At 49.9% G+C, this 113943-nt stretch overlaps 2 protein-coding genes and 2 long non-coding RNA genes across 8 annotated transcripts; 3 read left to right on the top strand and 1 right to left on the bottom strand.

Annotated features, from left to right (window-relative positions):
* Positions 1-13415: 13415 nt before the first annotated feature.
* Gabrd (gamma-aminobutyric acid type A receptor subunit delta) lies at positions 13416-25761 on the bottom strand. 2 transcript variants are annotated; one of them, XM_060378916.1, is made up of 9 exons: positions 25565-25761; positions 17482-17594; positions 17166-17233; positions 16857-17077; positions 16197-16279; positions 15484-15621; positions 14759-14914; positions 14279-14490; positions 13416-13950 (listed from the first exon to the last, which is right to left on the bottom strand). In XM_060378916.1, the coding sequence occupies exons 1-9, from the start codon at positions 25630-25632 to the stop codon at positions 13660-13662; spliced, it is 1350 nt and encodes a 449-aa protein (XP_060234899.1). In that variant the 5' UTR covers positions 25633-25761; the 3' UTR covers positions 13416-13659. The 2 variants fall into 2 exon arrangements, with proteins under 2 accessions (XP_060234899.1, XP_060234900.1); XM_060378917.1 differs by lacking the exon at positions 17482-17594 and having other exon boundaries at positions 25565-25706.
* Positions 25762-25784: 23 nt separating this feature from the next.
* Positions 25785-29139, top strand: LOC132652925 (uncharacterized). Its single transcript, XR_009590403.1, has 2 exons — positions 25785-27039; positions 28221-29139. It is a non-coding gene; the product is annotated as an uncharacterized LOC132652925 (long non-coding RNA).
* A 6036-nt stretch (positions 29140-35175) lies between these two features.
* Cfap74 (cilia and flagella associated protein 74) lies at positions 35176-92085 on the top strand. 4 transcript variants are annotated; one of them, XM_060378914.1, is made up of 42 exons: positions 35176-35465; positions 38015-38100; positions 40363-40447; positions 40584-40727; positions 41726-41824; positions 43207-43311; positions 46755-46928; positions 47360-47470; positions 48017-48119; positions 48743-48900; positions 50037-50238; positions 51608-51763; positions 53628-53801; positions 54381-54499; positions 57238-57304; positions 57828-57917; positions 60069-60233; positions 61086-61218; positions 63111-63187; positions 63921-64043; positions 70500-70621; positions 73395-73523; positions 75925-76012; positions 76659-76832; positions 77308-77441; positions 80702-80978; positions 82128-82226; positions 83076-83215; positions 83822-83956; positions 84097-84206; positions 84371-84426; positions 84513-84632; positions 84882-85037; positions 85866-85995; positions 86177-86331; positions 86531-86663; positions 86907-87037; positions 87246-87380; positions 90590-90633; positions 90750-90791; positions 91236-91414; positions 91505-92085. In XM_060378914.1, the coding sequence occupies exons 1-42, from the start codon at positions 35389-35391 to the stop codon at positions 91762-91764; spliced, it is 5397 nt and encodes a 1798-aa protein (XP_060234897.1). In that variant the 5' UTR covers positions 35176-35388; the 3' UTR covers positions 91765-92085. The 4 variants fall into 4 exon arrangements, with proteins under 4 accessions (XP_060234897.1, XP_021511226.1, XP_060234898.1 ...); XM_021655551.2 differs by lacking the exons at positions 35176-35465; positions 38015-38100; positions 40363-40447; ... (33 more) ...; positions 86907-87037; positions 87246-87380 and adding an exon at positions 88166-90497 and having other exon boundaries at positions 90732-90791; XM_021655558.2 differs by lacking the exons at positions 35176-35465; positions 38015-38100; positions 40363-40447; ... (33 more) ...; positions 86907-87037; positions 87246-87380 and adding an exon at positions 88169-90497.
* A 13547-nt stretch (positions 92086-105632) lies between these two features.
* LOC132652924 (uncharacterized) lies at positions 105633-110789 on the top strand. The gene is made up of 2 exons (XR_009590402.1): positions 105633-105805; positions 110442-110789. It is a non-coding gene; the product is annotated as an uncharacterized LOC132652924 (long non-coding RNA).
* The last annotated feature ends 3154 nt before the right edge of the window (positions 110790-113943 follow it).

Here is a 113943-nt window from a genome sequence, read left to right as displayed (position 1 = left end):
TGTCAGTGGTTTCACACACACCCATGGGATGACAGTTCTGTGGGGCTGGAGATGTGGCTCAGAGGTTAAGGTCACTTGCCACACGACAACACCCACATAAGAAGCTGGCCGTCCAGCACATGCCCGGAAGCCCAGCTCTCAGTGAAAGATAGAGGCAGGAGGGTCACCAAGGCGTGCTGGCTGCCAGCCAGGCAAACTCAGTGGGTTCACGGAGAAGCCCTGCATCAGTCAAGCACACAGGCCTTGGTTCCCTTTCTCCTGTGAGAAACACCACGACCAACAGCAACTTGGGGAGGAAAGGGCTTATTTGGCTTAGGTACCATCCAAAGTCACAGTCCATCAAGGGAAGCCACGACAGGCACCTAGAGAGTGTCATCTGCCCCAGGAATGGCACCTCCCGCGGTGGCCTGGGCCCTTTCACACCAACCGTTAAATAGATGACAGCTCTGTTGGGTATGGAAGGCCAGGCCCTGGAAGAGGCTGGTATGGGAACCTAACAACATATTACAGGGGAAGGGAGTGATAGACACGCAAAGAGCTATGACCCTGGGAAGCAGGGAATTCTGGGAAAGTGAAAGCTATGGGAGCAGTGGCAAGGAGCCCGATAGGGAGTGGGTGAAACGGTCCTGTGTGTCCACGGCCAGTTTTGCCTTGACTTTGCATTCTGCCTACACCGCTGGTAATTAGAGATGAAAGTCCAGTGTACCAGGGCCTCCCTGTCCACCACGGGCAAGCGCAGTACCAAGCATTCCCAGGAGGGGGCACAGGAGGGACGCATCTGAGGAAGAGCCTGGCTCTGTGTTCCCTGCCCCATCCTGGTGCTGGGCCTACTCTCTCAGTGGTCACAGTTCTGGCTGGCCTCTCAGCACTGTTGGGCGTGCTTGGCTCTCCATCTCCACACAGTCCTACTTCTTCACGCGCCAGGCCCACAGGACGCTTCCTGTGTCTTCAGTTGTGTCTCTCCAGCCATCTGTTCTTCAGCTGGAGTCCCTCCCTCCATCACGGTTCCTTGTGCTAATCATCCCTGGTTTTTGTTTTGTTTTTTTTTTTTTTTAATTTATGAATTGCTAAAACAGGCCTGTTGGTACAAACCTGTAGTTCCCACCTGTTCAGGAGAATTGAGACAGGAATATTGAATGTTCAAGGCAGCCTGGGCTGCAGAGTGGGCAATGTAGTAAGACCCCAACTCAGAATAAAAACTAAAAATGTTGGACTGGAAATGTCAGAGTGCTTGGCTCTCATGATGAGGTCCAAAGTTCAACTTTCAATACCACAAAACAAAGTGATTTTTGTTCTTTTGATTTAAATAGTATTTTGGCTTTTATTTACTGTGTCATCTGGAAGTTCGTTCTATTGAAATCCTCCCAGAAGCTGGGTACAGTGGTGGTGCACGCCTGTAATCCCAGCACTCTGGGAGGCAAAAGCAGGTGGATCCTTGAGTTTTAGCCAGTCTGGTCTACAACGTGAGTCCAGGACAGCCAGGGCTACATAGAGAAACCCTGTCTCATAAAAAAAAATTAAAAAAAAAGAAAAGAAAAAATATGCAAAGAATTATCCTATAGCCTTATACTTAATATCAAAACTAAAAATAAATACTGTTCTCCTGTGGATTTAGCTGTCAGTAGAGTGCCTGGAGTGTAGAAAGCCAGGCTCCAATCCCAGCACTGCAGGAACCAGGCATGGCTGTGCTCACCTGTGAGCCCAGGCATGACACTCCTCATGCCTGGTGTCAAGTGCTGCATGTATCTCACTTTGAAAAGGACTAGCTGTACCTCAGGCCAGGGGTTGGAGAGATGGCTCACCAGTAAAGGGCACTGACTGCTTTTCCAGAGAGAGGACCAGGGTTCAAATCTCAGCATGAACATAGCAGCTCACAACTGTCTGTAACCTAGAAAAGAACTAGCAATACATTTGTTGGAAAAAAAAATGGGCCAGCGTCAGCTGGTGTGTGCTATAATGGCACACACCTTCAATGCTAGCACTTAGGAGGCAGAGGTAGGTACGTCTCTATGTTCCAGGCCAGCCTGGTCTACAGAGTGAGTTTTAGGACAGCCAAGGCTGTTACACAGGCTGTTGAAACCCTGCCAAAAAAAGAAAAAAAAAAAAAAAAAGAAAGCCAATGCAATATGGAATCTAAAACAGGAAAACACTGTTCTGAAATTGAGAAACCCAGATAAAGTATATCCTTAATAGTACAGAAATGTTAGGTGTTTTGTACTGATAAATATGCCATGGCTCTGTGAGGTATTAACTCAGAGTTTCACTCAAAGGGTGAGCAGGAACCCTGTCAAGCTTGCAACTCTCGAAATTAAATTATGTGGTCCTTTAACGTTATCTATCTATCTTCTATATATCTATTAACTTTCTATTCACCTACCTGTCTATCTGCTTGTCTATCTATTGTGTGTGTAGAGTCGGTGTGTGCAAACCTGTAACGGTGCACATGTGGAGGTCAGAGAACAACTTGTGGAGATCCATTCTCCCTACCGTGTGGGACCTGAGAACGGAGATCAGGCTGGTGGCTAGTGACTCTATTTTCTGAGCCATCACACCAACTCTATTTTTATGTAATTATTCAAATAAAACATTTTTCAGAAAGTAAAAACCTGTGGCCACAAGACCTTATGATACCAAGTGTGCATGTATTCCTGTGTGGTGTGTGTGTGTGTGTGGGAGTGGGTGTGTGTGTGTCTGTCTGTCTGTGTGTGTGTATGTGTGTCTGTGTGTGTATTTGTGTCTATATGTGTCTGTGTGTGTGTTTGTGTCTTTGTGTGTGTGTGTGTGTTTGTATCTGTATGTGTGTATATGTGTTTGTGTCTGTGTGTGTGTGTCTGTGTATGTCTGTGTGTCTAAGTGTATGTGTATCTGTGTTGTATCTGGATATTTTGAGTGTGGGCGATGCTAGGTCAGCAGAGGCAGAGGAGCTGAGGAAAGCTGTGGGTTGCTGGGTCAAGAGGCTAGAGAGAAGGGAAGCTGGATAAAGGGACAGAGAAGCTGTGAAATAACAGCCACCCAGGGCAGGACGTTAGCAGCCACCTGGAAAGAGAGGCCCAGGCCATGTTCTAGTGCTATATCCTGCACAGGGCACAGCTGTGACTCCCTTTGCACCAGGTATCACTAGCCCCAGCCTCTCCCAAGGATGTGGCATCATGGCTTTATTCTGTAGGCCTGGGGGCACGGGGTCTGTTCCAGGATCACGTGGCTGCAGAAGGCAGGGCTGAGGCTCAAGGTCCCTGCAGGTATTCTAGGTACATATAATACACATGTGCTCACAGGACCCAGGCCTGAGTTAGAGGTTAAGCGCGTTGTCAGAGCACATGGACAGACACAAAGGCAACTGGCCTACTGTGCTGCAGCAGTCTAGAGGCCTCTGACTGCTGGGCCCCACCGCACCTTCCTGAGGACTGGGGTTACTTAAGACCCAGTGGAGGATGAGGAGGCTTTGCCAGAACCGTGTCGCCATGGCAATGACGGCACCAGCTCCAGGACTGCAAGCACTATTTTAGCCCCATGAAAATAGAGTCACACGAACCCAGACAATCACAAGAGATGCTAAATGGTTCCCAGCCCCTCCCCAACCCCAGCTGGCCTTATGCAATCTGAGCTCTGTGGGCTTGGGTGCCCAGCGGCATGAAGGTCTCAACAAGCTGTGCTCAGGCCCAGAGTGTGTATGACTGGTTCCTGGTCAGGCTGGCAGGCTCTAGATGCACAGATAGCTAAAACATCATCCAGCGGGTCCTCTGGCCTGGCAAAGCCCCACTCCCCAGGCTGCCTACCAGGGACTGGTCCCTATAAAGCAAGCTGACAGAGGCAGCAGAGCCTAAGCAGCGTCTGTGTCATCTTTTTTGATCGCTCCACCTCATCCAGACCCAAGGAAAGACGTGCAAGTACAGACACTCTTGTACCTCGTATTATCTGACAGCTGCTGCGATGGCCAGGTGGTTGTGACCAGCAATGAAGGGTAGCCCATGGGCTTCACTTGAGCCGCCCGTGGCCTTTGAGATGGCAGGTTGCACACTTGGACGCATAAACCCGCCACCACACATGACTCTGGCACTCACATGGGCCATGCAGGAGCTGCCCAGTCAGGTCATAGGAGGCGTGCCCCTGCTGGGTGGCACTGGCTCCAGCAAGCCAGCAGATGGAGGAGGAGCTGCCTCCCTGTGGGAGGCTCCAGCCTCCGGCTTTGCAGCTTGCCTGTGTCCAGGCGTCTTTCTCTTTGGAAGCACCTGAGCTTTCTTGCAGGGAGCAGCTCAGGGTAGCACGTCACCAGAGGGCAGGAGCCTCCCAAGGGCAGGGCCCCGCTGGCCCCCTTGGCTATTCCCCTGACAGGGGTGGTTTGGGGCCCCTCCCAGGAATGTAGACTCCTTTGTACCCTAGGACATGATAGCTGTGAGCCCCGCACATCCCACCCCGCAGCCAAGCTGGCTGCACAGAACTTGTGTCTTTGGGCTTCTCGGGGTAAGGCTACTGAGGAAGTCCCCGAACAAGGGGTTAATACACCTCTTAGAAATGACACAGACAGAGGGGGCAGGGGTGAGGAGCCAGCAGGCCAGGAGTTACCCCAGCCTTTCCAGGCCTCGCTTCCTCACTTGTGGTATGGGACCATCCCACCCCATCCGCAGTAGGCCAGGCTGCCAGGTGCAGGGCCCTGCCAGCTCTGTGCCAGAAGCCCGTCTTTCCACATGTCTTCACAGAGGCTGTTGGCTCTTAATGAGGATACTTGAGCCAACTAATAAAAATAAATGGTATCCACTGAGTGGCAGCAAAAGATGGACCATGTTCTGGACGCTCCGCAGAAGAAGCCTGGTTGTATGGAAAATGCTGGCTTCCTGCTGCTGTATCAGCTTGTTTGTTTCTCACACAGGATCCAGGGTAGCTGGAAGCTCAGTGAGGGGCTGTTCTGAGTACACTGTGTTAGAAACATAGATGGGCAGATACACTGGTACCATTCCGCAGTGTCTGAGCCTACAGCATAGTTAATCAATTCACAGGTTATGGTGATTTTGTTGGCTGTAACAAGTAGTCCTGATTTCCCTTGACAGCTGGCTCTTAGCAAACAAATTCTTTATCAAACTTAATTATCAATATTAACGTGTGGATAGAAAATACTATCATTAATGTGTAAATCTTTACACACACACACACAAGCTACAAGAGGATTAAAGGAGCTCTGACAGAGCTTGAGTTCTGAAAGGCCTTACCGGTGGTGAAAGCATATGTCTCAGAGGCATGCAGAGTCTCTGAGAAGTAAATAATGAACCTTGTGAGAGAGTTGCTGGAAGGCCTGCCACAGAGAAACTGCAGGGTCACAGGTTTGATTCCAGCCTCATGGTTGAGTAGTGCTCCAAAAGTAAGAGACAGGACAATGGAAGACATAGAAGTTAGGAGAGACGGTTAGATTCAGACAGATGGACAGATGGCAATTGAGAAGGTGGTATAAACAGCAAGAGCAAGGCAAGCTCTTGAAGCATACACTAGATGACTAGGTGACAGGTGCGGAGCAGTATGAGATGCTCTTCACAGTGCCCTTGGGAGGGTGCCGCGCCCTCCCAGTGTGGTATCTTTGATGATGTCTGGGGCTTGGCTTTCCAGATGCAACTTTAACGTGCCGCTGTGCCCATGTGGTCTGTTTACTTGGTGAGAGGGTTTAGGGTGGCGCCATGTTTTTATTTGGGAATAAATTGCTTTTCAGTTTTTGCCTCATAGGTGATGATAGACAGGTGGTGTTTGCATGCCTAACAAACACAGAGTCCTCCTGCCTCAGAAGCTGCACCCAAACTGAAATCAAATGCTACTTATAAAACAAGTCTCTCAAGAGAAGGCACAATCTGAAAAACCAAACCAGTGTTTTATATAATACGGGATAATAGCCCAATCTCAACTGAAACACAGGCTGGCCTCCAACTCTTAGCATTTCTCCTGCTCCTGCCTCCTGAGTGCTGGGATTACAAATCATGCCTGGAAGGCAGAGAGAAGCAAAAGAGCTTTATCTTGGCCCAGACTGTCAGAGGCCTCAATTCAGGGCTGCTTGATTCTATTGCTTTGGGTTTACAGCAAGGCAGAACCTTCCAGCCCAGAGCCCAGTGTAGCAATGCTCTTCCTTCACAGCCGAGAGAGGCAGGATGGAGCACACCTCCAGTCACCTCTTCATCCCACTACTCTCCCTCCTGAAAAGTTTACCGTTCCCCAATGGTGTCACATGCCAAGCCTTCAACACCGGTCTTAGGAGGATTAAAATTCAAACCATTAGCTGGGCAGTGGTGCACGCCTTTAATCCCAGTGTTCAGGAGGCAGAGACAGGAGGACCTCTGTGAGTTCGAGGCCAGCCTGGTCTACAGAGTGAGTTCCAGGACAGTCAAAGCTACACAGAGAGACCCTCAATCAATCAATCAATCCATCAATCAAACCATTAAATAGATGAAGATGTGGGGGTCCTGGGAGACTTGTTCAATGTTGTAGAGATAGTGGATGGTAGAGTAAGACACCAAGCCTTCCGCAGAGAAAACTCCAGGCCGCTAGGCATTAGAACTTCTCAAGACATTTATCCAGCAAGAGAAGGCGGCTCATTTCCCCCTCGATGTGCTGCCATCATACTAAGAATGCTGACTCCTTAGCTATAGGTGTTTCGCTGCCCTTCCTTGTCCTCACAGTTAAGAGCAGCTGGGGACAGTCCTTCAGCAATGTGTGGGCCTATCCAGAAGTTCCACTTCTGCCCTATGAGTTTTTCTGCCCCAGAACAAGGGAGTTGATACCTCAGGGGCAGACTTCCACAGATAAGAATGGCATTTAGCTAGCATACTCGTGGCACCCACTTGCCCTTTAACCCCTATGTCTCACCCCACTCCTTCACTTATACTCCTAAGGGATTTTCTGGGGTTCTTGAGCTAAGGTGGTTGGTCCTTGAAGTGGCCCGAGCCAGTGGGAGCTGGTTTGCTCATTAGTGCAAGGACAACAAAGATCCCTATTAGTGGAGGCCAGACAGTCCTTAGAGCCTTCCCTAAGACTGATGCTTTAGCCAACTGTGGCCCCAGGGATGCATAAAGGCCAGAAAGTTCTCTAGAATATATTTAAAGAGGCTCTTGTCCCTGTCATCCATAGAGCAGACAGTGCTGAAAATCAGGCCCAAAAGCTAATCATAAGGGCTGTTGACCCCAAGGAGTCTTTTGAGTTTGATTGCTGGGTCTCCAGATGGAATGATTCCCAAAGACTCCACCTCAGGGATGAGAAGAGGAGCTTCCTCTGCCTGAAGTCCCCACAAATGCCCTGCATGTGGCCTCAGTTTTCTGCAGCTGCTTACCAAGAAGCCACAGACTGGTTGGTTTAAAGCAACACAGATTTGCTGTCTCAGTTCTAGAGGACAGATGCCTGGATCTCTTCTCCCTGCATCCACAGCCAGTAGGTGGCACCTGTCCTCAGCACGGCCTGAATACAGATGTGCAGCGCTTCCTGCGGGGCCACAGCTGCTGCTGTGCCCCTGGGCCATCTGATCCAGCAGAGGCCAGGGCTCAGCAGTGCAAATGGCCCAGGGGATGAGTGGTGGGGAGGCTCATCCTTGTGTGACTCAGGATTAACCCTCCCAGAGAGGTGGGACAGTCCAAACACACGCTAGTGGGCCTTTGAAGCTAGGGTGTGATGGCCACCATCACACCCTCACTGGAACACCTGGGAAAGTGCAGGGACTGGGTTTAGATAAACAGAATGTCTGTGTGGCCCCCAAAGGCATAGGTTGAAATCTCGTGCCTTGTGTGATGGAGTTTGCAAGGGGTATTAATTGGGAAGGTGAGCCCTCCCTTTCTTTCCTGTTCATTTCTTCTTTGTAATACTTGAGACCGAATCTTAGGGTTTCACTGGTACTTAACATGTGCTCTGTTGCTGAGGTATATTTCTAGATGGAGCCTCACTAAATTGTTCACTGGTATTGAACTTATTCTGTAGCCAAAATGGGCCTTGAACTTTTTGTTTTGTTTTGTGTTTCCAGACAGGATTTCTCTGTGTAGCCCTTAGCTGCCCTGGAAGTCGCCATGTGGAGCAGTCTAGAACTCAGACTCTCAGATCTGCCTGCCACTGCCTCCCGAGTGCTGGGACCAAAGTGTGTACCACTACCGGTCCGGATAATTCTTAATCCCCCTGCCCAGCCACCTGGATAGCTGCAATCATCAGGCCGTGCAACCAGACCCAGAGGCCAGAGAGCCTATTCCTCCTGCTGCCACACGGCAGAGCTGCGTCAGCTTTCTAGGATGAGGTGGGTGCAGTGATGGTGCTGACAGGAAGAGCTGGGGGCCACTCACAGTCCATGGCTCATGGTGTTCCAGAGTCGGGTGGATGAATGGCCAACAGTGAGTGCCTTATGTGACCAGAGCTGAGGAAAGACTCATGACCAGCAACACAGTGAAGACCAGTTACTTCTCTGCCTCTATCTCTGAGCCAGTTCTCACTGCAGAGTCTGTGATGGTTAGTTCTGTCGACTTGACAAGACCTAAAGTCATCTGGAGATGCACCTCTAGAAAGCTGTGCCTGTGGGGGTTGATGATACTAACTGGTGTCGGAAGATCCATCTTAATTGTGGATAGGGCTGTTCCTGGGGCTTGTGGTCCTGCTCCTGAACTGAATAAAACTTGAAGGTAACCTGAGCACATGAATTACTTGCTCCCTGGGTCTTGAGTGTGAACGTAGTATGACAAGTCAGTTTCCCCTCATGATACTGTGCCTTTCTTCCCTGTTGCTGTCTTTCCTGCCATGACCATGGGCTGTGTCCTGCTGGAACCATGAGCCAAAGTATTCCCTCCCCTCTGCTTAAGGTGGTTTTTTGCCAGAATCTTTTATCTTTTAAGACCCCGAAGTACCTCACCTACATGTATGAGGACTCCCCCAAAGCCTTTCTCTGTTGCTGTTTATCAGACTATGCCTTGTGGAGAGGTCACCTGAAATCTAATGGGTTTTCAGATACACGCTCTGAGGTGACTCAGAATACTTTGTTGCCCTGACAGTGGCTGACAAATGCCAAGTGACAGATGGGGTCCTAGCCCATGTCTGCCTCGTTGTCAAACCAAGAGGTTGTGGGCTCCCTGCAGGGTCGCATCCTGGTTCCCAGCACACGCTGAGCAGCAAAGCTCTGTTTGTAAGCTCTGGCACCCAAGTGGCCAGGCTCTCTCCCCCGAGGACCTGCAACTCCAGGTTCCACCCACAGAACACTCTAACTTCCCTGAGGAGTAAAAAGCTCAAGCTCTGGGCTTGAAATCCCACCAGTTCCCACCCTGGACAGCTCCACTCTGGAAAGCTGCATCCCCAAGAAACACCACAAAAACCCTGTGTGGGTGTCGCAGTCCTGAAGGGAAAGGCTTCCCTACAAATAGCTCCACTCTGTGAGGAGCAGAGGAACACTGAAAAGACACACCACACAACAAACCACACAAGCGATTTATTGGGAGGAGAAAACCCAGCAGGGTGGTCACCTCTGCTCTGATGAGAAACAGCAGGGAACTGAGCTAACATGAGAAACTCACAGAGGCTGAAGAGAGAAGATCTAGAGGTCAGAGCCTTCCTGAGGCAGTGACTGCCGCCTGGTCAAGGTTGTGCTTCTCCTACCGCCAGGGGGCTGCCTCTCAGGAGCCTCTCAGGAGGGGCAGAGATGAGAAGCCTGGAAAGGCCGGTGAACCCTACAGGGATCACAGACCCCAGGAACAGCTGATGGCTAGTCCAACCTTAATTCTAGAGAACAAAGGCTGTATGTCCCTTGGGGAGTGGGCGGAGGTGTGGCTCCAAGGGTAGGTGTACATAATTGGTTGGAACTAGGCACTTCAAGGACGCCTGATTTGCATTATACAGTACACTGCAATCATAAGAGTAGAATGCCAGTGCTTAATTAGCATATGAGCGAAGGGAGGGGAAAGTTAACAGGGAGCTGTGTCAGAGGCCATATATCAAGCATGGCTAGGGGAGTCTGTACAGACACCCTCCAGAAGAAGTCAGGCAGAGAGCAGGGGACCCCGCTGAGGGGAGGGAGTTCTGCCGAACTCTTAAAGGCTATCCAGTCCAGGCAAGAACTGCAACCTCAACCAGCAGGGCACCTCCAACACAAGGTGACCACAGCTAGCCCCTGGAAGGGTGCGTGTCACTGCATCAGAGGCGACCGAAGCCTTGAGAAGAGCTCCCCAGGAGTGGGTGGGGAGGGAACGAGCTCATCCAGGCATGGCCTCAGCACATGGGGCCTGCTGCAGCTCAGCTCACCAACGTCCCGTTGTCCTTTCTGTTTTGGTTTTGGTTTTGGAGACTGTTGCTACAATGGTAGCTACCACCTTGCAGCCAGTCACAAATGGACTTAATGTCAAACCTAAGTGTGTGCAAGCAGTACTAGGGGGTGAGCTGCCGGTGACCCTGGTTGGCCCTGGTTTAAGCAGCAGCCAAAGGGGACAGACCTTACTTCTGGTAGTACTACGGCACTGGGAATGTTCACACCTGGGGCAGCCATTCACTCGTGGTGGTTAGAGAAGACAGGTGCCCTGTGGGGTGCCTGATCGCTGGGTCATAAGGCACATCCCAGCTTTTCCTCTTCCCTTCCTCTCCCTGCTTCATGCTCTGTGTCTCCTGCTTCTGGGGTTGCCATCTGTCCTGAGCTGAACAGCTCCCCCTAGGATGCTTCACACAAAAAAACTCAGAATGTAGCTTATTTGGAAATAGGGGTTTTGTAAATATAAGATGCAGGAATGTGTGTAAGAAGAGAAGGGACAGAAACAAACCTGTGATGATGGTTGCAGAGGTCAGAGTGATAAATTTTAAAGCCAAGGAGTGCAGGCAACGTGGGCAGCAGAGGGAGATGAGGGTAAATTCTTCCTTGGGGCCAGCCTTACCTCCTCCTCAAGCTAGGACCGCTGGCCTCCATAGCTCTGACAGAACAGATTTGCAGCCCTAGAAAACAGACAGCCCAACCCCAGACTTGCCTTAGCTCTGCCTGGGTGCACCTTGCCGGGAGTCAGCCCTGCCCCTGTGGGCTCCTTTTGTTGCCCTGCATGTCTGCCCTGGAGCTTGTCTCGTCCTTGCTGTCAGAGAAAGACAGGGCAGACCCCAGACATCCAGACGCCTTTACCCCATCGGCTCCCCAGCTGTGGAGCAGTCCACACTGAAAGCATGCACTCCGGCCCAGGACAGAGGAAGGAGCTCCCACTCCCCAGAGCCGGCCCTGCTAGGATGGAAAGCCTCCTGCCTGTCACCCTCTGTCCCTGTTGCCATTGCAGCCAGGAGGTCCTCACACCTTCTTCCCAAGCTGGCTCCTCTCAGCTGCAGCCCTCGATCCAGCCCTAGCCTCCAGTCAGCTCCTGTCCTCACCCCCGGAACAGAAGCTGGTGTTTGAAAAGCATCCTTCCTCCTGCCCTGTAAACATGTGGGCAGAAATAGAAGCCTGCAGGCTGGAGGGCGTGATTGCTGGTTGCAGAATCAGGCGAAGGCTGCTGCCCGGGTGGGCCTGACTGCGTGGGAGCCCAAGGCAATCGCAAAGGCCGCTTTAAATAGCTCCCCGTGGGTACATGCAGCAGAAAGAGGGCAGACTGCAGGCGGCGAGAGGCAGGGCAGGGGTGGGTGCCGGAGCTGCCGGGTTGTGTAGTTGCTGAGGAGTTCTGCTGCTGGCCTCCGGGTCCAGGTGAACCCAGCAGCCCCTCCCCAGAGCCCAGAGAACTGCCGCTGACCCTGCCTGCCCTCCTGGGAGAGGACCTAGACTGCATAAGGGAGAGGAACGGCAGCAGGAGGTCTTGGACGAACCACAGTGTGAACCGTCTAGCACTTGGGTCCCCAACCCCGGCAACTCCCGAGAACGGGTGGAGGTGAAAACAGTCACCACGTAGGAAGCCTATAGAACAGAGGTGTGGAGGTGAAGAAAGGTCCCTGCCCCTGGGCCCAAGCAGGGACCTTCCTATTCTGTGGCTGTCCTGAGGTGCTTGGGTTTGTTCTGCCTTTCCTGCTGACAGGAGCTGGAGGCCCAAGTGACCCAGATCTAGCTTTGCCCCACCCCCACTCCATGCTCTCTGCTGGCTCCTGGGCCCATCCTATTGTTGTAGCTCCTGCTCACACTAGGAGCTACCACCCTCCCAGGGCCTGGAAAGCCACAACCTCATCTTTTAGCACAAAGCAGCCAAGGTGGTGGTGGTGGGGTCTTTAGGTCATGGATCTTTGAGATGAGACAGAGAATGAGCACGGGTCTGTGGTCTAAGCGGAGGGACCAGTGCCTTCCTCTGCACTTGGAGAACACTGACCCTGTGTGCCTCACGAACCCTCCAGTGACTGTAGGGTAGTGCCCCTACAGCAGTTTGGGGCTGTGGAGGGCCACTGGCCAGGGCCGACTGTGGACACTCTTAAACTCACACAGTCACTTGCCGTGCTTCTTGGCCAAAGTGGGGGACCACCAGGAGGACACCACAGGACTGATGGAGCATATGGCACCACCCTGGTTAAGCAGGGTGGTGGGTCTGGCTGGCTGTCACCTCTTGAGCTGCTGACTACAGCCCCGGGTGAAAAGCTGTTCTGCTAATTGTACCCTTTGTCTCTTCTACGTTAAAGACTAAGTGAGTGGAAAGCTGGGCTTTTTTAGGAGCTGCCTGCCACAGTCACATGCTCCAGTAGCTGCAGGGTCCTCAGGCTGCTGTGGGAGTAGCTAAGGGTGTGTGTAGGGCCTGAGAGGGTCTCGAGTTCCCATTGCCTCATCCAAGAAGGCACCAGAGTGGCACTTTGGGCCCCGGTCTCCACCAGGTGATCAAGGGAGTAAAGATTTCCTCAGCCAGGTTTCTGCATCTCTGCCTTTCCCGATGCTGCAGACACAGCCAATAGGCCCTCTTCTGGGAGGCAGCCCCCGAACTTCCCTGGCTGTAGGTGTGTTTCCAGTTCTGAGATTTTTAGGAAGGCATTCAAAAGCATGTGGCTTTGGAATCTGGGGTTCTCAGATCATACTCCCAGATCTGCTTCTGCCTTCATGGCAACGGCTCCACATAGCCCAGTGACGGGAGGGGCAGATGCCAGTGCATCGTGCTGGCATCATCAAACTGATTATTCTTATCTGCAACCCCCTTACCTGGAGTCATTCCCCGATAGTCAGCTTCCTTTCAGGGACCCTAACCCCATAGCTTTCCCTGCACATAGTACATGCTTACCCTAGACTTTGTGGGTTTTCCCAGGCTGCCCCTGCCCACACCCTTCCCATGTAGTCTGTGGCAGAGAAGCAGAGGCCAAAAAGACCACAGTGCAACTGCCACGTGCAACAAAGACATGACCAGCTGCCAGGCCGAGGCTTTATTTCATGCTGGGACCAAAGAGGCCTCATAATGCCCCACTCCCCAGTTCACCAGAGAATGGCCATCCACCCACGCGCGTGTTCCTTCTCATCCTGATCCCACAGAGCGAAGGCCTAGAAATCAGGGTCATCCTGAGTCTAAAAATTCACAGCTCCCAAGGGCCCAGCAGTGCTGGGCTCAGCTTCAGGGTCAGGCTGTGTACGGCCCTCTAGGCAAAGCCCACCCTGCTCCATCTCCAGGAAGAGCAGGCTGGTCTTTAGGGCAAAGCTGAGGTAAAGATCAGCAAGCAGAAGCTTCCTCTCTGTCACACGTAGAGACCCAGAGAGAGGGCTGTTTGTCCGGGAGTCTCTGGCAGCCACTGAGTGTGGCACAGGTACTGCTGTCACATGGTGTATGCTGCCCAGTAGATGACGTTGACGGCTGCAAACGCGGCGGGGAACACAGCCCGGGCATAGATGTCAATGGTGTCTGCGTCGATGGGTCTGAGTCTGGACCGGATGCCTCCTGGGCCCCCTGGGCGGGACCCTCCCTCTCCCTTTGCCTCCACTTCCACAGACCTATAGGAACCCATGAGGTTCCCAGGGACACGGCCCTGCCGGCGAGAGATGGCCAACTCCTGGCTGACTCCAGCAGCAGAGAGGGAGAAGAGGACAATGGCGTTCCTCACGTCCATCTGCAGGAGGCGGGGGTGGGGTGGGGTGGCGTGGGGTGGGGTGGGGGAAAGGTCAGTGCTGAGGAGCCCTGCCAGGGCTCCTGTGCAGTCCCCTGGTCAGGCCAATGGAAGCATTCTTTCTGTTCTCACAAGCAGCACTGCAGCCCTGCCGTGGACTGTGCTGAGGAGCTGGCTCCTGGGGGAGGGACTCAGGGTCAACAGTGACCTCAGAGCCAGCCAGCAGAAGAATAATATTCTTTCTGTCCTTGTGCCAGGTGGGAGTCCATCCTTGCTCCCCACCCCCCATTCTTGGCTCTGAACCCTCAGGCAAGCCTGCCCTCTGTCTCACCTCTGCCCTTGGCTTTGCGACCTTGACCTTGGCCTTCCGTTTCTTCCTGTAGTCAGCATTGAAGTGGGCAAATGCGTACTCCACCAGGGCAGCGAACACAAAAACGTAGCAGATCCAGAAATACACATCCAGAGCCTTGATAGCCGAAGCCCGTGGCAGGGAGGAGCGGGCACTAACCATGAGTGTGGTCATTGTCAGCACAGTGGTGATGCCTGGTTGGAACGGGTGACCGTTGCTGGAGCCCTGGCATCTCCTCCCCACCCTAGCCAGCACAGCCTGGGCCCCAGGAAGAGGAGACTTTTCCAGCCCTCTGCTGCTCCCACCCTGGGCTCCTGAGACCAACCCCATTCTGGCCAGCCACCATGCAAGGCAGACAGAATGAGGTCTAAAGTCCAAGGGACTGGTTCATAGCTAGCAGGGTGGTCCAGCCCTTGGACAGTCCTTCTACCTGCCCATGGGATGGAGAGACAAGCTTCATACCTAGAGATACTCTGGCAGGCACGGCTGCCTGGCTAATCCAGAAGGAGACCCAGGACATGGCAACCAGGAGCACAGAGGGCATGTAAGACTGGATGATGTACACACCCCGATTCCTCCGGAGCTGAAAGTGCAAGCTGAGCCGTGGGAACTGGCCCGCTGTGGGGACCACACACTGTCAGGCCAGCTTTTCCCAACCACCCCATCTGCCCCCCATGCCTCAGGAAGGGACGTGGCTGGCTGCTGGGCCTACTAGGAGGCTCAGCTGGAAGACCCTAAAATACCCTCTTTCCACACCTTGCCCTAGGTCTGGTCACAAGGATGTTGGGTCACCCAGATGAAGAAGAGAAGGCTTAAGTTTGCTGAATCAGTTCTGAGCAATCTGTCCAGCTAACGTCAGGTAGCTGCCCCCACCTCCATCTCTGTGCCACACTGAAGGAATGACCAGGGGAGGGGCGTGGTCCTGGGGCTCAGGGCCGGAAATACCCACCTTCATGTTCTCTCTAAGCCTAGAGTACTGGGAAGAAATGAACCAGGGACAGGAAGGTGGGAATCTGGTTCTACGGCATTGCAGCTTGTTCCCATTCCGTGTGAGCACAGCCAGCAACACCCAGCTAAAGCCTAACTCAGCGGTTTTCCAGCTGCACCCTCAGGCCTCAGAACTGGCTGGCAGCTCCCTTACAAAGCACAAGAGACCTGCAGGCAGCTCACGGGAATGTCCACGTTACCCGATTTGAAGTTCATCAGCTCGGTGGTGAATTGGTAACTGGTGATGGTGAACTGGGCCAGCTGCAGCCTGTCCAGCCCGTGGATCTGCTCCTGGTTTTCTGACCAGTAATAGACAATGTCTTCAGAAGAGTAGCCATCTGGAAGAGAGCCTGTGGGTGGGCAACAGCCCCCCCCCCCCCCCCCCCCCCCCCCCCCCCCCGCTCTTGCCTGCCCTTGGCAGCCTCAGAGGAAATGCCACCTCTGTGTGGAGAGCCCTGGGGGGTGGAGTTGACCAGGTAACAGCAACAAAGACTCATCAGGTGTATTTACTCAGGGGTGGGATGGTGGAGGGGCGTGTCCTCGGCACAACAATCTACATCTCTGACAAGGCTGACAGGGTCAGAGGTGCTGCCAAAATTGAAGCTATCATTGATGGGGGATGCCAAGAGAGCCAGGTTCTCTGTGTTGGGATCCTGGTGACCATGGCCATGCCTTCCAGGCTCTTCTCCACTTGAGCTGGCTAAAGCCCTTCAGGCCTTCCAGCTCATTTTTCTCCTACATAGGCTACTGGCCCTTAGGAAAGCCCTGTCCTGTATGCTTCCCTGTCCTCTGAGCCAGAACACCCTGGCCCTAAGCTTCCCAGCCTTGCCACCCTGAGTGCCCTGCTCCAAGGGAGGACACAGTGCAACCCCAAATGGAAAGGAGCCTCCCCCTCCTTGGGGAGGGCACTCACAGCTTTCCAGGTCCAACATGCATTCCTGTTCATCCATGGGATACTTGGCGAGGTCCATGTCACAGGCCACCGTGGAGGTGATGCTGTGTAGGCAAAGTGGGATAGTGAGGTCACGGTGCCCTTTGGAAGCCAGCGGATCCCCTGCCCCTAGATAGCAGAGATTCTCCCTGCACAGAGAAGCCACCTGAGGGGCTGGAGAGATGGCTCAGCGGTTAAGAGCACTGGCTGCTCTTCTAGAGGACCCAAGTTCAATTCCCAGAACCATGTGCTCACAACTGTCTGCAACTCCAGTTCCAGGGAGGCAGACACCCTCACACAGGCATACATGCAGGCCAATGAACATAAAATAAAAAATAGATTTGTGGGGCACAGTGTCAAATGCCTATAATCAGCACTCGGGGTGGCAGAGGCAAGCAGATGGCTGTTGAGTTCGAGGCCAGCCTGGTCTACAAAGCCAGTCCAGGACAGCCAAGTCTACACAGAGAGACCCTGTCTCAAAAACCAAATAACACCAACAAAAGACAGACCACCTGCAGCTCCAGCTGCCTCCTGTAACATCTGAAGATAAAGTCAACTAAGCGGCCTCTGAAAGTCAGAGGGTACGATGGGCATCCCTTTTCTCCGTGTCCGGGAGAACAGCAGATGGCAGGCCCCGCTCACCGAATGCTGTACAAAATCACCCCGTCCGGCTGCAGGCGGATCAGCTTGTTCTCCACAGTCACGTCGTGGAACCAGGCCGACTTGGCATTCACGATGAAGGTGTCCGGGAGCCACAGCTTGTCCACAAAGCGGCTGTCCAGGCCCAGGGTCTCGTTGGTGTGGTTGTAGGAGAGCCTGCTGTCCCGCCAGCTCTGGTGCAGGAACACCGTCATGGTGTACTCCTGCGGAGAAGGAGGGCAGCTTTGGCACCGCTGGCTTCCGTCCTCCTGGGGGCACACAACCCAGGGTGCTGTGCTGAGTGGCACCTACCATGTTTGCCTCCGAGATGTGGTCAATGCTGGCCACCTCCAGGGCAAGCGCCACATTCACGGGGGGGCCTGTAGGAATGAAGAGCTGCTCAAGCCGCTGTAGTAGGAATCCCCACTCGGGGCGGATGGGACAGAGGAAGAATCTGTCCCACATTTGCCAGGGAGATTCCTCTTCCCTCTGGGATGCCTGGGGCTTGAAATCCAACGAACCCCTGGAGTTGCCAAAGCAGAGCCCAGCATAACCCATATCCACGGCAAACCCAGGGTTGGAGCTGTTTCTGCCTTCCCACGCTCCAGCCCACATCAGCTGCCTGTACCTCCAATGCCTGGCCGGAAATTTCGGGCATAGCCCTCCATCAGGCCATCCAGGTTGGGGAGCCAGGATATCTCCAGGTTGGAGCCCACGTAGTCCCCAATGTCATTCATGGCTCTGGGAACACAGGACCAACTGGTCACAGCAGGCAGAGCACCTGAGCAGGCAGGGCACCTGAGCAGGCAGGGCACCTCAGCAGGCAGAGCACCTCAGCCAAAGAGGAGCAGGTGTCAGCCCCTCTGGGCCCTTCAGAAAACAGTCCTCCATGCCTCTGCTGCCATCCCGCCCAGTGGTACACTTTCCTGTGTAACCTTGAGGGATGGTGCCTGTGCCCACTTCAGGATGTTGGCCCTGCTCCAGGCTTTCTTGGGGTCTCCCTAGCCCACTTCTTCCACATGTCTATGGAGGAAAGTCAAAGACTTGGCAAAAACAGCCCCAACCCCCAGGGCTCTTCTCTAAAGCAGAGACCCTAACAAGAACACATAGCTTTCCTGTCAGCAAAGATTCCCTGGATATGGCTGAAGAGAAAGAGGATTGAGAAATGCCCAGAAACTTCAGCACTTTCTTCTCAGGAAGACCCACCTGCCTCCCCTAACCCTACCAAGCAACCATAGGAATCTGGGGACAGGTGAATACCACAAAAGCCTGTGCTGGCCTTCCTGTTCTCAGCAAGGTTGCCAGGTAGGACAGAAAAACAAGGAAAATCTTGGGGATAAGAAGGGAGAGGAGCTCACTTGGGAATCCGGTTGAAGCTTCTCACCAGCCCAGAATCAACAGCTTGCTTAAGCCCTTTAGTTCTACTCAGCTGTAAGTCTGCAGCTTTTTAGAACAGGTCCTAAGCCCCTCAGAGCATTGAGGCTCTCCCATGAGAAGTCTGCGTGTTTTACTTTCCCTGCTTGCTTTTGGGAAGCATGCACACACTAGTTATGTCCTTCTTTCTGACTGATTTGTCTTCTTTAATCCTCATGCTTAAACCTATTTTAAAATATCATTAATAAAGTCTGGCCCTGTAATCCAACACCTGGGAGACAGGCAGGCAGAGGCCTATGAGTTCAGTTTATAGTGTGAGTTACAAGCCAGCCAAAGCTATATAACGAGATGCTATCTATAAATAACAAACAAATAAAAAAACATAAATATCTCCATCTCTACTTAATATACTGGGAAGTCCTAAAATTTTTTCTGTACTGAAGCCACAAAACCCAGTTTGACCTGAGTTGAGAGTTTGGGGGAAATCCCAGGCTGCTGAGGGTAGCAGTAAAGACATCCCTTCCAAATGGATCAAAAACTACACATGAGGCGGGAGCACCCCAGACCTGCTCTCGGCAGGAGCCCTCCACAGCCCCTCCATACTTCCCTCTGCTTGCTGAGATGGAGTCCCACATCCTTCCTCACCCTCCCAGCCTTCATTTCCACTGGAACCTCAGTGCGGGACCTTATCTGAGAATAGGTCTCTGTGCGTGCCATGCGGGAAAGGCCAGAAGGGCAACAGATGGCAGAGATTGGGAGGCAGATGATGTCAGGAGGGCTGGGCAGCGCCTCTGCAAGATGAAGGTGCTGAGTACTGCCGGCACCACTAGAAGCAGGGGTGAAAGCCCAGACAACTGTCCCCCACAGATGGTCCAGAGGCCCGGGGTTTCGCCTTCAGAAGCACAAAAGGTCTCTGTTGTTTGAAGCCACCCAGTTTGTGTAATGTGTTGTGGCAGCCTAATACGCTAATGCATGCTGCGCCCCTGCCCACGGCGTGATGATCCTAAAACAGAGTGGGAATGACATGGGCAGGCAAGGAGCTAGACGTGATGGACCTGAGGAAAATGCAGCTGCCTCATGGCAACTGTGTCTGCTATTGGACAGAATGTCCCTTTGTGGTCCAACATCCTTGAGGCTTCAATGAGGTTGTTCCTTCTACATCGGAAACAAGAACACAGGGCATTCTCCCACACTAACATGCACTAACAAAGGGTCTGCAGCCTTGAGAGACTTCATGTTATTACAACATCTCGTGTTACGATGTTGACCCATAGCTTTTTGTGCAAGTCATGAGGAGAAACGTCCCAAAGAAAGGTCCTATCTGTCATAACTTGGGAGGGAAAAGTGCTATTTTACCCCATAAATAAACCACCCACTTTATAAATATTCATTAAAATGTCTTTAAAATCCACAATCCAGAACCACTGAGCTGCCTTGGTACAGCCCACTCCAATCTCTTTTAGAGTACTTGCTTTGCTAAATAAACTTCTACTTAAATTGTCTAAGTCTCTTGACAATTCCTTTCTTCAAGAAGACAAGAACCAACGGACCTCATCAGGAATAGAGGCCAGTGACTCGGTGACCCTCTTGATAATCTCACCATCACTGTACCTGTCTCACCAGGGACAGAAGAGTCTCTTTGGATGTGGGACTACCAAGAATGAGGGTCTTGCTGGGTCATCTTGTCAGGCCTCTGCAATGCGCCTCAGCCTGGCTTGCTTCTGTGCATTGCCTATTTCTCTATATGTTTTTGTTTTTATTTATTTTTTTTCTTTTTTGAGACTGGATCTCAACAAACAAACAAACTCTGTAAATCAGGCTGGTCTTCAACCATGGAGCTCCATCTGCTTCTGCCTCCTGAGTGCTGGGATTAAAGGTGTGTGCCACAAAGCCTGGCTGCCTGCTTCACCCTGAGTGCAGGGTCACTCAGTTAGGCTCATCTTCAGTCTCCTGCTTCCTCAGAGGAGGCACCACCCTCACCCCACCCCACCCTGTATGAGGACCACCACCATGCCCTGCTATGCCACGATGGCCAATGGCAGACTAGCTTTTCTCTTCATCTCACACCCCTGTGTCCCACCGCTTTACTGAAGACAATGTTCTTCTGCTCTGTCCATCCTTATTTCTTCCCTGCCCCTTCTCTGGACTCTTCGGCTCTCCCTGGGCCTGCTGCGCTTGGTCCCCATTCTCTCTATCTCCAGCTTCTCCTGCCTAGTTCAACCCTTCTAGGCCATTTAGCCCCTCTCTCCTCTCCCAAATGCCAACACCTTATTCGCTATCCCTCCGCAGGAATTATTCCTAACTCTCCTTCCCTCCACTCCAAATATCATTGAGTGTCTCCTTGGATAGGTGTGGGTATGTGTGCATGAATGTTCATGCATGTGTGTGTGCATATGTGTTTAAATGTGTGTGGAAGCCTTGGGTATCACTTCTCAGGTGCTGTCCACCTTGTTCTTTGAGACAGGATCTCTCAGTAGTTTGGTACACTGGTGTGGGGGTTTAAATAGGAATGGTCTCCATAGACTCATGTGTTTGAATTCTTGGCCATAGGGAGTGGCACTAGTAGGCGCAGCCTTGTTGAATGAAGGAAGGGTGTCACTATGGGGGTGGGCTTTGAGGTTTCCTATGTTCAAGCTAGGTCTAGTGTGGCACACAGTCTCCTTCTGTTGTCTGTGGATCAAGATGTGGAACCTCAGCCTCTTCTCTAGAACCATGTCTGCCTGCACGCTGCCGTGTTTCCTGCTGTGGCAATGATGGACTAAACCTCTTATAAAGGAAAACATTTAATTGGAGCTGGCTTTCAGTTTCAAAGAGTTGTGGTCATGGTGTCACTTCACAGCAATAAAACCCTAACTAAAACAACTGGCAACCTAGGGTCTGGCTGCCCCAGAGCTCCTGCTTGGACCTTCATGTTGCTGGCATAAACTATCATCCCCCAGCATTTTTACCTGTTAGGGCTCAGACTCGTGACCTATGCTCATGTGGCAAGCACTTGACCAGCTGAGCCATCTCTCCAGACCATCAAGCAACTCCTCTGTAAGGCTAGGAAGTAGACAAATAGTCACAGCCCAGGTTAGTACTATGACAAAAGTCAATACAAGTGGTATTAAGAGCAATGCACTCAGGCTGGAGAGATGGCTCAGCTGTCAAGAGTACTGACTGCTCTTTCAGAGGTCCTGAGTTAACTCCCAGCACCCACATGGTGGCTCACAACCATCTGTACTGGGATCTGATGCCCTCTTCTGGTGTGCAGGTGTACATGCAGATAGAGCACTCATATACATAAAATAAACAAACAAATCTTTAAAAATTATTTCTAAAAAAGAGCAATGCATCCCAGAAGTGGGGTTTCAGGATCTCTTCTGCCTAGGCTGGAGGCTATACAGAGGGACAGAGAGAGTTCTGTGATGTGCACAAATCATGGTCAGTGGCCATGGCAAACAGGAGGTAGACATGAAGGGCTCTAAAGATAGGAAAAACCTCAGTCTGGAGTCAGGACAGGAATTCTGAACAGCAGGTCTCATAGTTACAGTCACATTTTAAAAAAAGATTTATTTATTATTTATTCAGGGTTCTACCTGCATGTGTGCCTGCAGCAAGAAGAGGGCACCAGATCTCACCATAGATGGTTGTGAGCCAAGGACTTTTGGAAGAACAGCCAGTGCTCTGAACTCTGAGCATCTCTCCAGTCCTAGTTAAGTTCACATTTTAAACACACAGGTGTGGTAGCACATGGCGGTAATCTCAGAAGTAGGGTCAGGAGGATCCTGACCCCAGATGTACAGTGAGTTCAAGGCTAGACTGGGCTACGTGAGATTTTGTTTCAAAGAACCAAAATGGGGGTGGGAACAAACAAAACTAAAGTGTCCTGGGGATCCAGACACAGCCCTGCCTTTCTCTGCACTTGGCATAGGCGTGATCCTATGACTTTATTTACTATTAGGTGTACCTTAGGGGCATAACTCTTTCATCCGATTCATGCACTGAACCTTGAAGAGCCAGCTTTCTATCAAGATTTCCTTAGCTAACAAAATTGTCCAGACCTCTGGCCTACCAAGTACTGCTGCTTTAGCCCACCACAACGGGCAAGACAAGGTGTTTGGGTCTATTGTCTATTCCAATCAGAGAGCTATTGCTCCTCAGAACTCCCCTAGAGCAAGAGACAGAGCAGGGCAGGAGACAGTGTGGTCACAAGGTATGAAAGAGTTAAATCAAGTCCTGGTCTCTCACAAAGTGCAAACAAGAATGCAAATGAAAGTCATCCTGAAGGCCAGATGTGAAGGGACTTGAAATGGGCTTTATTTTTGGACTACCCAGCTGTCATCAAGCCAGCTCAAAATGAGGCCATGAGGAGACACTGTCCTTCCTGGCCCTGTCTCAGGCAATGGCACATGTGTGCACACTTCTCTGTCCTCATACTCTGTCTGCTTAGCACATGGAAGTAAGTCTTCAGGAAGATCACCTTGAATCAGCAAAGCCAAAGCACTTGCTATGTTCTAGGAGAAAGGAGACTGTCCTCGCTTCTGTCTCTCCTCTGCTGGAAGAGTGACTGCCATTTTTTCAGCTGTGAATGCGTACAGAGGACTGGAGTGTGAGAAAGACTCAGCTACATGCTGGAGTCTAGGATCTGAAGCCCACAGTTTCTCATCTTCCCGGTGAGACCACCTTATTCACTCTGCCCTTAGTCACAGGCTCACAGCAGGTTTTGCAGAATGGCTGTGCTAACGGGTTCACAAGCTCTGCACTCAGGAAACACAGCATAGGGTGGACAGGTCTCCAACTTCATGAGTAATGAACAGTGATCTTGGCAGAGGCCTGCTGCTTCTCTAGCTCCCTTGGAGACTACTGATAGCCTGAGGTTGGGACATTTTTTGGATAGATGGATGGAGAGCCTCAACCATGTCAGGCTTTGGTTTAGGGATTCAAAGTCCTGGAGCAGAGCAAATGCAGAGAAAACACATTAGCTAAGCCTCCTGAACTACTTAGAGTGTGTTATGGGAGCGTCTTCCTTCCTCTCCCACTGAGAAATGAACCCTCCTGTACACCTCTGGAGACAGAAAGGGGGGTGCACTGAGCCAGGCAGCGGCCGCTCCTCACTGCAGCCCCCACCGTGCACACGCAAGCCCACGTTCCCACAGCTCTGCTTTTAGAGCAGCTCCCTCCTAGCATCCCAGTTACCAAGGCAAAGAGGAGCACTGCGGCCATCACACCGACTGTGAGTGCCAGGGAGCTGGAGATGCCAGCAGCCTGGGAGGGACACCCACATGGGCATGCAGTTGACAAGCCCGGTGCCTGCTCTGTATGCAGGCCTTCCTACTCCGTGCCCAGCCCACAGTGTGACATATACACTTGTTTTCTACCACACGGTCTTTCCTACAAGGGACCACCGAGGTCAAGACTGAGGAGGATCTGGAGACTAAGAGAAGAGGGGTGCTGTCTAAAGTAGAGGGGCCAGCAAAGGTAAGTGGGAGAGCCTGCATGGACAGCACCAGGACAAATCTGAAGGTCAGCACAAGGGCTGAGCTGGAGGCTGTCTTCAGCTCCGTCCTTCTCTGGAGAGACCCTTTAGCCCTGCCACCCTGCTCCATACTGTGTCATTTTCAGGCCAGGCCAAGAGAAGGAGGTCTGGACAGAGCCATCTAAGGGAGACTTTTAAGAAATGACAAGACAGTAACTGTTCTCACTTAGAGGATGAGACGGAAGCTCAGCAGAGCAGTGGCACCCTCCACTTTGTGTGTGTGCTGTTCCACATAACGTTAGGATAATGACAAGTCTTGGGTCCCTCAGCTCTTCCGCCCAAGAAAACAGATCCACAGTCCCTTCCCCAATGCCTCAGAAGCGCCACACAAGCCAGGATTTAGAATTTCTCTTTTTACTTGGGGAAGGGGATAGGCCACATGTGCAGATTTGAGGGAGGGGTCTGGAGAATTTCCCAGCCAGCAACCTATAAATAGCCACGTAAATAGAATAAACAGACAGAAAATGAGCTTCGTGTCAGCACGGGACAGGATTTGCCACCAACTGAGTTTTGGTGTCATGCTCAGACTAAAATGTTGGGGTGTCAGGGCCTCTCAAGTTTCAAATTCTTGGCTATGTGGCCATGGACAAGGCCAAGATCTGACCTCAGAGCATCAAACGTGACAGCTGCAGCTGTGTTACTAGGCTTCACACTTCTGGAAGAAAGAAAAAAGGAAGCAAAGTCCACAGGGACTAAAGAAGGAACAAAGCCTTTCCTGGGCATTGGCTGATCAGAGGCTCACGGTCAGTGCCCATTACTCTGGTCTCCAGCCTCGCTGTAACATTTGTAGCCAGACCCAGGCCTTCTGGACTTGTCGCCCACCTACCAGTAACTCAGACACCTGCATGACCTGCTTCCTGGGTCTCTACAGCCAAAATCCAGCTGGCAGGCAGCCATGTCTGTCGCCTAACCCTCTCCTGTGCCCGTGTCAGCTGGCCCTCAAATCCAGAGAGCCATTTGGACTGCTTGACTGCTGCCTCTTCATCCAAATGATTTTCAGAAAGGCCCTTCCGTTGCCTGTCATGACTCTCACGACAGGTGGCTCGGCCCCAGGTGACCAAGGTGACCCAGGTTGGATTTTAGGTCCCAGCGAGCAGAGAAAGAAGTTAGGGACTGTGGTGTTGGGGGCTACTGAGAGGAAGCTCCTAACGCCTCTCTTCTTAGACCCTCCAGCTCAGGACTGTTTAGTCCTCCTTCTCCCAAAGAATAGAGCCCCTTCCGTGGTGGGTATGTGACAGGACTACATGGCTGCCATTCGCCTGCAATTAGGATTCAGTCCATAAACTCTGAAGCAACTCCTGAGAGAAGGCCCACGGTCGCCTTCCCTTCCTGAAAGGGTTGGGACAAACCTTCCCGAGCATCCATCCCGGCCAGAAGCAATGGATGGCCATTCTTCCGGACTCTCTCAAGGACAGACCCTCTCCCCACCGCCCCAGTTCTCAAGGCTTTCCTTCTCCCTGCCCTCAGCTCATCCTACCGAGTTTCTGGAAGGGCACCAACGGGGCAGGAACCAGCTCAGTGAAAGGCGGCCAGGGACTAGGGTGAAGAGAGCTGCCCACAGGAACCTGGCCTGGCGGCTCCAATCCCACCCCTCGGCTCAGCGTTCAGCACCGAGGACGACGGACAGCACCCGGGCAGCGGGTGGAAAGAGGTCGGTGGGGTCCTCTGAACTGGAAGAGCAGCACGCGCAAAGCAGACCCGGCTGGACCTGGGGCGAAGACTCGGTATCCTGACAACTCGGAACTCTGCCCCACCGAGGGCGCCCGCCAGAGGACGAGTCCCTCCCGCCCGTGTCGTCCCCGGCCCGGGAGCTGCTCACCTGGCGCCATGGTGCGGCTGCGCGCACAGCAGCAGGAGCGGAGGCAGCAGCCAGCCCAGAACGTCCATGGCCTTGAGGGCTCTGCGCGGGACGGGTCCGGCTAGCCTCGGCGCCCGCAAAGTTGCTTCGCCTGCGGCCGCGCGGCGGCACCAGAAGGGCGGGAGCGCGAAGGAGAGCGCGCGGGCACGAGGGGAGGACGGAGCGCCGAGCCCGCCCCGCCCCGCCCCACGTTCCAGTCCCACCCCCGCTCGCCAGCGCGCCCCGCTGCACCGGGAGGTTCCAGCGCGCCCCACAGCTCCCGGGCGTCTCCACTGCGCTCCCCGAGCCCGGCACATCGCGCCCTCTCCGCGGCCCGCCAGGAGTCGGGTGCCCCAGACCCTCCAACTGTTGCCCTTGCTCTCTGGAAACAGGTTCCTCCACGTGCCTGCTCGGAGCGCAGCGACCAGGGCGCAAGACCTGTGCGGACTTTTGTTGGACCTATCCCTGAAGCGATGCTTTTTTGCGCGGCTTGTGAGGGGTCTCACTCAGGCCTGGGTTGCCTAGGCAGGGGCCGTCCGTCCCTGAAGCCATTATCCTCTCTGTCAGGGAAAAGACAACTCTAACCCCCACCCCTGTTCCCTGGATACTCTCCACTTGGACCTCCACCATGGCAGAGAAAAGTGGTAGGTACCACCGGCCGCCTCTCCAGCCGGCGCTGAAGAGCCTACTGGACAAGAGAGGGTGCGGGCAGCTGAGTCTGGGATGGTCAGGCATCATCTCAGCAGGATCTCAGCAGTGCGGTCCGCACCAATAGAGCAGCGCCACGGACAATGCCGACATAGACCCTGCCTAGGCAAGCAGAAGGCTCACACATCTTTTAGCTTCTTAAAACTGTCTTTAATATTTAAAATTACAGTATAATTCTATCATTTCTCCCTTTCCTTTCCTCCCTCCAACCTCTCCCGAATACTACTCTCTTTTCTCTTTCAAATTCATGGTCTTTCTCTCTCTCTTTTTAATTGTTGTTACCTGCACGTGTGTATATACACATACATCCCTAACCATTACCCGCTCAGCTGTATAATTTGTATTTTTTTCCTCAGAGCTGACCATTTGGTACTGGAGAGCCAATTGGCGTGCTCTTCCCTGGACTCGTCTATTATTTTATTTTTTCGACTACGAAGTTATGGAGGACTCCCTTTACAATCTAATCACAAGCTTTAGCCACTGTTGAGCCTCCTTCACTGACCTTCCTGGATGCCTGGGGTCTCAGAAAACACTTTGAAATAGGCAGATTCCACCAAAGAGTGCTGCACACCTGGATCTCCAGCTACTTGGGAGTCCCAAGCAGAAGACCAGGAGTCTAGACCCTGATCAACCGAGCAAGAACATCTTACACTCAGGTCACCCATCCCCTGACGATGGCCAGAGCTGTCCAGACAAGGGTGTATAGAAAGAGAGGAATTATAGAGCTTCTAGCACAAGGGGCTCCTTAGGTATTTTCTATTGTTCTGTTTTCACCTTTGAGACAGGGTCTGACGTGGTCCAGGTTGGCTTTGAACTTGCTATATAGCCGAAGACGACTCTAAACTCCTGACCATCCTTAGGTCCTGGGATTACAAGCTTTCAAACTTTTGCTCCTAGCAAGATTTCTGAGAAGTAGTTCCTGAGCCTTGGTTCCTCCCTTCCCATATTTGTGACTAGGTATCATTCTGTCTTCATCTCTCATCTGGACTCTACTCAGGGAATCAGGAACAGACTCACCCCAGGCCAGGAAACAGCCTTGGTCCCACATGGCTGTTAGAGTCTCAGGCTGGTTCTAACATGTGTGGCCTGCTTCTTCCTCTGCAGGCACTACAGGCTGGTTTGCTTTCTCCACCCACTCCCATTATTACTCTGAGAGAGCCGCACTCACTGTCTGCCACACAAAGCCTCTGTCACAGCAAGGCTGTCCACTGTATAGGTGTGTGCCTCCAGAATGCCCTTTTCTAGCTTTGGTGCACTTCGAGTATAGATTAGGCGACCTGCTCCCCTGACAGAACAGCAGTGAGGTGGGGCTGGAGGCACGGCGCAGTGGTTAAGAGCAGTTGCTGCTCTTGAGAGGACCTGGACTGTATTCCCAACACCTATAGAACACCTCACAAACTAGCTCCAGGGGATGGACATCCTTCTGGTCTCCTCATGCACCAGGCAAACGTGCATGTGAACATTCATGCACACAAAATAAGCAAATCTTTAAAAAATAGCGACAGTGAAAGGAAAGTGGGACTTCAAGCATACTTATAGATCCAAATAGGAATTCATTCCTGCCTCAGTGGCCTGCCTCAGTGGTCTGTTTTCACTGTCCAGGTGACTAGATTAGGAGATGCCCCATTGGAGGGGTCCATGCAGGTATTTCCCCAGCAGTTTAACTGAGAATGGAAGCTTCCCCCTGACGTCAGTGGCTCCATGCTGGAGGCGTCTCTTGGCTTCGTGGCCAGCTGTCTCCCTTCTGGCCCGCCTGCCGCTCTCTCGGCCATGCTGCCTCCACCACAATGGGCTGCACCTTTAAACCGCAGGCAAAACCAAACTTTTCCTTCCTTAAATTGCCCTTGTCAGGTGTTTTGTCAGAGAACTAAGACCACTAATACTCATCCATCACTACTTATCTGACCTGGAATCTCTGGTTTTCCCTCAGGGAGAATCTGTTGTTGCATGGTCAAGGCAATGGCTGCTGGCTCTTCATCCAGGGCAGGAAGGCATGTTGCTCTCCCCATGCAGTGCTGAGCAGGACAGTTGGAAGGTTGGAAATTCTGCCTCCCCAGGCAGCCTCAGAAGTCACCAACTCAGTTTATGCATGGATAGCAAGGCCCTATGTGGCACAGAAAAATCACAGAGAGCATGGTGTTCTGGACAGCTCACTAGTCACATGATTATCATTGTCAAAGACCTGCAGTCTTCTTGGCCTTAGACTTGGATGTCACTTTATCCATGCAGCTCATGGGAAGGGACGGCACAAATGTGAGGCGTGAACAGGGAGCTGGCCTCAGCCCATCACTGCAGTGTCACAGCAGACTGGCCCCAGGAGGTGAGGTGAGTCACCCAGCCTGCAAGAGGACCATACGGTGGCTAGCTGAATTTCAAATCCTTGCCTGATGCGTTTGTGAAGATGCTTTGCTGTTTTCCTGGGGAAATGCACTAAATAGAGAAAATGATAAAATATAAACAGGGTTTAATTGAGCCTTGACTGTAATTATTAATCTTGTGATTTTCAGATAGAGTTGTTCATGTGAAGAAGCAGAAGGAACATGGCAGAAAGGATCAAGTGCAAAATGCTTGGTGTAGACTAAAACTACAAAATCTGCTCAAAGAAAGCATTCAGTCTGCTCAGAAAAGGACTCACTTGTCATTTCATTAGCAATCTCAATCCCAAACACCACTAAAGAGCTACCTGGGACACTTAGGACATTTGTTTCTGCCCGGAGCGAGACAGGCTTCAAAGTACCATTACTTGAATTTAATATAAAGAAGTCCAAATTCTATTCTCAAATTTTATTTTGAAAGTGACATTTTGAAGTCTTTCACATGATAGACACAAATTAACATTTCTAACAAAAGAGCTGTCAATCAAGTGAGCAAAACTCTACACTAGATCTGAGCATGACTGAGAGTGGCCACAAGAATTCCTAAAATGGCTGCTGGGAGATCTTACTGGGCTAGATATACAAGGGTCGGGCTGGGGCTTCTGGCACACCTTCTGAGGGGTTCCCATGGCCCTGTCTCCTGGACCTGGATTCTTTGATTATGTGTGGTGATGTTCAAGAAATCAAAGAAGGTTTGTTGCTAGGCATGGCCATATTCCTAGCATGCAGTAGGCCGAGGCAGGCGGAGTTCAAGACCATACTGGACTTCATTAGCATGTTCCAGGCCATCTAGTCTATACAGCAGCACCCGCTTAAAAAAAAAATCACACACACGAAGTAGGAGTTCTGACAATTTTCATACTTTGCAAATGAAGTCACATAGTGTGAACCCAATGATCCCGCCTCTGGGTCTTAGAACCTGCTTCCCTTCATGTGATCTGGACCCAATGAGTTGTCATGATATTCCTGGGGTGATAAGGAATCACCTGGTCATGAAAGCCATTGCTAAGGTTTTGCAGGCACGGCTGGTGTTTCCGTTCTCTGAAGGAACCCTGTGCTCACTGTGAGCTGACAGACGGCAGAGCGGGAATGAGGACAGCTTTGACATATTCACAGTCAAGAGGAACAGAGGCCCAGGCCCCAGACAAGGGGCCTTCAGTTAGCTTGGATGTGGTAAGGCCTGAATCACCTTGAGCCCTCTGAATTCTCGGGTGATGTAGGACTGCAGAGCTGGGAGCAAGCACACCTCTTGCTGCTGTGTGCACCTGCGTTTTAGGGGGTGGGGGGGAACAACAGAGTGTTACCATGTAGCCCTGGAGGGCCTGGGACTGTGTGGGCCAGACTGGAATTGAACCCACAGAAAGCTGCCTGCCTTTGCCTCCTGAGTGCTGGGATTTAAGGTGTCCACCACCATGCCTAGCCATTGGCATTATTTTTACTGCTGTGCTAAATTGCTGAATATACTACGATTTGTTTAATTTCCCACCTGTTGATGGTCATTTGGGTACCCAGTTTAGGCTATTATGAGTGAAAATGCTTTGAACATTCAAGTACAAATCTTGAAGTGGACACATATGTTTTCATTTCTTTTGAATAAATATGTAGGTGCAGGACTGTTGGATTTCAGGGAACAAATGCTTAATTCATAAGAGACTCCCAATCTGCTCTTCAAAGTGGCTGCACCATTTAGTGCTCTCACCAGAGGTTTGTGAGATTTCACGCTGACCCTCCACACTTAACATTGCAAATCTCTAGTTTGGACCAATCTGAAACCACCAAATGCATCTCATTGCAGATATAATGTGAACTTTTACAGCGACTGAGGTGATGAATGCCTTTTTAGTGTTTTCTTTTAATTTCTTAGTAGTTAAAATAATGAGGTTATTTGCCTTCTATCTATTGAACTGAGTAGTTCTGCTTGTTTTAGATAGATGTTTTCCAAATATTTTCACCCAGTCTGGGGTTTCTCTGTTTTTCTTTTCAGTGAAACTTTTGAAGGCCCAGAGTTTGTTTTTTGTTTTTTCCTTTTGGTTTGTTTTGGTTTTGGTTTTGGTTTGTTTTTGCTTTTTAGAAACAGGGTTTCTCTGTGTAGCCCTGGCTGTCCTGAAACTCACTCTGTAGACCAGGCTGGCCTTGAACTCAGACACCCACCTGTCTCTGCCTCCTAAGCGCTGAGATCAAAGGTGTGCGTCACTTGCCACTTTTTAATCGTTATTAAATGATCCATATTATCCATTTTCTTCCATTGCTGCTCTCCTGCCTTGAGCCCGGCCTGAAAACTTTCCTCAGCAGACCTTGCTCTGTGGTGGTTTGAACGCGAATTGCTTCCATGGGCTCATATATTTGAATGTGTGGTCCCCATCTGGTGGAATTGTTTGGAAGGACTAGGAGGTGTGGCCTTTTTAGAGCAGCGTCACTGGGGGTGGGTTTTGGGGTTTTGAGAGACTCTGTTATTCCCAGTGCTCTTTTTCTCTGCCTCATGGCTGCGGATCAGGTATAAGCTCTGAGCTTTCTGCAGGCCCAGCCTGCCTGCTGCCTCGCTCCCAGCATTTTGGTCATGGACTCTGGTCCTCTGGAACTGTGAGCCACAAATTAAAAGCTTTCTTTTATAGGTTGCTTTCATCATGGTGTTTTGTCATAGTGACATGAAAATTAAAAAAGGATCCTCCATCTGCTTCCTATCTCCAGGGTCATTATTATGGTTCTCTGATGCCCAGTGGCTTGAGAACTGTTAGTGTCTTGTATATCTTGTATAGTTTTTTAAAAGTTGTTCTAGATAGGATGAAAGAAGCAAAAATTTCCCTTTGTTTTTCATGTATTGATTCTGTGTTCTTCAGCACGAGGGGTTGAACCTAGGCCCTGCACATGCTATACGTGATTGCTGTACCACTGAATTACAGTGCCAGCCCATCTTCTTTTTTAAAATTTATTTTAGGGTCTAGAGAGATGTTTAGCACTTTAGAGCATTTCGTACATAACTCCAGGTTAAGGGGATCTGACACCATCTTCTGACCTTTGAAGGTACCAGGAATGTAGTACATGCAGACTCACACACAAAATAAAATTAATAAATTTAAAATAAGATTAATTTTTTTCCTTAAATTTGTTTTATAAAGTGTGTGTGTGTGTGTGTGTGTGTGTGTGTGCAAGTACAGGTGCCACTGGCATCAGACCTCCTGCAGCTGGAATTAGAGGTTTTGAGCTACGGACCTGGGTGTTGGGAACCTAATTGTGGTTGTCTGGTAGAGCAGCAGGTGCTCTTAACCTCTGAGCATCTATCTTGCATGCACTCACACACCCACATGCGTGCACAGAGACATGTGTACATGCACCCCTTTTCAACTTTTTGAGACACAGTCTCATGTAGCCCAGGCTGTCCTTAAACTCACTGTGTAACTAAGGATAATGCAGAACTTCTGAGCCTCCTTTCCATCTCCCAAGTTCTGGGTTTAGAGGTGTGTGCCACCATGCCTGCTTTATGCATTGCTGAAGATCAACACAGGGTCTTGTGCCAGCCGGGCAAGCATTCTGTCCTGAGCTACAGCCTCTGCTCCACCATTATTTTTCAAACAAAAACAACTTTATTGCCAGGAGTGTGCAGACCATCACATTGTCTTCCTTTGTGACAGCTTCCTTAGCCATGGTAGTTAGGTTATTGGTGCTCTTTCCATCTGTCTTTTCCCTTTTTTTCTGGTGTTTTCAGGCTGACTCTCCCTTGATTTGTGGCTAGGTTTCTCTTAGGTGCACTGTATAAAATTGGATCTTTCCTCTGGGTGTTTTAGGAGTTTTTATTTATGTCTTATCTCTGTCTGTTTGGTTATTATATGTCCTGGTGTGACATTTCCTGATTTGTTTGCCTTAATGCTTGTGAAACTTTTTGGCTATCACATTTCTCTCCCAGTTTCTCAGGTAAATAAATACCTGCATTTGTGCTGATGTGAAACTTTACTGTAAGTGACTTTGGTTTGCTTTGGTCTGTCAGTCCATGACAGTTCACTCTCCCGTAGATTTATTAGTTGGCTAGAGAGTATCTTGCCCCTTGTTGCCATCATGGCAACCAGGAGGGAGGATAAAATAAGACAAAGAGAACCTTGTTGCCCCTCGTTTACCTCTGGGGTGCTGTCTCTTCCTCGTCAGGCAGGAGTGTCGGTGGAATGCCCTGAAGTCATTCCAGAGGAGTCTGGAAAGTGAAGTACTCAAGGATGTCTATCAGTGCCCACCCCACAGGCCCAGGCACTGATAGACATGTGAGGTCCACAAGTGAGGGCCATGGCCTAGTTTTGGTAAGCCTGTTCACCAGAGACTCAGTCATTCCTGGAGCTCAGTGACTCCAAGTACTCAGTCCTTGCTCTGCGGCTGCCTTTCTTCTCCTCTTACTGTGAGAGAGCAGGAGCCTGCCGACCACCAGAGTGACACCAGATTTCACAACAGAATTAGCATTTTATTGGTGGCCTTCAACTTTTCAAGATCCCTCTGTAGGGTGAAAATGCAGTATAATACCAGGAGGAGCATTCTCCTGTATCCCACAAACTCACACTCCCCTAAGCCCACATCACTGCACCAGCCACCACTCCACCAAGGTGTTGTTGGTAAAAGTCTCACCGATGAGCTGCCTCCTTACACAAGCAAGTCACACACTAACTAACATGGCTCTGCGTTGCCAGTGAGCGGGACAGTGGGTACTCTATTTCCAAATTTCCTACAGTCAGCTTGCTCAGACATTTCTGGCACCAATTGTGTCAACCTGTGTTAGACCTGGTTTCAAAGCTTTCGACCATAGGGCCTGTTTACAGTCTTGATGATAAGTGTTTTAAGTTCTGGGTTATGCTTCTGCCCCATGGCTTTCCCCTGAGCCTCCTTAGGATATCATCTGATCACAAGTTATCATGGGATAGCATGAGGAATACAAGAAATTTAGTAGGTGGGCACATCTTGGGGACCATTAAGGGAGTAAAAAGAATTGGGCTGGCAAAACCTTCAGTCCTTGATTCCCATCTGACAAATTTAAATAGAAGGGGAGGAAGCCAAACCTAATCTATACCCGACAGGTTCAGCCAGAGCACAGGGAGCACGAGGGCGTCCTAGGCATGCCCAATCGGCGTTTCATCCCGGCATCAAATACTTGAGGCAATGTAAAAGAGAAGACCTACTGATTTTTACTGCAGTGGGACTGAGTGTATGACCTGTGTGTGGAAGGCAAGCTTCTCTGACCGGATCGTGCCGAGCTGCTAAGACCATCCCTGAACTTTCCGTAGCCTCGCCCTTGAACCTGACTCCAGCTTCAGCTTTGGCTCTACATTGCAAGTGTTTCAGGGCACGGTCAGCTGGGTCCATTGCTTCTTGGCTATGATGAGACTGAATATCATGACGAGGGCGTGACAGAGCAAAGTTTCTCACCTCATGGTTGTCAGAAAGCAGACCGATGACGGGAAGGGGCTGGGGACATCTGTATCTTTCCAGGGACTGACTTTCTTCAGCTAACCTAGGTTCACGCCCCAGCAACACCACACGCACGCGCACACCCCTACCCACCCTTCGGGGGCTGATCCAGGGCAGTGGTGCCCCTCAAGCTTCCAGCCTGGAGAGGAACCACCTGGCTGCACTGAAGGGCGCACAGAGATGCCCCACCAATCTCCTCGGAGGTTTCCACAGCCTCTGTATTTCTTGAAGGCTTCTTGACGCTGAAGGTTCTCCATCTCTGCTGAAACTAAGCCATCCCTGCTACGGCGAGGAAAGGAGACATGCCTGTCCGATGCTGGGCCCACCTCGTGCCCGGGCTAGTGACAATGCCAACCTCAGTGAGCAAGCACAAGCCCAAAGGGCCCCGTGGGCCACCCAGAGCAGTCAGATATCACCACCCAGAGCCCGAAAAGATTCCAGCTCTCATGTAAACGGTCCTTTATTTTTAAGTTAGCCGTCGACCCAAGTTTCAACGGGCTTTAGCCAAGCCAACCAGCAAACCTCCGGCGGGGGCTCGGGCCCGCCCCCGCTGCACTGCGCCTGCGCACAGCCTCCCCCGGAGCAGCCGCTGCGTCGTTGCCATGGAGCTGCGGGCCCAAACTACGCAGCCTCAGACCCGCGGCGGCTGAGGGCCAGTCGGGCCGTTGAGAGGCCGTCGTCAGGGGCGACTTCTGAGGGGCCGACCACTGTCCAGGGCCACTTGTGAGGGGCTCTCGCTGAGGGACCTGCCGAAGAGCTGTTCTTTGCCGAGGGGGTTGCCAGCGGTCCGAGCCATTCCTGCGGGACCTTTGCTGAAGTCTCCGCTGAGCACCACCACGCACCGGCCGGAGAGGTGGGTGCCGGCGGCGGGTTCCGCCTGGGCTGCCCTGAGCATGCGCCGAACAAGGGCGGCGCCACGGCTGCGCGTCACGTGGTCGCCACCGTGGACGAGGCGGCGGACCCCAGCCCCGCTGGGGAAGGCCCCGGCGTCTTCTCAGAGTAGGGTTCGCGTCCCGCCGTCCCAGGGTGGCTTTAAATGCGGAGCGCGTCAGGAAGCGGGTAGGCCTCCGTAGCTCGGCTCTCCGGAAGATGATTCGGTAGCCGGCCATTCAAACGTGGACTCTGGATAACAGCAGAAGGGCGTGCAGCGGGAGATGCTGAGGGACTGAGTGCAGGCGCCGCCGGCGGTGGCCGAGTGTCCTCTTTATAAAGCTCCTGGTTTCAAAGCTTTCGCCCATAGGGCCTGTTTACGGTCTTGATGATAAGTGTTTCAAGTTCTGGGTTATGCTTCTGCCCCATGGCTTTCCCCCGAGCCTCCTTATGATATCATCTGATCACAAGTTATCTAACTTCAAATCCAGGTGACTGCCCGCATTTTCTCTCATAGCTCAGACGTTTGCGGTCTTATTTACAAACCTTGAGGTCTTGGCTGCCGTTGGCCAAACCACAGTGGTGGTTTCATTTTTCACAAATGAGCTTTTAATCCCCATGGAGCTGATTTTCCAGGAAAGGGTGCAGCATAACATGCCCACTGAAACCCCCCCAGTTCTGGTGAGCAATCAGATTTTGTACGACGTGGCATCAGTCTGTAGCAACCAGTTTCTAGATTCTTTATCCTAGTGGATAGGTCTGTTTCTCTTTGCCATAGCACCGTCCTAATTTTCTAACTTTAGAATAAATCTTAATATGTATAGGCCACTCCTCCCTTATTCTTCAAAACTTTGGCCCATTGTTCTTACACATCTATATTTTAAAATTCATTGGGAAAGTTTTAGATTTCTTTTTTCTCAGCTGTATACACACCTCTGTATATGCTCTTCCTGAGACTTGTTTAGATAACATAAAATTGACTTACTGACTATAGGAAGTCTACAGCGCCTGAACCTGAGTCTTTTTATTTGTTTTTTTTTTTACATTATATTCTTTTTGCAATTTTTTTCTTATAGAAAATTGCAGGATCACAAAAATAAAGAGAAAGAGGCTAGGAAGATGGTTGAACTGTTAGGAGCATTTGTGGCTCTTGAAAAGAACTGAAGTTTCATTCCTGAAGCCATTTTGAGGCCATTTACAACCACCTGTAACTCTAGTTGCGGGAATCTGAAACCTTTGGCCTGAGTCACACACACATGCATACACATACATAAAAATGCAAAAAGCCTTGGAAAAATTAAAACATAGAAAGAATGCCATTCTGGAGACTGGAGTCCTCTTCTTCCCTTCGGGCTGTCCAGACACCCATGCAGACCTGTGCTGGACGGCTCAGTGGTCAGAAGGCTCAGTCTGGCAGTGAGTTGGGGTGGAGGGAGCCCTTTCAGTGACAGGGCTCTTCCAGCGATACACAGCTCTCTATTGGAGGGAGCAGTGCTGTATAAACCTTGGGAGGGTTTTGGGTGGCTGACTATCGTGGGCTCTGGCTGAGGTTCTGGGAATGCTTCATTTGCATGGAGAGGAGTGCCAGCTGGACATGTCTTGGTCACCAGGCTATGTGACTGCCTCAAAAATTGATGAGATGGGGGTCAAAGGACTGCACCAAGGCATGTGGGCACAGAACAGGGAGGGGGGCGATCCTTGCTCTGCTGAGCTCAAGACCAAGATGGACAGTTTTGGACAGTCTTGACTTCAGTCTAGCTCTAGACCAGTTCCCCGGGTCACGCAGTCCATGTGTGCCACAGGAGGATGATATGAGTCCTAGATGCCAACCACTCTTCGTATCAGTATGGGCATTGTGCTGTCCCTGCCCCAGGCTGATACATTATAAAGGTACCAGGCATGCTCCCAGCTCTCTTTGAAAACCTTAGTAAGTACCACTTTGCTTTTGCCAACTCACAAAATCATATCAACTCCAACAAATTTGAAAGTAATTTCTTTTTTTATATATATAATTTATTTAACTTTATTTTATGTGCATTGATGTGAGGGTGTTAGACCACCTGGAACTGGAGGTACAGACAGTTGTGAGCCGCCATGTGGGGCTGGGAGTTGAACCTGGGTCACTTTGGAAGAGCTGACATTGCTCTTAACCACTGAGCCATTTCTCCAGCCGAAAGTAATTTCTTAACAAAATTCAACACCTGTTGCCAATTTTCAGAAATTATCACAAAAATCTCATTTAGGGTTGTCTGCTTGAATTAGGGCCGCACGCAATATTGGTTGGTGTGTCTTTTAAGGCCTTTTGATCTGAAACTTACCCCCACCTTTCCTCTTACTCTGACGTTCATTTGTTGAGGAAATTTGTTCATTTGCTCCTTTTTATTTTTAGTACTTTTTAAATATGTATGTATGTATGTATGTGTGTGACTCAACACATGTGCGTTCAGAGGACGCCTTCCGGAGTCAGTTGTCTCCTTGAGTCCTGAGGCTTGAACTCAGACTGTCAGGCTTGGCAGCAAGTACCCTAACCTTCTGAGCCATCTCAGCCGTGCAGCCATACTAAGTAGGCATGTGTGAGAGCAAACAGGCTTAGTGGCCATTTCTGTATCTTATTTGCAACACGTAACTGTTTTGACCTTTTACACTTGTAGTGTTATCTTGCAGATATGTAGGACCTCTATATTCTGGATACAAACTTTTGCCAAACTCTCTGCTCTAACTGTGTTTTTCTTAGTCTATAGCTTACCCACTTTTTAACGTGTGAGGCACACCGGTGGTCGCAGGCACCTCCTCAGCCTCCTGAACACCGGGGCCTCGGCTATGCATCACTGCACCCTGAACTATTATAAACGTTAAAGCTTCTGGTTTTTTCTGAGACAGGGTTTTTCTATGTAACAGGGCCCTAGCTGGCCTCAAACTCATAGAGATCCTTCTGCCTCTTCCTCCCGACTGCCGGGATTAAAGCTGTGCACCACCATGCCCAACAAGACTTTTTAAGCTCTAATCTTGTTGATATGTATTATGTAATAATCTTTTGCAGCTGGTTTCTGTCTCCCAGTATGGAAGAGCCCACCACCGTGTTTTCTGATGAGGACCCTGTGGACAACTTCTCTTCCATGGATTATGGTAACAGAGCCTTTTCCAATCAGACAAGTTTCAGCAGCAGAAAAGACAAAGTGCTTGGTTGCCCTTTATTCCAGGGAAAGTACATCTCCTAAATTCAATTATTCCTCAAGCAGAGAACTTCAGCTGTTGTTTTTGCTGAAAGAGAATAAATAATGGCTTAGGCCTGCACGTGCAATCCTTATTTTTCTCGTTTCCAACATCACCATTAATAAATTGATGCCATTATTTATTTATTTTTATTCCATGTGATTGCATGTATGTCTATGTGAGGGTGTGAGTTCCCCAAGAACTGGAGTTACGGACAGTGGTAAGCTGCCGTGTGGTGGCTTCGAATTGAACCCGAGTCCTCTGGAAGAGCAAACAGCACTCCTAACTGTGGAGCCGTCTCTCCAACTCAACATTTTTAATCTTTTTTTTTTTAAAGATTTTATTTATTATTTTTACAACATTCTACCTGCACACCAGATCTTACTGTAAATGGTTATGAGCCACCATGTGGTCACTGGGAATTGAACTCAGGACCTTTGGAAGAACAGAGAGTGTTCTTAACCTCTGATCCATCTCTCCAGCCCAACATTTTTAATCTTAATCCTTTGAATGTGACCTACTTTTCTTTTTCTGGAATATTTTAGAATTTCTTTTGCAAATTTCTGATGATCCAAACTTCTCTGAGATGTCCTTGCTTTGGTATCCTGTCCAGCCTATAAACGATTCCCTGACCATGGAGTCTGGAGTCATGAGTTCCCTGTCCCCTCCTCCAATCTGTCTCTGACCTTTCTTCCTCCTGGGTTGTATGGCCCTCTCATCTAATTGTCTCTCTTTTATCCTCCTTGTGGTAGTAGGCTTGGGAGTTTTACATTTTCATTTCAGTACTTTTTACAGAGATATAATTAGTATGTAGAGATAAACCCGTAATTCTCCATGTTTTTTGAAAGTCTATGGTGATGTTCTCAAGACAATAATCTTGTAAAAAAGTTTTTTGGTTTTTGTTTGTTTGTTTAGGGTTGGAAAGATGTCTCATCAGTAAGAGTACTTTTGATGTTTAGAGGACCCAGGTTCAGTTCCCAGCACCTACATGGCAGCTCACAACTTTCCGTAACTCTAGTTTCTGGGAATATGTCACCATCCTCTGGCAATTGCAGGCACATACGAGGTGCACATGCATACATGTAGGCAAACATACAAAAAAAATTAAGTTTTTTACGTTGGGGTGTGTGTGTGTCTGGGTGTGTGCAGGATAGAGGACAGCTTCCCAGAACAGGTTCTCTCCATCTGCTATGAGGCTTATGGAGACTGAATGCAGGTGATCAGGCAAGCATGCCCACTGTGCCGTTTAGCTGTCCTTCAGATTTTTTTGAGAACTCTTCTACATTTAAAGTCATTAGCAATTCAGAGAACCTTTATTTTATCAGTTTTTTTTTCTGCCCGTATTTACCGTGTTAAAAATATATATATATAACTTGGGTCAGACATGGTGGTACATGCCTTTAATCCCAGCTCAGAGGCAGAGACCTGTGGATCTCTGTGAGTTTGAGGCCAGCCTGATCTTCATAGCAAGCTCCAGACGAGCCAAGGATACAGAGTGAGACCATCTCTCTCTACTTGGGAGGCCAAAGCAGGAGAACTGATGTGAGTTCAAGAGTAGGATACATAGTGGAACTCTGGCTCAAAGGAAAACAGATCACAAATAAGGTAAAAACTGACTTGAGTTTGACGGAAATGGCTTTTAAATTCCAGCTGAGGCAGGAGGATAGTAGCAAAATCAAGGCTAGCAGCCAAAGCTGCATATACCTTGCCTGAAAAAGAAAAAATAAAGTTGAAAGTTTAAAAGTAATAATGAACTACTGTACTTGAAAGAGAATCTGGCTCAATTAAAAAATAAAAATAAAAGCATGTGTCATACAAGTCCTGCCACCTCTACAAACTCCATTAAACAATGAAAATGAACAAAAAAAGCAAAGTGTTAGTGCCCTCCTGGAAGCAGGTGAGGGCTGAGTAAGAGCCCTGGGGACGCCCGAGCTCCCTGGACTCACGTGTGTACGAGCTTGGTTTTCTTTGACTTCTGATAATACTTCTGTTGTGTTTTCTATTTTGAGGCAGGGCCTTTAGCCCAGGAGGCCTTCAGCTTCCTGGACCTGAACCAGGTTGCTGCTTCTGTTTCCGTTGTTCCTATGCTGGGATAAGAGGCATGAGCCACCAGTCTGACTGTGGTTTGGCTTCTTGTTGGTTTTGTTTTGTTTTGACTGTTTCCTTGATTTATAGAAAGAATCCAGCTAGAAGATCCAGATTATGAGGTAGCAGGTCTTTCCCTGGGATGTGAGGAAACCAGTTCCCTAGGACACTGCTGGTAATTGATGGTGCAGGCTTCCTCCCTCTGAAGGAGGCTGTGGAGCTGCTGGGTGGGGAGCACTTTGAGGGAGCACTCATGGGTAGTGTTGCATGTCTCGGTGTGTGTGTGAAGCAAGTGCTATCTTTTATTCAAGTTCACCAAAAGAAGAAGAAGTGAATAATGAGAAAATGAAGAAGACAGCCACTAAAAACACCATCCAGGCCTTTCATCTTCGGAAGAGCTTAAACCTCCTAGACAAACTGCACGAGGAAAAGGACCTTTTTATCCACAAGACCAGGTGAGCGTCCTTGCTGAAGGCCCATGGCCTAGCCACACCTTCTGGTTGTGCAGCGTCCTGTAGGAGGTCCTGGCTCTTGTCTTTCTGAGAGCTCTCTATGGGAGAGTCCTGCCAGAGTCTTTACAAGGAGCAGCCCCACACGCCTGAGCAGCTGTGGTGCCCAGGGCTCCTTTTGCCCTCCCTCGGTCCTGACAAGATCCCCTCTTGGTCCTGCCAGGTCCCCTCGAACATATCAATTCTGCATGTTTTTGGTGTAAGTGCAGCCTTAGTGGACAGCCTCCTGCATCTCAGGTCCTCCCGGTCTCGGCTCCCTAGCACTCGGTCTGCCAGTATAGCCAGTGGAAATGCTGAGTGTGTTCCATAACATACAGAAAAGTTGGAAACTAGTGGTAGGCAGCTGTCCCCTGTGTGCCACCTCTAGGTTGCTGTGTACAACTTTTCCTGCTGAGTGTTTGTCCACATGTGTGTCACAGCCGTGGTTCTCTTCTGAGTCAGATGCTTCACTCCTGTTTGAGTGTCCCGAAGAACAAAAGCATCTTGCTACGGGACGGCAGCCCAGCCCAGCACCTGTGGGGACAGGATTTATCCAGTAGCAACCTCATCCTGTCACCCTCAAAGTGTCCTTAGAACTCACGCTTCCAGCTGGGGTGAGCATCCAGGCCTTCCCAGGGAATGTTATGACATGCTGATGAAGACTGTAGTCATTTGTTGCTATGTGCTCTTCAGGCGCCAGTGCTTACACAGCTCACCTCAGCTGCACTTCCTTGGCTTCCTAGGCGTATCACTCCTAGGAATTTACCCAACTCACCCCTTTGGCAGGGCTTTCAGAAAACACACTACTCATATGACTTGAGAGAGTCAGAGAGACCCCTAAAAAGACAGAGTGTTCTTAGTCCTTGGCCTAGACCTTAGACCTTCTTTCTTCCCTGCCCCACTCACGTCTTTTGGGGCTAGACTTTTAGGAAAACATAATGCCAGTTGTTATTTCAATGTTTTAGAGGAGAGCTGCGCGTCTGCCGTCAGAGGATGGACCTCCTTATCAAACAGCAGGAGAGCTTGGCAGCTGAGATGGCCACACAGAAAGAAGCCAACAACATGTAGGTCATCCAGGGAGAGGAGGCTGGACAACCAAGTGCTACCATGGTGGCCAAGGCAGTGACATACCATAGAGGCTCATTCGCTCAGTCAACAAAGATGAATGTTGAGTGCCGCTGTGTTCAGTTACTGAAGCATCTCTCATTAGCTCAGTTAGAGCTAGCATATCTCCAGGGCGGCAGACAGACAATGTAACACAAAGCTCATTGCTAAAATACTTGCTAAGTGAGGACCTGAACCGACCCAGCCATGAGCAGTGTGGCCCCAACACTGGAGAAGCAGGTGCAGGAGGGTCCCGACATCTTGCTGCCTGGCAAGACCTACAGGATCTGTGAGTTCCAGATTCAGCTTCAGAGCTTGTCCAAAGAGAATAAGGCAGAGAATGGTTGAGGAAGACATCTGATGTTGACATCTCACCACATACATGTATACACATGAGCATGCACACATTTAAACACATGCAGAGAAAAAAAAAATGACCAGAAATGTTCTTACAGGTCACTGAAGTCAGGGAGTAGACAAGGCTGCATCCACACAGCTCCAGAAGTACTTGTAGCCTTGGTCACTGTGATGGGAATGGCTTCCTAGAGAGCGTTTATATCTGTTTACTTAGAGACAGAGCCTCACTCTGTAGTCCTTAAATTCACAATCCTCCTGTCTCATTCCAAGCCTGAGCCAGCATGCCTGGCTTTTTGTGGGATTTAAGAGGCCATCTGAGTCTGTGCATTGGCAGCTCAGTGTCCACACATAATCCCAGGGTTGCTCAGTTACTAGAACCTGCACAAGTGTGGGAACATTCTTCATCCATGTCCCCCAGCCATGTCCTTAGGCTCTTCTCATCTGAGAGGCCTTTTGGCTTTCCCTTCAGACAATTTACCACCGGGAGGAGAGACCCGCTCTGCACTCCATAAAGTGCTTGCATCTGGTTGTACAATACAGTAGACTGAGAGCCATACAGTTAGGAGGGAAGAGGGACAGAGAAAAGACTCAGAGTGGATCTGACTTAGCACCAGGCCTTGGCGGTGCTTCAGGGAGTATGGCTGGGCCTTATCCCTGAGGGGCCTGACAAGCAGGAATTCACCTTCTAGTTTCCTAAGAGAAACTGAGGCCCATAGCAGAGAGTGCCTGACTGGTGATGAAGGCAGAGGCCCTGATGACCTCCAGCCCCCACAGATCCTGTGTAAGGCCCCATCTCAGTCCTATTTGCTGGATGTAGGAAGCATCTTTACTTGACACTGCAGGATCACACTTGCTTGTCTGCTTCTGATAGACTCTCTGAATGTGGGTTGGCTGAGGGAAAGTACCAGGCCATCCTCAGCTCTCCTCCTCAGTGGACCACTATGCTGACCTTTGATCCATCCTGTGTTCCATTGTTCTCCTCCAGGGCTGCTTTGGGCCGTCTCCAGGCTGCATCTAGACGTCTGAACACAGAGCTAGAGAATGAGAAAGACCTGCAGTCCAAAATCACAGCCATGCTGAAGGACAGCGAGTAAGTTTGCAAGAGCCTGGAAGATGGGCTTCATAAGTTAGAACTGGCTGACTTACACAGGACACAGATCAGGGCAGTTTGTGGGACAATTCCTAATTCTGTCATGGGTTTGGGAATAGCCACTGCACACTGACCTCTTGGACACCAGACTCAGACTGATGGAAGTTTATTGAATGCTGAACAAAGACTGACTGGTCAGGCCATAATTGGGCTGGGAGCCAGACTATTACGACGTGCTATTTCTAAGACAGCTTTTTACATACACACACACACACAAAAAAAAAAAAAACAGGTAACCAGGAGTAGGAATCGAGGGAGGGGCAGCATTGCATCATTTTGACTAGCTAAACATAATTGATTTTGTTCCAATTGTATTGTATTGTATCTAGGCAGCTAGACAAAGCACTTTAAGCTGATTGGCCGGGATTTAGGGTAGGGGAGCTCTTGGAGCTTTCCAGCTTTCGTAGCAGGATGCTGTGTTCTTTAACTCAGGCAGAACATGCTTTTATCATCTGTTGTTTGATTCTAAGCAGCAAGTGCTGAACTATTGAACTATTGAATTATATCAGGCCCTACGTGCCTGAGAACTTGAACTTAATTTAACCTTATGATCAAAAAGGAGACTTGGAGGCAAAATGGTTTCTGATACGCTAAAGGCTACAGCAGGTGTTAACAGAGGAGCCACAGTTATGCTAAGAACTAATTTAGCCCCTCAACGGAGGGGCTGTAGAGTTTAAGCAGGTTACAATAATTTGAGTATGAAGAATAATTTGCTTTTCACTCTCTAGATGCTTAGATACTTAGGAATTAAAAGGCGACATGTTAAAGCGGCTGAAAGAAAAACATTGTATTTTCAGTTTCCTCACTTTTATTTATTTAGTTAACTGTATAATCAGTTTCTTCCCCTCTTTTTCTTACGTCCTGTACTCTTGGGCTGGGGCTCAGTGTAGATTGTTTGAATAGCATAGATAAAGCCCTAATTTGATCCCTAGTATTGAGATAAAAAAGTACCCTCAACTTTTCTAGAATCATCCACAGGGGCAGTGGGAATGCATGAATTTAAGTATTTTGCTAGTGAGAGTTTAAATTTGCAAACTAGACATGCCTCTAGCAAGTCCACAAAGAAAGGGGTATAAACAGCTCGCTGACAACAGCAGTCAGGGCTCCCAGCATGTACAGGCCAGTGAGCCATGGGGCTGCTGCCCTACCTTGGGTCTACATCACAGGTCTGCTGTTGCGTGACAGCCTCCCGGGACAGAAGACACATGGTGGCATAGAGCACTGTCGGGGCCCCTGACTGTAAGCGTGACAGCTGCCGATCCTTGCTGCATATCATAATCCCACCAGATGTGTCACCTCTTCACCCTCTCCCTCAGTGGACTCTTGAGCCTTAACCACACACTAACTGGCGCCTACTCTAATTGGTCACGATCCAAGCCAACATCCTGAGACAAGTCAGCTCGTCTGTGGCTGAGAAAGTAAACATTTCTACTATCCAGCTGCCGCTGGCACTCTCTCTCCATGGTTCAGAAACCAGGGCAGGCAAGGCCTTTGGAGGCCCTGCCTGTATTTAGTTGCTATTAGCATCTGCTTACTTTTAAATTTTTTTTCACTTTAAAACAATGTGAAACTTATAGAGGTAATTCAGAAATGGCTGTAGCATCTCTCCTATCTCCAGTGCAGGTGGTCCCTTTTCTTCAAAGCTTCTCTTGCTGTCATTGCTCTCTGACCACACTGGAGGTTCAAATAAAGGTCTCTGGCGGTGTGTCTATTTGTGTGGGATCTGAAGTTTGCCACTTCCCCAAAGTCCCTTGTGCTACCTGCATGGAGGAGATACGTTGAGCCCACCTCTGCTGCAGCCACGAATAGCCACCTGCCCTCTGCCTCTCAGGACTCCATCAACACAGAGCCTGTTTCTAAGGGCAGTGTTTCCCACCTGTAGCCTTCATATGCCACAGAACCAGAGTGGCTGTGAATGTTTTGAAGCCATCATGAAGGGAATATTCCCTACTCAAGATAAAGCTTCTATAGTGTGTTCTCCCCAGATACATTGTTCCTTTCTTCCACCCAAAACATTTTTTTAACAAAATAAGAATGGAAGAAAATTTTCTTAATGCGAGTGTACTGGCTGATTTTGTGTGTCAACTTGACACAAGCTAGAGTCATCAGAAAGGAGCCTCAGTTGAGGAAATGCCTCCGTGAGATCCAGCTGCAAGGCATTTTCTTAACTAGTGATTAGTGGAGGAGGAGCCAGCCCATTGTGGGCGGTGCCATTCCTGCGCTGGTGGTCTTGGGTCTATGAGAAAGCAGCTGAGCATGCCATGGAGAGCAAGCCAGTAAGCAGTACCCTCCACGGCCTCTGCCTCCAGGTTCCTGTCCTGCCTAAGTTCCTCCCTGACGCCCTCCAGTGATGGACCATGACCTGGAAGTATAAGCCAAGTAAACCCTTTCCTCCCAAACTTGCTTTTTGGTCATGCATTAGAAAGGCTAGCTGCAAAGGCAAGTTAGCACATTTGTTAAAAAGCCTATAGGACAGACCTGAAGCATTTTATTGCTTTGCTGTCAGATATGCCAAGTTTCAGCTGAAATGCTTCTTCCCAGTGTTGGATGGTGAGTCATGAACCTTCTATCATTAGGTCTTGTCTAACAGGGTCCTCCTCCAGGCAGAGGATGGCCCCAGGAGAAGATCTTCCTGTAGCACCTGTGTAGCTGGATCAGCTGTGGTGATACTGTAGCACCTGTGTAGCAGTGTGATCAGCTGTGAGGCAGGAAACCACATTTGACTCATGGGTGCATGGCTTCCCACAGCCTAGGAAGGACAGTTCTGTTTTACGTTCTTGCTACTCATCCCAAATACGGATGAACTACGAAGCTCCTGGGCTTATGCTGGGAACCTGAGGAGCCTGTGTTCATCACAGCCACTGAAGATGCAGGACTCATTGACAGTTGATGGCAGAGTCACCCAAGACCAGAGTCAGGCAGATCCCCTGTTATCCAGATATGCCCCAGACAGGGCTGGCTGCTCCCATTCTCTCAGCCTCTTCCCAAGCATGTTTGAAGACTTGGGGTGATTCGTGGAAGCTCTGGAGACCCCCTTAGAAGACATTTTCTAGATTCCTTCCTCAGGCCAGGCAAGGGGACCACTACAGTGAGCTGACTGAAGTTGTAGGTGAGGTGAGTGCCTGAGGCCAGATTTGATGTGATGGTGATTTTCCTAAGTTTGAAGACCAGGAACCGAGACCTCATTCTCCAGTAATACTGAACCAAAGGGAAGCCAGAGAGGAGGGTGCTGAGTCCTCAGTAGTAGTGTCTTATCAGTGTCTGCTTAGAATACTGATCAAATTAAAGTTCTTCCCAAACCCCCAGACATGCTTCTCAGAGGTGTGGGCCCAGGTCTTCACATCCTTAGCGACCCCAAACAACAAATGGTTTCTTTTCACAAGGAATGCCATGTGGCACCTTGAGTTGCAGGAGGGGCAGTTTGAGGATGTCAGGAAGCATAACGAAGAAGCAGCGGAAGCTAGGCAAAGGTGCCTCGAGGTACACGCAGCTCAGCTACTTCAAAAGGAGAAAGAAACCTTGGAGAAGGTAAAGAGGAACCATCTGCTGAGGGTCCGGTAAGTGCCGCCCAGGCCCTGCCCTGGCTGGTTCCTTCAAGGTCTACACCAGGTCTTCCTGGATGCAGCTCACAGTCCCTTCTCCTCACATCTGTGCCGTGGGCCCTGCCCACTCACCACTGAAACTGTCAGACCCTTCCTTCTGCATCTCCCTTTGCCTCTTTCCAGCTGTGCTGTGCTCTGGCCCCTTCACACATCTGGATACTCTGCCTATACAAGCCTTGGAGTGCTCAAGCTCCTGTACATCTTCTGCTCAACTGAACTCTGCCCTCCCAAGATGGCGAAACCACTCTTATCTCTTTAGAGCACCATCTTTGCTGGTCTCTTCTCCTGCCAGGCTCCCTCATACCAGAGCCCCCAGCAGCACTTTAATATCTGTGACACACAAGTACATGTGAGCCTTGTTCTAACCTCTGCCTCTGTTACTGCAGGAAATCCTTGCATGTACAAAAGGAGCTTGGGCTGAGACATCAGAAAATGTTGGAGGATGCCCAAAGAAACCACAGAATCGCAGTAAAGTTCCTGAAGGCCTCTCTGGGAAGGTGGGTTTTTAACTTAATCTTCTGTCAATGTCCATGAGGAGTTTAGGAGTGTGGGTTCGTAGGTTTCACTTTGAAATTCCCTGATTAAGTAATTACCTAATCATCAGAAACAAATAAATATGGAGTTTTCATTTTAAGCTGCTATTTGTATTTTCGAGGAGGGCATGAGTCACAAGGCCATAGAGTCTAGAGAGCATCCCCACACTCCTGTCCCATAGAGACAGGCCCTGATGGCAGAGCCTATCCACTTTACCTCTATGTGGTCAGCTTTTGTTGTTCTCCTGGTAGAAATAACCAGGCCTAAGGCTTATAACTCTGTAATTGTTGGTATTGCCTGCATACATCTCTGTTAAAAATGCCTATTACAACAGGCGTGGTGGCACACACCTTTAATCACATTGCTCAGGAGACAGAGGCAGGCAGCCTGATCTCTGAGTTTGAGGCCAGCCTGGTGTACATAGTGAGTTCCAGGTTAGCCAGGGATGAATAGAGAGACTGCGTCTCAAAACAAAAAAACAAAAATAAGTAAAATGCACATTACTGCAGGGTTCGTGAGCAGGAGCAGAAGGAGAGGATGGAGTCCCGCAAGCACATGAAACAGCGAATGGATGCTGTGCTGGCACTGAAGAACAACATCACCGCCAGCCGGGTGGGTGCCGACCCAACACCAGCCTCTCTGTACCGCTAACCAGCAGCCCCTGCCCCTGTCTTCTCCATGGGAGCCAGAACTCTGACCTTAGGCTTCTGCCATGAGCCAACCAGCCTGCTCAGCTGTTCCCTGAAGGTGTACCATGCCTCCGTCACGGGCTCCTGCCTGGACTGCAGACAGAAACCCTGCAGAAGAACAAGGACAGCTTACAGTGTTGTGAGAGGGCCTCATCAGGGAAACGGCAGTGGTAGGGCCAGGGTGGTGTGAGGGCCAGCACTGGGGCTCAGGTAGGTAGGAAGGTGGTGTAGGGAAGAGTGGGCACAACATCATGAAGACTCAGGGACAAGCGAGCCAGTAGGAGAGCGCCATCATGCACAGAGCTGCACAGAGTGCCACACCGAAGGGACCCTAGGCTGTGTGCTAGGTGAGAAACACAAGCAGAATTGTGGATGTTTGCAAACGGCCTGTTATGGGACCCACAAGTTTCAACATTGATTTAAAGACAACCATTCAAAGAAAAGGTCTGAAAATGAATGTGTGTGTGTGTGTGTGTGTGTGTGTGTGTGTGTGTACATGAGCACGTGCTGCTGCTGTGACTTTTATTTAGAGTTGCCTATTTTCAGGAAACCCTGAAGAAGTTCCAGGTATGGAGCCAGAACAGGGCGGCCCTGGCTGAGAAGAAGGCCCTTACGGAGAAGGAGGCGATCCTGGCCCAGGGTGGAGATGCATTCAAGCACCTCATCCATCAGCGCAGGCACCAGGAGCTGGAGGCCCAGAAGCGGTGAGAGCTGGGAGACCCCTGTCTGGGAGTGGGCACGAAGATAACCAGAAAGCTTAATCCTCATCCCCCAAAGTAACAAAGCTGATTCCTGCCAAGAGTTTCCATGGAAAGCAGGAAAGCAGCTGTGGGCTACGGGGAAGGCTGCAGCACCCACCCCCAACCTTGGTGGCAGAAGTCTCCAGGAAGTGCTGACCTTTGGGGACTTTTGGCAGGGGCTCTTAGTGGGGCTAGGGCATCTCTCTTCCCATTTCTTCCCATGGCTTCCTGAGTTTCTGTAACTACCTCATTGGGGGATGCCTGGGGTTCATTCTGCATTTACTGCCCTGCTGCTGCATTCTTTGGTCTCTGTCGGGCCATTAGTCAGTGTCACTTCCTTGGTCTCACAGTTTCCAAAGAGGCCTGCTTCATATCTGGCCTTTCCCACCTTACACACATCACTCAGGTAATTTCTACTTAACCCAGCTTCTCAGTGTCTCTGTCTAAAGATGTCCTCATTCTGAAGGGTCAAGCCCTTTCTCCCAAGTCCCCGTTCCCTGCTGGTCACTGCATGGGATCTGCGTGGCTATTGCCTGCCGGTTCTCTTGCTACAAGCCATCCTCCTCTTCGAAGTGTCTCACTAATATGCAAAGCACACACACACATAGGCACACTCCTACAATTGCCAGCAGAGTTTTGCCTGGATGATGCCTAATTATAGTGACTCTGAGAATGAGTGAGATGCCACCAACCCCTAATGTTGCCCTTGCCTTTTGTCTCAGCTGGGTTTCCTCAGCGGCCAGCCTAGAAACTAGGGTGGAAAGGCTCATGAGGACCAGAGGACTTCTAGTCTGAACTAAGTGAGACAGTTCAAAGCTGGATAGGTCAAACGCAGAGCCAGACAGGGCAAGACAGGTTTCGGTAAGGTGAGGATTCAAATCACCTCCAGTCTAGTATAGCTTATGAACTTTATCTGTTACACAGTCCAAGGAGCTTGGAGCTTATCCAAGATATGGTGCCCTTCCACCACAGCCCTCCTAGCCTGGGCCTGAACTCCAGGGAAGGACCAGAGAGCTAAAAGAAACCCCCAGTAGCCACTGTCCAGATTGCAGGTGCTGGAAAAGGGCATGTGGCTCTTGTCTGACAAGCACTTTCTACAGGGCTTTTGAAGAGGAGCAGAAACTTCGGAAGCAGGAAATTGTAAGTCGGATTTTGAAAGAGGAAGCTGAGGAAGAGCACAGGAAGAAGAAGCAGCATCCACCCGCTAAATCCACAGACGGACAGACTCTGAGGGACAAAACCTGGAAGTACATCTCCGACTTTTGTGAAGGGAAGACTGCCCCAACCACCAGCTGCCTGCCAGTGAGTAGGACACCTCTGTCTCCATGTTGGGGTCAGGCACTTGGAGGTGCAGCTGGGAAGGGCCAAGGGCTCAGGTGTGACTAGGAGGCTGGCTAAGGTCTTTAGGACCATGGCCCTGTGACCTCCACCAGGGTCCTTTTCTCCCTCACATAAGTTCCTTGTGTTGGCCAGTGGTGCTACTGAAGCCCTCTAGAGCTGCCTCTGTGAGTTAGGGGAGGTCCCGCATCTGTCCTCATATACAAAGTGGAGTCAGTCTCTTGTGAAGAGACCTATGTACATATTACCACCCACTGCCAGTATTTGCCTGAAAGCCAAATACTTCTCTTACACCAAAGGCCTACTCTGAGACAACACTCTAAACTGGGAAGATTTGTTTCCAACTTAGCTCTCCTAAAAGGCATAGTGTGAGGACAGACACTCCTTAACCCAGCATCCTGCATTCCCGGAGTCGCTTCCTCAGGCTTCCTGGCCTTCGGCCTCTGGAGCCCTTCCTTGAGACTGTAGTGCATCATGAGCTTTCTGTTTCTCATCTCTCTGTGTACTGGGTGGAGCTCTCACACGCCTCACCTTGGGGCCCTCAGGTCTTTTGAAGCTGTCATCCCTTAGGGGCACATTCTCTGCGCTTCCTGCACGCTCCCTTCTGAGAGGCCTTCTCTGACACCCCCGGGTCACTTTCCTAATGCACCTATGTCACAGCCTTAATCTCTGCTCCCAGGAACACAATCTGGGCTCTACAGTAATCTCCTTTCCTCCAGGAGGGTGGGACTTGGTTTCCCAGTACAGTCAGGGGAGCCCTGACCCCAGACAGTTCCACCAGAACCAGCACAGCCATCCTTTCTGAGTTTTCACGGGACTTTTCCATGGTTGGTGTGCCATCCATCATAAAAGCACAACACAATGAACATCGCTGCTGGAATGGCAGGGAATTACAGACATCCGCTAATCATGCTGTTTCCTTATGAGCAAAACTCTCGGATTCTGCTGAACATGGCAGGAAGGCATTCAGTAATCCAGAGATGTGTGTATGTTGTGTTTTAATGGAAAAGTCACAAGAATTTATGTGTCTTTATGTCTCTGTAAAGAACAGAAGAATGTCTTTAATCCCAGCACTGGGGGGGGGGGGCAGAGACGAGCAGATCTCTGTGAGGTGAAGCCTAGGCTGGTCTACTAATGAGCTCCAAGAAAGCCAGGGCTATGCAGAGAAGCCCTGTCTCAGAAACAAACCAAAAGAACAAAAGAACTGAAAGAACACTGTGAGGCTGTCGGGCCAAGTACCCAGAAGGTTCCCAGAGGTCTGTTTTCTTCCTTTTCACTCTACATGCTCTGTCCTGTACTGAGCATATCTTATGCAACATTCTTCTGCTGGCAGGAAAGTGAGATGGCGGTACCCAAGCCTTCCAATCTAGTGAAAGTCATATCCAGCGAGTCCGTTCAGGGGGACCTGGGAATCATTAACACAGAGGACGAGATACTGGCTGAACCAGACATCCCAGGGCTTTGGACCAAAGACTACAAGTTATACCAGGTAACAGCTTTCCTGTCAGGTTCTTCACGTGGGGGTTGGGGGTAACCCTGAGCCACACTGATGTTCCAAATTCAGTTGCAATTGCCTGTCCTGTGCCTGAAACTGCCTCCTCCAAACTCTAGGTCCTTCTCCCTTTCCATAATCTCCAGGAGATGATGTAGCTGGGCGGTGGTCGCCCGCGGCTTTAACCCCAGCACTTGAGAGGCAGAGGCTGGCAGACCTCTGTGAGTTCAAGGCCAGCCTGGTGTACAAGTGAGTTCCAGAACAACCAAGGCTACACATAGAAACCCTGACTCAAAAAAAAACAGAGAGAGGAAGAGAGAGACAGACAGACAGAGACAGAGACACACAGAGAAAGGGACAGAGACACAGACACAGAAAGACACAGAGACACAGAGAAAGAGAGAGACAGACAGAGACACAGAGATACAGAAAGAGACAGACAGAGACAGAGACAGACAGACAGACACACACACACACAGAGAAAGCTAGGATGTGCATGATGATTCCAAACTTTTATTCCCATATTACTGCCTCAGTGGCCAGTCACACACTGCTGCACAGAGCTAGGAGCAATAGGGTGCTAAATGACTGCAGGGATGCCTTCTGTCACTCTGTTTTCTACCGAGAAAATATTTCTTTCTAAAAATTTATTTTATTTTTAAGTGTGTGTGTGTGTATGTGTGTAGACCAGAGGTGTCAGATTCCTTGGAGCTAGAATTACACAGTTGCAAGCTGCCAGGTATAGGTGCTGGGATACAAATTATGGTCTTCTGGAAGAGCAGTTACGGAGTCTTAACTACTGAGCCATCCCTCTTGCCCAGGGAAACATATTTCTATAAAAATCCATGAGTTCACACTTCCTTTAATGGCCCTTTTCAAGAAACCTGCTCACCCAGAATGCTGGTCCTCTGGATTACAGTTTACAAGAGGCACAGGCCCTAGGCCCAGCAGGATCCTCTCAGCTTCTGCAAACATTAGCTGACATCACTACCAGAGCAAAAGGATTTTATTTTCCTGCTCCTAGGGAAGCAGTGAAGAAAAAAAAGCTAGGTTAGCCATTCCATTTAAACCCAGCAGAAAGGTGGCAGGGCACAGGCAAGGGGCATGCACTGTCCACCCTGGAGAATCAGGGACAAACCCACGTGTGACATGGATGCCCAAGGCCTCAGGCTGAGCTCACACGATGTCAAAAGGAAAATTTTAGCCCATTTTGGATTGCAGCTTTTTCCAATTGCTCACGTTAGTTAGTGAGATTGCCTGATTTGGACTAAAATTGCCTCTCAAAAAAGCTGTCCTGCAGAATTCTCCAAAAATCTTTTGTTCTGATTCAACAGCCTAGAACAGCCCTTTCTGCTGTTACTTTTCAGAGAGTCTCACGTTTGTGGCTCTTCTCATTGGCCTTTCTCTCTTTCTGTGCCTGTGCCTTCCTCTCCCTCTCCCTCACTCTCTTTCTTCCTCTCTCCCTCTCCCTCCTCCATCTACCTTCCCCTCCCCTCCCCTTCTTTTCTTTTCTCCTCTTCCTCTTCCTCTTCTCTCTCTCCCTCCCCTCCTCTTCTCTCGCTCCCTCTCCCTCCTCTCTCCATCCACTTTTCCCTCCCCTCCCCTTCTTCTCTTCTTTCTTCTCCTCTCCTCCTCTTTCTTCTTCTTCCTCCTCCTCCTCCTCTTCCTCCTCCTCCTCCTCTTCTTCTTCCTCTCTCTCTCTCTCTCTCTCTCTCTCTCTCTCTCTCTCTCTCTCAGCTTGGGCCCTTCAGAGTAATTTCCTGGATGCTAAACCTTTTCTTGCCCTGCCAGGTTTGGGCCCTGCACTTTCTTCACTATCAGGCTTTGAGCAAGTGTGGACCTCTGTCTTTTTGAACCCAAGGTGGCCAAGGAGGACATGGACCGAAAACCTGTGGGTGGAACTAAGATGGACAAGGACATCCTGGCTCAGACTCTGGAGAAGCTGCGCAGCGGGGTGGTCCACAAGCAGGTGGTATCTGGGCGAGAGTTCAAGGGCCGCCCATTCAACAGCAAGCCCGACGTCATTCACTTCAAGGTGAGCCTTGAAGGATGGCCACGGAAGGAAGCCTTTCGTCCACTCTCCTGCCTCTGATGCTTTCTGTTCTCACTTTGGGAAATGAAGAGAAGTCTTCAGCTGTGGGGCTGGTACCCAAAGGCTGGGATGACAGCTTAGGGAGCAGGAAGGCCCTGGGCACTCCTTGGTAGGGGCTTGGGCTTCTGGGAAGTAATGTAACAGGATAATTATCTGTTAGGCCCCTTTTGCTTGACAAACCCTGCCTTCTCCTGAGGTGGCCCCAAGGACTCCAGCACCCACCAGCAGCTGGCTAGTATCAGCATTTACAGAAGGGTGGGCTAAGATATGCAGCTGATGTCTCTCCCACCCAACCATTCTCCTCATCAAACTCATCGTGCTGAGGAGGAAGTTCTTACAGGGTAGGCTCTTCACTGTCTCTCACAGACATTGAGGTGGGCATCACAATTCAAGGGGAGCCCTTTCCTACTTCAGGATCCTTAACCTCTCAGGAGTCAGCACCAGGGTCGACCCGTTGTCTCCTGCCCATCTTCTTGAAGCTTTCTGGGGGCTTGAAGTCATCAACTCCCCTTTTCTCTGCAGGACTTTGATATTGGCAAAGTATATAAGAAGAAGATCACGCTGATAAATGCTACCTACACAATCAACTATTGCAAGCTGGTGGGTGTGGAGGAGTACCTGAAGGACTTCATCCACATTGAGTGAGTGTGGCAGTCTGGCCGTGAGACTGTGGGCCAGGCTGCCTACAAGAGTCGGAGAGGTCACTGCTTTATCTCTTGATACTGAGGTCACAAATACCAGCTCAGTCCCCCGACCACATGACAAAGCCTTCTGCCAGGCTGCCCACACTCCACCATGTGTCAGTGTTGGCACTGTAGCGTCTCCTTGGCAGCCAGCACGCTTTCTTACTATGAAGATTCCCGGATTGCTTTTCTCTTTGTGCTGGTGTTTCAGTTTTCTCCTTTTTCTAAGACTCTTCTTGTGCATATATTTTCACTTCTATGCTGGCTTTTTAAGTGTTGTTCTGTGGTTTCCTTTAATGCTTGTTGCTTCTCCCATTCTCCCCATACCCCTCCAGTTTTCATTTCATTTTCAACAACACTTCTCTTTTGTTTCTCAGCATCTAACCTTCCTCTTTCATTCTTTCTTTTTCTTTTTCTTTTTGTTGTTTTTGAAACAGGGTCTTGCTCTATAGCCTAGGCTGACCTTGTACTCATCATGTAGTCCAGGCTGGTCTCAAACCTGCAATCCTCCTGCCTTGGCTCCCAAATAGCTGACACTACCAGTGTGTTGACTGTATCTATCTTATAGGCAGGTCTGCTCATAGCACAAGTCACCCACATCTGCTAGTGTGTGAGGTGCAATTTCCAAAGTGGGGATGCAATATAAATTGGGCCCCAGCTCATCTGCTCAGGGTCCCTTCTTCTCCCCTGCAGGGTATCCCCATGAGCTGCCCCTGTGGGGGTGTGGAGCTTCTCCATGAGCAGCACTGGCTGACAGCCCTGATAGGAACTTCCCACCCAGGAGGTGCTGTCCTCATTCTGAGAATGTACAGGTGTCCAGGTTGGGTGGTCACCAGCCACCACAGAGCCACCTTCCTAGGCCTGGATTGAAGATTTCTCCACACTTGAAGGCTGGCATTCATAAGCTGTCTTGTGATGTCTTTTGTTCTAGTGGTTGTGACTCTCTGGCAGGTTCCTCAGCTTCCCCTGGCTACACTAAGATCTCTGGCACTCAGTGCCCCGTAGCCCTACTGCAGCATACCTGGAAAGCTTAATTTAAAAACAAAAAAAAAAACTAGTTGTAGTTCTTGGAGGCTCATATCTTTGAGCAGAGCTAGAAATGTCTTATCCCTAGCCTGCAAATATCATCTGTTTCTGTTCCTCAGCTCTCCCCATGGCTTCCCCCCATTCCTCCCATGTGAAACCTTCCCTGTCCTTATGTCCCCAGCATGCTGGTCTCTCCGCTGTGTCCATGTGTAGATGTCCCCAGTGGGCTGGTCTCTCCGCTGTGTCTCACTGGCTGCAGAAGCTGCTGAGTATGCGTCTTGTTTCGGTACCATGTTTCTAAAAATGCCTAGTTCTTTTTCAGATGAGCAGGCATTTCTTAGCAGTGTCTTTTTCTTTCTTCCTGCCCGTAACTATCTGACTTTACTATTTTACCCACACGCTCCACTCAGTCACACAATAGTTTCAATAGTTTACTGTAAAAGTCCTTATACTCTGGCCCTGCTTCTCACTGGGTTAGTGCACAGCATCCCTCCTGTGCATATCCCTGGATTCCGACCTTCTCACCAGTTAGACTCCAGGGTGAGAGCCTTGGGAAGCCTCCTGTCTTTGCCACTCCAGTGTTGTGATTACAAGCACAAAAAAGCTTGTGGATTTTTCTTGAGTTCTGGGGATTGAACTCTGGTCCCTGTGTCTACATAGCAGGCAGTTTATTGACTAAGATATCTCTCTGGCACCCAGAGATGTGTTTTTATAGTTAGTTTTTGTGTACTTCCAAGCCAAACAAATTAGATAAAATTTAACATTGTGAAAATAGGCCTGATACAAGGAATTTTCTAGGAAGAGTCTTTCACTCACCCCGGATCAGCAGACTGGCGCCCATCTTATGGCCCTGCAGTTGAGGTTGTTTTGCTGGAGAGCTTCACTTATAGCCCTTCACTTCATGTTGCTGTTAGAACTCAGCATCCTTGATCCAAGGCCTGGCATATGTCCCCAGGGGGCCACACCCCACGGCATCCCTTCTTCTGGAGCTGACTTTTGGAGATGTACCTCACTCCCTGTGCGGGCTCACAGGACTGATATCTGAAGATTACCTGTGTCTCCTGCTCATCAGGAAATGGGGTCTGTGAGGAAGACCACAGAGCTGGAGCTTCTCATTAGCCAGGGCATCTAGGCAGAGGTGTGGTCTTAGCTGGGATAAAACAGCATGACCAAGAGCAAGATGGGGAGGAAAGGCTTTATTCAGCTTACACTTCCATGTCATAGTCCAATCATCAAAGGAAGTCAGGACAGGAACTCAAGCAGGGCAGGAACCTGAAGGCAGAAGCTGATGCAGAGGCCATGGAGGGGTGCTGCTTACTGCTTTACTCATGATAGCTTGCTCAGCCTGCTTTCTTAATGAAACTAGGACCATCAGCCCAGGGGTGATGCCACCCGTAATGAGCTGGAGCATCCCCACATCAGTCACTAATTAATAAAATGCTGGACAGGCTTGCCTATGGCCAGATCTTATGAAGGCATTTTCTCAATTGAGGTTCCCTTCTCTCAAATAACTCTAGCCCATGTTGATTTGCAAAAACGAGCCAGCACAGGTATGGTACCTGGAACAGAAAGAGAGAAGGGAATCCAAGAGGCTGAGCTGAGTATGCAGTGGGCTTCCCCTTTCCACAGTGACCTGGCGACTTATGTGCTGTGAATTCCTGTTCCTGCAGCTTTGACCCCCCTGGTCCCATGTCAGCCGGTATGTCCTGTGAAGTTCTTGTCACCTTCAAACCTATGGTAAGTCACAGGGTCACACAGGGGTGCTGGTTTTTTCTGGCTTAACAATGACAACAATTCCATATCATTCTGTAATGCCAGTGGAATAAAGCTTGCCAGGTTTGGGGGCTGGAGAGATGGCTCAGAGGTTAAGAGCACTGGCTGCGCTTCCAGAGGTCCTGAGTTCAATTCCCAGCAACCACATGCTGGCTCACAACCATCTGTAATGAGATCTGGTGCCCTCTTCTGGTGTGAAGGCACATATGCAGATAGTGTATACATAATAAATAAATAAATTAAAAAAAAAAAAAAAGCTTGCCAGGTTTGATCTTACTGTCTGACTTTCAGTGGGCTGTGAAGTGTTTTTCTTCAGGGTGTGCTCATGTGGGGTACTTTAGAGCTCTTCCTTGGGTCCCATGAGGCAAATGGCGAGCAGGTCCAGGCCATGGTTATACAGATGAAGCCTATGTCTCATCATAGAGGTTTATGGTGACTGGGATTGTTTTGTTCTTCTTCTTTTTTTTTTTTTTTTTTTTTTTTTTAGATAAATAAAGATCTGGAAGGAAATGTTTCATTTTTGGCTCAGACTGGCGAATTTTCTATTCCACTGAAATGTTCAACAAAAAAATGTTCTGTAAGTTTAAGTTTGCTGAATGTGTCTTCAAGGTGAGGGCATGAGGTCAGAGCTCCACCACAGACCTCAGTCCAGTGGCATTTCGCTCAGACTCCAACCTGGGCCTGGGCTTTTGTAAATGAAAGAGGAGCGTTAGGCTATGTATTATTTATTATTGGCCCTAAGATTATCACAGCAGTATTATTTAATCCACTATCACAAATAATAAGACACAGACACCCGTTAGATTTTGTAATTGCCTTGTTTACCTTGGGCCAGGCAGATATTTCACCTACACTGTCTCAATAACCTCACAATGTCCCAGCCCCCATCCAATACCATTCATCTTAATCCTCGTCATCTGGTCCACCTTCCATCTATAATCCCATACTACTTGCTTGTATTTTTCATCTGGGCCTTTTCATGCCATTATTGGAGTCCTTCCTCCCAGCCCACATGGTTCCTTCTCCATGCTAACCCATCGTGGCATCTTCCTTCTTCCTCTCTTCCTGTCCATCGTTGCCTTGCTCAGGGATAGGCCGTTTAATTAACCAATCAGATATGTCTTAGGCAGGTTTACAAAATAAGGGTAGGTATAACCAGATCTTGAGAGGCAGTAACGTGCACCCAACCAGCCTCCCAACAATTCTGAAAAAGTGAGTAACCACACCAGAGTTAGAAATTTCTAGACAAACCCTGCTCTGTATGGGGTCCCTTCGGAGAGGCCCACAGTGCAGAGGGGAATGTCGGAATTTCACTACGTAAACTCTCGCTGTCCTTGAATTCACTGTGTAGACCAGGCTGGCCTCAGCCTCAAAGAAGTGCACCTGTCTTTGCCTCCTGCGTGCAGGGGTTAAAGATGTGCACCACTGCACGCACCACTGCCACTACGTGGACATTGCATGCATGCACTATTTTTACTGTGAGTAAATTTTCAAACAATGAAAAACAGAAGCATGCAGTGAGTTTCCACAAACCATCTATATCTGATAGTTTTTAAAGCTGGCACAGCAGCTTCATCTATACACAATTTGTTGTGGAAACTACTTCAAAGTAAATTGCCAATATCAGACTCAACACTCTTTAAAAATGTTGGCATCTAGGACCTGGAGAGATGATTCAGTGGTTAAGAGCACCTTCTGCTCTTCCAGAGGTCCTGAGTTCAATCCCCAGCACCCACATGGTGGCTCACAGCCATCCATACTGGGATCTGGTGCCCTCTTCTGGCCTGCAGGTGTATGTGCAGATGTGCACGCAGACAAGTTGGGAGCTATTTTTGGGGAGCCAGTGCTATGTGCCTCACATGTCCCACACTCACGCCTACTGTTGTTACAAGTTACTGCCACAGACACTGAGGTTCACCTAGACAAGAGCTTCTCCAGGGAAGATCTAGGATGGGCTGCAAAAGCAGTAAGAACTCTGTCTCACCAGGGGGAATGGCAGCCCTATGCAGTCATCTGTAGCAGGCACAAGCGGCCTCTCTGGCCTGAATCTGGACTATTCTGTTTTATACATTGGTCTGCTTGTGTTAGTGGCCATTGTCATGCCTCTGGATAAAGGCATTGCAGGTACAGGCCTGGCTTTAGATTCAGTGTTGCAAAACCGCCCTGTGAGAGATGGCTGTTTGTGGAGCCATGGTGCTGCCCAGGCATGGCACTCTTAGCTTGAGCAAAGAGCGTCTGTGGCCTGTCCCCACAGAGGGCATGAATGACACAATCCCACTCTGGAAAGCAATACTTTCCAGGTGCTGTATCTTCAGCACAGCTTACCTCAGCCAGGATGATAGCTACTAGCTTGTTCACTACTCCCTGACCATCCTGCCTTCTCTCTTTCAATCAACTCTCAGTCCAGGAGCTGCTGGCTTGACTTTTAAAAGTAGACGCAGGATCCCCAAACTATTCTGGTCACTTGAGGACTCTGTGACCTAAGTGGGCTGTGACCCTGACCTCTCGTGTACCAATGCTCATGACCCCCCCCTCCCCGCCTGTCCTGTGTGCAGTCAAGCGCAGGCTCCCTGTGAAGGAGAAGTCACGTTTCCCCTGGCATCTTGGGACTTCTCCTGCGGGACATTGGGACCCTCTGGGCCATGACCCCTGCAGGGACCTACACTCCCTTGGTCACTGTGGATCCAGCCGACCTAGTGGCCACCCTTACACTTGTGTTCTTTGGCAGCTGTCCCTCGACAAGGAGCTCATTGACTTTGGGAGCTACGTCGTGGGTGAGACCACATCCAGGATCATCACACTGTCCAATGTTGGGGGCCTGGGCACCAGGTTCAAGTTTCTCCTCGATTCTGAGTTATTTGACATGGATGAGTCCCAACCAGTTAAGAATATAGTGAGTTCCCTGCCAGCTGCTGACCAGCAGCCATAGTTCCCATGGGTGTCTGTGGCCCTGCTTAGCCAAGGGCAGGGTGGGAGCCTCTCAGCCAAGTGAACAACCTCAAGTGTGTTAAAATAGGTGAGCACATGGTGGGGGTGGGACTGAGAGGAAAATGTCAGGATAGCCTCACATTAGGGAGGGGAAAAATGTCCAGTGCCGATGAGGAGGACACATGCAGTCTGGCCTTGGGGACAATGGCAGCAGAGGGTTTCCTTTAAGATGTGTGGTATACATTGACTAGGAGTACAGGGTGGGGGCTCCCAGAAAGGGCAAGAGTCCAATCAGACAGCTCCATGAGAGACCATGGCTGCCTTCCCAACGCATAAAAAGAGCCTTTTTTTCTTTTCTGAGAAGACTGTGCAGGGGCCACAGGGAGGGGCAGCAGCCTCAGGGTTCTACTAAAAAACTGGACTCACCAGGCTCATGGGTATGCAGATCATTTGCGGAGGAGAGGTGCCTTTTCTTGCACGCTTCTAGAGTATCTGGACATTGTCATAAGATGCATGGAGCAATCCTTTTGGCTCTGTTCGGGTGCCCCAAGAAGAATCTCAGCCAAGAGAGGGCAGGACCGGCAGGGCACCTGTGGCCAAAGCAGGTTGGATGGCAGCTATGTGGGGGTGGGGAGAAATGGCTGCAGTCAGAATCAGGGAGCAAGGCGAGTAGAGCGGGAGAGGAAGAGCGGGGCTTGTTTTGGGCAGGTGGGTGGCTTGCTTAGGAGGCGTCCAGGAGCTCCGCCTCCAACTGTCTACACAGACAGGATATCAGCTCACCCAGGCTAGAGCAGGGCCAGCCTGAGCTTCCTTTCAGAGCAGCGTGTTCACCTACGAGGAGAGAAGTCTCTACGAGAAGATTATTCACAGTATCTCTGAGCAGCAGTTTGACATTGACGGGTCTTCCCTAATGGACATGCAGAGCCGTAAAGAGTCGGAGAGAGTAGATGGTAAGGGTGGTGGAGCTGGGGAGTGGGTAGAAGGTACCAACCTCCAGCTTCCTGTGCTGACCCCTGAGCCAGCCAGGACTCGCCTCCGGATTTCAGGTCTTGAGAGGCCCAGAGAGCCAGAGACTGCCAGGTCTGTGGCCTAGGTGACGCTCAGGAGGGCCACAAGTGTAGTTTTCTCAGGGCTTTGTTTGTGGGTGGTCGAACATAAACACTCAGACACACGAATATGCACTGGTTATGATGTGCATTGAAATTCTCCTCGTGTGGAAACTGACAGAATCCACAGAAGCGCCAGCTCTGGACAGCCAGGCGGGTCACACGTGTGCAGGTGTAGGGCCCTGGGGGCTCTGCCTGGGAGACAGGCCCTGCGGTTGCCAGTGTTTATCAGGCCCTCAGGCCCTGAGCTTGATGAGGGGTCTTGCTTCAGAGACCAGCTGCAGAGAAGTATTAATGATACACAAGGACAGTTTTAAAACTGAGCAATCCGAGTGCCAAGCTGGAAAAACACACACCTTGTCAGGCGTCGGTCAGTCCCGAAGTGCAGCCTGTTCTCTGCCCCAAGTGTCCTCACCATTTCCCTGGGTTCTCTCTCTCTCTCTCTCTCTCTCTCTCTCTCTTTTACTTTTTTAATACAGAGTTTCTCTGTGTATCCCCGGCTGTCCTGGAGCTCATACTGTAGACCAGGCTGGCCTCAAACTCAGAGATCCGACTGCCTCTGGGTCCTGAGTGCTGGGATTAAGGTGTGAGTCCCCACTGCCAAGCTGTAGTTTTTATTTTAAATTTCCAAACTTACCATTTCTTTGGGTTGTGTGTGCATGTGCCTTTTCAGCCATTTTTCTCTGTGCCAATGCCACACAAATGTGAGACATGTCTTACATTTGCGTCAGTAGTCCAGTTCAAATTTTAAGAAAGTTGAGCTCCTGTCAGTTTACACTGATCCAAGTTGTACTCATTTCAAGGAATTCTCACTGGAGCTTTAGGGCCGCAAGCGTTTAAAACCCATATGTCTCTAGCAGATTATCCTTAGCTTTCCCAGTCTCCACCAAAGCTGGCCTGTATTCTCACAGTATCTCCATGTAGCTAGATTACTTGTCCATATTCTGTATGAGCAATGACCCTACCATTGCAATCACTTTCTTCTTAAATGCATTCAGTAGGTTATTTTTATAATTTTCATCAGCAATCCCTAGAGGGTCTTCCTGCTCCCTCTCTGTTGAATTTTTATATGGGTAGAATTCTCATTCCCAGTAGGAAAAAGGTCATCAACCTTACCTGGATCAGCAAAGAGGTCAAAGAATGGAGGGCTAGATAGTGAATGTACTTCCTGTATGGAAACTGTGTGCAGACAGTGGGGACAGAGGCACCAAGGGAGAGGCAGCTGGATTCTTAGCAGTGGCTCATTCAAATTAGCTTTTGTGTGAGGCACAGAGCAGGGACTGAGTTGCAGTCTGTATGAAGGTAGCATCTTTTTCTTGACACTTTCACTGAAATGTATGTTTAGGCTGGGCATGGTGGCACACACCTTTAATCCTAGCACTTGGGAGGCAGAGGCCCATGGATCTCAAAGTTCAAGGCCAGCCTGGTCTACAGAGCAAGTTCCAGGACAGGCAGAGCTACACGAGAGACCCTGTCTCAGGAGAGAGAGACTGAGAGAGAGAGAGAGAGCCAAGGGGAGAAACCTGGCATGAATGTGTCATCAGTTTGGAAATGATATATTGGTATATTGAGTCTTCAGCCCAAAAAGGATGTGACCCAGGGAGCTGATTCATCTTTCCCTTTCCTTAGCTTCAGAATTTGCATAAGGAAGTCTTAGGCGTTTTTAGTTTATTCAATGTGATAATCTGACTTTTTCCCCCAGACTGATTATTGATATAGGTTTGTTTGCCTTCTAGAAACAGAGATTACAGCTGTGTCCAGTGTCATGACCACGATTCCCAAAGAGGAGCAGGCAGAGATCACACTGGGGAAGGTCAGTCCACCTGACCTACCAAACCTTGGCTTCCTCCAGCCCAAGACACAGCCTCTGTACACACTAGCCTCCCTGCTCTCAGGGGCTCTTTCGTCTGTAAGGGCCAGACTAAACCCACAGTCTCCAGGCACCTGTTGTTTTCACTCGTACCAAGGTGTCCCCTCCCCGTGTAGAGAGCAGCAGGCCCAGTTTCCTATATGTGGTCCAGCTTAGAGAGGACACCAACAATGAAGACTGCTAGCTGAAATCACACGAACTAGAGGAAGAAGATTCAGAGAAATGTTCAGGCTGCCTTTCTTGTCCCACCCCTAGTAGACTGAGTCAGGAATGGAATCTTCGAAACTCCAGGGCTCGAAGGTGGGTGAGGTGGTAGAGACTGTGTATCCTGTACACAAAATATTACATGCAGCCAGGTTCTACCAAGCTCTTCATGCTTCTCATGCTAGCGAAAGGCCCGCCTGGCCACTGCCCAGGAGGCTGAGTGTCTTTGGAAAGCCACAGGTAGCTCACTGCCTGTAGCCCCCAACTCCCCCTTTGCTGGGACCCCAGCGCAGGAAGCACTCAGGATCAAGGCCAGCCTTAGAAGCTGTTTGTGACCAAATAGACACCCCAAGGACATGGGCCTGCTCCCACCAAGCCCTGTGGTGGCAGCAAGCAAAATGGCTAGCAGGAAAGACCCTAATGGAAACCACGATGCCTGCGTTCTGACCCCATGGCTCCTCTTCTCACACAGATAAGAGAGGGGGAACTCGGCCCCTTCAGCTCCATCAAAGTACCCATTATCTTCAGCCCAGTTATCCCAGGAGAGGTCCAGACGAAGTTCAAGGTCATATTTAAGAATTCACAGTGTCCAACGGTGAGTACTCCTGTGACTTGACGTGACTGAGCCTCCACAGCCACATCAGACAGCTGCTCTTGCTGGAGTCATGGGCCATACAAATGGTGACACCTTAGCTAGCAAACACGCGTGTGCACATCAGTGTTCTGACATCTGTCTCTGCTTTTTTTCCCTCTCTGTCTCTCTCCTTTCTTGCCCCCTCTTTTTTTTTTTACAGTGTTGGAGCTACAACTCAGAACCTTGAGCAAGTGACAATGGGCCTTACTTCAAGCTCCAGTCTATACTCTTTTTTTTTTTCTTAAGTTTTTCATGTGTTTGGTATGCATGCTTGTGTATGAGTGTTCACATGTGTGGAGACACACGTGTGTACAAATGTGTGTACACGTTTGTGTACAGAAGCCAGAGGTTGACCCTGGGAACCTTCCTCAATCTCTATCCACTTTATATTTTGAGGAAAGGTCTCTGTCGCTGGAACAGAGCTCATTGATTCAGCTAGCTGGCTAGTTAGCTTGCTCAAGAAATCCCTTATCATCTTCTGTGTCCTGGGATTACAGAAGGGCCACCATGCCCATGGGCTTTTATGTGAGTACTGGGAACCCCAACTCCGGTCCAGCTGCTTACACAGCAAGTACTTTTAACTGTTGAGCCATCTCCCTAACCCTACCCCAACTCTTAATTATTAGAAATGTCTTTCTTCATTTATAATCTTTATAACCTTACTAAATTATGATCAGAGAATATGATCGCTGGGTGAATATTAATTTCCCAAGGATGGGTAAAGAAGCATGTTCCGGGAGAGATGGTCAGTGGTTAAAAGCATTGGCTGTTCCTACAGATGGCCAGGGTTTGATTCCCAGCCCCCACTCTCTAGTTCCAGGGTGTCTGACATCCTCTGTGGTCTCCATAGACAGAGCATATACATGGTGCACAGACATGCATGCCAAAAAAACACTCATACAAATAAAATAAGAACCAAAGTTAAGCCAGGCAGTGGGGTTGCATGTCACTTGAAAGGCAGAGGCAGGCAGATCTCTGTGAGTTTGAGGCCAGCCTGGTCTACAGAGTTTGTCCAGGACAGCCAGGGCTACTGAACAACACTCTACTGAATGACTTAGACTGGGTCAAGCAGAAAGAAAGAAAGAAACTAGAGACTGCACAACATACCCAAACTTATGAGACAATGAAAGCGGTGCTAAGAGGAAAGTTCCTAGCACTAAGTGTCTTCATGAAGAACCAGCAGAGGTCTCGTACTAACAGTGAACAGCACACCTGAAAGAAGCAAACATACCCAAGAGGAGTGGATGGCAAGAGATAAAATGAGGGCTAACCAAACAAAAGAACAGTACAAAGAATCAGTGAAACAAAGAGCTGGTTCTTCCAGAAAATCAACAAGATAGACAAAGCCTTATCCAAACTAACTTAAAAGATAGAAAATATCCCAAATCAACAAAGTCAGCGACACTGAGGAATCATTAGGTCATACTTGAAAAACCTGTACTCAACAAAATTGGAAAATCTAAAAGAAATGGATCATTTTCTCAATACATACCATTTACCAACGTTAAATCAAGGTCAGATAAACAATTAAATAGATTGATGACCCCTAGGGAAATAGAAGCAGTCATTGAAAGTCTCCCAACTGAAAAAAGCTGAGGGCCAGATGGTTTTAGCACAAAAGTCTACCAGACTTTCAAAGAAGAGCTAATGCCAGTACTCCCCAAATTATTCTACAAAACAGAAACAGAAGGAGCACTGCCAAACTTATTTAATGAGACCACAGTCACACTGATACCCAAACCACACAAAGATCCAACAAGGAAAGAGCATTACAGACCAATTTCTCCCATGAACATGGATTTGAAAATACTTTATGAAATACTCAAACTGAATCCAGGGACGCATCAAAATAATGATCCGTCATGGTCAGGGATGCAGGGTTGGTCCAACGTATGAGAATCCGTCAATGTGATCCACTATATAAACAAACTAAAAGAAAAAATATCATCATCTCACTAGATACAGAAAAGGTCATTGACATAATCCAGCACCCCTTCATGATAAAAATTCTGGAGAGATCGGAGATACAAGGGATATACCTAAACACAACAAAGGCAACGTACAGCAAGCCAATATCCAACATCAAATTAAATGGAGAGAAACTTAAAGCAATTCCACTGAAATCATGGACAAGACAAGGCTGCCCACTCTCTCCATATCTATTCAATATAGGACTTAAAGTCCTAGCTAGAGCAATGAAACAACTAAAGGAGATCAAGGGGATACAAACTGGAAAGGAAGAAGTCAAAGTATTTGACTTCATATCATCATTCACAGATGATATGATAGTATAGATGGGTGACCCCAAAAGTTCTACCAGATAACTCTCAGCTGATAAACACTTTCAACAAAGTGTCTAGATACAAGATTAACTCAAAAACAAACAAAACAGTAGCCCTCTTATTTACAAATGACAAACAGGCTGAGAAAGAAATCAGGGGAACAACACCCTTCACAATAACCACAAATAATCTAAACTGTCTTAGTGGAACTCAAACCAAGAAAATGAAAGACCTGCATGACAGTAACTTCAAGATATCAGAAAAAGGAAAGACAGCCCATGCTCATGGATCAAGAAAATTAACATACTAAAAATAGTCATTCTACCAAAAGCAATTTACAGACTCAATGCAATCCTTATCAAAATTCCAACCCAACTCTTCACAGACCTTGAACTCAACTTCATATGGGAAAAAAGAAAAAAAAAAGAAAAGAAACCAGATAGCTAAAACAATCCTATACAATAAAAGAACTTATAGAGGTATCACCATCCCAGATTTCAAGCTGTAATACAGAGCTCAGGTAATAAAAATCAAATGGTATTGGCATAAAAACAGACAGATTGATCAATGGAATTTAATTAAAGACCAAGGCATACACCTACACACTTAGGGACACCTGATTTTTTATAAAGAAGCCAGAAATATAAATGGAAAAATAAAGCATCTTCAACAAATGGTGCTGGTCTAACTGGATATTGGTATGTGAAAGAATGCAAATAGATCCATATCTATCACCCTGCACAAAACTCAAGTGCAAGTGGATCAAAGACCTCAACATAAAACCAGAGACACTAAACCTGTTAGAAGAAAAAGTGGGAAAGAGCCTGAACACACTGGCACAGGAGACAATTTCCTGAACAGACTACCAACAGCACAGGTGCTAAGATCAGCAGTTAATAAATGGGACCTCATGAAACTGAAAAGCTTCTGTAAAACAAAGGACGCTGTCAATAAGACAAAATGGCAGCCTACAAAATGGGGAAAGATTTTCCAAATCTATATCTGACAGATAGCTAATAATGAAATACATATAAAGAACTTGAGAAACTAGACATTAACAAACCAAATAATCCAATTTAAAAATGGGTACAGATCTAAACAGAGAATTCTCAACAGAAGAGTCTCAAATGGCCAAGAAACACTTAAATGCTTAATATCCTTAGCTATCAGGATACAAATCAAATGACTTTAAGATTCCATCTTACCTTGTCATAATGGCTAATTTCAATAACACAAGTGACAGCTCATGCTGGAGAGGATGTGGAGCAAGGGAAACCCTCTTCCATTGCTGGTGGGAGTGCAAACTTGTACAACCACTTTGGAAAACGATCTGGTGGTTTCTCAGAAAATTGCAAATCAATCTACCTCAATACCCAGCTATACCACTCCTGGGCATAAACCCAAAGGCTGTTCCATCCTTCCACATGGACAGTTGCTTAACTATATTCATAGTGGCTTTATTCATAATAGGCAGAAACTGGAAGCAACCTAAATGTCCCTTAACCAAAGAATGGATAAAGAAAATTATGGTACATTTACACAATGGAGTATTAGTTGGCTGTTGAAAAAAATGACATCATGAAATTTACAGGCAAATGGATGGAACAAAAAAAAAAAAAAAAACATGCTGAGTGAGATAACCCAGTCCCAGAATGACAAACATGATATTCACTCATAAGTGGATATTAGCTGTAAAGTAAACGGTAACCATGCCAAAATCCACAGACCTAGAAAGGCTAAGTAACAAGGAGAGCTCAGGGGAGGGGGCTCAAGCATCTCCCTGGGAAGGGGAAATAGACTAGATTTCAAGGGTGGACTAAAGACGAGGGTGGGGGGAGCAGGAGGGGTCAGGTGGTTGGGGAGGGGGAAGAGAATACTGGGATAGCGGGAGAGACCGCTGGGTTAGGGGGGGGGGCATTTTGGAGTCAAGGTAGAAATCTAGTGCAGTGGAAACTCCTTGGAATCCATGAGGGGACCCTAGCGAAGACTCCTAACGGGGATATGGATCCTGAATCGGCCATCTTCTGGGACTGGAAAATGGAGGGACTGTGACACCAGCCCAGCTAAAACCTTCAACCTACAATTTGTCCTGCCTGCAAGATGTGCTGGGGTAAAGCTGGCACAGAACTTCTGGGAGTGGCCAAGCAGTGACTGTGACACACCTGACACTGCCTGCAGGTCTGGGAACCAGAGGCTGGATAACCCAGAGACCTAGGATAGAACCAAACACGACTGGCAAAAGAAAGAGCGAGAGAGAGGGAGAGAGAGAGAGAGAGGAAGAAGAAGAAGAAGAAGAAGAAGAAGAAGAAGAAGAAAGAAAAAAAGAGGAAAAGGAAAAAGAAAAAGAAAAAAAGGAAAGAAGTAGCTGGGAGTAGTGGAGCACACCTTTAATCTCAGCACTGAGGGAGGCAGATGCAGGCAGACTGCTCTGAGGGCCAGCTTGGTCTACACAGAGAAACTCTGTCCCAAAACAATCCATTGACAGACATTTTAAGATAATATTCATAGGGGATGGATGTAATTTCAGTTTTGGATGAGTGAGCTTGTTATGTATATGGCAAGCAGAAATAAAAGAATGAAACAGGAAGGAGCGGAAAGGTGGGAGGGCATCCTATCAGGTACGCATGCTGTCCAGCAGAACCTGACAGGAAGCACTGAGAACCAAAACCGTTATCTAGAGTCGCTGGTTCACAAAGACCGTAGCAGACAGAACAGCTTCCCCTGGGTGAGACTTTCAGTTAGTCCCAGCACAGATAATTTGTTTTGTTTTTCAATACAGGGTTTCTCTGTGTAGCCTTGGACTCTCTTTATAGACCAGGCTGCCCTGGGACTCACAGAGATCCACCTGCCTCTGCCTCCTGGAGCGCTAGGATTACAGGTGTGCACTGACTACCTTCTAAATATTTACACTTATATAATGTATGAGTTTGTGCTGCTCCCAACCTCAGACAGAAAAGCTTCCCACTGCAGAAGGTCATAGTCAATGAGGAGCCACAGTGCTTTCTACAGTGCTTGTGCATACAAGGCGCTGTGGCCTCTGAGCTGTGGGTGGGGGAACTCCCCCATCCTGGGCCGTGTGTCCCGGAAAGCCCTGGACTTGCCCGTATTTGTTCTTTTGCTTGGCTGCTCTCTCCCTCGGACCTTCTATGGGAATTCCAGCTGACCGCTTCAGCGGTGCTCCCCACTTCATTTCTGCTGGCTTTTTATTTTTGTTTTTTTAATCAGGGTTTCTCTACGTGGCCTTGGCTGGCTTGGAACTCACTATACCACAGAGGCCTCAAATTCCAAGAGATCTGCTTGCCCCGCCTTTGCAGCCCAAATGATAGGACTGAGGAAGTGCACCACCACTCCCTGAACTGCTGAATATTTTGAGCACCACGCTTGATAATGTCTTACTACCATTTACCATGGGTCAGTCTGCGTTTTACCTTGGCTTACTATACGCTTAATAAAATTCATTAAAAACCAGAAATAGGAGAGCCTGTGTGGTGGCACACGCCTGTAATCCTAGCACTCCGGGAGGCAGAGGCAGGCAGATCTGTGTTTGAGGCCAGCCTGGTCTACAAAGCAAGTCCAGGACAGCCAAAGCTACACAGAGAAACAACAAACAAACAAAAAATATGACTATTATAGATTATTCTGGTCAGTGTTTTGGGTTACGAGGGAGACACCGCAGGATGAATTTAGGCTTCTTAGTATCAGGGGATCAGCCTCTGCAGGACTGAACCCTGAATCTGCTTTGCAAAGGCACTTTTAGCGAGTTGATTTGTACATACAAAACCTCTCATCTGATCTAGGGGTCGTCCGAAGGAACCAATACCTAAGCAGTTCTCAGCCCCAACTTCCTGCGAAGGCTCTGTGAATCTTTCATGGGAACCGCTGTAAAATCACAGTCACTGACTATTTACAAAAGGCTTCTTCAAAGCCTGCGTGCCATCACTCTGGAATTCATGCCAGATACAATGGCGCTGCTGAAATTCTGCCACAATTCTCTAAATCCCACAGCACAGGATAATCATGAAAAATATCACAAAACTCTAATCCATGTCATGCTTAGTTACTAGCCTCATACCGGTAATACAGTAAAGTTGCCAGCGTCAAAGCATGACAGTAAACACGTGTGTGTCTGCTTCAGTTATATTTCAGAGCCACTGGCATTGCCATAGATGTGCCAGTCTGGGTGCCCAGGACCACTGTGGACCTGAAGATCTGCATGTATGACCGACTGTACCAGGACTCCATCACTGTCCACACGAGGTGAGGCCTATGGTGGTCAGCAGGAAGCTCGTGCCTAGAGCTGCCTCTGAGTGGAGAGGACCAGGCAGCTGAGTAGGCTACGGTCCTGAAAAAAGCGATCCTGAACATCGGGGGCCCCAGTGTTTCTGAGGCATTGTAGAGGAATCGAGGAGAGTCAGGGACAGAGACAGACCCGAAGACAGAGGAAGGGACCACTATGAAATGCCAGGCACCTCACAGGGCAGAGCGATGGGTTTCCCCTGTGGTCTCCACAGGAAGCAACCCTACCTACATCCTGAGCCTTCATCTTGTTAGTCCCACTTTGGCCCCTGTCCTCCGAGATGCTCAGAGAATCACTCTGTAATGTGTTAGGTCTGAGCTTGTGGGAGTATCTCAGCAGCCACAGCGAAAACTCACTTGCTGCATGCCTAGGGTCTCAAGTGCCCTCAAGAATACAGAATGTAGCAGCAACAGGGAGAACAGAGTCCAGCAAAAGAAATGTGTCTGTTTGTTTTGCTTTACAAAGACAGACTTTAGATTAAAAGTTTTTTCTTGAGATAGAAGCATCCAAAATTTCATGACTTCACCAGCTTTGAACCACTGTCCCCCGAGCAAAGGGCAGAGGCTTTCCATACCAAGCCCCTGTCACTATGCCTTCACCCACAGCAAGCATTGCACAGGACCGGGAAGAATAGTATCCCGGTGACATGGCTCCTGCTGGCTCTGGAGCTTCAGTGTCTGTGGCTTTATTGTTCCAGCTCTGAATCCCTGTGGCCTTAGCCCCTGGGGGCATATCTGGGCAGAGGTCTAGAATGCCATGGGATACAGAGCATAGACAAGGGTCATTCTAGGCAGCACTAGAGGCCCCTGGAGGCTCTAGGACTATTATTGTTCATGATCCCCAGGTAAACCAAGAAATAGTTTCTTGGGCTTCCCTCTCTAGGTTGCCTTTTCTTCTTTCAGTTAAGAAATAATTCTACCAGCTGGGCATGGTGGCACACCTCTTTTATCCCAGCACTCAGGGAGGCAGAGGCAGAGGCAGGTGGATCTCTGTGAGTTTAAGGCCAGCCTGGTCTACAAAGCAAGTCCAGGACAGCCAAGCCTACACAGAGAAACCCTGTAGAAAAACCAAAACCAAAGAGAACAAAAGAAATAACTTGTTATGGAGACAAGAAGACACAGATAGGCCCTGATGACTACACACAGATGTATCTGCCTTCCTGTGTCTGGTTCTGAATTATGAACTGTGGCAATAGCTAACACCTGTCCATGCAGCACACACACACACACACGCACGCACGCACGCACGCACGCACGCACGCACGCACCATACTTCCTGTAAAGAGTCCTAGGTGAAAACAAGCAGGGCCCTAGGAGAAGCCGTCTCTCTCACCCTTTCCAGGCCACTGTGCCCAGCAGCTACTTGCACTTCTCCCCATAAAGCACTCCAGTCTCTGGGAACTTTGAGCCCATTTCAACTGAAATTTCTATTGTTATTTTTTTAATTCTTTTTTTTCTTTTATTTTTTAAAAAGACTTGTTTGTTTGTTTGTTTATGTGGTATTCTTCCTGTATGTGTGTCTACACACCAGAAGAGGGCACCAGATCTCACTATAGATGGCTGTGAGCCACCATGTGGTTGCTGAGACTTGAACTAAGGACCCTGGAATTGCAGCCAGTGCTCTTAACCTCTGAGCCGTCTCTCCAGCCCCGCAACTGAAATTTTTATTGTTATTTCTATTTTAAATTTTCTCAAGCTGGGATATGTTGTCACGTGACTATAAACTTAGCACTCAGGAGATTGAGGCAGGAGTGTGGGTTTATACTTCAGCCTGTGCTACATAGTAGGAGCCTGTCTAAAAACAAAAACAGGGCCAGCAGAATGGCTCAGCAGAAAGGTACTTACTGTGAGTGCCTAAAACCTGAGTTCAAGCCTGGCGTGGTGACACACACCTGTAATTCCAGCAGGCAGAGGCAGGTGGATCTCTTTGAATTCCAGGCCAGACTGGTCTACAAAGTGAGTCCACGATAGCCAAGGCTACACAGAGAAACCCTGTCTGAAAAAAAAAACAACAACAACAAAACCTGAATTCAATCTACAGAACCAACAAAAACATAGGAGAGAAACAATTTTACAGAGCTGTCGTCTGGCCTCCACGTGAGCATTGTGCTCATGAGCACGTGTGAGTGGACATGTACACACGCACACACAACGAATACAGCAGTAACAGATTTCACTTAGAAAAATTATTATAATCATTATGGTGGCACATGCCTTTAAAATCCCAGCACTTTGGAAGCAGAGGCATGAGGATCTCTGTGAGTTCAAGGTCAGCCTGGTCTATATAACAAGTTCCAAGACATCCAGGACTATATAAAGAGACTGTTTCCAAAAAATACATAGTATTGTATTTCATTTTATTTATGTGTGGCTTTTTGCCTGCTTGCATATGTGTGTGTACCACACACATGGCTCATGCCCAATTGGTCAGAAGAGGGTATCAGACCCTAACTAGAGTTAGAGATGGTGTGAAACACCAGGAGGTGCTGAATCCTCAGCAAAAGCAGCAAGTGCTTAACACTGAGCATCTCTCTGGCCCAACAACAACTTTTTAAAAATTTAATCAAATTCCATTTCAGAATAAAACATCCCTTAAGAAACAGCACCGAAGCTGCTTCCTACCCGTCGGTGTGCTGTGCTTGTCTCACAGTGACAGGCACACAGGCTCTACCCTTAGAAACACCTCAGCGAGGAAAAGAAGGAAGCATGCCAAGTGACATGTGGGCTCTTGCAGGTCAAAAGCAGCCCTGCGCCTGAGGTTTGAAGTCTGTAAGGAGCTGCGCGGCCACATAGAGCTTCTACCAGAAACAGGCTACATCCAGGCCTTGTCCACCTACTCAGTTCAGCTCAAGTTCCTGCCGAGGTGAGGACTGGGAAGGGCCCGAAGCCTGGGGGGAGGGTGAGATCCGTGCCCTGTACTGATCACCCGGAGACGCCCGTCCTCCAGTGTGTGCACCTGCCAAGGTGAGCACTCCCTGGCTCTGCCCAGACACACTGAGTGGCCTGCTCCTGCGTCGTCTTCACCCTGCCTGCTCTCGCCCTGGTGCCTGCAGGGCTGTTCGTGCAGGCTGTTTGTATGTGCCATCTCCTTCCTTTGGCATCAGCCTTTCCGCAGATGGACTAAGGATAATCCACTCCAGCTTTTCTGATGCTTTGGCAACCAAAAGTTCTGCTTTTTACATTAACTGCTCTGTCACCCTACAAGACCCTTGATTCCTACTACCAAGCCTGTTTCTCAGGGCTGAGATGGAAACTTGAGGCTGTCAACAGAGTCTGTATCAGAGAAGCAGGTGTGGCAGGCTTGAAGCTGGGTACCTGGAGGGGGACCTGTCTCCAGGCCTCTGAATCGTAGGGTAGTGAAGAGGAGTTGAGGCTGATTTTTAAAATCTGAGCTGCTTCTTGGACATTTTCACTGATTGCCCAGATTGGTAAAGGGGACCCTTTTTCTCTTTTATATATATATATATATATATATATATATATTTTTTTTTTTTCTGCCTTACCTACCTTTTTATCTTCTGGCCTATTATAGGTATATACCACCCAAAAAAGCAAAAGCTTTTTTTTCAGTAGTTTCAGGGCCATGTGCTCCACCACTGAGGCATGTGCTGGTCCCATGAGTGACCTGCTTATAAACTGATTTTTAGAGGGATTTTTAGGCTTCCTTCAAATAATAGAATCCTTATCAGTTTCTGGATTTTTGTCATTAAAACTTTCATTATGTTGGACTAAAGAGATAGCTCAGCAGGTAAAGGCACGGGCCTCCAAGCCCGACAACCTGAGTCCACGCACCAGAGTCCACACGGCAGGAGAGACTGCAGTGCTGCAAGTTATCCTCTGCCCCTCACATATGGACAGTGTGCACGACTTCCCCAAGACAAGTGAAAAATAAGACATACAAAGTGCTAATGTTATTTTAGAATTATGGTTGTATATATTTATGAGATAAAATATGATGTCTTGATATATACACACGAGAAGGGAGGGGAGAGAATTAAACCAAACCCTTATTTTTTTGGAGTTTTTTGAGACAGGGTCTCAGTATGAAGACTAAGCTGGTCTCAGACTTAAAAAGAACCACCTGCTTCTGCCACTAAAGTGCTGGATTTAAAGCTATATGCCACTACATCTGGCTTAGCCAAGCTTATTAACATTCTTTTTTTAAAAGTTTTCATTGAAAATATATTCTTCTCTCATAGACTATATCCCAACTGTAAGTAGAATTAATTATTCTATTAATATTAATGCTGGTTATTAATATGGCAGCAAGTATTCCTTAACCCACTATTTAATAATTTTATAAAACACATTTATAAAAGATACTTTATAAAAGACACAGAGAGCTGTTAGATTTATTATGAGCCTTATAACTCTGGAGCTGGGCAGATGTTAACCCTCTAAGCTTATCCTGTCATGCCACAGCCGAAATCCCCATGTCTGCTTGCACATGTACCATTGGGCTTCTGCTCCACCACGTCAGTCCTCAGTGCTCCTGGTTACATGAACCCATGCAACCTCTCCTTTCTTCCTCCTTCCTCTCTCCTCCTCCTTAGACCCAAAGCCTGGGAACCTTCACTCTGCCTGCCTCTCCTCTGCCCAGCTCAGACTGTTGGCAACTTTATTAGCCAAGCAGGGATAATTTTAGAGGCAAGGTTCACACGTCATTTTGCTCATAGGACAGTAAGGGTCTTTGAGGGACAAGCAATTAACACTTGAACACATGGTCGCTCCAGATCAACCTCAACACCCACCACTTCCCCTCCCTCCCTCCACACCTCCTAGCCCCTACTATCTCTCCACTCCCCCAGAGCCACTCCCCCAAAAGACGACAGCCGAACAGGACAAAACCAGATCCAATAAGACAAGGCAAAAGCCCTCCTATTGAGGCTGGACATGGCAACCCAATGGGAGGGAAGGAGTCTTAGGAGCAGGCAAAAGAGTCAGAGATACACCCACTCCCACTGTTAGGAGTCCCACAAAAACACCAAGCCAACAGCCATAGCATACAGGCAGAGGGCCCAGTGCAGGCCCGTGTGGGCCCTGGGCTTGCCATTTCAGTGAGCCCTGCTGAGCTGACCTGGTGGGCCATTCAATGACAAGACAGTTATGTTTGACGTCAGTGTAAGGCATAATGGGTTTCCTTGTGCCATGTTCCTCATAGGCCGTTATACCGTGTTCACAGCCACCCTCGCCCTCCACTTTTAGAGCAGTTTACTGTACAAATGTAAAGAAAGTGTGTGCAAAACGGCCCCTGCCTCCCGCAGACACTCCCTCCCAGAAGATGCAGGGAAGCATTTCGACCGGGACAGTCGGGTTCTGGAGGCGCCGATGACGATCTGGGTGGCTGACCAGGTCTGTATAGGGTGCTCTCTGATGCTGTCTCTAGGGAACAGGGGGCTGCGGCACCCCCAATGACAGTACCTGCGGAGGAGGAACCCTGATCTCGGACCCACCCTCATTTCCCAGATGATGTCCAGGGCCTGACGGCAACGTTGCCATCTGTCCACACAACCCTGCATGGTGTCATTCTGGTCTCTCATACCCTCTCTTATTCTGGTCCAAGCACACTGGCTCAGGTACCTTACCCACATATGCACACAAGAAATATGCCTACACAGTTGAACAGGGATACTCACACGAACACACGCGCGCACGCGCACACACACACACACACACACACAGTTATGCTTTCATTGACAAGGCTCTACGTCTGCATGTTCTTGCAGACAATATTTGCACACATAGTCACATGACTCATTGCCTCGCCTGGCTGATCCTTTAGACTACTGCCTGCCCTACTCCTCTAATCTTCACCGTGGATTCCTGGCTCAGGTGCCCACTCACCAGGAAACACTGAGTAATGGTCTGGTTGAGGAACTCATGTTCCAGACATAGTACGCCATAGTTGGCCAGAAGGAAGCAGGACAGCTGTTTTATCTGGAGGCTGTTGTGTAAAGCTTCCAGTGCCTGGGAATGGTCTCTGCCTTCTGAGCCTTAGATCAAACCAGTGGGCTTCACTGTCCAAGCCATCGTAACCACCTCAGACTTGGAACTCTGCCCCTCGGAGATAAACTTTGGCTACTGCACCATCTATGAAGCTATCAGGACACAGATCAGCCTCAGCAACCTCTCGTTGTTGCCCCAGGAGTTTGGGTTTGTTGGCCTTCCCAAGGTAAGTGCTGTGGTTGGTGCTGGGAACGCGGGGCAGGACATAACAGCTGCTCTCCAGGCCTAGGCAGCAGCAGCTCTGCCGCTCTCTGTACCTCCCAGCTGACCCTCCCCTCCCTGCTTCTCATTGTGTTGCCTGTAAGGTATACCCCAAAAAGCTGCAGACTCTCTCCCTTCTAAAGCCTTCTAATACCTTCCGTGACCAAGCCCCACAGGACAGTCCAAAATGATGCCCAGGCCTGGCTGCCATCAGCCTAAGAAGGCAAGCTGTCCCTTATGTACCCACACACACCGAGCTCCTGACCTTACACTCAGCAAGGCTGAGCACGCACACACATCTCATACTTTCACGCCCTCCATGTGTGTGCCAACACTGATGTGTTCACATCTCACTTCCTCACACAGGGTCCATACTTTCCTACCAGCTGCTCTGCAGAGCATGCTTTTTATTTTCACTCTGATGCGTTTCTGTTCTCCAGTATGTGGACATCCAGCCCAATGATGGGTTTGGGACGATCTTGCCCCTGGAAACTTTGCAACTTGATGTGATCTTCCAGCCAATTAAGGCTAAGGAGTACAAATTTGAGCTGCTTTGCAAATCCGAGATAAATCGGTAAGCCTGATGGGCGGAGGGATATGTGACCATGCTCTCCTTCCCACCCTCGTCTCCTCAGATCCCACCAGGCCGAGCTCCAGGCTGGGGCAGACAGCACAGTGGCCATTAGGCACCCAAGACCCAGGAATAGACAGGTTAGGGCCACATGACCTTTGCTTTGTACCAGTTGTCGCTGTGTGTGAGGAGATGAGGAAACGAGTTGCTGAGCACGAGTATTGTGAACATGAGAACGTGTGCGCTTGTCAGTCCTTTGTAGGAAGTATCTTGGTGTAAGTATCCATAGGTTGTTCACTGTCAAGGCTTGAAATAGGCCACGTCCTGCTTTCCTGGGTTTCTTGTGGGAGGTCTGCTGTCATTACAATGCATTTGCCTTTCTGAGTCGGTGTCTGGGGCGTAGCCTAGAAGAATGCTTGCTATACGGCTTGAAGCCCTGAATTTGGTGAAGCAGGTGTGGTAAATGAGGGCCTGCAATACCAGCATGTGCAAGGTGGAGGTAGGGGTAGGAGTTAGGGCATCTTTGGCCATGTGGTGTGATTGAGAAAGGCTGTCTAAAAAGCCAAAAGGAAAACAAAACTTCTTCACTATGTAGGAGGAGTTAGAGAGGCAGCTCAGCAGTTAAAAGCACTTCATTGTTCTTGCAGGGGACCTCAGTTCCATTCCCAGCACCCACATCCCATCGCTCATAACCATTTGTAACTCCAGTTCCAAGCATCCATGCTTTTCTGTAGCCTCCTCAGACTCCTGCACACACGTGGTACACATAAACTCATACAGTTGAGCATGTGCAGACAGAGCATACATTAAAAAGAAAAAAAAAAGATATATTTTAGCCGTGCCATGGTGTCTCATGCCTGTAATCCCAGCACTCGGGAGGCAGAGGCAGAGGCAGGTGGGTCTCTGTGAGTTTGAGGCCAGCCTGGTCTACAAAGTGAGTTTGAGGAAAGCCAGAGCTACACAGAGAAACCCTAACCCTAACCTTGTCTCAGAGAGAGAAAGAGACCCTACCTCAAAATAAGGTAAAAGGCAAGAACAAACTTCCAAAATTGTCCTCTGACCTCCACCCTTGCACTATGGCATATACAAGCCCCCCCACACACACACACATACACACAGATCATAGACACATCCATCACACACTCAGACAGACAGACTGAAGAAAATACTTAGAATTTTTAACTCAGCTAGTGGCACAGGCCTGCAATCCCAGCATTTAGGACGTAGAGGCAGAAGGATCAAGTTTGAGGCCATCCTGGGCTATATAGTGAGCTATAGGCTAGCCTATAGGTGGTGTCCCTCGGGCACCTTCCACTATTTTCTTGTCACAAGGTCTCTCGCTGGCTCGGAACTTTGCCAGATAGGCCAAACTAGCAAGCTAGCTAACAAACTCCCAAAGAGCTGTCTGTTTTCCCCTTCCATCTCACAGTTCCTGGGGCTATAAGTATTTGCCACTGTGCTCAAACTTCTGTGTGGGTCCTCAGGATGAAGGGCTCCAGCTCTGTGTACTTCTCAGACAGGTGGATACCAACTGAGGCATCTCCCCAGCCCCGGAACATATCTCTGCTATAGATGAGAGCTTGGCAGGGTAATCCATGTTCTTGCTTAGAGCATTACAAATGCATGTGATGGGCGAGGGGGCTGGAGAGGTGGCCAGAGGCTAAGAACACTGGCTGCTCTTCCAGAGGAAGAGCATATTAGATAGATAGATAGATAGATAGATAGATAGATAGATAGATAGATAGTAGATAGTAGATAGATAGATAGACAGATAGATAAGTAGACAGATAGACAGATTAAATAAACAAATATTAAAAAGAAAAGCATGTAATGGAACTGGAGCCATGGCTCAGTAGTTAAGAGCACTGGTTGTTCTTTCAGAGGGCCAGGGTTCAATTTCCAGCACCCACATAGTGGCACAATGCCAATCCCAGGGTACTTTATGCCTGTTTTGACCACTGCAAGCATGTGGTGCACAGACATGTGGCAAAATGCCTGCTCACATAAATTTACAATAAGCTGTTAAAACAATGTGTGTAATGAGCATACTAAACAGTCAAGCCCATTCTTACTTGGGCACAAGGATTCAATCCTCAGCACAGAAAACAGATGTAATTAAGATGAAAGGTGACAAGGAGAAGGCAGTGAAAATAGTTCAGGGAAAATGGAGAAGGTATCCAGTGCTTAAAATAACCAAGTCTCTGGGGTTAAGAATATAACTCAGTTGGTAGACTACTTGCCTGGCATGCACAAAACCCCAAGTTCAATACCCGTCACCCCATAAAGGACATGGTGAGACAGACCTGTTGTTCCAAAACTCAGGAGGTAGAGAAAGGAGGATTTTTAAATTGTCAATAAATATTTAATATAGTAGGCCAGAAATCAACTCTTTGTACTACTTTTTTCAAAAATTTTATTTTTTATTTTTAATAATTTCTTTATTACATATACAGTGTTCTGCCTGCATTGTGCCTGCACACCAGAAGAAGGCACCAGATCTCACTATAGATGGTTGTGAGTCACCATGTGGTTGTGGGGAATTGAACTCAGGACCTCTGGAAGAGCAGCCAGTGCTCTAACCCTCTGAGCCATCTCTCCAGCCCCCCAAATTTTATTTTTATTTGCACGTGTGTGGGCAGCTTGCTTGTCTGCGCCATGTACGCGGTGTCATGCAGAAGCCGGAAGAAGACTTCCTCCCTGGGACTGGAGCTGCAGGAGGCTGTGAGCCACTGTGTGGGTGCTGGGGCCTGAACCTGGGTCACCAGCAAGAACAATCAATGCTCCTGACTTCTAAGCCAGCAGTTTTCAACCTGTGGGCTTTGATCCCTTTGGAGGTCAAACATCAGATACCTTTATTGAGATTCATTAACAGTAGCAACAAAATAATTTTACGGTTGGGGGTCACCACAACATGAGGAACTGTATTAAGGGGTCACTGCCTCAGGAAGGTTGGGAGCCACTGGCCTAAGCCATCTCTCCACCCCTGCAACCACTTATTCTTAAAGCAACTCACGGGTTTTTATTTTGTTTAAATGCTTTTGCTTACACATTGGTTTAGCCCCTACCAAAATATATGAGCCAAAACATTTTTTCTAAATTGGTGAATCAGATGGTAGTAAATGACGGTGAGAGAGGAGTGCTGGGGCGGCACCAGCACAGTTGTCTGTCGCGTTGACCTCGGGCGCCGTGTGTCTCCTCCACCCAGGGCTGTGGAGGGGCCACAGAAGACTGGCCCAACCACCACACACACTGGTTGCTTTCAGGTGCTTCAAGCTGTCTTGCCAAGCAGTGGGTGTGCACCCACCCCTGGCCCTGTCCCACTACCAGATCAAGTTTTCAGCCACGACCCTGTATGGCACCAGCGTGTCCACGCTGTACGTGATCAACTCCCACTTGAGCATGAACAAGATGGCCCTCTCCCTGCCTCGGATCGGCTCTGGGGAAGTCTCCCCAGTGGGACCAACATCCTTTGAGTTCCTGTTGCCCCCTAACTCACCCATCAGCATCTCCCCATCCGTGGGGACTGTGCTTCCAGGAAAGGTGAGCATGGGCCCCACTAACAGCCTAGGAGGCAGCACTACCAGGTCACACTCCAAGGTGCCTGGCTTAGCCCACCTCAACCACAGGCATTTAACCATAGCAGGGCTAAGCAGCACGTGCCAGAGAACCACATAGGAGTAGTAGAAAGGAGATGTGGTACCCTCAGCCTCACCTGACCTGAGAGACAGAGAGAGAACCCCCAGGCAGCTGGTCTAGCACGTGCCTGCCTGGGCCTGGAAGAAAAGTGCAGACTGTTAAAACAGCCAAGTATTGTCTCCCACCAGATGAAGCTAAAGAAGACCACATGGTGCCTGCCTCTAGGAGCACAGTGTGTGGCCCACCTCCCCCAGCGTTCTTCAGTCCATTCAACAACAGGGTTTCAGTGGATACACTTACTTAAAACATGTCCTGTCAGACAGTACTCCCTCACCGTTGGCTCTCATTTCCCACTGATTAATTACAGTGGCTAGCTCTATATTTCCTTCTGCTTTGCCTTTTTCTTTCTCCTTCCTCTCCCCTTTCTTCTCTTTCTCTCTTCTCCCTTCCCCTTTCACTCTTTTCCTCCACTTTTTTTTCTTTTCTTTTTTCCCTCTTCCCCTTCACTTTATCCTCCACACCCTCCCTGTCCTGAGCATCTGGCAGGTGTGGTCCACAAGTCACCAGGAGGCCTGCTCCAGATGGGGAAGGAAGGGTTCCCTATTTCCAGTCTCATTTCTTAGTCTAGTCTGGTGAGGTTCCAACCCATTCAGGACCCTGTGCTCAGCACCCTCAGTTAACAGGCCACCGACACACATGGCCTGAAGCCCACCCCAGCTGCCTAGGGTAGTGATCAAGGAGAACTTTCCTGAAAGGCCATATCTAGGTTGAAACCTCAGAACAAAGCAATCTTAAGAGAAATGCAGCCAGGCTCAGAGTGGCACATGCTCTTTGAGGAACAAAAGGCAGACAGATGTCTGAGTTTGAGGCTAGTCCAGTCTACAGAGAGAGTCCAACGACAGCCAAGGCTCCACAGAGAGACCCTGTCTTGGGAAAAAGTGGAGAGGGGGCAGGGATGCAGGTCACCATGGGAGGAGAAAGGTGGTGAAGCAGGGCCCCCTCTGCCCTCTGGGCTTCTGGGGGAAGGTTGGCAATCCTAGCGTCTCTCTGCAGAGGTGTTTGGTCCAAGTGGCCTTCCAGCCTGTACTGCCACACGAGATAATCCTCGAGGAAGCCATTCAGATCCTGAACAAGGAAGTAGAAACCAAGACGGTGCGTGAGTATTTTAGGGGAGGTGCATTGTGACCAGAGGGGAGGGCATGAGGAAAGCAAAAGGGCATGCCAACATAGGGAAGGAGGGTGCCCATGTGTGTGCCTCTGCACCTGGGACTGCAGCCTGTCCTAAGGACAGCCCATGTAACAGAGATACAAGGCAGACTTTTCTGGCACTATGCTTCCAGCTGTTTCCAAGAGGGTTAAAAGGTGGTCTTGCAAGACCTCTCCCTCTTCTGAAAGCACCACTACACCGTGGGAGACAAAACCACAGAAAAGCCCCTCACCTGGGGTAGCACAGAAACCACCTTTGGAGGGCAGCCTTGAAACAGATGGCACCCATCACCTGAGACTATGGACAGGCTTTGCAGGCTACACTAGCCTAGGAGTCGGGAAGCCACTGGCTGCATACATCATGCCTTTTATAGTCTGGACATGAGCAAAGAGTCCTGACATTCCACCTGCTGACGAAGCAGTGAGGTGCAACAAAGGCACGGCCTGGAGGAGACTAAAGACACAAGTCCTGCAGACTTCTTACTTTCTGTGGCTTGGTCTCTCCAGCTTTAGACATTTGAGGCCATGCACTTGTCCTTGTAGGGCTGTGCTGGGGCTTGCTAGGTGCTCTTGTCCTGTCCCTGTCTCCACTGCTCACTTTGTTAATCCCTGTTGCACCTGTCCCAGGCTCCCCTAGAGAGCCAGTTGATCTGAGTATACCATTTCCTCCAAACTTAAGTCAGCAAGCAGTCAGACCAAGCCTGTGGGTCCAGGCCTGAGAAGAGCCTGGGCTAGGGAGCTCTGCAGGGCCTGCTATGCAGAGGGCAGCCCCACAGCATTTGTTCCTGGTCACAGTTCCAGAAGGAACCAGCCCAAAGGAAAGAACCGTGGAAACAGTCCTTGTCTGGGATGCGGGTTCACAACCGGGAGCGGCCAACCCGGATCTCTGCTCCCCACAGTCCAGAGGTGCAGAAGCCAGTGGTGCTCAGTGCCAGGTAGGATGAAGGGCTCCGCCCAACCAGCATCCCACCAGCCCTCCCCCCAGCATCCCACCAGCCCTCCCCCCAGCATCCCACCAGCCCCTCCCCCAGCATCCCACCAGCCCTCCCCCCAGCATCCCACAAACTCTCCCCCATGAAATTCACCTTGTTCAGTGGAGGTTTTCCCACACGTTACCTGGAGCACAGGTTCACTGGCTTGTGTGCTGCAGGCCTAACTGGCTTCAGAAATATCTGGACCTGGGGCTTTTCTTTCTATTCCAGTGGACCTGGTGTCCCTCTGAACAATCTGCTTCCTGGTCTGACTCCAGTCTTGCCAGCCCAGGAAGTGACCCTGTGGACCCAGAAATATGGCTCTGTAGTGACAAAGCCATTTATTCCCTCTCTCTGGGTGACCAGGGTATGCAGTGGGGAAGAAGGTCCCTACAGGAGCCAGAGAAGAATAGGAACATTAGGCCATCAGACAAAACTGCTGTGCCCATGCAGAGTCCCAGAGCAGGCACAACCGTGGCAGCTGAGGAAGGTCTGGTCCACGCTGACTCCTAGGGGCAGCTCTGGAGAGCCATGAGGACCGTGCATGAATGTGATGTTGCTTCATTCCAGTTCCAATGAGTACCAAAGTGCCCAGGCCCTCTTGTCCAGAGCCTTCCAGGGCAAGTTTGAGAGGTTTGTGGTCCCCTGCGTGGTTGCCAGTGGCGACATCAAAGACAGGAAAGCATCAGAACCACTGAGCTTCAGGTATGGAGTTCTTGAGACAGGATAGGGTGTGACTGGCTGTAAACTCACTGCCCCTTCTCTACTACTGGTCAGATCTGAGGTCTGAGGGGCACAGGGCCCCTGATCTGGCCTTATTTGTCCTTGTCTCGTCCTGGTCCTAGCCCTCATAATACTCTCTATCTGGAGCTGTGGTGTCCAGCCGTGGCTCCATCCATTGTGGTGATATCCAACAAAGGCAGGACCGTCTTCAACTTCGGTGAGATCGCTGTGGGTAAGTCCGAAGTCCTTCTCTATAGGGACAGCCCTACTCCCTAGGGCATATCTTCCACCCTAGGTAGCAGGGCCACTCCGGCTACCATCTGCCTCCTGACTTTGCCGTAGAGAGAGGTTCTTCTTGGGGCCTTGGAGCTATTACCTGACTCTGCTGCGTTTCAGGGCATCGGAGCATAAAGAGGATCACCTTCCAGAACATTTCCCCTGAGGACCTCAAAGTATCCTTTCCACGCTCAGAGCTGGCAGTGGGAGTGAGGGTGAGGCGGAACCTGAAAACGTTATCATCGTCCTTGATAATCCTCAGTTGGAGTTCTCGGTGCTGAACCCCAACGGCCCTTTCGTTCTGATGAACCCCTCCAGGAAGCTGTGCTCGGGCGACAAACAGACGCTGGTGGTCTCCTTCTCACCCCATGAGAGCATACTGGTGAGTGCAGCGCCCCGGCAGTGCTGCGGCCCTGGGTTCCCCATTGGCTACTGGCAGACACCACTGGGTTCTCAAGTCCGAAGGATCAGCTGGAGCCTGAAAGCAGCCTGTCCTCCTGACCCCAGCTCTTCCCAGCAAGCCTGTGGAGGCAAAGATCCCTAGGCCGCCTCAGCAGCTCAGGGCTGTCAGGCAGCTGCTCACGGTGGCGCTCCTGCGTCTTTTCTTTGCTAAAGGGTGTGATCTCCTTAGGCTCAGGAGACATTGGACATCATCACCAAGAGAGGCACTATCACCCTCACCCTCATGGGCACAGGCGTGGCCTCCATGATTACATGCTCCATTGAAGGCAGTGTCCTCAACATGGGATATGTGCTTGCCAGAGAGTCTGTGTCAACAAACTTTAAGGTGAAGTAAGCCCTTGTCTTGGCCTAATCCCTGGAAAGGGATTAGTTTTCGGCGGCGGTAAACTCCGCATTGGGAGGTGCCCAGCTGGCTAGGGAACCACTGGAGGCACAGATTGCCTCCCTGGAATGCCAAGAGGTTGTCATTTCTGATGCAGTCCTAACAGGGTCCCCAGGGCTTTTCCTTCTAGGAAAGCTGAGCGCGCCCCTCCGCCGCCCTCAGCCGAAGCGCTGGCCTGCAGGGTGCTCCGTGTCCTCCTCCCCAGGCCTTCACTGCTCCTCTGCTTTGCTGCTGGCTTGCTTCTCTGCAGCTCTCTGCAGGTGCCCACAGTGGGCAGACCTGTAAGGAGGGTCCATGCTGTTACCTGGGCTCCCTCATCTCTACATGACACGGGCCTGGCTCACCCTGAGCTCCACCCTAGGCTCAGGCCACCTACTTGCCCATGAGCTCTGGTAGAGTCCAGAAGCCGAGCACCACACAGGGCGCTTTCCACAGAGGGGATTGAGGGAGGGGATGAGAAGAGATGAGGGTGCGGTTCAGCTGGGAGGAGTTCTGACGAGCAGCTGGCAGGTACAGAGCTGGCCACACAGTCGGGCAGGGAAAGAGGCTGCCGGCCAGCTGTGGAAAGTGTGAGATGAAGGACTTAATACCAGCAGTCCCGAGCACTGCTGTTGTGCTTACCTGCTGGTGACAGCACCAAAAGGGGCTGGAAGTGTAGCGACACCTAGTCCCCGTGAGGGGTGACCCCGCAGCAGGCAACTAGGCAGGGCACTGACCACGGGCAGAGGGCGGCTCAGGGCATGCTGGTCAAGCAACATCTTGCTCTTGCAGCTACAGAATGAATCCACACTTCCCATTAAGTTCTGGGTTCGGCTGGAGAGCCTCTCCAAAAAAAGGGCCGAGACCCTGCAGCAGCTGCCAAAGTTCCTTACCTCCTCTGAGCAGAGGAATGAAATTGTTGGTGAGTTAACACACTGCCAGGAATCACAGGGGCATAGACCGTGCTGGGAAATGAGAGTGTTATTTGTGGTAGAACAGTGCAAGACAGATCATGGAGAGGCTGGGCAAAAAAGGAACACCAAGTGGTATAGCTCAATAGATAGGGCTGGTAGTGTTGACCATAACCCCTGTCCTACCCATAGGCACACAGAACCACAATGGCCAGAGCGTATTCAGTGTTGTGCCTGTCGAGGGCCTCATGTTCCCTGGGAAGGCTCAAGAATTTACCGTAACCTTCAGTCCAGACCATGAGAGCCTCTACTTCTCTGACCTGCTTCAAGTGGTGCTCTTTGAAAAGGTGGCACTCATAGCTGGGTCCCCACAGACCCTGCCCTGTCCTGGGAGGGATCCACATGGGCCGTTTAACTGTACCAGGCCCTCTGTGTTAGAGGCTGTCCACAGATCAGCACCTCTGCTTCTCCTGGCCCCGCCCCTGAGCCAGCCTCAGTTCCCAACTGTGGGGGTGCAGGGCCCGATGCTCTGCTTCTTGTCCTCAGAAAATCTCCCACCAGATCCTCCTAAAAGGCGCCGCCCGTGAGCACATGATGTTTGTAGAAGGCGGAGACCCCCTGGATGTTCCTGTGGAGTCCCTGACAGTGATCCCTACCCTTGACCCAGAGCACAGAGAAGGTGAGCCCCCACCGTGTGACTTCTGGCTCAGGGAAGTGGGAGCCAGGGCTAACCCAGGGAGCAGCAAGGGGGCTCTCAACACCCCAAGCCAGCAAACAGGTGAACCAAGGCCCCGTGAAGAAGGCAGACCTCCAAAGCCAGGCAGGGTGGTTGCTCTGGAGGGTTTCAGAGCTGCACCCTCCCCTCACTCTAGGGCCACATCCTCCTAGCTAGCCACTTCTCTGCTACATTCTCCCCCTCCAGAAGCTGAGGAGATGAAACCCATTCTAGTGACCTTGAACTATGTCCAGTTTGACACAGACACGCCAGCCACACCTGCCACCCGAGAACTACAAGTGGGCTGTATCCGGACCACCCAGCCGTCACTAAGGAAGGTGATCACACCCTAGCTCAAGTTAAATGCTCCCTGGCCTGGGCCCCCGTGGCCTTTCCTGGCCTTGCCCCTCACTGGCATTGTGTAGGATTTTTGCACCAGATGTGCTCTGGGGAGCCCTGGTTGAGAGTTGAGGGGTAGGAAAAGCTGGGCACCCTCATTCCTCTTGTCCTCATGCCTGATGGGGTCCCTGACCTCTAACCTCACAGTACGTGGAGTTCAGCCTGGACAGTGTGACATTGCTTCAGCACAAGGGCTTCTCCATCGAGCCCTCCAGGGGTTCTGTGGAACGCGGCCAGACTAAGGCCATCAGCATCTCCTGGGTGCCGCCTGACGACTTTGACGTAGGTGCTGGGAGCCCAGGCTGGGTGGGACGGGATGGCCATACGAGACCTTTGAGGAGATGCAGGCAGGTGTTTGGAAAGCCTGTCACGGATCCTCTTCCTCCAGCCAGACCATCCACTCATGGTGTCATCCCTGCTGCAGCTCCGGGGAGATATCAAGGAAACCTACAAAGTCATCTTTGTAGCCCATGTGGTGGCTGGGCTCTGAGGCCACAGGAAACTGCAGAGCCTCCTGGATTCTCCTATCCACTCTTGAATTCCTTCCCAGGCTGTGAGCCAGGCCAGCCAACCCTAGGCCTGGGACCTGGCCACCCCCTGCTGGGCAGGTTCAAATGAACAGTCTCAGAGCCAGAGTTCCTCAGCCTTCCAGACATGGCTACTTCCCATTTCCCTGAGAGCACTCTAAGACCCCACAACACTATGAATCATCCAACTCACCACATAGCCTACTCCTAGATGCACCTAGATGCACCCCAGATCCCAAACCTCCCTGCCTCTCCCCAGACCTTGCAGATCCCAGGCGATCAATAAACACACAAGCCTATCAATAAACTCTGAGAGCCAACACGAGTCTGCAGTGTGGCCGATAAGCACAGAGCGGGGAGGAGTCTGACCCACACCACCTCACCTACCCCAACCCACAGAACAGCCTTCTGCCTAGAAACAACCTCCAGGAGGGCAGGATCTTGCCAGATAACTGGAGGGAGTGCACCCCGACTCAGACACTGGAAGACCCCTCCAAATCTGTGTTATTGAGGGTAAGAACAGGCAGTGTGGGTTGCTGGGGATGCAGAGTCAGGGTTGAGCCTGCTTCAGACCTGGGAAGATGAGATGCAGGGAGGAACTAGAGGACAAGAGGTTCCAAAGTCCAGAAGAGGTCCCTTAAGCCTCCAGGGAACCCAGATGATCTCAAGCAAGGGGTGGGCAGCTGCAGAGGGGGCACATCCAGCACCGCCCCAGCTCTCGCCCTCTCAAGGATGGCTTGTTGAATGCTTTCTCTCGGAGCCCATCCAGCCTGCCTCCAAGCAGTGCAGCATACCTACTTTGCCACCCAATGGGGACAAGCTAACAAGACAGCCTTCTCAGCCTAGGCCTGGCAGGGTGATAGAGATGGTGACACCTCTCCAGGCACTCACCTGGACACTGTTCACACAAGTCCACAGTGCACTCGATACCTTGAAGCCTGATGTGGCCCCATAGCAAGCCTGTGATTGTAAAAGCAGTATTTTGCAGGATTTCTGCTCAGGGGCCTTGTAGGTAGCAGGCCTAGGCCTTTTGCTTCCCTGACTGGAGCTGACCAGTTATGATGACCTCAAACCCTTGATGCAATTTCAGGCCAGATGGGTGGAGAAGACAGGTCTAGTCAACTGGTCTGGGATTCATGAGGACACGGCTCTAGGGAAAACACTACCTAGGCAGGCCACTTCCTTTTGAACCCAAACCTGGTTATACTGCCCTGTCCTCTGTAAGGGCACAGCCTTCTCGTTTCTGGACTCCAGGCTCTGATCCAGGCCTCAGGCTGCACATCTGACTTCCGCTCTTTCTTCTGCTGCTGCTGCTAGCCCACCACATCAAGCATACAGGACAAAGGAGGGAGCTAAGCTCATCAGCGTGGCAGAAAGGGCCTCTGAGAGGCAAGGCACAGACAGGTCTGGAGTGCATAGGATAGTGGTAGACAGAACCCTAAAGAACTTCTGCCCAGGGAGGGAGAAACCCAAGCTGCATGCCATCGCATGCACAGTGAAGAAGGCACAGCAGAAGGAAGGTGAGCACCCCCTGTCCTTCCTCAGTCAGCCTAGTTTGCTGACCACCTCCTGCAGCTGACCACTACTGTCTAATAGTTCCCTAGAGGTGGCGGGCAGAGCAGCCTGGCCGGAGGAAGGAAGAAGAATAAGATCCTCCAGTGTTGCTTTAATGAAAATCCCAAATGTTTGATTTTACGAGTATGGACTCGGGAGCTGGATGCTGGTGTGAAAACTTGCTAGCTCAGAGAGGCAGAGAAAACACCCAGCTGATCTTCCTACTCAGCTCACATCCCAGAAGGAAAAAGGAAAGCCAAAGCCCGATGTGTTCTCCACACTGTCTGAAATCCCTTCACCTCAAAGTCCCTCCTTTCTGTGTAATCTCTGTCAGCTGGTTGCTTGCTCTGAGTCTTGACCTAGGGTTACCTTTATTTAATCCTGTTACAGGAAGCTTTTGAATTAAAGGTGTGTGCTAGAGCTGAGCCACACCCAACCACCTGTTTACAATAAACCGAAAGCTCTGGATTAAAGGTGTGTGCTAGGACTGAGCCACACTGAAATTAGAAACAGGGTTTTACAGTTCTCAGTCTCGGGGTTCACAGTGGGATCAAATAACCTGCAACACTCCCGGAAAAAGCAGTGGTAGAAGAGACATTCCAGGCTGAGGGAGGAGTGCTGGTTTCCCACGAACGTGACCTTCAACGCCAAATGTGTTTGAGAAGTGTTCTGTTTGCAGTGCCTCAGTAGCCTAGGGCCAGGTGCTGCCTCCGGACCAAATGGGCTGTTTCCCAGGCGTCTCCAAGTGGAGGATGCGCAGCAAATGTACTTGAATGGAATGGTGGTTTGGAAGGCTAAAGCTCCAGCACATTAATGGTGTAAATTCCCACTTTAGGTAAACTTTACCTAGGGAATTGTGGAGTGTAAAGCGGATTCTTCTTGCCGCTAGAGGCCACAACCCAGTGCAGCCCAGACTGCAAGTTTCAGGAGACTTGAAAATGGGATGTGGAATATAGGAAGTGTGGGTGGCTGGGTGAGGTGCCAGATACAAGATAGATCCATGTCCCATGGCCAGAGCGAGACCTCCATCCCCTCCCAGAGCTCCCACCGGAAGACACGGGGGGGAGGGGCTGGGCGCGCGTGCGCGTGCTTGCGTGCATGCATTGCACGCGCCAAAAAAATGGAGAGCCAGGAGCAAGGAGGAAAGCAGACCAAGGTGGGCGTGACCCTGGACCTTCAGCTGACAAGGCCCAGGGGCGGAGCCGCATAAAGCTGAGCGGCCATAGGATTGAATTCCGCTGGTCCGCGGAACATGGCCCCGGGGCGGTCAGCAACACAGGGGATCCTGCTGCTGCTGCCTCTGCTGCCACTGTCGCAGGTGGGCTGGGCCGCACACGCGGCGGGGTTACGGCACGTGGGGCAGCCCTGAGTTCGGCCCCGCCCCGCTCTGGCTCACCCTTGTCCTCACAGGTGACGCTGGGTTCCGCAGATGGCGACTGTGACCCTTCGGATCAGTAAGTAGCTGGGGTCCCAAGGGGAGAGGCAGAGTCAGGACCGCGCTGGGGAAGGCTGGAGTGGTGGCGTGAGCTAGCAGGTGCCCCACCCGCTCCAGGTGCCGCTGTCCCCGCAGGTGCCCGCCCCAGGCCCGCTGGAGCAGCCTATGGCATGTGGGGTAAGTGGAAACCGAGGTGCCAAGCCTCTGGTCCGACGGTTCTCTGAAGGTAGACCTAGGCTAGGCCCGCCGGACCCCTTCGGCCCCGCCTGCTACATCTACTGCCCCCAAATCCTGTCTGGGGAGCACTTCAGCCTCAGGCAGCCTTGGAAGCAAGACCTGATTATAGTCGGCAGAAGGCACTTGGCCGGGGACACTGTGCCCTGGGAGTGAACCCAAGGCCAGCCCTGGCCAGCCCTCGAGAGCCAGCCAGGGCTGGAAGAGACCAGGGCAGGAGTCTCCTCCGGCCCGCATCTAGCTGAGGAAGTTTCTGGTATGGACAGACTTCTCTTGCACTCTTTTCGTCTGTTAACCCCGTCTCGGGTGGTTGGGCATGACTGGTCCCAGGGTGCGGGTGCCCCATGACAGAAGGCCAAGCCTTAGATCCTTGCTCTTCCTTGCCAGGCTCATCCTGCTTGCCATACTCCTGGTGCTGTTGTGTGGAGTCACGGCCAGTTGTGTGCGGCTCTGCTGCCTCAGGAAGCAGCCCCACACCCAAACACACGGGCCGTCAGCATGGCAGTCCTGTGACCTGACGGTCGTCCCTGTGGACAGTGACAGCCCTGCACACAGCACTGTGACTTGTGAGTGCCTGGAGCCCGCTGGCCAGCATGGGGGCAGAGGACACTGTGGGGTGAAGACCATGTCCATAAATCCACTCTTGTTCCCTGCAGCCTACAGTTCCGTGCAGTACCCACTGGGCATGCGCTTGCCCCTGTCTTTTGGGGAACCAGACCCTGACTCTGTGGCCCCTCCCACCTACAGCCTGTGTGCCTCTGAGCTGCCCCCCTCCTATGAGGAGGCTGTGAAGATGATAAAAGCCAGAGAGGAAGCAGCGGCTCCCTCCCAGAAAACCAACTCTCTGCCTGAGCCCTTGGGGCTGGAGACCACCAGAGGGCCTCAGGAGTCAGGCCCCAGTGCCCAGCAGCCCTAGCTGTGCCCCTTTGTAAAGGGCGGGGGTTCTTTTTCTAGAGCCATTAACCCATAGCCTGGATTCCTGGCACCTAGGACCAAGGAACCTCACCTGTACCATCCTTCCCCTGGGAAGGCCAGCCAGCCAGCACATTGCTGCAGACTCATTGCTATGCAATGCCCAGCCAGCCATCCTGCCCTGTATTGGCCCCTCCTCTTCTTCACTCCTCCCACCCAGCCGGGCCCAGCAGACCCTCAGTCCAGAGGAGCCTGAATCTGGGGCGCTAAAGCCCCACTGGGATGTCAGACCTTTGAGGGGAAAATAAAGTTTATGTGAACATGGTCTCTGCCTTTGTGGAAAGGGTTCGAGTGTCCCCAGGTCGTCCAGGAGGCCTTAGGTAGCCACCCCAGTGTGGACAGGGCTAGTGGGGCCTGTCTGTTCTTTGTGCTGGTGTTCGAAGCCCATACCTGTGGGAATGGCCAGGGGTCAGGGAGAAATGATGTGACCTGTGTGCCCAGGGCTGTTGGTGCCCACACCCACCTCTGGGGCCACGTCTTTACCAGCTCTTGCCACCAGGCTGAAACAGTGACTAGCAGTAGTCTGTCACAGAGGTAACGGCAGGGAGGGTGGCAGTGGGCAGCAGATTCCTGGGATGGACCTCCTACAGCCACAGCAGCTACACTGCTGGACCAACTTGAAGGGCTTTCCTGTCATTTGGATACAAATACTGGGGCAGCGCCCCAGCCCAGAGGCTTTAGTTCCAGGTTCATCCATTGCTCGCCTTCATAGTTCCATCCTTGTCGATCTCCTTGGCCTCCATTTTATTGAGGGTATCGCACGCACGCACGCATGAGCGCACACCTGCCAAGGTGTCGTGCCCAGCCGCTGTCTGCTGGTATCTTTATGAACTCCCCACTTACTAGGCACTGCCAACCCCTAGGCAGAGGGTCCTCCGTGAGTGGGTTCTAGCCTATGTGGTCCCTGCTGCCCTTGTCAAAGCTGCCTTTGCCCTCCTGATGCTGGGCTTTCTCATGGTAAATGCCCATCAGCACCAGGAAGCCATTACTGTTAAAAAAAAAAACCCTTTGCAAGGAGTTCTGTTGGGCTAGGAATCAAGCTGGAATGGGGTCCCAGCTCTACCCTTTCTCCTCCAGCTGCATCTCTCTCCACTCATATGCACGATGACCAGGCCCAAGGCTGTGCCCACACCCCACAAGTTGGCCGTGACTCACCGCTGCTGCCTACATCCTTGCCCACCAGCAGCTCGCTCTTGGTGAAGCTGATGTCCATCTGGCTCACTTCCCATTGCCATCCATAACTAAAAGGCGACCCTAGTGAGGAGAAGACGCTCAAGAACAGGCAGGCATGTGATAAGCTTTGTGGAGTGTACAGTTCTGACAGAGGCAAGCAAGCAGAGGGTGGGGGCAGTTGTGAGGGCCAGATGAAGGCTACCGGGTAGGCACACAAGAGCCAGGGTACAGGCCAGCCTTGTGAGGTAGCATCAGCAACTGGAAAGTCTGTGTGTCAAACACTGGGGCCAAAGAAGTAGACAGCAGACACAGCAGCTGAAGGACACTGAAAACTAACATGGGGAGATGCCCAATGAGGCCATGGGAAAGGTTCCCAGGTGAAGGCTGCCCTGCCACCAGGCCATCCCAGGGAGGAGCATTCCAAGGGACACCTTTGCCCACCCAGCAGCAGCAGGCCCCTAGGAAAGGCCTCAGGGAGGGCCGCTTCACCCTGGACCAGAGGGGGAAGTGTTGGTGATGAAAGGCTTCTTCTTTAAGCTTTCAAGGCTCCTCCATAGGCTCCCAAGAGGCTCTCACACCTTGGATGCATCCTCTGTCTACAGGCTGGGGAATTCCCTCCCCAGCCCATCCAGCTGGCCCAGCAGAGGTTCCACGAGGCGCCAGAGCCACCTTACTATGTGCATAGCTGACCAAGAAGAAAATGCAGTGACTCCAAGCTGCCTTGGGCACAGCATGCTAACAGTGGTGCCAGCCAGGCCTTAGAGAGGCTCAACTAGCCAGGGTCCCTAGGATACAGATTGCAAAATACTTTCAGGGAGAGGAAATCCTGCCAGCCCTATTTCAGGATAGGCTCAGTAGCCCTACAGGGGCCACTTCCTGAACCCTCTCAGCCTGGGCATCCTCTCACCCTGAAGATCAGTGCTAAAGGCAGTGGTGGAGGAGCAGAGAAGGACTAGCTGATGCTAGAGCCTTGCACATTCCCTTCACACATACAAATAAGGTGTGATAATTTTTTTTCTTTAAGTTTTTACATTCAGGGCTGGGGAGGTGGCTTAGTGGACTAAGAGGCCCTAGGTTCTAACTGCAGGGACCCTCACTGAAGGCTGCCATCGCTTATTTGTGACACTTCTTGCAAAAGGCCCAGCCCAACCATTTAGTTCCCCATTTGCGTTAGTCTGGCTGGCCTCCCATACTCATGGACTCAGTGCCAACCCCACTGCCAAGACTTGACAAACACTCTATAAAGGCAGAATGACTGAGCAAGTACCTCAGGGATCCCAGCTGCCCGGCACTGATGGTACTGAAGGTCCTCAGTTTACTGAAGAAACATGGGCACAGCCTGGGGCCAAGTAAGAGAGCCTGGGGCAAGCCGCACTGACAGGCTGGCGAGCTGCCTCCAGGCAGCTGGGGGCTATTCTGGGGTTTCTTGGGAAACCTGACCTCCCTTCCACTCAGAACAGCAAAGCCAACTCCCTACAGAGCCACAAGGTACCACAGAAACATGCAAATGCTGTGCCCGCCTGCACATTTGTGTTTTCAGATGCGCACTGGCCCTTCTTGTCTGATGGCAAACCACCAGGCAGTGCGCAGGAGACCTGCTGGTGAGAGCCAGCAGCACTCGGTTTACTCTTGCAGATGTTGGCCACCATCACACATCACTGAGGGGCGTCTCATCCCCAGCTGCCTGGCTGCCACGATTACTCATGACCTCGGCCCCACGCCTTCTGGATGCCTCTAAGCATGTGTGGTGCTCAGTGTCCTCCAATAGCCCAGCCTTCTGCTTGCTAGACTTCTCTGAATTGCAGGATGCTCCCTGCTCAAAGCAGGCCAGCTGCTGAGGCTGAAAGTCTGTGCCTTCAATGAGTGTCCCTGCAGCAGAACCTAGGCGCTCAATCCATTGAGCCACCTCCCCAGCCTCAACTCAAACACTTGAAGAAAAAATCATTTCATTTACAGATAATCCAAGGATGGGAAGGTTCCCCCGCAGTGGGGCTGTCTCCCAGGTAAAGCCAGGACAAGAACCATGGGAGAGGCCAGCTCTAGGTTTCATGTGGTTGGTGGGTCATCCTGGATGTGATCTGTCCTTGGTTTCCCCCAGGGTTGGGGGAAATCTGTGTACTTAATGCCTTCTTCCAGAGGGGCAGAGGAAGGAAAACCACAACTTCCCAACACAGGCCACCCTACCTAGAGCCTGGAGTCACAGAGGGGCAGCAGGCTTCAAAAAGATGACCTTATGGTCCTGGACAGCCATGCCTCACACCTCTTAGCTGACTGTGCCTTACAGCTGTGGTTAGTAACAGACTCATTTCCTGCACCCCAGACTGCTGTGTTCTGACAGAGCTGGCCTACAACACCGAAGTCCTTGAAATCCTAGAGGCTTCATGATTTACGTTCAACCCTTCCATCCCTAGAGCCCAAGTCAGAACCATAGTAGCACTCCCACGTCTGACCTAGCCTCCAACACAGCTCTCCTCCTGGCTGGGACTCTGTCCTCACCCTGACAGCCAGAGCCTCAGTTTCTTTCCCTTTTCCATGCTGGCTGCCCTCTGTGCCTTGTGTATCCAGGTACAAAGGACCATCAGTCTTCATTTTCCATCCTTTTATATCTTCTGGTCCCTGGAAAAGAAAGAAAAAGCACAGCACCTGAGCCATCTTCTGTGTATGTATGCCTGTGTGTGTGTGTGGTCACATGTGTGCCACAGTGCAGATGAGGACAACCTGCAAGGGTCAGTTCTCTCCTTCCACCCATGTGGGTTCCAGAGCATCAAACTCAGGATGTCAGAATTGGTGTTGAGTTGCCCATTGGGCCACCCTGCCTGGCACACTGTCCATCTGCAGGTTAACAGCATCCTTTGTATGCAGAGATCATATTTTGGGTCTTTGTACATTAGCAAACATTCAGATTGTTTCTACTTCTTTGCTTTTGTTGATGATTCTATAAGAAACAGGAGGATATGCAAAGGTACTTTTTAGATGAGATTAACATTTGAATGGGTAGAGTTTGAGAAAAGCAGATAAGTGCCAACATACTGTGGGCCTGCTCCATTCATCTGAAGGCCTTAAGAGTGAGTCCTTATCTCAGCTTCTTCCTGAGCACAGCTTGTAGAGAGGAGTGTTAAAAAAAAAAGAAAAGAAAAAGAAAGCTGAACATTGAACCTCACAAACATATAGACTGAGTTAAAGAGCCCAGTCCTATTTAGTAGGTGGCTCATGCAATGAGTGTCAAGTCCCAAAGAGGACAAGGCTCATTCAGTGCCTGTGGCCAGCCCAGCACCTCTCCAGCCCAGGGCCTGGGGTCCCCTCCCACAGCTTCTCTTTTCTGTACAGACCTGCAGTTCTGGCAGTGCACTCTGGGCCTAAAAGTTGCAACCCTGTTTCCTTCTCTCTTCCCCTAGGAGCTGCTGGCTAAGTTTCTCAGCTTCTCTATGTCCACCCTCCTGGGCCTACACTTCAGCCCTTTCCTTGCCTCTCCCTCAGAGTTGCCTGCTGGGTCTCCAGGATGAAGCCCTAGGGTGGAGTGCCCCCTGTAAAGCCACGTTCCTCACAGTAACCCTGTTTGCTAGGAGCTTACAGGAACTCTCCTTCTGGCAGAGCTCATTTCCTCCTCAGACTCAGACTCGGACTTCCTTCTTAGACACTTCTATGTCTTACTACAAATGGCTTGGCTCAATAAATGGCCAAAAATTGGCACACTCAGATTCCATATTCTCTCATATGGTAACAACCTCTACGATCCCCAAATCTCTTACATCTTAACTTTCTCTGCTCTACTCTTCCAAAAGTTTCACCTTGCGGCTGGAGAGATGGCTCAGAGGTTAAGAGCACTGTCTATTCTTCCAGAGGTCCTGAGTTCAATTCCCAACAAACATGGTGGCTCACAGCCATCTATAGTGAGATCTGGCACCCTCTGCTGGTGTGTAGACACACATGCAAATAGAGTGCTCATGCATAAATAAATAAATCTTAAAAAATAAAATAAAAACTTTCACCTCTAACTTTTTTTACTTTCCATTCTTCAAATCTTTTATCTCTACAATTTATCTGTGCTGTGCTCTGCTCTAAAGAAATCTTTTAAGACTATTGTGTAAGCACTCTTTATTTCAAGATTTGTAAATTCATTGAGTGTGATTAAATAATCTGTAAAATCTATAACAAAAAGTTAGCTTAAAACTTGTAACAAAAAAGACTGTGTGGATGTGGTTTAGGCCAGTTCAGTGGAGCCCCAGGCTCGGGGTGAGCTTTCAAGCACAAAAACCTTGCTCTGGGTTGACGTCCTTCGGTTAACAAGACAGTTGGCCAGAACTGGAATTTCAGAATCCTAAAAGCAAGTTTAGTACCTTTGGAGACTTTCCCGTGCCTGCGGACGGTGGTGGATGAAGGCTTTGTTTTCAGCTGCGGCAGGCGGTGCGGTCCACGCGCTGCGTTTACAGCCTGAATGGCGCTTCCTCTACCGGGTCAGTTGTCAAGACCGAGGTCTTGAGCACGTTACACGTGGTTTGGTTTGTGTAATCCAACTCTCGGAAAACTAGATCTACTGACTGCGTATGTAACCTGGACTCAACTCTACGTAAAACAAACAAACAAACAAAACCCCAAATAGATCTCCTGGAAAACTAGATTTTTTTAAACTGTAGCCACGTGGTGACCTTCATCTTAGCTGCTGAGCGCAGCAGGAGCGAAGCAACCCTGCGGCTGGCAGCCATCTTTACTAAGGCTACAAGAGTACCTGCAACGTAATTTTACCAGCATCTTGATTAAGATGACCTGTAATGGAAGTTTTGGTCTCTTTAAAAACTCATGTTATGTAAATATGTTTTTGTTTTAATCCCAAATGTGGGATTTCAGTTTTTGCTTTAGTTTGTCCACAGCTGATAACTGCCTCCTGCAGGGCCTGGTCTTTGGCAGCTGGTAAGGGCCTGCCTCCTGCAGCGTGGAGAGGGGTGTGGTCTAGGACTTGGAGGGATATAAATAGGAGAGCCTGGAAGGAGAAGTGTGGCCGTTTGAAGAGACCAGAGACAGGCGGTGTGGCTTGGAGACCGACGGAGAAAAACATTTCAATGCAGCAGCTTAGAGGAAGCTACTTGCTGCCTTTGCTGTTGATGGAGATCGGCATAGAGCCCAGAAAGAACTGGTTGACCCTAAACAGCCGGGAGGAGTAAAGAGGTCTGTGCCCCTCTACCCACTAACCTTCTCTCTCCTACCTAGGGTTGGGGGGTTGGGTGGGAGAGGCTTTAAGGAACCTCAAATAAAATAGAATTTTAAAAAGAGCACTACAGTGACCACATGGTATAACCCAACTAATGCAACACCTCAGCCCTCGCTTCTCATCGTATCTCACTTCTAGACTAAGGAGACAACAGGTCTCCAAAATATTTTGGATTAGTATGGAGTTTTTGTATGATAAATTTCTAGGGTTATAAAGGTCTACTCAAATTAACAAAAGCTGATTTACATCTAACTACTTACGTCTTTGCTCACTGTTCAACATCAGGCTTCAAAAAAATTTTTTTTAGGTAAGAAACAACATGTTTGAAGGTTTATAAATTCCTAAGGTTATAAAGGTCTACTCTGGTTAACAGAAACTGACTTAGAGATATGTCTAACCACTTGTCTTTGCTAACTGTGTTCAACACCAGGCTTCTAGAAAATTTAAATAAGGAACAACATATGTTTGATAATAAGATTTGTAAATTCCAAAGATTTACACAGGTTAACAGTAACTGACTTGAGTTTACATGTCTGGCCTCTTTGTCTTTTCTAACTTTAATAAGCAATTAGCGTTAGCTATTTGGATAAACTGAGCCATACAAGAAACTGTGATATTCTGTAATCATGTACTATAAAATAATCAAGAAAGCAAGGTTCCCAGGCTCTCTGTGGATTGTTTTTATGGTTTAAAATTTTAACTTGATGCTAAAGGATCTTTAACTAATATTTGATTTTTTGTTTGTTTGCTTTTGTTTTCAAGACAGGGTTTCTGTGTGTAGCCTTGGCTGTTGTGGACTCACTTTGTAGACAGGGCTGGCCTCTAACTCACAGAGATTCACCTGCCTCTGCCTCCCAGAGTGCTGGGATCACAGACATCCCCCACTGCACCTGGCTTGTGTTATGAGCAAGACCACCAAGGGGCAGATTCCGATGCAAATGTAGCAGGGTCTTTATTACAGGCTCAGGCTCAGGCCCACACACCATCACTGACAGGGTGGTGTAGGGTGCAGAGCCCTAAGCAGTGGAAGAGAGGGATTTTTATTTAGGGTGACAGCACAGTTACACAGTTAGCAACATTCCGCATGGGCAAGCTTGTTACAAAGTGATTGTGGCTAACTAACACTGAGCGAGCTGTCCATAGACCCCAGGAATGTTAGGTGTTTCCCTGCTGGCCCTGAGGTGAGACACCTCCCCAGTCCTGTGGTTACCCCCAGGCTATTCCTTGGGTAGGAAATTTTATTGTCTTCTTCCTGGAATTGGTGACCTATGACCTAGCTCCTAGAACTGGTGACTTTTGGGGTGGAGGGTCAGGCCTGGTTCTCTCACTTGATTCAAAAATTTAAGACTCAAACTTAATAGGGATAAAGCTGTAAAATCCTAATATTATAAAAGCTACTAATTTGTAAACTATTAAAAATGATTGAGACATGCAAGTTAATGGTCAGATGCCTAACAAATGATCAAATTCTTTAATGTATTCAGATTATGCACATAATCAAGCTAAATACAAGCATAATTTGTTTACAGTGACAAGCTTGTATATGTTTTCAAGGCTAATCCTAAAGCAAGTAACTAAAAACAAGTGAAATTTGTTTAAGTCAGGTATACTTAATAGATAATGGTCCCCACACTCTTCAGAGATCTGCTAAATATAGCATTTAAAATGTTTAATGAAAGGCTTTGTGTGATAGACAAAAGGCCAGATCCTACTGAAGACCAACGCTAAGGTCTCCAGAAAAGACAATGTGACACAGGTGACTCCAGCTGTTGAAATACTGAGCGAAGACCTGCCCCATGACCAGCAGCCAGGACCCTGGCCAAACGGTGGGCACAGCTGGGTTGACTACCCTAGTCTGCCTCATCAAGTTTTTTCAAGTTTCTCCTCTATAGGAAAATCTCTCAGTGTTCTGGGCTGACAGCTGAAGGCCTATGCTGTCTCGTGTGACAAGCAAAGCCCTACCTCTGTCCCCCAAACAAAGCCATTAAGACTGTGGGAGCCTAGGATAACCCTCCAGGTAAGTCAGTAAGTGTTGGTCATTCTAACTGATACTGAAAGGGTTAGACTAACTTTGTAACCTATATGTCTTCTAAAGCCTATAGTTTTGAGTTTTAGGTCCAGGTTAAACTAAAGCCTCTTAGTACCTTTCCAGAGAGTGAAGGAATGTGACCCTATCTGTGAGGAAAGATATAAAAAAAGGGCAAGCAAGCAATGACCTTCACTCAGCAAAAGAAGGACCAGACCCTTGTCCTTGAGATAGCGTTTCTTAGCAACGAACCTAGACTTCTTCTGAGTAGCTTTTGACCTCCAGCCAAAAGTCTGTAGCTCCTAATCTTCAAGGATGAGCTAACCACCCCCACCTTAAATTGCAGCTGCATCCACACTTGGCAGGACTGGCCAAGCTTGAGCACCTAAGACTAACCAATTATCTTACTTTATAACTTCCTCATCCAATCCTAAATTGCCAAAACTACAACTTCAAATTTCCCGCAATTTTTCTTTTAAAAACCTAAAGGCCTTTGTCTCCCGGTGCCACTCTTTGCTGACCGGCAGGGGTGACCCTGTTGTACAATGGTTAATAAACCTCTTGCTTTTGCCACGAGTCTTGGTCTGGGGGAGTTTCTGGGAAGGGCGTGATTGAATTCCTGAGCTGTGAGACCCCCACGTCTTACAATACAAAGGCCATTTGGATTATAATTTATCCTTCTCAGATCTCGATGGTGTTGATGCCTAACTGTAGCTTTGTCAGTCTAATAGCTACAAGGAAACTAGCTCCTCACCCCAATGCTGCAGCTGCCTGGTTAGTCCATTTCATACATAAATTCAGCCCTGTTTCTAGAGCTACAGGTCCCCAGCTGAGAAAGGTAGACACTTCTTCCTTTAAAGGAGCTGCATGCCCAGTTCATGAGACTCCCAAAGACCACCAGGAATCAACTCCGCTGCAAAACACAAGCTCCAGCCTGGGTGGCAGCAACCTTCCTGGTTGAAGAGGAGGAGTGCAGGGCCTGCGGTCTAGGGTAACAACGTTTTTAAAAGGAAAAAAAAAACAAACCCGCAAGCATGGAGTTACCTGTCTTGGTGGTACATGATTGGGTAAGGGAAATTGACTTTTGAAGTGATTGGTTTACTTTAGGCGCCAAGACCATAAACAGCTCTGGCCTGGCCATCTGGGCCAGTTTCCTAGCAATTGTATCTCTAGTAGGCAGGAAAAGAATGCAGTAAAGCTAGTTCCTTTCCCCAGGTGGCTGGACAGGTCTCCACCTGGCTGGCCTTCACTCAGGCCTGTTCTCCAAACCCCAAACTAATACCTAAAAAAACAATTTTCAATGCTTTGGTCTCTCAGAACTTGCTTTGCAATGGCTGCTCTCGGTTATCAGCTGCTTATGCTCCATGATAAATGACTGGATTAAAGAAAAGGTTTAAACTTTATTTAAGTTGTGAGGGTCTATGAAAGTGTTTTAAACCATGTAGATGCAAGTTATAAAGGTCTAAGAAAAATTTAAGGTATATATATATAAAAAACTTTCAGATTTTTTTTCTTTCTTGCTACTTATAAACATCAGTTTTGACAATGAAGTTCTGGTAATCTATTAACCTAGCCCTGGTAAAGCCCTGACTACTATTATCATGGTCACAGGCTCAACAATTTAAATTTCCTTGTTGTCTTCTAAGTGCTTAAAGTGCTTCTCATTGTGCTGAAAACATTTCTGTCCAGCCGATATATCCAGCCAACCCAGAATCAATTTTTGGGCCCTCGAGCTTTTGCTAGGATTCAAAGGCATGAGTCTACTGCTTTTTCTACCATGTAGATTTCAGTACAGATTACAAACAGTGGTAATGCTAGTATGTCTAAAACCTTTATCTCTCTTTGTAAACTTAAAAAATTCATGTAAGCTTCAGGAGTCATGAGACTTGAACCCACCTGTCACAGATCAAATGAACTCCTGTCAATCAACAGCCTACGTTTGCCTTCCTACTGCCTTTCCTTGACGAGGACTCCCCGCCCCAAGACTTAGCACCCCTCCTCTCCTCTCAGCTACCACAACCACAGATCTGGACATTTCAAGTGAACCCCTAAGATAAAGATTTTCCCCTAAACTCCTTAACTTTACCTTCTGTTTCTAGTCTGTGTCTGTCCAGGAAATTTTCAGTCAGCTGAAGATTACCAACTATTCCAAAACTGCCTACAATGTGGCATCCCTGGGTGCTTCTGACAGACTTTCTGACCAGCCTGAGCTCTGCATCCTTGCCTGCTCCAAAGCAGCCTGCACTTCACTAGCCCCAGGTGGTTCTGCAGAGCCTGGGCAGCAAGTGAAATAGATGTCCCCTAGCCTGAACTCTCTCCTCACTTTGACCAACATTCCAGCCTTCCTGCCCCTCCCCCAGCAACAGTGCATCTCAAGTTGCCGTAGGACCAGGCACCCCTCCTCCTGTCAAGGCTGGACAAGGCAACCCAGCGTAGAGGCAAGGTTTCCTCTATGCTCGCCTTAGCTCCCACATAATGACAGGAAGACCTATTATTTTTTGATTTGTTTTGTTGACCTATTATTTTTTTATTAAAAGCTTCCGGCACTATAGCTGCCCAGATACTGAGCTATTCAAACCTGACTATGCTGGCCTGGCCTACTTCTCATCACCTGAGTCTTGCTCTGGTGCCTCCTTGTTCATGGTGGTGTTGTGGCCTCTCCTGTTCTCTTACCCACCTGAGACCCTCTGACTGGACTTAGAAGTACCATCTTTCCCCCTTCTGCCAAGCTATTGCCTGCTCAGCAATTTATTAACCAACCAAAAGGTGATGGAGAACAATTTTGATACAACATTGAGACAGGAGATGCTTCGTGAAAAACAACCAGAGCTCTGGGTATAGAAACCCGTCTTGGAATACACAGTGCACACAAACATCCTCCAACATCCCAATAGGAGGAAAAGGTCTCAAAAGCAGGGAAAAGAGTAAGAGATAGCCCACAGTGCAACTGTTAGAGTCCCACAAGAAGACCAGCTACACAACTATAACACATGCAGAGGGCCTACGTCAAACTCATGCTGTTACAATTTTTTAAGGGAAAGTGAATGCTCTGGGCCTACAAGATGGCTGGGGGGGGGGTTACTGCCAAGCCTCAAATCCCAGTTTCTCTGATGAAATCCTCATGCTAGAAGGAGAAAACCATGCTCTCCTCTGACCCTTGGATTCTCACTATGTGTGGTGGTGATTTGAATAGATTTGGCCTACATAGACTCCTGTGAATGCTTGGCCAACCAAGAGGGGCACTATTAGGGGTGTGGCCTTGTTAGAGGAAGTGTGTCACTGTGGGTGTGGGCTTCCAGGTCTCCTATGCTCTCCCCAGTGTGGAGGACAGTCTCCTGTTTCCTGTGGATCAAGACGTAGAACGCTCAGCTCCCCCTGCACCGTGTCTGCCTGCACACTGCCATGCTTGCCACCGTGATGATAATGCGCTGAACCTCTGAACTGTAAGCCAGCCCCAGATTAAATGCTGTCCTTTATAACAGTTGCTGTGGGCAGCATGTTCCTTCTCAGCAATAAAACCCAAACTAAGATACCAGGAAACATGTACACACACACACACAAATAAGTGTAAAAAAATTAAAACAGCTCCTACAATTAAGCTACAAATAAGCAACTCAATTTTAATATGGTCAAAAGGCCTGAATAGACATCCCCCTGAGGAAGATGCAGAGATTGCAGGCAGCAAACACAGGAAAGATGATGTTCAGCATCACTAATTATCAAAGAATGGCAAACCAGACCAAACAGGCAGAGTAAAGTTCAGTGGGGGAGCACTTGTTTGGCAAGAACACAAAGCCCAAGGCACAGAATGGAACAATGATGCATGCCTAGACACACACACACACACACACACACACACACCGTGGGAGTAGAAAATAGAACAGAGGAGAAGTTGAGGTAGTTTGGTGAGGACGCATCAATAGTAAAACTATATATTATTTGGTAAAACGGACAATTAGTCTTTCACACAGCCCTATGCAGCAGACCCACCTAGCATGCATAATACCCCAGGACCCATCTCCAGCACAGCCAAATAATTCGCATGGAAACAAATAACCAACTATTAGGCTCCACCCTTCCCACCCTCCTGCAGGCTCAACCCTTCCCACACCCCACAGGAGTGGGGCTTCCTATACCCAAAGACAGTGGATGGGAGTGCAAGCCACCAGACCCCCTCTACAACAGAACATAGAGGCTCTCCCCACCCTCAGGAACCTGCCGCGCAGGCGGCCTCTGTAATCATTTCTGCCAGGCCAGGAGGCACAGGCTGTGCCTTCGCTACCTTTTAGTGAGGTGACAGGAAGTGACAGTACAAAATCCAGGAAATGTATTGTCAGATTTTATCTTTTTCATTTTTTTCGTTTGTTTGCTTTTCTTTGGAGACATCCTTCCTCCCTCCCTCCCTTTTTTCTTCCTTCCTTTCTTTCTTTCTCCCTCTCTTTCCCCTCCCCCCCCTCTCTTTCTTTCTTTGTAGCTGTGGCTGACCTGGAAATCGATCTGTAGACCAGGCTGGCCTTGAACTCAAAGAACTGACCTCCTGCCTCTGATTCCCGAGTGCTGGGATTAAAGGCCTGCGCCAGCACTGCCCAGACCTTTTTATTTTCTAAAGATTTATTTATTTTTATTTTATGTGTATTGGTGTTTTGCCTGCATGTTTGTCTGTGAAGGTTTTAGATCCCCTGGAATTGGAGCTACAGACACTTGTAAGCTGCTGTGTGGGTACTGGGAATTGAACCTCGGTTCTCTGGAAGAGCAGCCAGTGCTCTTAACCGCTGAACCATCTCTCCAGCCCTTTGTTCTTTTAAAGAAGAATGTTTACCTTTATTTTCTGTGTATTTGCCTGAATGCACGCACGTGCACCACGTGAAGGCAGAAGACGGGGTCAGATGCTCTGGAGCTGTAGACAGACAGTGTGGGAGGCGGAAGCGAACTCTTAACTGCTGAGCCATGTCTCCCCAGCTCCTCTTTGCTTTCTTGAGCTGGCATTTCACCAAGAAGCCCAGGCTGCCGTGAACACGTGATCGCCCTGCTCTCTATCTCCTGCGTGTTGCGATTTCGGGCTTTGCCACCAGGTGTGCTAGGATTTTCCCTCTTTCTCTGAGGGGTTAGGTGGGCTGCTGAGCTGGAAGCCTGAGCGTACTGGTAAAAGCGTGCCCCAACCCTCGCGCCTCTGTGAGGCGAGGTCAGCATCTGAAGACCTTCACAGGGAGCCGGGCGGTGGTGGAGCACGCTTTTAATCCAGGCCAGCCTGGCTACACAGACAAACCCTGTCTCAAACAAACAAAGAAGGCCGTTGCCGGCCCAGTCGGACGTCCCTCCTAGGCCCCGCCCTGGCACTGTCCAGCTAGTCCACCCTGCTCTGCGCTCCACCTTCCTCCCTTCACCCGCCGGCCCGGAAGCAGCGCCGCTCGGCGGTCGGAAGTTCCGCTCGACCCCGCCGGGAGGCGCTCGAGCACCGCTCGCGAGCGGGTGCGGCGGCGGGGCTTTTCCGAGTCTGGTGGCCCGGCTGTTGGATCTAAAAGCTAGGGCTGGAGACCAGGGGTGGGGCGCTCTCCGTCTCTGTTTTCGAAACGCTGTCTTGTAAGTATCACTTTCTGGTTTCCACAATGGCAAAGAACAAAAATAGACATAAATCCCACCTCAGACGCCTGGAAAGTCGAGGGCATCTACAGCCCCGCAGGTGCAGACGCTAACTACGCCTGGGGAGGAGGGGAAGAGGGGAGGAGGGAAGGACAGCGGGACTCCAGCCCGAGTCGGTGCAGAGCCAAGCTTCCCGACTAACAATCCCTACACACAGCCTCCTGCGCCTCGGGGCTCCGTGTTCCCACCAGGCGAGCCAACAGGCCTGGACCTAGTCCTTGGATTGGCAGGACGTGCTTCCTGCTCCGTGCAGCTCCAGTTTGGCTCAGGCTCAGCTGAGCAGCTCAAGGCCCTGGATTCTACGATGGGACAGGGAAGGGCTCGCCTGTGTTCTTTTGGGTCAGAAATGTGCAGCAGAGCCATTTTGTCCAAAGGCATTACGCGCAGAGACTGCCCTCAAGTCCAGTGTGGCCAGCCTCCAGCGTAGGAGAAGTGGTCTTTGCATCTGCCAGGGAGCTGTCCTGTCCACATCTCTATGGAATGTAGGGGAGTGAGACCAGTGCAGATACGGGTACTTTCACAGTCTGAGAGGCAACACCCGGAAGCTGTGGTCCACAAGGGCAGAGGAGGCGGCAGCAGGCCCACATGAGCCAGGTTCCCGCAGGACCCACGTGGAAGAAAAGGCTGCACTTCTGCTGTCCCCACTGCAGGGCAGGAGCACTTGGTCCCTGTATAGTCACTTTTAAATGTCAAGAAAGGGAGGCAGTGGCACACGCCTTTAATCCCAGCACCCAGAAGGCAGAGGCAGGTGGATCTTTGTGAATTCAAGGCCAGCTTGATCCACATGGTTGCAGGACAGCCCGCAGAACTACATAGGGAGACCTGGTCTCAAAAAAAAAGGGGGGGCGGGGGGAGGTGAGAAGAAGAGAAGGAGGAGAAAAAGGAGGATAAGAAGGAGGAACACACAACCCCAAAGGGTAGGCTGGGTGTGGTGGCATACATCTTTAATCCCAACACTTCAGAGGCAAAGGCTGACAGATCTCTGTGAGGTCCAAGTCTACATAGTGAGACCCTGTCTCAAAAATAAATAAGTCTATTTTAAAAATAAACTTTAGAGAATGATAGATGGGCAAAGGAGGCAGAATAGGAGATGCTTACAAGTCTTTGCTGGTTTACAGGACCTACCCCCAGGACGCAGGGCAGGCCTGGACATGAGCCCCTGAGGCATTGCAGCAGGGCCCAGCTTATCTCACAGGGACGTCACAGAGAGAAGCTCCAGGGCCCCAGCTCCCTTCATGCCTCTTGTACTGGTTTTCAAAACACCTAGCACCTTTGGCTCAGCCTCCCTGGGAGGGCAGCTGAAGGCTGTGGATGATGTTGGTTCTAGCATGCTTACCAGCAGCTGGTAGCCAAACACCTCCTCAAGCCTCATGCTGTCAGTCCTCCCACAGCACAGTGTATGCCGGGAGCCTCTGCTTGCCCTTATGCCCTGCATCTCCTCATTGCCTCCTTCAGGCAAACCTTGCATCATCTCCCAGGTGGCAGGTGACTGAGCTACAGGGACAAGATTCTAGGCAAACAGCTCTTGAGCCCCAGAGGTCCACTGAAGAGGAAACTGCCCCTGCCGATCCAGGTCCTGCCAAGGATGTGTGGACCCCTGGGATGCTGCCCTGGGGCTTGAGGCTTAGCATTGGGGTAGCACTACAGAAGGCTAACTGTTAACTGGTTTTGTTGGTAGTGGTGGTTTTAGGTTTTGTTTTTGTCCCCCCCCCCCCCTCGCTTTGGGGCTTACACAATGGGCCCAGGGTCAAGTCTGAGTGTGAAGCATGGCTGAACATAGCTTAGATCACAGCTCAGCTCAGTGGTTCTTGGAAGAAGGAAGTGGGGTGAGGGCTTCAGGGACTCCTTCATTCCAGTCCCTGCTGAGCTCAGGATGCCTAACACCACTTCAGGAGGTGCTCTGGAGGTCTAGTCAGACTCATGCATGAGGCCAAAGGTCAGCTGGTCTGAAGAAGAGTCAGGAGAAGACAAAGAGAAAGGCCTGGTCCTTCCCACTCCACATTTGAAGACTGACTTCACACCTAGAATGAGGCCAATAGGTGGGAGTCAAGAGACCAGCAGGATGGAAAGGGTAGAAGTGTGGAGGCACAGGGGCACGATGAGCTAACATTGTGTTATGCTGCGAACCATCCTGTCTCAAAGCCAGTGGTGGTGGTGCCCACCTTTAACTCCAGCACTTGGAGAGCAGAGGCTCAAGGTCATCCTTGACTTCATAGTTAGCCTTGGATACGTGAGATACTCTCTCAAAAATAAATAAATAAAATACTACATTTGACCAGGTTGTGGTGTACTCCTTTGATCCCAGCACTCAGGAGGCAGAGGCAGGCAGATCTCTGAGTTCCAGGTCAGCCTGCTTTACAGAGTGAGTTCCAGGACATTCACAGCCACACAGGGAAACCCTGTCTCAAAAAACCAAAAATAAAAAATAGGAAGTACCTGACAAAGCAAAGCTGGGGAACTGAGAGTCTTTGGAAACATTTGGGATGGGGAATCTCCCTCCTGATTAATAAGTCCATGAGCCCATGTGAGGTCTGGGAGATTCTCTGTGGAGACCTCCATTCCTGGAGCTAGAGCAGGGGGGAGGGGAAGAGGGGCACGGGGTGTGGGGGACAGGGAGAGTAAGGAGAGCAGGTGAAGGCTGCAACCCAGAACTTTCCTCAGGTAGGGTCATTCTGGCAGTCTGGGGCATCGGGTGTCTTCCTGTTAGAAAAGATGTGGCATAGAGATCTTCAGCCTCAGGAGGATCTAGGTCTCTCTGAACAGGAACCACTGCGGCCAGAGCCATGCCTGCTAGGGGTCCTGGGCCTTTGTACCTCATGTTAACACCCTGGAACTTGTACTGGGAGTCTTGTAGTCCCCAGAGGCCAGAGAAGGCTTGTGGATGGCTTCCCCTGCCCCAGAAATGGCCCTGATGGCACTGTGCACTGTCTTGTCCAGTGGTCACAGCAGCTGGTTTCCTGATGTAGAAGGGTACTCCCAGGTATACATCCTATCTTTAGAGTCCCTTACCTAGTGGGCCCAGCAGGGCTGTGGACAGGAGTCTGGGAAAACTTCAGTGCTGGCAGCTCTCCTGTGGCCCCTTAGCCAGAACCCTCAGGAGCCTAGACTCCATGGAAACTTTGATACCTGGGTGGCCTGGCTGACTGCTGCTGCCACAGCTGTGAGGTGTTTACCTGGCAGATGCTAGAAGAGACTCGTCTCGGGAGAGTGGGTCCTGGGGAGCCATCTGCCTGGAGATGAGTCCCCAGGATGTCAGGAACTCCCTTTCCCAAGGCAAGGCCCAAGGCAGAGAAGAGAGCTGGAGGCCAGGGCCGGGCACTAGCAGCTCAGAGTCTAGGTTACTCCTTTGCCCTAGACAAGCTGTCATGGCCTCAGGCCCATGTCAGGTTCCTAGGTCTGGTATGGCCAATAGCATGTGTGTGTTTCTCTTCTCTGGCCCCAGGACCTCCTTACTGTGCATGCTCAGGTCTGTAGGGAACCTTATGGGGAAGGAAAGGTTTTGGTCAGAGCTTAGAGCTGCTTGTGGACCAGTCTGTCTTACCAAGCCACCCATTAGGCCCCATCTCTGGACTGAGACCTCCACCCTACATCGTCCTCTTATCTGTGTATCTGTCTGGGTTTAGGTATAGGCCTCTGCACTCCTCAACCTTTGTGGCATTTCCATTCCTTCTTTTTCACAGAGTATGTACCCAGGGTATGGCACCAGCTGTGCCTTCAGGCCAGAATCTATGGCTGCAGGAAGTGGTGGAAGCCCAAGAAAACAATTGTGGCCATTGCTTAAGTTGCTTTACCAACTGGGGCAGAAATAGGACTGGGGGCTTGTTGGGAAGGAAGGAACAATGGGGTACCTAGGGGTAGGGCTGGGGCCCACAGCTGGGGAAGAGAGCCCTGCCTTGCTTAGGCTATGAGGTGGAACTGAGCAGTCCAGGGATCCTGGAACTGTGTTTTTTTCAGTTCCCTTCCAGCACTAACTGGACATTCTGAGGAGCCAGTGTGCAGAGCTGCCCTGGACACTGTCTTGTACAGTTCCTGTGCTGAACAGAATCTTCAGCCATGTGTCCCACAAACAAACAAAGCCTCCTTTCGCTGTAGCCTGGCTGCTCTCCAAACTCTCAGGTTTTGATTTTGTGTGTGTGTGTGTGTGTGTGTGTGTGTGTGTGTGCATGCACATTGATGTTTGGCTTATGTCTCTGTGGAGGAGTCAGATCCTTCAAATCAACTCAGAATTTGAGTTACTTACATTTGTGAGCTGCCATGTGGGTGGTGGGAATTGAACCCCAGTTTTTTGTTGTTTTTGTTTTGGAAGAGCAGACAATGCTCTTAATAGCTGAGCCATCTCTTCAGCCCCTTGGTTTTGATTTTTTAAAGACAGTCTCACTTGGTAGTTTATGATGGTCTGGAATTGGCTATGTAGACCATGCTGGACTTGAATTCACAGCAACCCTCCAGCCCTGATCTCTGGAGTCTTGGGATTATAGGCACAAACCACCATGCATAGCTCCAAATTCTAGCTTGAGCAGGAAGACTGGTTGTGCGGTGGATGAACACCCACAAGGGTTTCCCCTCTTTTTGGCAGCACTTTTTCCTCCTGCCTGTGGACAGGTAACAGTCCCATCCTTTGTGCTGGAAACTTTGTGTCGTCTAGACGGAGCTGCTGATGGTATCCTCAGCTTCCTGCTCCCAGATGCTTCTGAATACTGCAATGCTAAGCTGATGTGACCAGAAAGCAGAGCTCATAGCAGCGATTTCCTTACCAGGCCAAGAGAGACACCACACAGAAGAGCAGAGGCATGGGTAGGCAATGGAGTACCCCAACAGCCTCTCGGAACACCTGGATCCAGCCTGCTCATAGCCCAGAAGTTTGTTCATGAACTATTTGTCAAGTCTGTCATTTCCTTTTTATATAGAAGATGGTTTAAGCTTTTATACTCGTTGGCTTGACTCTCAATGTTTCAACCTCTGTGTCCGTGCTCCTGCTCTCTCTGCTCATAGCTGTCTCCTCCTCCACTAGAAAGGTTTATGTTTAGATGAAGATGGTATCAGAGAGGTTCTCTATGGCACGCAGGCCATGGCATAGGCCCAGAGGTTCATACATGCAGCTCAGGGTTAGGTGCCCTCCACATATCCTAGAGAGAAGGAGCCACCCTGGCCACATCAGGCCTTTACTGAGCAGTGCATGTGTGGCGGGCAACAAGGAGCCATCTGGCCTTTCCCCAGGTTTCTGACCCAAGTGAGTGGAGGAGACACAGTCTGCCCATGCTCATGGATAAACCACTCACCTTTATCCTTCATCCCAGACCTGCCACTTCCGTTTTGTTTGTTTATTGTTGGAGGAAGGCAAGCACATGCAGAAGCACATGCCGTAGCACAAGCGTGGGAGTCAGAGGGCGACTTCACTTTTCCTCTTCCACCTTTACATGTCCCAGAGATTAAACGCAGGATGTCCAGCTTGTGGGGTAAGCACTTTTACCCACTGAGCCACCCTGCCAGCACGTACTTTATTTTTGAGACAGTGTCTCTCTATGAAGCTCAAGCTGCCTTCAAACTAGACTCAGCCTCCCAAGTGATTGGATTATCAGGGTGTCAGGCTCACTGGGCACTTTTGACATCCCTTCTGTTTGCATCTAAGTTTGGTTTCCTGCATTCGGGATGTCTGGTTTGTGGTTAAAGGTAAGTGTTCAGAAGGGTCAGGGCTAGAAGCATGGTAAGAAGAATGGGCACAGGGTCCGTCTCCTGTGAGACTGGAGGGCACTGAAGACCCTTTAAGCATGCTGGCCAGCCCACAAAGACCACCCACTCAAGCTGGGTACGGTGGTGCACAGCTTCAATCCTAGCACTCAGGGAGGCAGAGGCAGTCGGAGATAGAACAACTGAGGACACACAGAGAGACCCTGTCTCAAAACAAAACAAAAAACAAAGACCACCCACCCCTCTCCTTCCATGTCCCTTCCTTGGGAGAGATGTACCAGTGGAGGATAGGGCTGTGAACTGCATGGGTCCTGTCCCGGTGCCTTATGGGTCCTGTCCCGGTGCCTTAGCAGAGATGGACACTGGAAATTATGCTAAGGGAGGTGAAATAGACATGAGGGTCTCCTCAAGAGCCATGGCCCCATTCTTTCACCAGACCTTGCCTTTGGAAGCCCACAGGAACTAATTAGCACTTTCTTCCTTCTCACCTACATTCTGAGTCCCTGGGCACCATCACATGTCCCTTCCCTTTTTCCTTCCTCTACTCTGGGGGTGGAGGCAGGGGCAGTGCAGTTTCATGTACTGGAAGTGGTGGGATAAGTGTGTGGCAGAGAAACTAGACAGCACTCAGGGGGACAGAGATGGGTGCCCCAAGGGCCTGAATACAGGCCATGACAAAGGGACTTTACTGGTCACTATCCTGCCCTTTTTTACCAGATCTGGAAATCTAGAAATGTTTCTTGGTGTTTCAAGCTTCTTCAAAGCCTGGCTGGAGCGAGGCACCAGGGCAGTGCCTTGCTCTGGGTCCCGGTCACATGTCTAGATTGTTTGAATAATTCAGATTTAAGAAGACCTACTTTCCTGTTAGGCCATTTCCTGCTAAAGAGCAGATGGGGGAGGGCCATTTGAATTATACATCCATGCTCCCTGGGTTTTTAGAGAAGGCTGGGCACTGAGCCAGCCCCAGGGCAGTGCCTTCACCCTGGAGCCAGGCTCAGCCCTGCAGCCACTGCTGATGGGCCCTGGGCTTGTAACATCTGACTGGGTGTGGCTATGGACTTGCCAGCTGATTTCGAGATGTTTCCTGAGAAGGGAGTGTGCCTGGAAAATCAGGAGAGGCCTGAACTCTGGGCTGCAGGCAGGACCCTCAAATTTCTGTCTAACTATGGAGAGGGCTGAGCAGCAGGGTAGGATCCAAGAGACACAGGAGCTCTGGACTAAAGAGGGCAGATGAAGGAGGCTCAGACTCTGGACACAAAAGGGAAGGCCAGCTTCTTATCATCTTCAGGGCAGGATCGCGGCTGCTAGCTGGAGGGTTGGAGAATGACCGAGGTTCAGGGCCAAAGGTCCCTGCTGCCCCACGAGTACAGATATCAGAGAGGGGTGAGGCCATGTGGCAACCTGGAGCTTCAGCTAGGGATCTGAGAATCAGGGGCCAGCCCCTCCCTTCTTCCTTCCTTCCCCTCAACTTTGTCCCTGACACCCTGTCCATAAACACATAAATGATGACTTCAGCAAGCGCCGTGGGGCACGTTCCAGGGAAGGCTCGGCCCACCCTGAACAGTCACAGACCACATAGCATATGGAGGCACAGAGGCTAAACCTCAAAGTCTGAGGAGAGGTTAAAGCAAGGATTCCAAATTCTAGTATAACCTGGACTGCATAGCAAGATAAGATCCTGACTCTAAACAGTCCAGCCATGTCAATCATGTTAGGCTCAGTGATTTCATAAGGGACTTTGCTCATGGGCTGGCAATAACTGGGATCAGGGAAGTAGCTTATGGAGAACAGGGGTGTCCCAGAGCCTAGCCAGTCTGTTCCCTCCCTGCCCGCATCTTCACTTATGAGACCTAGATATAGCTGAGGGCCTTACAACAATTTAGAGGGCTCTGTAGAGAGAGCTGGTCTTGTACACTTTGGGCTAACTGCCTCTGTCCATTTCCCTTCTATACCACCTCTTCCTTCCTCCCTCTCATCCTCTTATTTCCATGTTAAGTCCTTTACCGGGGAAGTCCTGAAGGGCAGGCATCAGGCCTTCTGGGGTTGGATGACCACCTTAGAATCTGGGACCACCTGACAGTACCCACAATACCTGACAATACCTGACCCTCTAATTTTCTACTGGTACTGGACTGTACTCCATGCCCCAACCCTTCTCTGTGGAACCAGCGGGAGCCTGGGGTCCAGATGTCTCCTGGTTACCCAGCTCTTCATGTTCCTCTGGCTCTACCCTTTTGGAGCAGCAGTGACTAGCAGAGACCTTGTCCCTCCCCCTCACCTCCTGGTATAGCTTTGGTTGCTGGGTCTTGACTTGGAACTCAGAATGCTACTTAGATACCTTCTTCTCAGGCCATAAATATTCTCCAGGATCCTCAGGAGTTGGCATGTAT

Source organism: Meriones unguiculatus, chromosome 3, assembly GCF_030254825.1.
Source record: "Meriones unguiculatus strain TT.TT164.6M chromosome 3, Bangor_MerUng_6.1, whole genome shotgun sequence".
Classification (NCBI taxonomy): domain Eukaryota; kingdom Metazoa; phylum Chordata; class Mammalia; order Rodentia; family Muridae; genus Meriones; species Meriones unguiculatus.
This window is presented reverse-complemented; position numbering and strand designations above follow the sequence as displayed.

Coding starts and splice junctions, on each gene's coding strand:
- Cfap74 (XM_060378914.1), top strand. CDS start 35,389: ATGCTTCTGCCCCATGGCTTTCCCCCGAGCCTCCTTATGATATCATCT. Junction 48,901..50,036: donor GAGCTGGAGGCCCAGAAGCG/GTGAGAGCTGGG, acceptor CACTTTCTACAG/GGCTTTTGAAGAGGAGCAGA. Junction 87,381..90,589: donor TGCCGCCTGACGACTTTGAC/GTAGGTGCTGGG, acceptor TTGTCCTCACAG/GTGACGCTGGGTTCCGCAGA.
- Gabrd (XM_060378916.1), bottom strand. CDS start 25,632: ATGGACGTTCTGGGCTGGCTGCTGCCTCCGCTCCTGCTGCTGTGCGCG. Junction 16,280..16,856: donor GTGATTTTGTACAGCATTCG/GTGAGCGGGGCC, acceptor TTGCCTACACAG/CATCACCTCCACGGTGGCCT. Junction 15,622..16,196: donor CATGTTGGACCTGGAAAGCT/GTGAGTGCCCTC, acceptor GCTCTCTTCCAG/ATGGCTACTCTTCTGAAGAC.